Source organism: Hylobates moloch, unplaced genomic scaffold (assembly GCF_009828535.3).
Source record: "Hylobates moloch isolate HMO894 unplaced genomic scaffold, HMol_V3 SCAFFOLD_5, whole genome shotgun sequence".
NCBI lineage: Eukaryota > Metazoa > Chordata > Mammalia > Primates > Hylobatidae > Hylobates > Hylobates moloch.
The window spans coordinates 77,573,270-77,717,448 of record NW_026652280.1 but is presented as its reverse complement, the minus strand read 5'-3'; the positions used below and the strand labels follow the sequence as shown (position 1 = coordinate 77,717,448).

Below are 144,179 nucleotides of genomic sequence, written 5' to 3'. Positions count from 1 at the left end.
AAATGCATTGGCATTGTTGTTCATTTGGAATGTTCCACTCTAAGTTATCTTTAGTAACATTTTGCCATTTCTGTAAGACTTAGTATACAGTCCTAATGTATAAGCCAGAAGGAAGTCAGTTTTCCAGAAATTAAGGATCCCATTTTTATCTAAAATATTGGCTTTATTCTTAGGTTCTCTTGATGAACTTAGCCAGTGATTTTTTTCCTACCTAGGCGCACAAAAAAAAAAAAAAGGAAAAAAAAAGAAACAAAGGGGTAGAACACAAAAATCCCTGTAAATTTTCAAAAGCCAAATTTTACAGCTCCTGCAACATTACTGCTTACTACCAGTTCCTTTCTGACCCAGTGAGATGTAAGAGGCCTCTAACTGGTTCCAGGCCAGTTAATTCCAAGATCAAATCTGTTCCTAGACCCAGTCTGTTTCCTGTTGTGACTCCAAACCCAGTTTGGATCAGAAATTTGCTCCAAGCAACTCAAAGAGCTCAAAACACAAATGTGTGAAGCTCCAAAATGCGAGAGGGAGCTTACCTATTATCCTCAGCCACTCTGAGAGATCAATGGACACAATTGGATCCTGCAGGTACCTTCCGTGTTCACTTCGCGCTCCTGGGGATACCAGAAGCTCCACTTCAGATCTTTCTTGTGACACCATCTGATAAAAGAAAAACTTCAGCTGAATTAAACTTAAAAGAGTTTCATTAAGCAACAAACAATTCGTGAATCCGGCAGCCTTCAGAAACACAGCAGATTCACCGAGGCTCCAGGGGTGCCTCGTGGTCAAAACGAATTTATAGACAAAAAAAGGTAAAGTGATGTACAGGAACCAGAAATCAGGTACAGAAACAATGAGATTGGTTACAACTGGGAGCTTGCCTTATTTGAACACAGTTTGAACATTCAGCAGTCTATGAGTGGTTGAAGTATGGCTGCTGGGATTGGCCAACACTCAAGTATTGTTACAGGTGCACAATACTAAATTAGGTTTTCAATTTTGTCTGATGATTAAGCTAGGTTACAGTTCACCCACAAGGACTCAAATGAAGAAGTACAGAGTCCTTCTCAGGCTGTAATTAGTTTGTTTTAACACTTTGTAGCAAAATTTATTGAAAGGATTGTCTATACATACTATCTCCAATCCCCCTCCTAACCTCATCTAATTGGGTTTTCGCTGCTACCATTCTACTGAAACACTTTTTAAAACCATCAGTGATCTCTATGTTATTAAATCCAGTGGTCAATTATTGCTTCTCATCTTAACAGATCATCCTTTAATGGACTTTCTTCACTTGGTTTCCAAGACAACACAGTCTCTTGGTTTTTCTTTAACTTTACTGGTTACTTTTTCTCAGTCTCCTCTGTGGACCCTTCTTTTCTCCCCAATTTCTTAATTTTGCATCACTTCAGAGTTCCTGGTGATCCCATCTTGTCCCATGGCTTTAAAATCAATCTACCTGCCAATGACTAATACATTTAAATTATTACTCAAACTTTTTCCAAACTCAAGGCATATGTATCTAACAGCCTGTTTGACATCTCTTGTCCATCCAATAGCCATCTCAAACTCATTATGTCTCACATCAATCTTCTTATCCACCCTCTCCACCCAGCCTACTTTGCCTGTAGTCTTTCTCAACTTAGTTGATGGCAACTCTATTTTTTCACCTGTTCAAACAAAAATTCTTGGAGTTATTCTTAAGTATCTTTTCCCCTCCCACTTTACATCCAATCCATTATGACATCCTGCTAATTCTGGCTGGGAGAAAATTCTTCATGGCCTCTCACATTTCTGTATGTCTTATGAGCAGAGACATTGACAGCCTTTTTCTCCTGACTGTCTTTTCAAGGATGTTTCTAAAGAGGACAGCTTGGAAGCTAGAGATATTGCTTTCTTCTGAAGCAGAGGGCAGGTCTGCTTACTGATCAGTATAAGAAAGGTAATGTCTCCCTCTGGAGCAAAGTTCAGACAGGTTTGCTTGCAGTTCATTATAAAACATCCAGGTGCCCTAAATTCAGGGTTCCTTGGCTGCAACTCACATCTGTTGCACTTGCAACATTAATCTGCCTTTCTGTATTTCCTCTGTAGGACTTGTGGAGCAAGGATGACTGATACAAACACAAAAATCATTCTCCATGTTGAATGAGTCATAAAACTCTGTCTTTGACCCAGGAAGCTAGTGTTATCTGTCAGCATTCATGAAACTTTGCCCCAAGTAGGGTAAACTTTTATATGCTTCACAGTTCTTAGCAGTCTTTTCTGGATGGAGAATGTCTTTAGTCTTCCGTCAATAACAAATGAGGATGCTCCTTTTAAAACAAAAGCCAGATTTTGTCATGTCTGTGTGCGACTCCTGCAGCAACTCCCAATCTCATTTAGAGAAAGAGATACAAATTGCTTATAACAGTTCTTTAAGTTAGACTCCAGTCACCTCCCTGACATCTGTCCAGTCAGGTCCTAGACCTCACTCTCTTTGGCCTCTCTGCTTCAGGATGTTGGCTGTTCTTTTTCTTCTGCCTGCATTCTGTTTTCTCATTAGACCTATAAAAACTCTATTACCTTATTTAAGTCTTCACCTAAAAGCCACCTGCTCAATAAGGCCTCCTTTGGCCATCCTATTAAAAATTACAACTCCTCCCCTAGTCTCCCTGCAATGCTTCTGTGCCCCATTGTCATTCTCTGCCTCTATTTGTCTTTTTGACAGGGTCTCGCTCTTTCACCTAGGTTGGAGTGCAGTGGCTGAATCAAGACTCACTGCAGCCTTGATCATTCAGGCTCAAGCAATCCTCCAATCTCAGTCTCCTGAGTAGCTGGGACTACAGGCATGAATCACTGTGCTTGGCTAATTGTTTAACTTTTATTTTATAGAGATGGGGGAGGGAGTCTTTGTTTCCCAGGCTTATCTCAAACTCCTGGTGACAACTTTATAAACTTCTGTGCCAAACTCTCATACCTCAAAATATCTAGCAGAGACAAATATAAAACCCAGACAAAAATGTATGCTGACAATTATGATGACATTTCTATTTTTATTTTACAATAATTTTAATGCTAGCTTGCTAAAGATTTACTTAAGTAACATGAACATGAAAAATACTTTGGACTTATTTACTTAATCTATGAGCACTCTTTTATTTATAAGCCAATTGGGTAGTCACAACATTTAACGTAATACATATGCCTACACATTAACACATCTAGACATACATACACCCAAAGATCCAACAGTTTTTACCTTGGAACTCTAGCTATTGAAATACAAACTCACCAGTCTGCAAACATGTTCACATGGCTGAACTTTGTTAGCCTTGATAGGTAATCCAGTGAAGGCTGTGAACCAAAATTTTCAGTAAAACAGTTTCTGTGGCAGTTTAATTTTTAAAGTTCAAATTTCTCCAGACTCCAAAGAACACTGGGGTCAAACAGCACCACAGGAGAATATCACATGTTAACTTGGCCCAACAGCAGCACAAAAGCCTGGATACATGGAATTTCAATCCACTTTCCCATTCAAGGGCAAATACCAGATTCCAAACTATACTGGGGTCAAACAGTATTAACAAAAGAGTGTCAGTTTATTAAATTCTGATTTCCGATGACTATATCAGACACATGCAAACAGTCACTAAAACAATTCAACTGCTGCAGCATCAAACAAGCCCCCAAAGTCTACAAACTGAAGGAGCTGGGGTGATTCCTCTCTCCATTGGTTGGGCTCAATCAACCTGCAAATCAAAATTCCTTCAGAATTTCTCAAATGGAGAGGAGCTGATCCCACTATCTGGTACCCACAAAAGACACTCACTTGCCTGGACACACACACAGTGACAAACAAGCCCCCAAGAATGTCCATACTGAAACAGTCAGGGTATTTCCCTCTCTTCATCAGTCGGGCTTGTTCAACCCGCAAGTGGAAATTCCTTTAAAAATTTCCCAAACTGAGAGGAGCAGATCTTTCTGTCTGGGCCCACAAAGGACAGTCACCTATCTGGATGCCGATGTCAAATTCCAAAGGCAGTTCTTCCAAGGCAATCAGGAATATGGTTGGGGCCAGCTGTGGTGGCCTCAGAGAGAGGGTACTCATCTCCAGCCAAAATTGGGTAAGCAGCTGCTTAGTAGTTCTGTGAGACTCCTGGCCCGTGGCAGCCAAGCCAAAGTGTTCCTGGTCGGGGAACAAAAAGCTGTTACTGAAACAGCAGGGGTGTGGTCTAGGTCCTGCAGCTCACCACACAGAAAGCCAATCAATATAACCAATTGCCAAGGAAGAAGGCTGAGTTGGATGCTGTAGCAGAGGAGATGCAAGCTCAGTCTCAAATCCATCTTGCTGATCAACTAAAATTATGAGTTTTCATAGCAGGGAAGAAATGTACAATGTGTAGAAAAACAGGAACTCAGGAGACCTAAGGAAGCAATCATAATTTATGAGGGGTCTGGTGTCCCATTGTCTGGATGGGATCATCTGGTGAGTTTCAATTCTTTGATACTTTTTGAGGGACCTAGGGGTCCTTTACTAAGGATTAAATTCATATAAAACAAATAAAAGTTTCAAGCATTAAGATCAGAAGGGTCAATTTCTATGTTTATACAAAAAAAAATTCTCTATGGGACTACAGGGGAGGTTTCAATTCCGCTGCCAGTGCTAGCTCCAGTCGGCCTCAAGTCTGCCTACGCTTCTGGCAAACTGACTCAGGACCTTGGCCAGGAGAATAGCTTCCTCTCCCATCTCTGGGCTCCTCACCCATCTGTACGGCTGCTGAGCTTGCCAGTTTCTTATAACACTTCAGTTCCAGAGCAGACTCCTTTGCATCAGCCTTTCAGACCAGCTCTGGAGTCTCTCTAGAACTCAGCATGTGCATGTGGGGTGCAGAGGGATACAGCTGGAACTAGACCCCTATGCCTTCCTCTCAGAAACACATGGTATCTGACAGAGTGGTTCCTCTCTAGGACTCCAGCAGGGGATTCTCCAAGTCCACTTCTCTGATGTATCTACTGTGTGGATCAAAACTCAAAGGTTTAGCCTTATGTGTCACAACCTGGGGGCTCTCTGGGCCTAGCTTAGTTCTGATATCAGTCCCATTGTACTCAGTATTAGTCATAAGTGACTTCATGAAACACTCATGGCAGCTTGGATTCTGGCATGAACATGGGATCTCTGAATGGAAGCAATGAATTCTGGTTTCACAGGTGCTGAGGTTATGCTAATCAGCTTTGGGCTTTTCAGGCTGTGTGAGAGATCTCTGATTCTAGGTCTCTCCAGCTGGCTACCCCTGAATGTTCTTCCATCTTTGGGACTCTGCAGGTCCATCATGGGGTCATGGTGGAAGAGACAACTAGGATACCATTTAGGCATGGCCCCACTTTCAAAAAGGGTCCCAAATTTGAGATTCTAGTGTTATCAACCAATGGTACAGAAACACAGACAGAATGGAGAACACATGCACCATAAATTACACACTGGCAAGAGTCCACTCTGAATTAATGCTTTATAATTCCTGCACTGATCTTGTAAGTAGAACAATAATATTGCATGGCATTTTTGTGGTTGTAAGCATACATTTATACACATTTTAAATCTATTATATTATCAATGTTTAGCCTACCTTTACATGTTGGTATACTTCATACTACAAAGAGTGGCAATGAGTTGGCCACCTTTGAACCCCTGTGAGGCCCTGAAACTCTTGCTCCTAGCAGGGAATGGGAATGGTATGGCTGAGTGTCTGTGGGAGGCTGATGGAGCCCCACCCTCTGTGTACTCTCACAATGTGTCAAGGGTCTTTGGGATGCTTCTTTCATATCAATGTCCTTCATTAACCTTTAGCCATGTGAAACTGGGATGCAGCAGCCATCGTCGGAAGACATCTGATAGCTGTTGGCACCTATTCATAAAATCTGAAAACTTCCTAGGGATTCTGAGGAGAGTTGCCTTTGCAAGATCTTTTGGAAAACTTTGGAGACTTTGCCTCCTAGGGATAATAAAATTAATAAGATTATGGATATTAATCATGTTTGTTTCAGACATGGACTGAACAGTCAAAGAATCACTCTATCTCAATATAAGTCATAATAAATTCAAAGTTACTTTGAGGCAGTGACTAGATGCTTGTACATCTCTTCTGTGTACTAGTACTTTTCTGATTTCTGTTCACCAGGGACCTCACCATGAGACTCTCATACTCTCAAATCTTGGGGAATTTCTTTTTCTCCAGAAGTCTTTCTAGGGAAAAAGGTTTCTTTACTGGCTTCTGAGATGACAGGAGGACACTGGGACCTGTAGTTCCCCAGGAATGCTTGCTCTATCTCAGAATTCCTAATGAAGTTCCTCCTGAAAGTACAAAGGAGCATCCTAACTCTTAGTTCAGGAGCTTTGGTGATTGAGCAGATTCTTCATATCTGGACACTGAGGGAGGGGTTGTTAATCCAGTCAGAGGACCTTGAACTGATGGTGGCTTTAGATGTGGTTGCACCTCTCTGTAGCAAAAGAAAGCTGTTTTAACTGACTGGTGGCTGGTGGCAAGACGTAGAAGAGCCAAGTAAACACAGGTTTTTTATGGTAAAAAAGACTGATAGCACCAACTTAAATAGATACCAGAAAAGGATGAGGGTTTCTGGAATGTGATATAAACAACAATCTTCCTCTGTAGAAAAACTTGACATGAAAGTGGATTCTTGAAGCTTTTAGAGAGGAAGAAAGGGGATGTTTAGGGACTTCATGGAGAGAACAAGTCATGCCAAACTGTTCTGGGTGATGAGGTTTTTCCATGCCAAACCTCTGTGATGAGGTTTCAATGCCTGCAGAGAAATCAGGAAGTGGTATTTGGTTTTAGCTAGATCAGGGAACTGAGAAGGTGTCGGATCCACAGGACATGCTTTCTTGGCTCGGGCATCCTAGAACATTTTAAAGCTCTCTGATGTCTTCTAGTCCTCTAAGAGTCTAAAGAAGAGAAAAACGAAAACTTTGGCTATACTACAAATCAATAGTTGACTCTTTGTTGCTCCTTAATATTTCCTTTCTGATTCTTTCATCTCCTGTTCCCCATTTTTCTACCCCAAATTCAGCTTTCATTATTTGCTTAGTTCCTGCTAATGCATTCTCTAAAGCCAAATCCCAAAACTGTGGTTAAGAAAGACACCCAAAGCCTTCTTCCTTCATCCTTTGTGACCAAAAAGCTGATCTGAGCACCTGCCTAACTTCCTGAAAGGGAGGAAAATCAGATAGGAGGTTTAGCAGAGATTGTCTAGTTTCAAGAAACTAAGTCCTGGGAAGTGGACACATGATTGCATGTGCAAAACCAAGACCAGAACCCAGATGTTCAGAATCCCAAGCCATTGTTCTTTGTATTGTAAGATGCTGGTTTCCACTTTGTGATGAATTTTGCACATTGTGACTCCAGATATCTCATCATGAATCTCTTCCTCTGGAGACTTTAGTTGAATTAGTTTACATAAATATTTGATCTGGAAACTTTATCTCGCTCTAGCCTGGTACTGGCTTGAATATGTTGAACAATAAGTCCTATTATGTTATGAAAAAATTTGATCGATTCATCCTCAAATACTGCATTTTTGTCTTTTCTAGCCTAACATATTATTTCTCTTATTAGACTTATCATCAGAAAATCTGGAAGTTCAGTAACCATCAGAAATCTGAAATACAAGTCATACTTCATGGAGAAAGAGGCCAAAAGTAGTTTTCCTCTATGGTGTTTATTTATTTTTTTGTAGAACTACTTTACGGAGGTATAATTGACATACAAAAAGCCGTATGTGTTTAATATATAAACCTTGATGAATATAGAGATGAATACCTACTCATGAAACTATCACAACAACCAAAGCCGTAACCATATTCATCACCTCCTAAAGTTTTGACAGCTCTATTTATTATTATTATTGTGTATATATATATATGTGTGTTTGATAAGATCATTTAACATAAGATCTGCAATCTTTCTTTCCAAATTAGGAGGAGACCTGTCTCTGATGCTGCTGAGGCACTTTGACAATCGTTATATAGAAATCTGATTGGATGCCGTGAAACTGGACGTCAGCAAAATGTCAGAATGGGACTTTCTAGCATTTATCCTCACACAGAAACATCAATTTAAACAACTATCTATGCATGAAAATACCTTCACAAGAGCTAAGGAAACCAGGTGAAAGGTTGCAGAAACTTTGTGTAGCAGAGAAACAAGAAAAGATTAATTAAAGAGCATAGGAAGAACAATTTTTCATTTCCTGTGTCACCCCTCCCACAACACCAGGCAGCAGGGCACAGAGAGAGGCAATCTCTGTGTCGAAGAAGAAAAGAGAAGTGGGCACTGAACTTTGCCTTGGACTCCAATGCAGAGCCTGCTTCAGTAAAATCCAGTAGTGGGTATGCGACTATGGCCTGAAACTCCAGGCTGGTACCTGCACACTAAGCCAGACCATATCACACAGCCCAGGCTACAGGCTTGCCTGGTGGACTTGGTTTCTGGGTATATCTTAATGCCAGGTCTACCCCAGTGCCTTAGATGTCAGATAGTCTGTGGGACCAGGCCAGCCGCAGACTCCAGGCTCCAAACTGCTCCCAGAACAAGGCCGGCCTCGGGAACTCCAGGTTTCAGGCCAGCCCCAGGACCAGGCTAGCTGCTGCAACTCTAGTCACCATGCCAGTGTTCATATATCCAATCTCTAATCTGGCCTCTGTGGATACAGGCTCTAGGACTGCCTAGCACAAGGCTAGCCCCTGTGGTCACAGACTCCAAGTCCACCCTAGGTTCCAGACCGGCCCAGAACTAGATTGGCTCACACCAATCAAGGTCAGGCCCACCCCATTTCCAGGTTGGTAGCCCTAGCCCTAGGCCTTAGTCAGGTATCTGGCAAGCATCTGCAGACCCAGTCTCCAGGTCTCCCTAGGCCTAGGCCAGTTTCTACCACCCCACTCTCCAGGCCAGTTCCTATGGTCCCATTCTCCAGCAGACCCAGGGTCGAGGCCCATCAGAGTTGACTCCAGTATTGGGCAGGTGACTACAGACCCAGTATCTAGGACTGCCTCTGTGGACCTAGGTTCCAGTCCAGTTCCCACAGCCCTAGGACTCAAGCCACCCTTTGTGGCCCTAGTGTCCATGCCCACTTCTGAATATGTTGGTTCTAGGACAAATCTCACACAACCAGCCTCCAGGTCATTCCACTGATTCTTGGCCCGCCCCTGTGGCTACAGGAACCAGTCTCATACCTATGGTCTCAAACTTTAGACTGGCCACATCTCACCCCAGCCCTAGGCCAGCTTCAGACTCCAGGTTGGTTTTTGTGACCCAGCATCCAACAAACTCAGGGCCCAGCTGTGCTCTAGCAGACCCAGGGTACGGGCTGACTTCATTAGACCCTGTTGCTAGGCTGGCCATCATGGACCAAGTCTCTAGGACCATCTCTGAAGACTCGGCCTCCAGGTCTGCCCCCGTCTACCAAGATCCCAGGCCCATTTCTCCAGATTCAGGCTCCAATCCTGCACCAGTACCAGGCCAGTCCCCATGGACTCAGATGCCAGGCTTGTCCCAGCAGACTCAGACACTATGTTCATTCCAAAACCTGGCCAGCCCCTGCAGACACAGGCTTAATGCCCACCTCAGAGCCATGTTAGCCCCTGTGGACCCATGCTCAGTCCAGCACCTACTGTTAACAGGCTCTATACCTGCCCTTATAGACATTGGCTTTATGTTCATCCCCACATACCCAGTGAAAAGATCCATCCCAGTCGATCCAGGCTTCAGGCCCAACTCTACAGACCCAGGAAACGGGCCTACCACCTGCTAACACAGGCACCAGGCCAGCCTGCCTGAGGGCTTTGGCAACAAGTTCACCTGCAGACCACACTAGATACCCTACCAAGAATTGCTGGATGACTGGGAAAGGGTTTTTTCAGACAAAGCCGGTATGCAAGAACTAGAATAAGTTTCTTGTTTTTCAAATGTGCAGACACTAATGCACTGCCTAAAAATCAAGATCAAGAACAATCAGAGAAAAATGATACCACCAAAGGAAAAAAAAATAACCAACAGCTGAACCTAAATAAATAATAGTTTATGAACTGTCTGGTAATGAATTTAAAATAATTGTCATTGAAAAGCTCGGTGAGCTACAAGACAACCCAGATAGTTGACTAAAAATAATCAGAAAAATAATACATATTCATAACTCAGAAGGAAATCAAAGCCTGAAGTATTGGATCTAATCTATATCAGTAGAGGAATAAGCCTGGAGGGAGTAAAATCAGGAGGGACAGCTGGGCTTGGATCATTTAGTAGGTAGGTACAATGGAATGTGCTGAGGTTATAGGAATAGTGATTTCCTTTTTATCTTGATGCTCTCCCATCACCTCATGTTTTCAAATATTTATTGCTCAAATCTATCTCCGCAGCACTGACCTCTCATCTAACTTCCAGATATTAATATTTTGTTGCCTCTTTGACATCTACTCTTGGATATGTCAGAGGCATTTCACTCTTAACCCCTTCAAAACCAGAGTCATAAAATTTAATTGTGAGGCCGGGCGCGGTGGCTCACGCTTGTAATCCCAGCACTTTGGGAGGCCGAGGCGGGCGGATCACGAGGTCAGGAGATCGAGACCACAGTGAAACCCCGTCTCTACAAAAAATACAAAAAAAAATTAGCCGAGCGTGGTGGTGGGCGCCTGTAGTCCCAGCTACTCGGAGAGGCTGAGGCAGGAGAATGGCGTGAACCCGGGAGGCAGAGCTTGCTGTGAGCCGAGATTGCGCCACTGCACTCCAGCCTGGGCGACAGAGCCAGACTCCCTCTCAAAAAAAAAAAAAAAAAAATTTAATTGTGCCCCTCTTCCTGTGTTTCTGAATCTGACAATGGTGTCATTACCCATTTGACTACCCAAGCTAGTACCCTGTGAATACTTCTCAGCTTCTTCCTTTACCTCTTATACACTGTGTTTTTAAAAAACTATGAAACATATTCTACATTCAAAAGCAATTTATGACAGCCAATATTTCATATAATAAACATCCATGTATCTCTTTCCCAACTTAAAAATTAGCACACTACAAATCATTGGAGGCATACAGTATGTCCCTCCTTCATCTTGTCTCCCTTTCTCATTCTCATGGACAACCACTAAGTCTAAATTTGTTTTAAAATTATTAGTGTCTCACACTTATTTAGAGACATATACATATGTAGTAAAGGTATAAATAGTAAACTGTTTTGCTTGTTTTGATTTTATATAAACACATCCAGCTGAATGTGTTCTTCTGTGATTTGCACTACTTTTTTGAGGTTCATTGTAGTTGACGAAATTCTCTATCCACTTTTACAGTTAGAGAGAATTCACTGAAGAAATCAACTGCTTATGCCCATTCAGGGATTTTCTACTAAAAGCAGTGGCAAGTTTTTCTATGAATATCTTCGAATATGTTTCCTGGTGCACATGTGCAGGGGTGTCTCTCGAGTGTAGATATAAAAGTGGAAATGTTGAACTTCAGAAATAGATTTGAGCAATAAATATTTGAAAACATGAGGCAATAGAAGAACAACAAGAAGAAAATGCATAATTTCCCTTATTATAATAGATATTGCCCTATTATTTTACAAAATGGTTGTACCACCTTGCACCTCCACCAGTGAGAAATGAGAGTTCTCATTATCGTCTTCATCAAAGCTTGGTATTATCCATATTTTAATGTTTGCCAATTGTGTGGGTGTATTAGGGCATCTTATTGAGGGTTTCAACAGTAGTTTCCTAATTACTAATGGAATTGAACCCTTTTTCCTTTTTCATGCTTCAGGCTCTAAAATGTTTATGTCTTTTGTTCTTTTTTTTTTTGAGAAGGGGTCTCCTCTGTCCCCTAGGCTGGAGTGCTGTGGTGTGATCTCGGTTCACTGCAACCTCCACATCCCGGGTTCAGCGATTTTCCTGCCTCAGGCTCCCAAGTAGCTAGGACTACAGGTGCATGCCACCATGCCCGGCTAATTTTTATACTGTTTTAGTAGAGACGGGATTTCACCATATTGGACAGTCTGGTCTGGAACTCCTGACCTCCTGATTTGCTGGCCTCTGCCTTCCAAAGTATTTTGTAAATTTTTCTACTGGATTATTTTTCTTTTTGTTATTAATTCTAGAAGTATTTTAATATTGTAGACATAAATTGCTTATTCATCATACGTGTTAAACATGTATTCTGAGTTTCTTCTTGATTTTTTATTCTCAGGTGTCATAAAGAACAGGAGTTGTTCATTTTAATGTTGTCAAGTTTATTAATCTTTTTATGTCATTACAACGTCTTTCATAGGATGTATTCTGTTCTTTTCTAAAAATTGCAAATGTTTGCTTTTACCATTCAAGTATATAATCTGGAATAATTTTTTGTATATAGCTTGAAGTAGGTATCACTTTTTATTTTTTGCATATGGATAAGAAATTACTCCAGTGATGCTGACTGAATTGTTCATTCTTTCTCCACTGATCTGTACTGCCAGGTTTGCAACATAAGATTGTTATGGATTGAACTGTGTCCCCTCATAATTCACATGTTATAGTCCTAACCCCTAGTACCTCAAAATGTGACCTTATTTGGATATACATTTTTTCTTGATATACTTAGTTAAAATGTGATCACACTGCAGTAGGATGGGCCCCTAATCCAATACCCCTGATATCCTTAGAAAAGGGGAAAATTTAGACATAGAGACAGACACAGAGGGAAGATGATGTAAAGACCCATGGGAAAAACATGGCCAACTACAAATCAAGGAGAGAGTCCTGGAACAGATCTTTCCCTCACAGCACCAACAGGTTCCAACCTGCTGACATCTTGACCTTGGACTTTGAACCTCCAGAACGATGAGATAATGCATTTCAGTTGTGTAGGCCATATAGTCTGTGGAACTTTATTACCCCTAAGAGACTGTCTAGTCTGAACTTTTCTAACAAAACACTAATGTAGAGCCCTCATGATCTAATCACTCAACAAAGACCCATCCCTTAATGCCATCACCATGGAGATTAGGATTTAAACATATGAATTGTGGGGGATGCAAAGATTCACACCATAGCACAAACTAACACAAAGATATTTTCTTATAATTTGTGAGTCTGTTTCTACTCTCTCTCTTCTGTTCCAATGGTATATTTTTCTGTATATTCACAAATTACTGTCTTAATTTTGAGTTTTCCTACTCATGAATATATCTTGTCATTGACTTATGTCTCATTTTTGTGTCTTCAACAAAATAATTTTCTCCATAAAATGTTAACAAATCATTTTTACACTTATTTCTAGGTAAATAATATTTTTCTAGGCATTATAAAATAATTTTGGGGGTATTACATTTTCTGGTATTGTTGACTAAGCTAAATCCATTGTTTTGTAAATATCATTCTTAAACCTAGCCCATTTACTACTTTAAACTCATTCTAATATTTTATCTGTAAATCTTTTTAGTTTCAAAAATAGGTAATGATATTATCTGTGGATATTTCATGAATATGCTTTGTTCCCTTCTTTTCAATCCTCAAATATTATCTTTTACTAATTTTTCTTATCACACTGCATTGGCTAAAATAAATTTTATTTACCAGCTAAATAAAGGCAGTAATTGTGAGCACCCCTCTATTCTTCCTCATTGTAAAGGAAATACTTATAACGATTCATTATTTCACATTATGTTCCCTGTGAGATTTTGAAGTTGCCCTTAATCTGGCTAAGAAACCTTCTGGTATGTTTATATTTATATATTTGATAGTAATAGGGGCAGCCAAGATAAAGTAAGCCCTTTAGAGCCCATTATTTCCACTAACTGAAACTAAAGACTTTGGATTTTTTTTTTTTTTTTTTTTTAAAGCAGCATCCTGAGCTTCTAGTCTGGCCAACATGGAATAACATAGAACCAATTTACACTCCTGCCTGAAAAACCTGGAGAAATAAACAAAATATTCAAAATGGTTTCCAAGACATGGAGCATTAGTAAAAGAAGGACAGTGATCCTTGAGAAACACAAAAAAATGATCCAAACTCCAAGACTGCCCCAGCTCACTGCCTGAAGAGAGGCTGTAGGCCATGATGCAGGTAGAAGAATCCAGGCAAACCTCATTTGCAACTGAGTTGAGGAAAATGAAGAAATGAGTTCAGGGAAGCCAATGAGTTTAGCTTTCGAAGGGCAGGGGAGGACTGTACAGAGAGGGTTCCCATGAGTCTTCAGATGAGTAGTCATCTGCACATGCATATGAGGAAATTACCTAGGTCTGAGAAACCAGCTAACTAAAAAGAGTAGAAAGAACAATCCCTGGAGGTCTTACAGAACTGGGAATATTGCTGTTCCTGTCAGACCTAGAAAAAAACATCATAATTTGGGGGTCATTGAGTACAATACCAAAAAGAAGTTTGGCTCAGCAATAGGGAAAAATTAGCTTTATAATATAAGATCAAAACATTACAAAAAAAAGAAAACTACAGGCCAATATAAAGATAAATGCAAGAACAAACAGGTAAATACCAGGAATGCAAGGTTGGTTTAAATTTTGAAAAATATATCACTGCAATAAGCCAATTAGAATAATTAAAATTTCTATATATACATAGAGTCATCTCAATAGACATAGAAGAAGAGTTTGGTAAAGCTGATATCTATTTCTAATAAGAATATCAGCAACCTAGGGATAAAAGGGAACATTTTAAATCTCATGAAGAATACTTATGAAAAACTTACAGGTAACATCATACTTAATGGGATAGGATTGAATGCACTCCCAAGACTAGAAAAAAGTCAAGAATGTCTGTTCTGGCAGATTCTATTCACCATTATGCTGGATTGATGGGATTCACACAGGATGGTGGCAGAAGTATTAAAGGAAAATATTAGGGAAAGTTATAAGGAATAGTCACAAATCTTTTTGAAAGGCTGAAAGGTTATAAAGCTTGTAATAATTGAACAGGCTGAAGGCAGCCATTTCTTACCTTAGAGCATTAGGTCATAGGGTAAATACTAGGGACAACACAGGCTTCCCCAGTTAGATCTGTTTACCCTACCTCCATTAAGTAACCTTTGAGACAGATGGCTCTCTTGGGGGTAGGCTGACCAAGGATATTGCCCCCTAATGGTATTTACATTAAACCAGGGTACCTGAGTTTTAATCATTCGTAGAACTACTCTCTTAACCATGTTAATTATCCACAAGTGTGTTTACTCAAATCTTCTGTTGGTAATTCTATAGTAAATAAATTCCTAGAGTGTGAGCTGCTCAGGGCCAGCTGCAGTGACAAACCTCTTTTGGTTTACAGGCAGTCAGAGACTCAGCAGGACTGGCAAAACAGAATATCTGTGTGTCAGTGTACATTTTATTCATCCATCATTTGGGTCACTGTCTGTGGACAGACAGAGGTAGCTAATTCCCTGTTGTGAGAAGCAGTACCTCAATTGGTGCCCCATGTGAGGAGAGCTGTGTGAGGACAGTCAGGGGTCTGCAGAAACAGACCTTCTGCACTTGGAGCCCCTTGTAAGGCAAGCTATGAAGGAAGTGTAAATGTGTCCGAAGTTGGTGAGTTCTTGGTCTCACTGACTTCAAGAATGAAGTTGCGGACCCTTGTGGTGAGCGTTACAGCTCTTAAGGTGGCGCATCTGGAGTTGTTCCTTCCTCCCCGTGGGCTCGTGGTCTCGCTGGCTCCAGGAGTGAACCTGCAGACCTTCATGGTGAGTGTTACAGCTCATAAAGGCAGTGTGGACCCAAAGAGTGAGCAGTAGCAAGATTTATTGCAAAGAGCGAAAGAACAAAGCTTCCACAGTGTGGAAGGGGACCCGAGCAGGTTGCCACTGCTAGCTCAGAAAGCCTGCTTTTATTCTCTTATCTGGCCCCACCCACATCCTGCTGATTGGTAGAGCCCAGTGGTCTGTTTTGAAACGGCACTGATTGGTGCGTTTACAATCCCTGAGCTAGACACAAAGGTTCTCCACGTCCCTACTAGATTAACTAGATACAAAGTGTCGACACAAACGTTCTCCAAGGCCCCACTGGAGTAGCCAGATACAGAGTGTTGATTGGTGCATTCACAAACCGTGAGCTAGACACAGGGGGCTGACTGGTGTGTTTACAAACCTTGAGCTAGATACAGAGTGCCGAATGGTGTATTTACAATCCCTGAGCTAGACATAAAGGTTCTCCAAGGCCCCACCAGAGTAGCTAGATACAGAGTGTCGATTGGTGCATTCACAGACCCTGAGCTAGACACAGGGTGCTGATTGGTGTGTTTATAAACCTTGAGCTAGATACAGAGTGCCAATTGGTGTATTTACAATCCCTGAACTAGACATAAAGGTTCTCCAAGGCCCCACTAGATTAACTAGATACAGAGTGTCGATTGGTGTATTCACAAACCCTGAGCTAGACACAGGGTGCTGATTGGTGTATTTACAATCCCTGAACTAGACATAAAGGTTCTCCACATCCCCATCAGACTTAGGAGCCCAGCTGGCTTCACCCAGTGGATCTGGTACCGGGGCTGCAGGTGGAGCTGCCTGCCAGTCCCACGCTGTGCACCCGCACTCCTCAGCCCTTGGGTGGTCGATGGGACTAGGCACCGTGGAGCATGGGGCGGCACTCATCGGGGAGGCTCGGTCCTCACAGGAGCCCACGGAGGGGGTGGGAGGCTCAGGCATGGCGGGCTGTAGGTCCTGAGCCCTGCCCTGCGGGAAGGCAGCTAAGGCCCGGCAAGAAATCGAGCACAGCACCAGTGGGCTGGCACTGCTGGGGGACCCAGTACACCCTCCGCAGCCACTGGCCCTGGTGCTAAGCCCCTCATTGCTCGGGGCCAGCTGGCTGCTCTGAGTGCGGGGCGCGCCAAGCCCACGCCCACCCGTAACTCCAGCTGCCCCACAAGCACCATGTGCAGCCCCATTTCCCGCTGGCGCCTCTCCCTCCACACCTCCCTGCAAGCTGAAGGAGCCGGCTCCGGTCTTGGCCAGCCCAGAAAGAGGCTCCCACAGTGCAACGGTGGGCTGAAGGGCTCCTCAAGTGCCGCCAAAGCGGGAGCCCAGGCAGAGGAGGTGCCCAGAGCAAGCGAGGGCTGTGAGGACTGCCAGCACGCTGTCACCTCTCATAAGGACCGCTTTCATGAGGAAAGCTGCAAAGGAAGCGTGAGGAATGCAACGGGCCCCCAGAAAACAAAGATGAAGAAAAACCATGTGGTCAAGTCAGTGAGTAATTAGGTCATTGGTGCCCACTCAAGGTTACCAAGTGCTGGGGAAAGTTGGTTCAGGCTGAGATTTCATCATGGGACAACAGTTATTAGCACAGCAGAAACATTATATAAAAGTATTACAACAGCTGCTTAAGGCTAGTGGAGCTTCAGTTTCACAGGCTCAATTAAGGCACCTAATCATGCATGCTAGACAAATTGCTGTAATGCAAACTGTTAAATCCCAAAGCCCATGGTTCCTAGAAGAAAGCACGCTAGACATAGAGCTCTGGGAAACAAGTGGGGAGAGATCTTAAACAACATCAGTTGCAAAGGCAGCAAGTCCCAGTAACAGCTTTAAAGTTACGGGCTTTAATTAGAGCAGCCCTGGCTCAGTCACACCTGGAAAAGACTAAAAAGGGGGAGGAAGAGGAAACATTACCTGCCTTATCACCTCCTCTTCCCTGGGCCCTAATATCACCAGGCCGAATTAACAGAGAGGAAAAGGAGGTCTTACCTGAGCTTCCTCCAATAGATAAGAAAAAAGACAGAGGATACACTGCAGTTATCAGTTCCTGTCTTAAGCAGGCTGAATTAAAAGAAGATCTCTTAGCCTGCCCAGTAACGCAAAATTGGCAAAGCGATCAGATATCTAAGGGGTTAAAAAAAAAAAAGGGCATTAAAAGCTAGAGCTGCATTGCCAAGCAAGCAGTAAGAAAAAAGTAAAACTCCGCCCACATGGCAGCAGAGGCAACAAAGAGCTAAGCCACCACTGGAGCTAGCCTGCAGGGGAGGTGCGAGAGGCACATGCAACAAAGTCAGCCCAAGGGGAGGCTGGGGTCCACCCTGGCCAGGAATAGCCAATGGGTGCCTGCGGGAGGGAGCCAGCACAGGCAAAAAGCAGGGCTTTTACAAGTGCAAAGCAGCCAAAGCCCCAGGACGCGCCTGCTTGACTCTCTAGCTTTGCAGACAGCTCACAGCAAAATTTCCTGTGCTCCTTGTTTACAAGTGGCATCCCAAATTATAATTCTCTGCTAAAATTTAAGTAAAATGTAAGAATTTGAAAAACCTCTTTTTGGATAATAGCCACTTTTCTTATCTCTCTCTTACCCCCGAGGTAGCTCTACAAATCCAATTTAAGTAAAACAGTAGCCTCTGAAGGGAGAGAGATTAAGGAGGGCCCATGAATTAGTTAAAGAGTAATTAAAAGTTAGGCATGTAAAACCACACATTACCTTTTAGAGGAGAACTTTAAACCTAATTAAATGATATTTGTTAAATCAAAGGGTAAAAATATTGTGCCCTTCTCAAAAGGTGAAGAAGAGTTGCATGTAAGTGTAGCGAAAACATGCGTGAATGACTGTCTTAACCCACTGATTACAGATAGTCTTTGATTCATACTTGCTAAAAGAGTCCTAAATTAAGTTCCTCAGTTAGTGAGTCACTGTTTTCAAGACTGTTTTCCAGATTAAAGTCCATAAACTTGGTCAGCCTGAAAACTCCACTGCAACATGTAAGCTATTCTGCCTGTGACTTTAAGCACATGGTTAAAATATGTAATTTAAGTCTCTGCTTCTAAAGATGCTTTCAGATTTTCTTTTTAAACTTCATGTTACTTATTTCAGCTTGCCATCTTAATGATTAATGCAGTCAATTGGTAAGTTATGACTCTGATATCATCAAAATTCCTTTAAGTAAAATGCAATTCAAAGCCGTATTGCAATCCCCCATACCAAATGCTTTAATGCTGTTTACTGATGGGTCTGGTAAACATGGAAAAGCAGTAGTCTAATAGAGACCACATAATCCAATCACTGGATCTAGGTTTACTAGCACTCAAAGAACTCAGGTTACTCTGTTTATTTGTTAAAGAACTTTTACAGCCTCAATTAAATTTACTCTGGTGCACACTCTGTGTACTCTTTTTCTCTGACTTCAACAATTGCTAGACCAACGTACACCTCCTATTTTTATTACACATATTCAAGCCCACAGCTCACTGCCTGGCCCATTGGCTTATGTCAATGAGCAAGCAGACCTTCAGGTGATGACATCACTGCTAGGCCTAGCCACCCAATCGCATCAATTTTTCCACCAAAATTGGAGAAACTCATCTAAACAATTTCAACTTACTCAGAGGCTGGCTAAAAAAATTATCCTACAATGTCCAAATTGCCAGCTCACAGGCACGTCCCCTCCTTCAACAAGTGTTAACCCTAGAGGATTGGAACCTAAGCAGTTATGGCAAACATATTACACACACGCCTAAATTTGGAAAACTCAGATATGTGCGTATATCCATTGATACTAACACTCATTTAATTAATGCACATGCTCTGCCTGTAGAGTCTACTCAATATGTCATTAAACATCTTTTAACTTTTGCATTTATAGGATGACCCACAAAGATTAAAGCTGATAATGGACCAGCTTATGCCAGCTGACAATTTCAACAATTTTATCACACGTGGAATATCCAGCATTCCACAGGCATCCCATATAACTCCAAAGGTCAAGCAATAGTAAAAAATCAGAAAAAGGGGAATATAGGTAAAGACCCTGCAACACTACTGGCACAAACCTTATTTACCCATAATTTTCTAAATTCAGATGACAAATTTCAATCAGCTGTAGAAAAACACTTTGCTAAAACCTCTCAAGGCATAAAATCAGCAGTTTTATGGAAAAATGTGAACCATAATAAATGGTGTGGTCCAAATAAATTATTAACATTAGAAAGAATGTGTGCATATGTCCACCCCTAGAAAGAGAAATAAAGGGAAGGAATGATTTAAAAAGAAACTAGAAGAAACAGATCAGAAAGAGACACAAAAAGAAAGACTAAGGAAAGAAAGTGGGAAGAAGGAAAAGGAAATATTTAAAAAGTTATTAATATAAAAACGCACCCTTAGTAAGGAAGATTACAGAACAAAGTTAAAAAGTTAAGGCATGTCAAAAATTGTCTGTGAGAGTCGTGAAGAATGTTATAAAAGGGATTCATGCATGAAATGTATAATTTTTGTTTTGAAACTCTAAGCAAGTTGTAAAATGTTAATTGTAAAAAATTCTGTATGTAAATATATTGGCTAAATTTAAAAAAGTATCCAGTTTTTTTTTCTGTAAACTAGACATTAAAATGAAGCACAAGTTTTTCTTGAAGTACTATCCTGCTCTTTAAAGATTGTAAAACGTCTCTTAGCACAGGTACCACCCCTAGAATTTCCAGTACACCAGCACCAGCCTGGAGACTGTATCCTCATCAAAAGATGGAAAGAAAAAAAACTCAAGCCAGCCTAGGAAAAACCCTAAGGACCCACAGCCTCAACAATGTGGCTTCCAGGAACAACACAGGCCTCAGACATTATGCTAAGGAAGCAGAAGGCTAAGCCAAATAATGTACTCATTTTTAATTCTCTCACTTTGCCTATTACCTATACCTGCTACACTCTATTAAACTCATCTTCTAAATCTGCCTTTTGTCAGCCCTTTTACTTAAGCAAATACTCCCTTTCCAGCTTCTAATAACATAACTGCTTGGCTGGAAGGAGTTAACATACCGTCAGTGGGGTTCCTTAGCAACAGTACTCACCAAACTAAGATGCCAGGTAACACTACAAGTCACTCTTAGACTGGAAACAAACGTTGCTAATTGTACTCATAATTGTCTTGTATTATTAGTTAATTCTAGGATGCAAAGCCGGAATAAGAGCAGTGACCACCTCACCTGACAATCCTATGGCTGTACATATCTGCAATCTGAAATCAAAAAGACATGATACCGAAAACAAAAACGGGGAAATGTTGGGATTCACTCAGAATGGTGTCAGAAATATTAAAGGGAAACATTAGGGAAAGTAACAGGGAATAGTTTACAAACCTTTTTGGAAGGCCGAAATGTTACATAGCTTGTAATAATTAAACAGGCTGAGGGCAGCTGGTTCTTACCTTAGAGCATTAGGTCATAGGGTAAATACGAGGGACAATAGAGGCTTCCCCAGTTAAGTCTGATTACCCTACCTCCACCAACTAATCTTTGAGCCAGATGGCCCTCTCAGGGTGAGGTTGACCAAAGATATTGCCCCCTAATGGTATTTACTTTAAACCATGGTACCTGAGTTTTAATCATTAGTAGAACTACAATCATAACCATGTTAATTATCCACAAGTGTGTTTATTCAAAGCTTCTGTTGTTAATTCTATACAAAATAAATGCCTGGAGTGCAAGCTGCTCAGGGCCAGCCACAGTGACAAACCCATCTTGGTGTGCAGGTGGTCGGACACTCAGCAGGACTGGCAAAACAGAGTATCTGTGTGTCAGTGTACAAGTTATTCATAGGTCGTTTGGGTCAGGGTCTGTGGACAGATCCCACAGCTAATGTCATCTTGTGAGAAGCAATACCTCACTGGATGTTTTGGCCAGTGAAATTAAAAAAAGAGAAATAAATAAAAGCCTTCTGGATCAGAAGGAAATTAGTACAATTATCTTAATTCACAGGTGACAGGTAATCTATGTAGAAAACTCTGACAAGATATGCCAGACTTTTGTCTTAAAATATATTGTAAGAATTTAAACAACACCTGGCTGCCTTCCCCATTTCAGGTTCTCCTGAGTCATCAAAGACAGCCTTGAGGAGCCTCCTGGGAGCCAAGGGGAGGGGCAGGCTGGCAAGGACAGGCATGCCCCAGATCTGAAGGAGTGAGGCAGAAGAACAGGATCTAGAGGCAGGGAACCTAAGGATGATTCACACTCACTTCCTGGAACTGAATCAAAAGGAAAATCCCACCTCTCCACAATCAAGTAACAAAAGGATCAGAGGTTACTCTCTTTGCAAATCATGCCACCAATTCCTGCTTTCCACTGCATTGCAGATGAAAAAGGGAAAGTACCTCTGTTTGGTCCTCTCCCACAACCAATCAAACTGGTTGTGGGCCACTACTTCATTTCCGAAAGGTGTAAACAAAGTAACCAATGAGAAACCTCTAGAGGGTGTTTAAACCCCAGAATATCTGGCTCATTCAGAAAGGCAGGCAGCTCCCCTGTGACTTTACCCAAAGTCATTCAAAGCAACTGCACTTAGTTTGTTTTCCCTCTAGAGTGAGAAAGAAGGAAGGTTACAATTCTACATGCATCTCACATTGAGATGTTCACCTGATTCTATCACTGCCTCAGAGACCTGGCAAAAATCCTGGGGACTGACAAATGGAGAAATGGATGCCCAAGTTCAGAAGGGATTTGGTCTGAAGCAAAAGTCTGAGCAAGTGTGCTGTGCCATAACTGGGAGGAAATGGGAAGAAAATTATTGAGACCTACCCCATTAGAATGCATGTTAAAGAATTTTAAGAAAGGCTATGTGAGGAATTATGGAGTCAAGGTAACCTCTCATATGTTAAGAACTCTCTGGGAAATAGTACGACTCTCTTTTAGTGTTGGCTGGCTGGCTGAAGGCACTATAGATAGGGAAACAATTGGCCATGTATTTAAGGTGATGACCACGGTTGGAGGACAGTCAGGGCATCCAGACAAATTCCCCTATATCGATTTATGGCTAAATAGAATTCAAATTCAACCAGCATGGCTGCAAACCTGTCTGGCAGCATACTGTAAAATGCTTGTGGCCCAAGCCGAACCCAAAGTGAAAGAAAAATCAACTTCACAGGAAGGTAGAGACAAAGGAAAAGTTACAGGAAAGGCAAGAAAAGCCAGTTTTGCAGTCACCTCACATGTTCCAATCTACCACCCTTTACCAAGGCTAACTTCCTCTGAGGAGTCAAGCTCAAATGGATACATGTCCCCAGTCTCACTGGAGAGGGAGGAATCCGAGCTTCAGGAAGTTAAAGGAGAAGGCCCAGAACATCAGGCAGGCCATCTCTGGTCTGGCCGCACCTGAGTCATGCAAATGTGTCTCAGAGAAAGAAGAGGACCCACCTATTACAATGAGCATGGCCACATCCAGGGAGGAGAACAAACATTCATTTACCAGTTTTTTTCAACCACTGATCTCCTAAACTGGTAGCATCATACTCCCTCCAACACGGAGAAGCCCTAGGCCCTTATAGATTTAATGCAGTTTATCTTCCTGTCGCACCATCCAACTGGGCCAGACTGAAAGAGCTCAACCTGATGCTATTTAACACTGAGGAGCGCTGGAGAGTAACCCAGGCAGCCCTCCATTGGCCAGAAGCCAGTGCATCTGCAGGCACAGTTGATGCCTACTCATATGCACAGGGCCAGTTTCCTGAAGAGGATCCCCACTGGGAGACAAATGATGCAACCCAGTTTCAGCACCCACAGAGGTAATGAGAGACAATCCTGCAAGGGCTAAGAGATGACAGGAAAAAGGCAATCAATACAAGGAAAATCTCAGAGCTGCTACAAGGTGCAGATGAGAGCCCCAGACAGTTTTATGAAAGACTCTGTGAGGCATTCCAGTTTACACTCCATTTAACACTGAGGCTGCTGAAAATCAGCACATGGTGAATATGTCATTTGTAGGGCAGACCCAGGGAGATATCAAGTGGAAATTGCTGAAGTTAGAAGGCTTTGCAGGCATGAATGCTACTCAGCTTATTGAAGTGGCTATCAAGGTGTACATTAACTGAGATCAGGAAGCAAAGAAGGAGGCTGAACGGAGGCTTAGGAAAAAGGCTGATTTGCTAGCAGCAGCCCTCACAGGAAGAGAAGCTGGCTTTGCAAGGGGGCGTGGATGCGATCATGGAAGAGGCTGGTCTGGAAAGAAATTCGAGAGCCGGCCAAGGCTAAAGAGAAATCAATGTGCATGATGCAAAAGGAAAAGACACTGGAAGGATGAATGTCCAGAGAATAATAACGTGGAGAATGGTCAAGCCATGGTATGAAAAAAACCACTGGCCAAGGGCTACCATACCCTGTGAGGAACCAGAAACCGACCTGATCGGGCTGGCAGGAGCTGAAGAATGTGAGGTCTAGGACACACCGGGCTCCTTCTCTTTGGGCCCCCAGGAGCGTATGGTCACATTACAAGTTGAAGGCCAGCTGATGGACCTTATGGTAGACACCAGGACTGAACACTTGGTAGTGACCCGACCTATAAGGCCACTATCCAAGAACTGTGCAACTACTGTAGGTGCCATTGGAGTCTCAGCTGTTTGTGCGCTTCCCACTCCAACCATCCGGAGTCAAATAAGACAGTTCCTAGGAGCAGCAGGGTTCTGCTGCATCTGGATCCCAAATTTCTTGCTCATGCCTAAGCCACAAAGTGGGGAGAAATGGAGCCCCTCCTCTGGGAGGCTAATTAGGAGAAGGCCTTGAAAACAATCAAAGAAGCCTTAATTCAGGCCCCAACCTTGGGACTGCCAGACCTAATTAAGCCTTTCTTTTTGTATGTCCATGAGCGAAAAGAAATGGCCATAGGAGTCATGACTCAAGTCATAGGATCTTGGCGTCGCCTGGTGGCATACTAATCCAGGCAACTAGAGTCTGTGGTGCTTGGATGGCCTACTTGTTTCAATGTGCTAGCTGCCACTGCCCTACTGGTGCAAAAAGATAATAAACTGACTTTATGACAGCAACTGAAAATCTGGGTACTGCACTCAGTTACAACTTTGATGGACCAAACGGGGTACCTTAGGTTATGAAATCTGAAAATGACTCGATACCAAGGGCTTCTACGTGAGAATCCCAGCATAACTTTAGAGACTGTGAACACCCAAAACCTGGCTACCTTGCCCCCCATCATATCAGTGCCAGGAGGCCCCCTTTAGTCCTGTGTGAATATGGTACATTAAGTTTTCTCAAGCCAGAGACATTTGACAGATCGGCCCCTCAGAGACCCGGACATTGAGTATTTTACTGATTTGAGCAGTTTCATACTAGAGGGGGTCCACCGAGCAGGGTATGCAGTGGTGACTTTGGACTCAGTAGTAGAGGTGCAGTTTTTGCCTACAGGAACTTCTGCTCAGAAGGCAGAGCTGATAGCTCTGACAAGAGTTCTCTGACTAGCAAAATACCTAAAAGCAAATTTTTAACCACACTCCAAATATGCTTTTGCCACTTTCCATGTTCATGGGACTATTTACAAAGAAAGAGAACTCTTTCTTTCCTCCTGTTGCAGGAGGAAATAAACTAAAATACAAGGAAGAAATTCTACAGCTCTTAGACACTGTATGGGCCCTGAAACAGGTGGCAGTATTGCACTACAAAGGGCACCAAAAATCAGGAACACTAGAAGCTAAAGGAACAGGAAGGCAGACAAAGAGGCAAAACAGGCAGCAATGGCAGCTCTGCCTTCTAGAGAGAAAGCCTTAGCTATGCCTTCCCTCTTGGAGATCCCCCTCCCGGAGACCCCAAGCTACATTTCAAATGAAAGGGCCTGGTTTGCCCAAAAAACTGGGAAATACGTTGAAGGAGAATGGTGGAAAACCTTCGATGGGAGGCTGGCCATACCTGAAATGGTGGCCCCCAGGTTTGTGAAACAGTTCCACCAAGGAACTCATCTGGGAAAAATGGCACAAGAAACATTGCTAGGATGCCATTTCTATGTGCCATGGCTCACTGCCATTACCTGAGCCATTTGTGAACAATGTCTAACTTGTGCCAAGAACAACCCTCAGCAGGGGCCTACCTGAACCCCGGGAATTCAGGAAATTTGAGCCACATCCTGTGATGATTTGCTTCTGGATTTTAATGAGCTGCTTCAAGCAGGGGGCTATTGGTACATGTTGGTGCTTATTTGTACCTTTTCGGGGTTGGTTGAGGCTTTCCCCACCCAGACAGAGAAGAAACGAGAGGTAACCAAGGTGTTGTTAAAAGACATTATTCCCAGATTTGGACTACCCCTGACTCTGGGGTCAGACAATGAACCAGCATTGGTGGCTGAAATAGTTCATTACTGAACTCGGCTATTAAAAATAAAATGGAAGTTACACACAGCCTACCAGCCACAGAGCTCAAAAAAAGTGGAGCACATGAACCAGACCCTCAAGCAGCTGCTGAAGAAATTTTGTTAGGAAACTCATCTGAGGTGGGATCAGGTCTTGCCCATGATCCTCCTCCAAGTCAGGTGTGCCCCTGCCAAACAAACTGGGTATTCGCCCTATGAGATCTTGTTCAGCCGGCCACCCGAATTATACGTCAGATAAAAGGTGATCTCTGTGAGCTAGGAGAACTAATTTTAAGGAGGCAAATGCAGGCTTTAGGTATGGCCATGCCAAAAGAACGTGGCTGGGTGTGGGAAAGAATGCCTATAAGTCTGACAGACCCTGTATACCCTTTCAAACCTGGGGACTCTGTTGGGGTTAAGAAATGAAATCAAACCACATTAGGACCCATATGGGATGGGCCCCATACTGTAATCTTGTCCACTCCAACTGCTGTTCAAGTTACAGGAATCGTGCCTTGGATCCACTACAGTTAGCTGAAACTGGCAGCCCAGGACCAGTGGACCAGCCAGAAGTACCCAGACCATCTGAACCAGCTGATAATGCGATGAGACTGAGATGCCACTGAGGACCACAACAGCCGTCCTCTGGTCACTCCAGAAGCTAACCATTCTACACATGGCAAAACCTTGATAAAACAGCAAGCCCTTCTCTAGTCACTCTGGAAGCTGACTAGTTTATGCACAGCCGAAGCTTGCAGAGTCACCATCAGATGAGTAAATGTGGCCAGAAATTTTAGACCCAATAACTTGCCTTATATTACTAATTGTACTTCTATTATTCTGTCACTTTGGCCAACCCCATCCCCTGGGAAAACACCTCTTCTGCCCATGCTGGGTGTAAGAATGCTAATCTTTGCTTTGCCTTTGATGGCAACCATATCTATGCTATAAGGAGAAGAGCTCATAGAAGGATGCCCTCCCTGCGTGCATAATACATGGATAGGAAACACAGTAGTTAAGACTTTACTATACCATACTTACTATGAGTGCACAGGAACCCACCTAGGAACCTGCATGCACAACCAGACAACCTAACAAATTGCTTCCTAGAAATCAATGACAATGGGAAAGCCATTATAGAAATGACTGCAAAGATATGAAAATTAGCTCATGTTCCAGTCCAAACCTGGAAACCAGGATGGTCTCCAGATTCCCTCTTTGGAGGCTTGTTTTCATTCTTTGGTGGATTTAAAATATTAATAGAAGTGGTGCTGGCTACATTAGGAGGTTGCTTAAGACTCCCTTGCCTCTTACTCCTTCTTATCAGGAGCATCCAATCAACCATAGAAGTCCTAGTAGACAAAACAACCACCAATCAACTAATGGCTCTAACTAAGTATCAACATTTGCCAAAGAGAGTAGATCTGCCTTGTCATGAAGAAAAAAACTGTAGTGATGCTTTCTATTAAATTCCATTTATAGGAAGCATCAAAGCGGGGAAATGAGGCAGGAAATTAAAGAAAGAAAGAAAAATAAAATTTAAAAGAGCAAAACATGCTTTCCATATTAGGCTGAATCATCCCAAAGGCAGTAACAGGCAAAACCTGGACCCAGGTGAGGTCTTGATAACATTATCTAAGATGCCAGGACTGAAAGGAATGTGCTCTGGAGGCTCTTCCAGCATTCCTTCCACATGTGGGGAAGAAAACAAATTTTCCTTTCCCCCATGATATGAGTAAACTTATGAGTCTGTAGATTTCTGTTTTTTGTAACTAGCAACTTCAAGTATCCTGTTTTTATCTATGAAGCAAGTGAAGGTCATGAGATGCCTGAGCAGGCAGGCCTGGACTGCAGCCATCTAGGCACCACAGCAAAAGTTATGAGATAAGCCTGTGCAAAGCACTAGAGCAAGCCAAGATAATAGCCATCTAGGCTGTATAGCAAGAGTCACATGTAATCCTGAGTTATACACCTATCACAATTTGATTAACTGCCTTTCTTCTGCCCAGCAAGGGCTTTCGTGCCACTACGTTTTTTGCCACTGTAAGCTTATTTCAAGCTAGCCCACCTTAGAACCGTGTATAAAAGTCAAGTGCTGTCTTTGTTCTGCACCACTGTTTGACTGTTAATCTGCTGGGTCTGAGTGCACTCAGTAAAAATCCTCCTATTTAACTCTGTGGTCTCTCTGGTCCTCCTTCATTCCCGTGGCAATCAAAGACAGGCTTGCAGAGCCCCAGGGGAGTCAAGGAGAGGAGCAGGCTGGCAAGGAGAGAGATGCCTCAGGTCCGAAGGAGTGATGTAGAAGACATGATCTGTTGGCAGGGAACCTAAGGATGATTCACACTCACTTCCTAGAACTGAATCAAAAGGAAAATCCCACCTCTCCACAAGCAAGTAACAAAAGGATCAGAAGCTACTCCTTTTGCAAATCATGCCACCAATTCCCACTTTCCACTGCATTGCAGATGAAAAACGGAAAGTACCTCTGGTTGTTCCCCTCCAACAACCAATCAAACTGCTTGTGGGCCACTATATCATTTATGTAGGATGTAAACAAACCAATGAGAAACCTCTAGAGGGTATTTAAAACCCAGAAAATTCTGCAACCAGTGCTCTCGAGCCCCTTTCTCAAGCCTGCTCCCACTTTGTGGAGTGTACTTTCACATCAATAAATCTATGCTTACGTTGCTTCATTCTTTTGTTGCTTTGTTTGTACCTTTTTACCAATTCTTTCTTTAAAATGCCAAGAACAAGGACAACTTGTAGTCAAGACCATCCACTGGTAACAGGAGGAGGAATGGGGAGTCACTCCCTCACTTCCAAACCTCAGAGGAAGGCTTTGACTGGAGAGCAGATTCCTTGAGGGCCAGGACAGGGTCTGAAGTGGACTGAGGATTCAGTGCCAGTCCCAGATTGCACTGTGAAGCCTCTGCGGGAGGTAGTAGCGTCCAGAGGGTGGAAGCACACATCCAGGCTCTGCTACTATTACCACCCATGATGTGACCTTGGGCTACTTGTTTAACATCTCTGAGCTATGCTTGGTAAGTGAGATAATATATGCAAAAGGCCAGGCTCTTATGGGGAGACTTGGTAAGTGTGAAGGCAGTAGAACCTTTTGGGGTAATCATACTTGCAGCCCTAAAGGAGGATGTAAAAATCTGACCTCCTCCTAATCTCCTCAAAAACTATCAGAGAAGCAAACATGCCAAACAAATGTAATTCTTCTTTCTACAGTTCGATGGGACCTGAGATCTTAAGGAGGCACTATAGAAAAGTCACCATGCCAAAAGAGTGAAAGTGGCAGTACAGGAGGCAGTACAGAAAAGTCCCCATTCCAAAAAAGATTGGAAGAGAAAGGAGAGTCTAGGGACAGCGAATTCTAACTAAAACATGTCTCTTCCTTTCCAAGGTTGTGGGAAAGTATGTGGTAGTGGTGGTGGGTTTTCTGCTTAAGGTATAGCAAGATCTATAAATAAATAGGGTAAATCAAATCATCTGGCTCATTCAGAGAGGCAGGCAGCCCAGCTGTGACTTTACCTAAAGACATTCAAAGCAACTTTACTTAAGTTTCGTTTCCCTCTAGAGTGAGAAAGAGGGATGGTTACAATTGTGTGTGCATCTCCCACTGAGATGTTCACCTGATTCTATCACTGCTTCAGAGACCTGGTAAAAATCCTGAGACTTGACAAATGGAGAAATGGATGCCCAGTTCCAGCAGGGCTTTGCTCATGGCCTCTCACATTCAGTATCTATTGGAGAGCAAGGACTCCACCTGCCTGACAGTCCCAATCAGTGTCTGAGTTCTTGCCATCATTCTGCGTCAGAATTACCTGGGGGTTTCTTGAAACACAGATTGCTGAGCCCTAACCCACAGGATCTGACTTAATATATCTGGGGTGAGTCTTCAGATTGTGTTGATCCTGCTGGCCTAGGGGCCAGGCTTTGAGAATTCCTGAGTTAAGGCAAAGAGCAGCTGGCCAGGCACAGCTACCTTAGCTCCTCTCTACTCTGAGGCCTTCCCTTGATGGCCCCCAACTACCTTCCCCTCACTCAAGGGTTCTAGAATCCAGTCACTCTTCCCTCTATAGCTCTGGGATCCAGACGAGGGGCTCACCTGGGAAAGGAGGACCTGGCTCTGTTGAAGGTCCCTTCACTGAGCCTTAGAAAGCTCTGTGGGAAGGACCTTCTGGGACACAGCATTTCACCTCACCAGGAGGAGAGTGTCTAGAATTAAAATCAGAATAAATTACTGAATTGGGTAATCTGCATTTACTGTATGCCTTCTAAGAGTTTATGTGTGACCAGCAGGCATGTTTGGAGATACTGTTATGCTTTGTTGGTAAGAATAGAAGAGTTTTGAATTAGCAGAATTTAGAGCAACATGTTCTGTCAGCAAGATAGCTAGAGAAACAGAAATAACTGAGGAATAATAAAGGGGAAATGACTAAGGGCCAGGACAGGAGCCAGAGCCTAGGTGTAATCTGAGTTGAGATTCTAAGATTTTGGAGTCTCCTACATACCGCCTCTGTCTCGAGGCCTTGGGGCACAGCTGGAATTGACCACGACCACCACACCCCCACAGTGAGATTATTCTCAACCCCTAACAAAATAGCCAGAAAGGCAAATAATGCACCAGGAGGTAAATATCCTAGTAAGACAGAGTGGGGACAGGACTTGCCTCCACCCCCATAATGCATTTTTCCCCACCCACTGACTACCAGACCTTGAACCTCCATTGGTGCCATCCTCACTGGCTGGAATACCATAAAGAAACTAAGATAAGAAGCATTCTATCGTAATTCTCATTCAAGGGAGTTAATCCTATCACCTCCATGCACACAGGACCAGAACAATGACCAATTTTTACCCCTTGCCTCATTATCATATGAAAATCCCCACCCAGGGAGGGACTTCTTGTCTACCATTTTTCGATGATGTGATGTAAGTACTAACATGATATCTCACCAGGCCTGCACACTCTACACTCCTCCCAACACATGTAATGATATTAGCATACCTCATGCTTTTCATATCAATGTTCTTAAAACACCAAAAAGACCTGTCTTTGGGGAGCCATCCAGAGACCTCTCACTCTACTGCTGACTCCCATGTATTCAAGCATAAGCCCCTAATAAAGCCTTGTCTGGGAAACTCACTTGGCCTTGTGTCAATTTCTGTTGCATGGGAGACTAAAAACTTGTGGCTGGTAACACAAGAAACAGAAAGTTTTAGTGTGATGGATGCCACACCATGGCAGAGGTGTGGAACTGGATGAGAGGGTGGGACCTGCAGGTGTTAAGAGCAGAAACAGCATGGGTATGACTGGTGGGGTCTGGAACAGCAAAGAACCTTCCTGTTCCTTAGCTTTCTCTACCTTTTCTCCAGATTGTAACAGAATCAAACCTTGTGTTTCTCTGACCCTACATCTAAACCTGGCCAGGGTTGGGAAAAGAAGAATAGCATAAAGAGAGAGAAAGTGGCCCATATCCCATCCCTCTGACCACTCTTGCCTCATGAGGAAAATCCAGGCATGTTCCTTAGAGAGTTCCAAGTCTAATGGAAGGGACACAGGTACTGATTAGTGCAGTCAACAAGCACTAGACCTACTGGTCAGTCAACAAGCACCCTCCCACCTCTGAACCTTTGTACTTGCTGCTTCCTCTGTCTTCAATGCTCTTCCTCAAGATATTTCCATCTAAGACTCACCTACTCACTCCTTTGAGGTCTCAGATAGCACCTTATCAGAGAAGCCAACTATGACCACTTCCAAAACAGCCTCTTCCATTCTCTTTTCCCTTCTGCCCATATCAAAACAGACACACATATGTGCATGCACACACACACACAATTTATTTTCCCTTCTCCCTCTATAGTGTCAGCTCCAAGAGAACATGAATATCACTGTATTAACTGGTATATCCTTGCTGCCTGTGATATACCAGGCATGTAGATTTGTACGAAATGTTCATTGAATAAATGATCAAAGTGATTAAATATCTACTATGTACTCACCACTGTCCTGGCCAATGAGACGAAGAAGAAAAAAGGCAAAGATCCTGTCAGTGTTAAAGTGCTTGGGTTTTAGTTTCAAAACCCACTTGTCATTACTCCTCCCTCTCTGGCCTCCGTAGTTTAAGCCCTACATTCCCCATCTCTCATTTCCTTCACATCTCTCATCCACTCCATCTGCTCCTCTCTACCCCTCCAGCTCCCAGCCTCAGGCCACTCCAGGCCCCCTCTCTTTTAGCCTGGATGCCTGTGGAATGGCCTCCACTCTCAACTCCTCTGCCCCTTCAAGCATCTTCCCATCCCCTCTTTTCCAAGGCGTATGAGACTGGAGTGTTCTGGCCCCTGTCCACTCCTCCCTCTGTCCCATCTCCTGCTGCTCAGCTCCTCTCCCCTTGATCCCAGCTACATTGCTCACTCAGGCCCTGGAAAAAAAGCCCTAGCCAGTCTCAGGGCTTGTATACTCACCATTCTGTCTGGCCTTCCATTGGATGTCTTCAGGGCCTCCTCAGAGGCTTCTCAAATTCCCCAGCCAGAGTAGCACTCCCAGGCACACACTTGCCACTTTCTCTTACCTTTGTATGTTCTTGATCCACTAGCAAAACCTTTCTATTTGTGTGTTTCCTGGATAATCTATTGCACTCTTTAAAACGTAAGGTCCACAAGAGCTGGGACTCTGTCCCTCTTTCACATGCCCAGTCCCTATAGCGGGAGCTGCTCAATAAAGTTTGCTGACTGAGGGGCCAGGCTTCAAATGCATTCTGAACAAATACCTCCCCTCTGTTTTCTGTCAAATTGGAAAACATTTCCCTTCCAGTGGTGAGACTCCCATAAGATGTAAATAAAGTGCCTGGCAGACTGTCGCATCTGGCTTACAAAAGTCCCAATAACTTATTATCTTGACCATCCAGTTTTCAGAGGGCTCTAAGTCTGGGGGTCCCTGAGGGAGACATGAGTACATCTGTGCAGAGCTTTTGTCTGGGGAGGGAGATTCCAGGGCTGGAGGTTTCTCCTTTGAGGAGTTTAGGGAGTGTGGAGGAAGCAAGGGTTTCTGGTCAAAGGGGCAAGACAGTGCAGACACACTCCAGTGACCCAGAAGCAACAGCAGGAAGTCTGCTAGGAGGAGCCACTCACAGTTCACTGAACAATCTTAAAGCTGCGTGATACCAGGATGACTAACCTTCTTTGTCACTTGTGCCTCGTACTTCTGATGTTTCTAGTTCTTGCCTTGTCTCCTGCCCTTGTAGAGAGTAGTGCACAAGTCACATTGCCCCTTCAAACCCCAATCCCTGTTCTACCTTCATTTGCCAGGTTTGCCTATTCTCCCAGGTGCCCTCCAGCAAAAGAAATTAAAGAAGAACAAAATAAATGGAGAATATACCTTGTTCAAGACTGGAAGACTCAACATTCTTAAGATGCTAATCATCACAATTGAGTTAATTTTTTACATAATGAACACACAATTTACACAAACACAAAATTTGATCCAGGTATCACACCATACAAAAAAAAAATAAAACTTAAATCAATTGCAGAGTTAAATATAAAACTATAAAACTTCTAGAAGAAAACTTAGAAATGATTTTTGTGATCTTAGATTTAGCAGAGTTCTCTGATGTAAACAACAAAAGCATGACCCACAAAGAGAAATATACATATAAAGTAAACTTCATCAAAATTGAAAACTTTTCCCTCCCAAAACAGGACTAAGAGGATGAAAAGAAAAGCCACAGAGAGATAAAAATCAGCAAATATCACAAATATTATGAGAAAAGCAATATAACAAAGGACTTGTTTCCAAAATATGAAAAGCCCTCTCAAAACTCAGATATAACTAACCAGTATAAAAATGGGCAAAATATTTTAATAGACACTTCACCAAAGAAGATATGTGGATGATATAAAAACATAAAAAGATGCTCAAATTATTGGTCATTAGTGTAATGCAAATACCACAAAAAGATGCCATTACATACCTATGAGAAGGAATGAATCAGAAAAGCTTTGTGTTGACAAGTATATGAAACAATTGGAACTCTCACACATTGGTAGCGAGGATACAAAATTATACAGCCATTTTGAAAACATTTTGAAGATTTTGACAATTTCTTATAAAGTTAAACATACACTTTCCATGAAAGCAATTCCACTGCTAGGTGAACTTAAGAGAAATGAAAATTAACCTTCATATGAAAACCTGTATGCAAATGTTCCCAATAGCTTTATTTACAAAGCCCCCAAACTGGATACAATTCAAACGTTCTTCAGTGAGTGAATGGATAAACAGATTTTGATACATTCACCCAGTGGAATGCTACTCAGCAATAAAAAAGAAAAACCTATCAATGCATGCAACAACACTCATGAATCTTAAATGGAATGTTCTGAGTGAAAGAAGCCATACTCAAAGGGTATAATTCAGTCTACGTTCCATTTACCTGATGTTCTGGAAAAGGCAACACTAGAGTAATGAAGAGATTAGTGGTTGCCAGGGACTGGGGTGAATAGGGGATAAGTGGGAAGCACAGGGAATTATTTAGAGTGATGGAATCACACAAGGAATTATTAAGGGTGATAAAACTGCTTTGCTTCTTGAATTTCGTCCTGGTTACATGACTGTAGGTGTTTGTCATAAGCCATTGAACTGTATACCCACAAGACTGAATTTTACTATGAAATAAATAAATATAAAGGAAACAATAAAAGTTAAAGTCTTTTGAATAATCTGTAAGACAATCAATTGGGTGTGGGGATTTTTATGCTCATTTCTATCATCGTTTTTTGTAACTTCTACTGTTTCTAAATGTTTATTCCCTTGCTTTGTTGCCTCCATCATTTTGACTTTTCCCTCTCATTCTATTTTCTCCACAAACAGTTTGGCAGTTTTACACCCTAGTTCTGTTCTATAAGTGGATGCCGTAGACTAGTACTGCCTAATAGCATGTCTGCAGTGATGGAAATGTTCTACATCTGTACTGTCTAATACCACAGCCACATGTATTTCTTAAGTATTTGATATGTGATTAGTGCAAATGAGAATTTGTATTATTCACCTTTTTCATTATTTGATTTTAGTTAAGTTTAATTTAAATAATCACATGTGATTAGTGGCAACTGTCTTGAACAAAATAGCCTAGGCATTTTATCATTAATATTTAACTTAACAAAGTCTAAAGTGAATTGAATAACTCCTCCTAAGCAATACAAAGATAAAGTCTGTAAACATGTCTCCTTTATTTACAGAAGAAAATCCAAAAACCTACACATGGAATTCAAAGAAGGAAAAGATACTGCAGCTATTTTCCAGAAAGCTATTCTACCTCTCTCCCACTTTTTAGGAGCCATACATGTATGGAAATGAATTCATGGCAGTTTAAGAATATCTGTAAGTGCCCTCTCAGTCACAGGGTTTTGTGCAGGAATGAGTGAGCTACTTAAGTTGGGACAATTAGATGGCAAAGAGAAGTTTCCTCAGGAAACCAGGATAGACTCATTATCGAGAGAGTAAAGCATCTGATATTACTGCAGCTCTGTTTGTCACTATGCAGGAAGCCAGCCAGGGAATAACATGAAAAGCAGAATATAGAGACTGAACACACAAACAAGCCCTTGAAGAAATTGTATAAAACTGAATTAAGAGCTCTGCTGGATTCTGGAATGTCCACTCATGTGAACCAATGAATCCATTTTACTGTTTCACTATTAGAAAATATTTTTACCGGCAATATGGAGAGCTCTTATTGATAGAAAGCCTTCTGAGATCTTGGAACCACACTACCTTACCAGTCTAGAAAGCATTATTTGCCTACTACATTATTGAATTCTCCTTATATACCATCACATGCAGCTGTCGTGTTCACCAAATATACTTTCATGTGCACATGACTTTATTCAGGCCATTCCTTCATCCTTGATACACTAGTGAAATGTTATTCTTTCTTTTAAAAAAATAAATTAGTTTTAGACATACAAAATGCATAACTAACGTACATAATTAATGTACACAACTTGATGAGTGTGGAGATACATTATCACCACAATCTATGACATCAACCCATCTGTCACCTCCAAAAGTCTCATCCATTCTGCCCTCATTTATTATTTTTGTAATAAGAACACTTAACATAAGATCTATGATTTTAGCAATAATTTAAGTATACAATATTGTTAACTATAGGCACCACGCTATACAGATCTCAAGAACTTATTCACCTTGTATAAGGAAACTCTGTACCCCTTGACTAATACCTCTGTTTTCCTCTCTTCCCAGCCCCTGACAACCACACTTCCACATCTATGAGTTTGACATTTTAGATTTCTTATTCATTAGGATCTTTCTCATATGACACTGCTTTAATTTCTTAAGTCTGAATTAAGAATTCTCTCTGTACTCTAAAATCACTTGTTTATGTCTCAATTTAGTATTATCATTTTCCATATTTTGAACAAAATAGTATGGGCCAAAAACCAGCCTCTGCAGTCTGATGGCCTAGGTTCAGATCCTTGCTCTGAAGTTCATTATTTCTGCAACTATAAGCAAGTTGAGCTTCAGTTTCTTTTTTTGGAAAATAAGGATGATAATATTACCTACTGCATAATTCTATTAAGTGTTAAATGAGATAATTCAAATGATGGAGCACAATTCTAGGGAAACAGTGCTTCCTCAGGAAACATTAGCTAATTATTTTTGCCTGTCTATACTTTCCATGATTTTAAGTGTCCATATTGTTACTCATCTTGTTGTCTTAAGACATGTTTATCATTGTTAACTCATACCCCATCATTTTGCTTTGCACAAGCACTTATGTGTATGAGCTCCCCAAATATATTTTAAACAACCTAAGGTAAGGGCCTATAACTATTATTCTTTAGGAATTTATCTCCAAGAACCTCAATTGGCACCAAAGTTAGACTATCTCTCCAGTGAGGAATTGTAAAAAAGTAGATATACCTTTGAAACTTTAGGTCTAGTACTCTGGTCATCCTCTGCAGCACTAAATGACTTGTTCTCTTCAGTCTTCATGGAATTCATGATGAGTTCAAAGGCAATATAACTAACTTCTACTGGTGGAGAAGATGGAGCACCAAGGATTGAATTTATTCTACCACCTGAAATGTCTAAAAAAACAAAAAAACAACATCTATGAAATAACCACTTTCAAACACTGGACATCAGGCTGTGTGGGACCTCATCTCTGATATCTGAGAAGAGAATCATATGAGGTAACCCCTATGGCTATCTAGCTTACTGTATGGCATTTCCAAGGCATATCTCAGAGAGGGGAAACAGGCAGAACCTAGCAGTTTCCCTGAGTTGAGAAGACAAGCTGGGAGTTTTGGGAGGCCAAGATGACTGGAGCTTGTATGGCAGAGTACTAGGAAGAAGAGCGCCACAGGAGCACAGAGGATCAGAGATGAGCAATGGGCATCCCTTGAGATTTCAGCTTGGTCAATGCATGAGTGCAATGAAACTGTTGAAAAGGAACAGGAAAAGAACTATCGAAAAGGAGCAGATGTAACAATTTCTGAGGCTCATACAGGACAGAAAATGGTTTCAGTTCCCAAAAATCCGACTAGAAAACTTCATAATTCATGAAGTATCAGGGAGAGTATTTGGAAAGTATTGCTTCCATAGTGAGACAACATTAGCCCTTGTTCTGGCCCCACCTAACAAATAAATGCAAGCTTTGAAAGTATGAAATGGTTTCCATGTAAAATAACAACGTACTAGAACAAAGCTCAAGAATAGTGATAGGAATGTAAAAATTTTTGGCACCCAAAGTTGTGAAATTAACAAAGCTTGATATCTAGTCAAAAATCAGGAAGTATTTAAAACGTGGAAAAAATATGACCCACAATGATTAGAAACATCAGTGAATAGAGACAGATCCAGAAGTGTGAGAGATGATAGAACTAGTAGTCAGGAACATTAAAAGTCATTACCTTGAATTTCTGGCCAAAATGGAGCAACAGGGACTGGATTTTCCCCTAGCCTGAAAACAAAACAAAACAAAAAAAGAGCGAAATACGTGAAATAATGGTTTGCTAGGAACTGGACATCATGCAATTAAGGACAGTGACAACTGAGATGCATCCTAAATTCCACTCCAGCAGACTACCTTGAGGGATTCCAGGCCAGTGTCGCAAGGAAGGGCAGCAAGACAAAGCCAATTGGAAGTCCAGATTTGAGAAGACAAAGCTGAGAGACCAAGGTGACAAAAGATCACAGGCCACAAACCTGGCAGGAGACCTGCAGAGACAGAGAGAGAGAGAGAGAGACAGAAAACTCAGGATATATGAAGAGGGTTCCCCTAAAGTATTCAACTGTGTACTGATCAGAGCAGTGGCTGAGAAAACTTCCCAAGGCCAGGAAAGAACCACCCTAAAACGATTACAGTGCAACTTTCCTCCAACCCTTTCCCTGTACCCCTGTTAGGGATCCCCATTTCCTCATTTCTAAATTAAGGAGTTTGGCTCAGATCAAACTTCTATTGTTCCTCTGAATTGGCTCCTCTGAGCTTTTTAAAAAGGATTCCAGATCCCACCCTCACATTCAGACTCTGATTCAGTATGTCTGGGTGTAGCTATGGAATCTGCACTTTTACCTGCCTCACCCCACAACCCCGCCTCAAATGCGCACCACGTTGTTTAAACAACAGTCTACGTGGCCACAGAATGACCTCAATGCTTTCCTAAAGCTCCAGAACCTATGAAGGTAACCTGGGCTTGCAGCTGTGCTTGCTTACAGAAACAAAGGCTGGATGTCAGTAACCACCATGCTACAAGACGGGAAAGAGCTCAGCAGGGCTACCCTAACCTGAATCCTTGCTAATTACCATACCTAAATCTCTGCCCCGGGGAGAAACGCACCTTGCTAGGCACATGTAGTGCTGTGGTGCAACAGAAAGTATCAGACTGACACATTCAGGTCTTCCTGGAAAGCCCCACCTCTTTCCAGGAATCCTTGTCCTCAGTCTCCACCTAGGAATCCTAAAAGACCTTAAAAAACACCCCCTCACTACACCCCAGGAACTTTGAGCAGGAGCTCTCCTATTCCATTCCTTGATCAGTGAATAAAGTTTCTGCTCTGCTTAACAGAACCTGGTCTCGTTCTATGGGTGTAAACGGCACCAGGCAGGGAAAGGACCCACCAGTGTCAAACGACACTCTTGAGATTCAGGAACACCCAGACGATCTCCAAGTATCTTTTCAGGAGTAAAACTCCTGGAGTAAAACTCTTGGCTGAGATGCAGGAAGGGAATTACCACAACGGGCGGCAGCCCAGCTCCCCATCCTTAACCTCCTTGACTTTGGGCTGAGGTCCTTCTGCCTACTGCCCTTGCCAGCCATCCACCTAACTCTGGGTCCGACCCAGGACCAGAAAAACCACTCACAGAACCGGCGAGCCTGTCCAGACAGTGCACGTGCTAGTGCCCGCTGCTTCGGATTCGCAGATGGGAAGACTTCTCTCTTGCCGCTCTCAGCTGAACTTTTCCCGCCTGGAAGAGTACGCTGGCGCGCAGGAGGAGCCTGGGAATTGACACTCTCGCTGGCCAATGGACGAAGAGTCTCTGGAGGCTGTTTTCTCTCATTGGATGGAAACGACTCATCCTCTCATCCACTTTGGAAGCTACTTTGCATCACTCCAGACAGTGATTGAAGAGGGAAAGGGATGAGAGTGCACGCCTGGGCGCACGCGCGCGCGGGTGGGTCAGAAGGCCAGGCCAAGAGGACTGCGCGCCCACCCGCCCACCCTCCCTATTTGTCCAGATGACTCATCCAGGTCCCAGCGATCCCCTCCCCCGAACCACTGGGTCCACAGCCAGCTCCCGCATACCAGGATAAACTAGGCAGTCACTGCCCTGCTTCTTCCTGCTCATCGGCGTCCCCTGTCTCTGAGTGGAAGCCAGCCGAGGAGGAGTTGCGCGGCAGCCCGGTGGGTATGGGAGATGCCTGGCGGTTTCGCGTTTTTTCTGTCTTTTGATTGCGAATGCGAGCCGCGCGCTAAGGAGAGCTGCAAGGCGAATAGCCCGCCAAGGTTTCTCGGTGTGTGGCCATTGCTGCCGTTTTGCCGCTGAGGGGTGGGCAGCGGTGGCGGGACAAGCATCCAGGCGGGATCCAGCGGCAGCAGCAGAGAGAGCTCCACCCTGATGATGCAGAGGCCCAGCTTCCGGCTGAATGCAAGTCCCAGAGCAGGCTCCACCCGCGTCTGCGTGAGGTCTAGAGGGACTTGGCCTGCTCCGCAAATGATCCAACTTTGCGGAGGGGCTGGCGAACACAGACAATGCCAGCCTGGTTAAGGAAGCCGCCAGCACTGCTTAGGCCTGGTTCCCAGGACGCACATTATTGGGTACGGAACTTTACCCTTCAGATGAAGACTATTTAGGCCTGTTTCCCAGGACGCGCATTACTGGGTGCGGAACTTTACCCTTCGGATGAAGACCCCAGAGTTGGGTATCTCCAAAGTGATAATCAAAGAATTGCTTTGCACGGGGCTTGAGAAAACATCTTACTGTTTAAGAACAGAACGTCTGTCTAAGAACCTGAATAGAAGGAGATGCCTTCAGTATTGAGTGTTATTTTTGAGAAGTTGGTCAAAGAAGGGGAGAAGATGGTGGATTAATAGATAATGGTGACAATTATTTTGTAACTCATAGGACAGATGTTGATGTAAAAGTTGATAGTTTTGGTGGAAACGTGAGCATGTTTCTGAACTTAATGTAAAATATACAGAGACTCCTAAAATCACTGCTTAAATTACACGGGTCTTGTGGTGTTTGGAAAGAGCAAACTTTAGAAGTATAATTGTAAAAATAATATCAAACAGAAAAAGGGAAGAGAAAACGAACGTAAGGACAGCTTTCTCAAATCGCTGTTATTCTTGAATCATCTGAAAGCAGTGCACGTGACTGGCACTAATACGTATCGGAGAGTAAATCATTGCACAAGGAGACTTGATCTTCTTTTCATTGTAGAATCTGGAGGGAAAAAGCTGTGAAAAGCAATAGGTGGTAGAGAATAGTATTGTCGAAAGTTTCTGATATCGCTGGAGATAGAGAATTTTCCCTGGAAAAAAGTGCTCCTTAAGGAGGAGCATCTGCACATTCCATTAGCATAAAGCACCTGGTGGGACGTATGAAGAAGTCTGGATTTTGTTATAAATGTGAAATTTATTTTAAATGGAGGATTTGTAGCAAGGAGTAAAATAACCTGACATATTTTTAAAAATCACTCTGGCAGCTGTGACAGGAACAAACTCTAGGAGGACAATAGATGTGGAAGGGAGAAGGTGGCTAAGAGTGTATCCCAGGATTGCAAAGATGTCGGAGCTCGGCCTCAGATGGTAATGGTGGAGGTGTTAGAAAATGCTGAATTCCACATTTATTTTGAAGGGCGAGCCCACGGAATTGGCTTGTGAATAGGGTTTTCCATAAATAAGAGAAAAAGAGAGCTCGATGATGATTCTTGGGCTTTTGACTTGAGCAACTCAAGATAAGATAAAGTCTGCATTAAGTGATATGGGGAAGTCTGAGGAAGGAGATGCTGTGTGTGCCAGGAGTGATGAGTGTGTCAGTAATTCTACTTTTGATATGTTGACTTGTAGATACTAATCCACTCCAACTGAAAAATAAGGAGAGAAGTGGAGACTCAACACATGAGGGTGAATGCCCAGAGAGCCTTAAGAAGGGGCAAGAGGCTGAACTTGGGAGACAAGAGCATAGATCAAAAGAAAAGACACACGAAAGGAGAAAGAGAGGGAAGCTAGGACTTATGATGGTAATGTTGGCCATTAACTGATATTTAATTTAATTTAATTTAATTTTATTTTATTTTTTGAGACAGAGTCTTGTTCTATTGCCCAGGCTGGAGTTCAGTGTTACAATCTCGGTTCACTGTAAGCTCCACCTCCTGGGTTTAAGTGATTCTCATGCCTCAGCCTCTTGAGCAGCTGGTATTACAAGTGCCTGTCACCACGCCCGGATACTTTTTGTATTTTTAATAGAAATGGAGTTTCACCATGTTGGCAAGTCTGGAGTCAAACTCCTGACCTTAGGTGCTCTGCCTGCCTCAGCCTCCGAATGTGCTGGGATTACAGATATGAGCCACCACACCAGGCCTGAGAGATATAATTAAAGTACAGGGAAAATTAAAAGGGAGAAGAAAGTTCACAGAGAGAGATCATGGCAAATGATAAATACAAAAGCCTGCCTTGTTTCCCAGACCCCCTGTGTCTTAGGTGCCCTGTATTTTACCTCCCAGTGGACCACTCTTGTCCCTTTGTAATGGCACTCCAAGCAGCACTGCTGTACACCAATTCCAGAGCTTCCCTGCTCCTTGAGCCTAGAAATAGCTATGCTTCTAATTCCTTTTTATTTGCTCATCACTGGGGTAGCAACTGAACCACACAATTGGAATAAGTAACCTGATGCCATTTTTAGTACCAATCTTCCATTTCTTCCTTAAGTATAAAACTGACCCTCACAGAGAAACTAACTGCCTAGAGCTATAGGTCCAGGGTAGAGCTCTAGCTTTGATTTTCCTTTTGCAGCTATGGTCTGAGAGCTTGGATGCAATCCACTGCAATTTGGTATCAGTGACAGAGTGGGGATGCTCAGGGAATCTGCTGAACCACCAAGGAAGCCTCACTTTCAGCTAATGCTTACATGGGGCTGTGGAAGTTGTCCGGCACCCCTGAGGACAGAGTGTTTGCCCTGAAAAAGAACATTCCCTTGGCACAAAGCACCTTGTAGGCCAGATTTTATTATCAATGTGACAAGAATACTTTTGGCCAAGCAACTGGTGGTTGGGTCATTTTGTGGTAGTCCAACCCATAAAGAAGAAAAGGCCTCATATGGTCGGGTGAGGTGGGAATGGATCAAGCACTAAGGTCAGGTCTGGTGAAGTTAGGGAGTAAGGCCAGTGTTTATGGAAAGGGATTCCTTTATGAACCCCTAAAAGATGCTTCTAAACCCTAACAGTAGGCTGATGTCTGTATTTAGTGTTGCAAACAACATGTTCTGGGTATACAGAGGAAGGCACCACTGCCTCTACCTTGAGAGTATGTATATCACAGAGAAAGAGATTTATATTTGGACTTGATGGATGAGAGATGAGTAGGAGTTTGACAGAAGAGAAGAGTGGAACTGTCTGGGTGTACAATGGCAGAAGTGGCAGGAAGGGCTGAGGAGAATTGGCTTCTGGGGATGTGTTAGACATAAGGGCCTGGGCACCACATAATGGAGCTTGCAATGGGGTATGTGAAAGCTTAGATGAGATGTTTTTTTTCCTCTCCTCCTGTGGGTTCATAGTGTGCTCACCTCACTCACTCCTGCTAACAACCTGCCCCTATTGATAGATAGCTGAAATGGGGTCTCTAAGCCTCCAGCAACAGCTTAGGAGCCAGCCTTGAAGTGCTGGCAGCTAACACTTCCCATATAATAGTACATCCTATCTTAGGAAGACAACACACTCATGGGGATGGTAACATCCACCTCTGGACTCCAGAGGCTCCAAGGAGACTCTCTCTCTCTCTTCAAGAAAAGAAATATTCATTGAGCTGCATGTGGAGGTTTACATGGTTTGGGACCAACATGTGGCTAGGTGACTTCACTTCCATCCTCATACAGTAGTACTCAGAGATGAATGGGAGTACAGCGATCAAGATTTAGTTCAATGTCTACCTCCAGTGGGGCGGTGCTTGGTAGTTGACTCATTTTGGTCTCTTTTGATATTCACAGTCACCCGTTGAGGTAGGTGTGACTGTTGATCCCATTTCACAGATTAGGACAGGATAGATTGCTAGAGGTCACAGGCCTAGTTGGGGGAGGGAAAGGGTGTCAGGTAGGATTTTAACCTTAAAGCTTCACGTTTGCTTAGGATCTTGCAGGGAGACCTTGAGCAAATTCCTTTCCCTCTTGGTGGGGGTGGCGGAAGCCTCCATTCCCTAAGTATAAATTAAAGAGGTCTGCCAGTTTATGATTCTCTCTACTTTAAAGTTCAACCGTATCACTTGGATAGGTTTTTTTTTGTTTGTTTGTTTAATGGGGATTCTGGGAACCCAAATATATTTAAGTTCAATAGGTCTGGGGTGAGGCCCAGTAATCTGCAGCTTTTAACAATTCCGGGCATCAACAAAACTGCCTGAGAAACTCAAGCAAAATGTATGATGCATGAAAATCTTATTGTGAGCTGGTCAAAACACATATCGCTGAGCTCCATCTGTAGAGATCCTGTTTTGATACCTTTGGTTGGACTGTGGCTCGGTAATTTGCATTTCTGAGAAGTGAGTCCATTCAGCTGGTCAACTAACTGCCCCGCCTGTCTCTTTGTGACGCTGCCAGGGCGTCAGAGGTGTTTTTTTACTTGCATCTTGTGGGAAAAGGATCTGCGCAGGCAGCCCCCTTTTAGCACCGCCCTGGGTACGCAAGCCAAGCGCTTAAAAACCTCGCTCAGCCCTGGATTTGCAGGTACTCAGGGCAGGCGAAGGCGCGTTTCCGCGCCAGAGAACTAACCTACTGGAATAGGAAGGAGCAAAGAGGCAAGGAAGAAAAGCGGCAGGTGAAGATTGACATCCATTAAGGCCAATGGTAGCTTCCGTTCTCGGACTCGACGATTCCCTTAATGGATTGACATCTATGAAAGCCAATGGTAGCTTCCATGAAAGCCAAAGCTGACCACCCCCCCCCAAGCTTCCCATTCTCTTAGGAGGCTGCATGTTTGGTGCTAAATGGAGGGATGGGCGTGGGAGATGCTGGGACATGTGTTGGCTGAAGATACACCTGTCAGTCCAAGGTTCGTTCGGCTCATAGTGGCTCAACCCTCTTTGTCAATTAACCTTCTCAGTTAACTAAGGCTCACCTGTCTATAGGCAAACCTACCCCCCATCACGCTGGATTTTTAGAGTTTTTAAAAGCGTCACGGTGTAAGGCCAGCGTTGCTTTTCGTATTCTTAGCCGGTATTTCTGGTGCTGACAGCGGGGAGCTGCCGGGCGGGAGTAGGAGTGAAGAGAGAATTGGATGAGAGATAACAGGTGTGAAGCGTCTCTCGATGCCGGGCATCCTGCTTTCGCACCTTCCATAGATGTTTTTCTCAATCATCTTTCTATTTAATCATTTTCTGTTTCATAGATTAGGAAACCTCAACTGAGTTGACCACGGACAGCCGTTGAATAATTTTAACTTCTGTCAGACGCCAAAGCCTAAGGTCTTTTATTTTGCAGAGGCTGCTTTGTCAGGATTTCAATGCATGTAGGTCCTGCGAATCACTGCTCCTCACTCACTGATCCATCCCGCTGAACACGCATTCATTCACCGATTCATTTCTTAGGGGTCATCTACAAGGCATGGGACTAGTTGCTACTAAAAATACAAAAGAAAAGGGACTCTGCTGTAAAGCAGAGGAGATTTTTAAAAACGATTTACACAGAATTCCGGTGCTCCGCATGGTTTCGATCTTCCCCCATCCCCCAAAATACTACTGACACCTATTTTGTTCCACATAATTCGATGGATTCTGAAAATACAGAGATGGGTGAAATCTATCCTTGTCTTTCAGGAGCTTATTGCCGTAGGCAAGAATAATCTCTGAGCCTTAATTTTACATACCAAATTTTTAACAAATTGAGCATCAACTATATATGTGTGTGTATATATATATATATATATATATATTCTGTTATAATCAACATATTAAATAAATATTAGGCACACTTAATTTCTTATTTTTTAGATGAAGACGAATCTAAATGCTGGTTCAAGTATGAGCTTTGTTCACCCTAGTGGACCATCTTGGGTGATTCCTGGAGTGCTTTCTCAGACTGCAACCCTACCCTGCTGGTATCCCTGGTATGTGCTTGGCTCTCTATTCCTTCTTTCTGCAGCTCTCTGTCAAATGCCAGTCTTTTATGGAGGTCTGTCCTAACCCCTTCCTGTTTCCTCTCCTTTTTATCTGCTCCTATCTGAGGCCTGTTTTCCTATTTATTTGTTGTTCTTTCTCCCTCATCTTCTGTCGTCATATCATGTGTTGTTTTTCATATACTACATCTGAGTTTATAGGAAATATGTTTACTGTTTTTTTTTAAATTTTTGGTTTAGTTTCTGCCTCCTGCTCCGGAATATAAGCTTCAAGAGGGGCAGTAAGGAGTTCTTAACACCCCACACTGACTTAGAAACGGTTAGGGTGGAGGGAGACAGCTTTGCCCTGTACATCCTGAAATCCCCTGAGGTGGGGGTGGGAGTAGAGGGAAGATCAGGGAATGTCCATTCATTTTATGAACTTGAAGTTGGGTTGAACCCTATTATATCCTGTGATGTTGGTTGTTAATCTCAACCTGAAACCGTCATCACTAGTCATCCACTTCTTATTAGCTTTGTGACCTTGAGTGAAGGTTCAAGGTTACCTTCTTTCTTTGCACCTCAGTTTCCTTATGTATAAAATGGAAAAAATTAAATTTGGTCATCCTAAAATGTGGATTCATAGGGCATCAGTCCCCTGAGGGTAAAAGAAAAATATTTGTGGATTTATATGACTTCAGAAATTATATTCTTCTGAGGGTCAAATAAATATATTTGTGGTTTTGAGAGTCTTCAGATATTATATCAGTAGCATATTTACATCCAGGAAATATTGGAGAAAGAATTTTTTTATTTTTATTTTTTTTTAAGATGGAGTCTCTCACTGTTGCCCAGGCTGAAGTGCAGTGGCGCGATCTTGGCTCACTGCAAGCTCCACCTCCTGGGTTCACGCTATTCTCCTGCCTCAGCCTCCGGAGCAGCTGGACTACAGGCGTCCCACAATGCCCGGCTAATTTTTTGTATTTTTAGTAGAGACGGGGTTTCACAGTGTTAGCCAGGATGGCCTCGATCTCCTGACCTTCGTGATCTGCCCGCCTCGGCCTCCGAAAGTGCTGGGATTACAGGCGTCAGCCACTGCACCCGGCCTAGAGAAAGAATTTTAACTAATCAAATAGGAACAGAGATCTCAGATAAGAGCAAATAAAAAAAAAAAAAAGAGGAAACAATAGTGAGTGAAAAACCATCTGGCCAGTTTTATGTAGAAAGTTAACTCTAAATGGACAATGATAGGCTCTCTGGGAAGTGTAATAAAAGCTTTAAAGAAGGATTCTTTAAATAGAAGAGACACACTGCAAGGGAAATTCTATGACCATCTGGAACTAAAACACCCAGGGATTGGTCTCAGGGGAATGAATGGTAGAAGAATAAAAGCATTTGTCTCACTTAGCACACTCATCTGGATGTGAGGAGGGAGCAGAACAGAGAAATGAATCTATTGGAAGATGTCGTCTTATTGGGGTACAGGAGAAAATGGAGAATAATTGGTACTTTATTTTAATAATAGTAAAGAAATTTGTGTTCAATTATGAGCATTAGAAACAAATACTAGTGATTGAATAAAAATTACTAAGGGAATATGATGGATAATTAAGTTAATAAGAGAACTTGATGGATAAGTGAATTAATAAGACTCCACAGTGGAGGCAATTTCCCCTTTTAAAAAACAGTATCTCTTGAATATGTACAGGATATCCTTTTCAAAAGAAAAAAATGTATATAGGGGAAACAATTTTCACTCATTTTCTAGACAATCAGTACTTTTCCAGGGATAATCTATGGCTATACAAGAATAATAATTCCTTTTCAATATATTTTCCAAGCAACTAAAAAGTTCAGTGTTTGTAATTGTAATAAGAAGAGTGCTGATCTAGCCTGAAATGAAAAGTTTTACCTTAGATATATGTTTCATAAATAGTTTTTATGAAGTCAGTGAATATGCTTACAAAAGGATTACCAAGGCCCTATAACACATAAGTTTGGGGGCACAGGGAGATCAAGATTTAGAATAAAGTTAGGTGAGATCTAGGGCCAAAGGATAGCAGGAGGATGTGTGTGTGTGTGTGTGTGCGTGTGTGTGTGTGTGTGTTGGTTGGGGCAGGTGGGAGCCTTTGGAGATGGCTGCTAATGGGGTGCTGTGACCTCTAGGCCTTGGTAGGTCCTTGTGAAGACACACAGTTCTAAAAGGTTGGCACCCTTACAGATTTTTAAATATTTTTGTTATCCACAGGGGTGACCTTGGGTATCATTACAAAAATATAAAAATTTTACCCCTGGGCACGCAGGTTACCCTTCTTGTGGCGGCATGGCAAGGCTTGATTTACAAGAATTTCTTTTGGACTATCCCCAATTTTTTCCTTTAAAAATGGAAGCTCCTTCAGAGTGAGGAAGGAAGGAGGAAATCATCCCTTCTAACCTACTTTCTCTTCTTCATTCCAAGGACTCTAGAAAGGCACAGCAGGTTTGGTTTTGAAATCTGTGGAATTTTAGTGCTGTCCATTTTCCCAAGTGGATGCCTTTAGTGAAGGTAAAAGGAAAGACTGTTTGCTGTGTCAAGGGAAGTTTCATATGCAAATCCCAAGACTCAGATGTTATTTCAGAGGAGTTAATGTCCATAGTAAAGTAGAACTGGCCCGGGTTCATCTGCTTACAAGGGCAACTGTATGAGGCAAATATGAGGGAATTGGCAGAACAGGAGGTGGAATCTTCCTTGGAGAAAGAGTAAAGAGAATTCTAGGTGGAAAGGGGATCAAGGTGTGGACCAAACACATATCTGTCTTCTTAATTCCTATATGAAATGTTGGAAAAGACTTTAGAAGAAACAGTAAATATGTCATAGCAGGAAAACAAAGAGCAGTCTTTGGGCCAAAATAGAAACTGTTAAAATAAAAACAAAACAAAACAAACACCTTTAAGTTTGAAAACGACAGAAGTTAAGAAGTGGAAAGTTGCCTAGGATATGCTTTTATTGCGGCCTCTCTAATAAACCCATCCCCACTCCATCTTCGTGTCCTTGCTTCTCCTAAGCAGCATGGTGGCAGCCATGGCATTCATCAGGCTAAAGTGCTCATTTTTGGCACTTGGGCTAGAGATGGCAGTGAAGCAGCATTGTTTGTCTGGGGAAATGCCAGAAGTTTGTTGTCTCACACTATGGAAATTGAAGATGTGGACGCAAAAGGAGTGGGTTTAAGAGCGGAAGTTTAATAGGCAAAAGAATGAAGAGTTTCCTTGTGCATTGGACGGGTGTCTGAGCAGGTTTCCGGATTTGGGGAGAATTGTGGTTGGTTTTATAGATGAGCTTGAGGAGGCAGTGTCTGATTTACATAGGGCTTAGAGGATTGGTTGTGCCAGGTGTGCCATTTAGGTGATGCCTGAAGAGGCTGGCCATTCCACCCTAAACTTTTATTATGCAGATGGGGTCTCTACCTGGCAGGTGCCATGTCGCCTGCACAGGTGAAGACAAAGAAAAGAAAAGAGGAGGCCAGGTGCAGTAGCTCACGCCTGTAATACTCGCACTTTCAGAGGCTGAGGAGGGTGGATCACGAGGTCAGAAGTTCAAGACAAGCCTGGCCAACTTGGTGAAACCCTATCCTACTAAAAAAACATGAAACAAATTAGCCAGGCATGGTGGTGGGTGCCTGTAATCCCAGCTACTCAGGAGGCTGAGGCATAGAATTGCTTGAACCTGGGAGGCAGAGTCTGCAGTGAGCCGGGATCGCGCCACTGCACTCCAGCCTGGGTGACACAGCGAGACTCTTTCAAAAAAAAAAAAAGAGGAAACCTCCATGTTGAATATTCCTGGCTTGCAGGTATCCCTCTTCTATTGGCATAGGTGCCAGCATTTACCTATGCAAGCTTTTGGCTTGCTTATCTATGCTTGAGGCTTGATTTTTCAGGCTGATTTTGGTTAGAAAATAAATTATATGGGGTCTGGTTTTTTATTAAAAGAAAAACCTTACTGAAAACTCCTTTACCCACATTAACTGCCTAAATAATTTCTTTTTAGCTTCTATATCAGCAGTGCTGGCCCCTGATAGATGAAGATCATGAGGCGGACCAGGAACCTCTAGACTTAGAGACAAAATGCCAGCACTCTGAGATAGCAGCCATCAACAAGCTGAGAAAAGAGGAATGAGAATGAAACCTACCTCACCAGATCTTTGTCATATCCCTTCCCACGTTCCAGAAAAGTGAGAAATCAATTTCTGTTGTGTAAGCCACTCAGTCTATGAAATTTTGTTATGACGGCCAGATTAATGCATGCTTCTTGGACTTTGTTTTTAACTCAATATGAAAAACATATATTTTAATAAGAAAATTACCCCATTCATCTGTATTGTGTTTACTGATAATTTTGGACTTACTTGTGCCCTATTTAAGAAATCCTCCGGCCGGGCGTGGTGGCTCATGCTTGTAATCCCAGCACTTTGGGAGGCCGAGGTGGGCGGATCACGAGGTCAGGAGATCGAGACCACGGTGAAACCCCGTCTCTACTAAAAAGTACAAAAAATTAGCCGGGCGTGGTGGCGGACGCCTGTAGTCCCAGCTACTCGGAGAGGCTGAGGCAGGAGAATGGCGTGAACCCGGGCGGCGGAGCTTGCAGTGAGCCGAGATTGCGCCACTGCATTCCAGCCTGGGTGACAGAGCGAGACTCCGTCTCAAAAAAAAAAAAAAAAAAAAAAAGAAATCCTCCTTCCTCTTTCCTACGCTTTCTTGTTGTTTTTCTAATCCAAGTGCATGATAAGGTTTGGGAATCACTATGGTAACAGGGCCATGAAGGGCTACATAAGGGAAGCTGGCTTGCATTCAGGGAAGGGACAGAGGAGGGAAGCTGCCAGCTCAACAGTGCTAAGATGACCCAAGTCCCACACCCTGGATGAACATCCTCTTCTGGATACAGGACCTGCCTGAGGCACCATTTTGAAATAGGCAAATTTTATTCGCTTTGTCTTCTTTTGTCATCTGTATTAGCTTTTGCATCTTGAGTGAAAAATATAGCTGTTTTCACATTACCCCAAGTTCCTGATTTATTTTTTATGTAAGAATTTTCCACCCTTTGAAATTCCAGATGACATGTTTCTTCTCTTTCTCAGACCATGCTTTCATTTCAGTCAATGTAAGAAATCAGCCAGGTCTTAGTTTAGAAATCTGATTTGATCAATTCATACTAAGATGTAACAGATCTACCATGGCCTTCTAAGATGAATTGGAGTTTTTTTTAAAAGCTCCATGGCCTACACAATTCCTTAATTGCTGGAATTGCACACTTTAAAATCACATCAAACATAAACATTCAATTTCGTGGAGGCTTACTTTTTATGGAGAGATGAGGATAGGTGTTGGTTAATACTGGTAGACTTTACTCCCAAAGCCAATTCCATTAAGATTTCCTTTGCTTTTTTAAATCTAGCTATCAGAAAGAGTGAAAATACCTTTTTTTTCTTTTTTTTTTTTTTGCTATAGCTGCAATGTTCACAGTAATCCAAGTTCCAATGGCAGGGTGATAGAGCAGAGCCAAAGGAGGTCATATTTTGTTCGTGAAGTGTAATTCTTTTTTAAGATCAGGGATTCAGAATTGTAATATAAGTATTTAATTAGAAAGTTCTTATGATAGTGCTTGGCACGTGTCCTTTCCATCATCTGGATTTTCTGCTTTTTTTATCTGGCTCACTCCTACTCACTCTCCAGTCCTCACCTTAGTGGTCACTTCTCCCAGGAACGCCCCTGACCCCTTAAGATAGCACTGCTACAAACACCAAATGCTGAACTTATAACTATACTTGCAGGCAACACCTTGCCCTGTGCTGTGCTTCGCTAATGATGAGGAAGTAAGAAAGAGTAGGAGAAAGGAGGCACAACAAGTGTCATTTCCATAGCAGAGGCCCCAAGGCTAGCCCACTTGATCCTCTGGAGATTCTTTTCTGCATAACAATGATGAAAGGTAGCCTAGGAAAGCCATTTGTCTTAGGCTTTACCTTTGGTACCTAGCTAGTCACTAAAATAAGAGGCTGATTCCATTTATGAGCCATTGCCTCATAAATCCATAAATAGGGGTATTTATTTAAAGTATCCATATAGATTAGGTGTACTTTATTGACAATTTTATTAAAGTCCTTCATTAAAGTCATCTTCCAGATAGTAGAGTCTATCATCCAAGTTTCATAAAGAGTTCTGATTCCCAGAGGTAAGAACTGAGCCTGGCTCTCTAGTTACATGTTTACTGGTAACCCCTTCCTTCCCTACAACACTTATGCATTTTAAAGACTATATCCCCCGCTCCCCACCTCTAGGCTGGATTGTAAGTTCCTCAATGGCACAGCTGTGTTTTTTAACATCAAGTCTCCATGTGAGAATAGTTCCTGGCATATGATAAATGCTCAATCAACATTTGTAAGTGAAGAAAGCTATTCAGTGGTGTCTGCTTTAATATTAAGAGATGGCTTGCCCAAGATTGCAAGGCACCTTCACTGTCTAAAATGGAACTAGATTCTGTGGGTAGCAGGTCCATTGGTGCCACTCACAGGTGGCCACAAAGGAACTGACCTTCCCCAGAATTGTGTGGGTGCCTTTATTTACCTCCAGCACAGAGAGGTAAAACGGAATATTCTTCTGACACAGATATTTTGTGAATCTCATGTTCACCCATGTTATGTTGCTTCTCCTTTGGTATTTTTTCATGCTGTAGGCCATTCCTACTTCACAAGAAGGGTCCATGGTTATCCTTGAGACCAGGGCCCCCTGTGGACCCAGGATACAGGCTGCTGGCATGGCTCCTATGCAGCACTTGATGTAAGGAAGGCTCCTCTCACTCTTCCCTCGCCTTCAGTTGTCATTTACCAGCCCAAAATAAGAGACACCCAGCTGGGCATATTTCAAGTTGAACAACAAAAAGAAGAAAACAAAAAGAAGAGATCCCAGGCACTCGTCTTAGTTAAAGACCTACCATTGCAAAGTTGCGTATTTTGACCATGGACAATCTTTATTCATCCCAAGAAAGGAATTCATCCTGTCTTTATTCCAAAACTGATTAATGTGAATTACAAAAAGGTACAAGGAATAGCAATTATAAATGATCAGCACGTGTTTTTGTACCTCTCAAATTCATCGTCTGGGTGGCCTATCTCATCCCTACTTCCAAGCTTGCTTTTATTGGAGGCATTGAGCTTCAGGATATCTTACATAATACAGAGGAATGCTCTCGAATGCTGTACCTTCACTGACTTTGAAAATGCAGCTGCTCTTATCCCCTCACCTAAACTTTCTTGAAGACCTGGGAAGAAAGGCAAGAAAGCAATATTGTCAGACATGATGTTCTCGACTTACACTGCTCCCACCTGATTAATCATCAAAGCTTAGTAATTCTTAGACTTGAGTTTGCACCACAGACAGATGGAGTCCTTGTCACACCACAGATTGTTCTACCTCTCCCATCCTCCAGAGTTTCTGTGAATTTACATTCCTAATGTAATGGTATTGCTAATGGTATTAGTTGAATGCTAATTCAACTAATGAATGAATGAATGGATGCTAATGGTATTAGCTGAAGACTCAATTTGAGAAGCACTACTGCTAGCCCATTTCTTCAGACTCCTCCAAGGGAGTATCTGTTTCCAGTTTATGATTTCACAATTTTTCAAAACTTCTTGTGATTTTTGAGGAGCTTTGGAGGATATACGATATACGTTTGTGTATGAATCCATGTTGTCAGTCATAACCTGTGTAGGATGGTGAAAGATCAGATCATTCCCTTGAACTTTTTCTTCACCTCCCACTGACTGCAATTATCAGAAAATGAAAATTCAAAAGAAAATTTTAACAGTGGCCTACAATGGCTGCAGTTGGGTACATGGATGATAAAACCTAGGCCTATAAGCTACTGCTGACCGCTTGCCTGTGTAACTGGAGTTTGTTAAATGTTTCACTGACAGGTACTGGTTATAAACCTGCTTATTAGATACAGAACAAAGACAGGATGAAATTAGTCACCCTCCACCAGGCCTTAAGATGTCTCACCTTTCTTTCTACCCACTCAACTGCACATTTACCTTATTTTATATATAGCATCACCAAGCACCCAGCAGAATCAAAAGATTGCAACAATTGCTTCTCTCCCTGCTTCTCTCACCTCCTGTGCCACATGTATCCCCCTGTTATATATACTGTGCGCCACGTAACCTCCTGTGGGACACATTCTGGGTTGTACTGAGTCTGTTGCTAGGATTAAATTTTTAAACTTGGCTCAAAATAAATTTAACTGTGATTTCTCTAATTTTTAGTGCCTACTGTTTCACCAGACACCTAGAATCTGTAGTGTCCTAGAGGGTGGAGGGAAAGGGGCTGGGTTAGAAAACTACCTATTGGGTACTACGCTCGCTACCAGGGTGATGGGATCTGTCCATCCAGGGCTTGGGCAAGATACGTTAGTGAATACAACCATTAATGAGACATTGCCTTTTCCCAAGGCTACAGGATATCAGCCTACTCGAATAGTGACAATGTCTTTACAGCCAGAAGCCCACAAAATAGAATGAAGTAACTAAATTTTGGTAGCATTCTAGGTAATTTATGTAGTGTTAGACTCATGGGTTTGAAAGAAAGAGATTGTGATCCCATTCTGGTAAGCCACAAACTTCATGGCAAGATCAGTATGTGTTTCTCAGGGGAAATATAAACAATAAGTGTGAGAGTTTTAGCAGTGAATGTATTAATATTATGTTGGAAATTGTGTTGTTAAAGAGTAGAAGAAAAAATAGCGTAAATAATTTTAAAGAAACCTTCAAGAATTTGAGGGTGCTTTTATAAATGCAAGTTCCTGAATATGGCCAAAACCAAAATCTCAGTGAATTTAAAAGAGTAGAGGTTTTAAAAGACTCAATTTTAAAAGAGTGACCAAAAATAGCCAAGTAAATATTCAAAGAATTATTAAAAGAATATCAAAGTAAACTAGTAAAAAACAAACGGAGCTACTTATAAAAATGAAAGCTATAAATAATGAAATGGAGAACAAGACATAGTGCAAAGGATATATAAAGCCAAAAGTTCATTTTTAAATGGCAAAAGAGAGAGAGAAGACGAGAGAGAGGGACATACTTCTGGTAAGTCATTTTAAGGAAATACAAGACAAAGAGGAAAAAGCAAAAATAAAAAAGTAAGCACAGAGTATGAGAGATGAGAACGGAAACAGAGAAAAGAAAAAAGAATTATAATAGAAGATTATATATTACTCCAAGACAACATATTTACTGATAAAAGAAATGGATGTTATCCCTCAAGAATAAACTATCAAAATTGACTTTCAAAAAAACAGAAAACCTCAACAAACTAATAGAAAATATTGGAAATTAAATTAAACATCTACCATTTAAAAAGTGGACAAGTATTATGGCCTCCTGCTCCATCCATATTGCTACAAAGAACAATATTTTATTCTTTTCTATTGCTGCGTGGTATTTCATAGGAATATATGTACCAAGTATTTTTTTAATCCAGTCTACCATTGATGGGCACCTGGGTTGATTTCATTTCTTTCCTATTGTGAACAGTGCAGCAATGATCATACAAAAGGATGTGTCATTTTGGTAGAATGATTCATTTTCTTTTGGCTGTTTACCTAGTAATGGCATTGCTGGGTCGAATGGTAACTCTGTTTTAAGTTCTCTAAGAAATTTCCAGACTACTTTCCACAGTGCAATAATCCTAAGCAAATTAATGCTGGAACAGAAAACTAAATATCACATGTTCTCACTCATAACTGGGAACTAACCTTTGACCATACATGGACATAAATGTGGGAACAATAAACACTGTGGACTACTAGAGGGTGGAGGGAAAGGGGCTGGGTTAGAAAACTACCTATTAGGTATATGCTCACTACCAGGGTGATGAGATCTGTCTGTACTCCAAGACTCAGCATCAAGTAATATTCCCATGTAACAAATCTGCATATGTAACCCCTGTATCTAAAAGGAAAGTTGAAATTAAAAAAGAAAAAGTAGCCAAAATCAGATTTTTTTATATTTAAATTCTATGTAAGCCAAAAACAAACACATAATTTTAATAGTAGACTTTGGTAACAGATGAAAAGCTCCTAATGCCAAATCTGGTAAGGAAATAACAAAAAGAGAGTTATTGATCATATTCCCTTATGAATACAGATACAAAAATTCTGAATAAAATATTCAGTAGTATATCAAAAGAATGTGAACATGAACAGTTTGTTTTAGAAAGGCCAGAATGGCTTTGATCAGAAGATCTTTTAGTGTAATAAATTAAAGGAGGAAAAATTTCATGAGTATATAAATTGCCAAAAAAAGACAAAAATGAAGTAAGATAAAATTTACCCTCCATTCTAAATATAAGTTCTATGAATGTAGGAACAAAGGAAAATGCTCTAAACCTGTAAAGACAGAATCAAAAGTAATTCAGATGTAAGTTGTTATAGCTATTTCATTAAAATCAGGAATGAGACAAGAATAGAACTATTATTTTTGTTAGTTGGTATTGTTTTCTTAGGTTGTACATTATGCAATAAGGCAAGAAACTAAAAACCCATATAAATATTGGCAAAGAAGCAGCAAATTACTTTGTTTGTAGAGTACAGTATTACACGTTTAGAAGATCCAAGAGACTTTGAAAAAACACAAAAACAAATACCCCCCCCCCACACAAAAAAAACAGGTTTTAAAGAACAGTGTGACATATTGGGAAATCAAGAATACAAATAAAAAGCAATAACAAAATAATAATGCCCAGAAATAGAAATGGAAAAATAATTTCATATTCTTCACAAATAGTATAAAATACTTAAGGGTAAACCTAATGGAAAATCACATAGTTTGCCATAGGAAAACAACAAAATTTTGCCAGATGGCATAGAACAAAAACTGAAAAAAGTGAAAAAAGAGCATATTTCTAGATGAAAAGGTTTAGTATCACAAAAATATTAATCCTTCCATAATTGTCTAAAAAAGCTCCTCCAACAGCAATCACAATTGCAATAGTTAGTTGGGGTAGTTGGTGGGGAACTGGAAAAATTAGTTGATGTTCATATAGTTCTTAAATTTACAAGAAAAAGGAAAGTAAGAAAAAGTTTCTTAGGTTGTACATTATGCAACGTACATACATTGCATAATGTACAATGGTGAACCCTTCCCTTGGTGAAGGGTGATTTGCTTTATTAGATATTAAAATTTATCACAAAAAAATAAAATAACATGAGAAAAGACTAGAAACAAATACAGAAATAGATACAAAAATATATAAAAATGTTATATGACAAAATAGAGATTTATGTTTCAGTAGTGGAATCACTTAATAAATAGTACTAATGTAATTAGCCAGCCATAAGGAAGAAAAATATAAAAGAATTACTTCATGCTATTCAAAAATATATTCCAAGTAGAATGAATATAGATTCATCAAAAGTAAAAATTAACTCACTGTAAGATTACATAAGAAAACACTTGTATAATCTTGGAGTAGGAAAAATCTTCCTAATTATTAATAAAAAAACACTATGACTCAGAGGTCATAGTGAAAAAGATAATATATTTGATTACATGAAAATTAAAAATTTCTTCATGTCAAAATCTCCATCAATAAAGTAGAAAATAATTCTAAATTGGGCAACAAATTTGTAGCATACACCTTGTGTTAGTATCCCTAGTATCCAAAACACTTACAGAATTTTAAGAATGACACAAAACCCCAGTGTAAAAATGGTCAAACAATATAAACAGTTCAGAAGCAAACCCCAAATGACTGATAAACATATGAAAATATAATATGTTGAGTATCAATAGTCAGGGAAATGGAAATTAAATCTACAATAAGATGCCATCTTTCACCCACCAGTTTGGCCTAAATTGAAAAGGGATAACATTCAGTGCTGGTGAGAATGTGGGGAAACAATTCTTCCACACATTGTTAATGGAAATAAAACTGTGGAATCCTTTGAGAAGATAATCTGGCAGTGCCTACTTAGGATAAGATAAACTCTGACTTGGAGAAATCCCTTTTGGAAATCAATTGTATTGAGAAAAGTTTCCAGGATGTAAAGACATGTATACAAGGATGTTTATTGAAGCATTGTTTGTAGTGGCAAAGAAGTATGAACAATTTGAACCCAACAGCAAGAGAATGACTGCCTAAATAGTATTGCATTGACTCTATGGAATGCCACAGTTATTAAAATGAATACGTTAGTGCTGCATTGATTCACCCAAAGGGATGTCCATATGTGAAAGGCAAATTAGAAAGTGATGACAGAAGAGATCATCAGTGATTATCCCTTTGTGTGTTAATATGGACAAGGACACTGATTATCCCAAGGGGTAGAAAAGGAGGAGAGGAGAGGAGGGGGAGGAGAGAGGTTATTAACTTCTTAAAATCATGTTGGATTTTTCCACTTGTATAAACAGCATATATTATCTTTGGGATTAAAAACCAACTAAGAAAAAATTACTTTTTTTCTAGACCAATTCTCCTGCATGCCACCCTAAAAAGTTTTACTCAAAATCGAATTGACTTTCAATACTGAAAGAAACGTGGTATACTATGGAATCAGACTAGGTGAATGTATTTCCAAGTAAATTGCAGCATATTTCATTATTTCCATTTCTTTGGTCATATATGTGTGGCATTCAACTTTTATATTTTCATATTTTTGTTCATTGACTGGCTTTATAAAAACTAGCCTTGTTCAAAGCAATGCATATATGAAGTTATGGTTTGATGCTATAGTTAACATTGCTAAAATACACATAATAACTACAAAGTTACTGAAATAAAAAGAACTATTTGACCTCCTACAATTATTTAGAATATCACACTTTGAAGAAATTGGACCATGGATTAAATAAACTAAGTTTTAACCTTTGATTCCAAATTGTCAGGAAGCCAAGAGATGAAAAGAACATCCCTAGGGAAGGTGTTAGGCTCAGCCTGGTTCCCACCCCCTTTACCCCTTTGTTCCCAAGCTAGGGTCATTTTATCACTTTCTGCATCCCAATCCTGACCCAGTGTGCAAACTAGTCTTGACCTGGGGTGGCTTATTATTATTTGGAGGCTCAGTGTCTATACCCACATGAAGCTGGGCTGGCCATGAGGCTTCAGTTCACTAACTAGATATGCATAAAACACACACAAAAAGGGGGAGTCTTTAGGGCAAAAATATAGACCCAGGTTTGTATTACTATTTCAGCTTAATCGTGTATTCCTTGGGTGTCCTCAGGCAATAATGGCCAATCCTGGTAGATACTATTTAAAATTATGTGCTATGTACTAAGTGTTTGACATACAGTATCTCATTTAAACCTTGTGTAATCCTCTGAAGAAGGCCCTCTTATTTTTTCCATTTTAACAGATGATGAAACTGAGAAGGGCCTATGGTTATATAGGTAGTAAAACTGGCAGAGTCCACTGAACTTGAATTCAGATTGGACAATACTTTAACATCTGGTATCCAGCAGCTACATGACTTAATATTTCTCAGTGTCATTTCTTCATCTCTAAATTGGAGATATGAATGGTCACTTAATAAGACTGTTCTGTTGATGACATCCACTAACAAAAGATGTGCTTCCATATAGTTGACACACAGTAATTATGAGTCCTTGAGTCCCTTCCCTGATTCCTGAGAAATAACATTTTTTTTTAAGACAGGGTCTCACTCTGTTGCCCAGGCTTCAGTACAGTGGTGTGATCTTGGCTCACTGCAACCTCGACCCTCTGGGGTTCAAGACATCCTCCCAACTCAGCCTCCTGTGTAGCTAGGAGTATAAACATGCACCACCATGTCCTGCTAATTTTGTTTATTTTCTGTAGAGATGAGGTCTCACTATGTTGCACAGACTGGTCTCAAACTCCTGGACTCAAGTGATCCTCCTGCTATGGCCTTCCAAAGTGCTGGGATTACAGGTAGAAGACTCCATGCTTGGCCCTGAGAGGTAATTTTACTGGTGGACTTCTGCCTTGATTTTTGTTTCTAAGCCACTGTTCTGATATCTCAGACACCCAACTGTCCCCGTAAATTGGCCTCCCTTCAGTCCCTGCGGGTGACCCCTGCCACTTCAAAAGGCCCTTAATCTGTGAGTGTCAGCCTTGTCCTTTTCCTCCCCTTCCTCCTCCACCCCCTTTCCCAGAAGAGTCCTATGCTTTACACAAAGGGTGGGAACACGTGGCAATCTTGCAAGGTGCCAAGTACTTAAGGAGTCTTTTAAAATACTCACATTTCCTTTCACCCTACAAAAGCAGCCCTGGTGTCTGAACTGGTCAGTTCCTCAGGGCCTGCCTGGCTCCACTAGTCCCTGTTTGTGTGCCTACGTGTTTTTGTGATTGGATAATAACTATCTGATACTTGGGCCAGGAGTCCACCAGCGCCTCCATGTTGAAGGGGTTCCCATGATTGGTGTGATACACACAACCATACACATGAAGGAGAGATGGAAAGGACTAGGAGAGGTTGAGATCCCTAGAGATGGGGAACTAGGTGTGAAGAGGAAGAGAAAAACAGAGGTCAAAAGACAGTACTGGGACCAAGTCAGTGATGGTGAGATGAGCAGCATCTCCAGGACCATACTGATGGACATGAAGTTACCACCAAGCAGGCAAAACTCACAGGTAGGTGTCCTTGTGATACCAAAGAGCTACTGTGCACTAGCTTGGCACTTGTCAATGCTCTTAGCACTTACATTGTATGGATTTATTCAGTGTCCACAACAATTTTAAGAGGTAGGTGCTAATATTATTCCCATTTCATTGATGAAAAGACCAAAGGTAAAGGCACAGAAAGGTAAAGAAACATGCACAAAGCCATCTGACTCTCCCACTGCCCCCTCACCTTCAGGGACTCAGGAATGCTCACAGCCAGGGATTCGTACAGGGCCAGCAGCATCTGGGAATTATTCAGCAGGATCATTTTGTGGGATGCTTCATTCCTTGAGCCCTTCAAGAAGAAACTCTGAAAAGGTAACTAAGTGAAGGAAAAATGTTAAGGGAACAAATGAATTTAAAATGCACTTTATACATCTCCATTCAAGTAACACTCATGATGTAGGTACTGTCAGTATCACCCTCATTCTAAATATACCAAAGCTCAGAGAGATAAAGTAAATTTCTCAAGTTCTTACAGAGATAAATGTCAGAGTCAGATTTTGAAACCATATATGAATGGCTCCAAACCCCACACTCTTCCTCCCTGGTGGAATGAATTGAAAGTGAATATTAAGAGTTCTGTGAGGTTCCCAAATGCCTGTAGCAGAACACTCCGCCACCATCATCATAACTTTTTCCCTGTATTTTGGTGATCAGATGCCTGAGAAGTATTCTTTCATCTGGAATAGAAAATATCAGCCCTCGCATCCCTTGTAAGCTGGATTCCTAGGTATTTTATTCTCTTTGAAGCAATTGTGAATGGGAGTTCACTCATGATTTGGCTCTCTGTTTGTCTATTATTGGTGTATAAGAATGCTTGTGATTTTTGCACATTGATTTTTTATCCTGAGACTTTGCTGAAGTTGCTCATCAGCTTAAGAAGATTTTTCGCTGAGACAATGGGGTTTTCTAAATATACAATCCTATCCTCTGCAAACAGGGACAATTTGACTTCCTCTTTTCCTAATTGAATACCCTTTATTTCTTTCTCCTGCCTGGCTGTCCTGGCCAGAACTTCCAATACTATGTTGAATAGGAGTGGTGAGAGAGGGCATCCCTGTCTTGTGCCTGTTTTCAAAGGGAATGCTTCCAGTTTTTGCCTATTCAGTATGATATTGGCTGTGGGTTTGTCATAAATAGCTCTTATTATTTTGAGATACGTCCCATCAATACCTAGTTTGTTGAGAGTTTTTAGCATGAAGGACTGTTGAATTTTGTCGAAGGCCTTTTCTGCATCTATTGAGATAATCATGTGGCTTTTGTCTTTGGTTCTGTTTATATGATGAATTACGTTTGTTGATTTGTGTATGTTGTACCAGCCTTGCATCCCAGGGATGAAGCCCACTTGATCGTGGTGGATAAGCTTTTTGATGTGCTGCTGGATTCAGTTTGCCAGTATTTTATTGAGGATTTTTGCATCGATGTTCATCAGGTATTTTGGTCTAAAATTATCTTTCTTTGTTGTGTCTCTGCCGGGCTTTGGTATCAGGATGATGATGACCTCATAAAATGAGTTAGAGAGGATTCCCTCTTTTTCTATTGATTGGAATAGTTTCAGAAGGAATGGTACCAGCTCCTCTTTGTATCTCTGATAGAATTCAGCTGTGAATCTGTCTGGTCCTGGACTTTTTTTGGTTGGTAGGCTATTAATAATTTTCTCAATTTCAGAACCTGTTATTGGTCTACTCAGGGATTCAACTTCTTCCTGGTTTAGTATTGGGAGGGTGTATGTGTCCAGGAATTTATCGATTTCTTCTAGATTTTCAGGTTATTTGTGTAGAGGTTTTTGTAGTATTCTCTGATGGTAATTTGTATTTCTGTGGGATTGGTGGTGATATCCCCTTTATCATTTTTTATTGCATCTATTTGATTCTTCTCTCTTTTCTTCTATATTAGTCTTGCTATTGGTCTATCAATTTTGTTGATCTTTTCAAAAAACCAGCTCATGGATTCATTGATTTTTTTGAAGGAGAACTGCAAACCACTGCTCAAAGAAATAAAAGAGGATGCAAACTAATGGAAGAACATTCCATGTTCATGGATAGAAAGAATTGACATTGTGAAAATGTCCATATTGCCCAAGGTAATGTATAGATTCAATACCATCCCCATAAAGCTATCAATGACTTTCTTCACAGAATTGGAAAAAAGTACTTTAAAGTTCATATGGAATCAAAAAATAGCCCTCATTGCCAAGACAGTCCTAAGCAAAAAGAACAAAGCTGGAGGCATCACACTACCTGACTTCATACTATACTACAAGGCTACAGTAACCAAAACAGCATGGCACCAAAACAGAGATATAGACCAATGGAACAGAACAGAGCCCTCAGAAATAATACCACACATCTACCACCATCTGATCTTTGACAAACCTGACAAAAACAAGAAATGGGGAAAGGATTCCCTATTTAATAAACGGTGCTGGGAAAACTGGCTAGCCATATGTAGAAAGCTGAAACTGGATCCCTTCTTTACACTTTATACAAAAATTAATTCAAGATGGATCAAATACTTAGATGTTGGACCTAAAACCATAAAAACCATAGAAGAAAACCTAGGCAGTACCATTCAGGACATCAGCATGGGCAAGGACTTCATGACTAAAACCCCAAAAGCAATGGCAACAAAAGCCAGAATAGACAAATGGGTTCTAATTAAACTAAAGAGCTTCTGCTCAGCAAAAGAAACTACCATCAGAGTGAACAGGCAACCTACAGAATGGAAGAAAATTTTTGCAATCTACCCATCTGACAAAGGGCTAATATCCAGAATCTACAAAGAACTCAGGCAAATTTATAAGAAAAAAAATCAAACAACCCCATCAAAAAGTGGGTGAAGGATATGAACAGACACTTATCAAAAGAAGACATTTATGCAGCCAACAGATACGTGAAAAAATGCTCATCATCCCTGGTCATCAGAGAAATGCAAATCAAAACCACAATGAGATACCATCTCACACCAGTTAGAATGGTGATCATTAAAAAGTCAGGAAACAACAGGTGCTGGAGAGGATGTGGAGAAATAGGAATGCTTTTATACTGTTGGTGGGAGTGTAAAACAGTTCAGCCATTGTGGAAGACAGTGTGGCAATTCCTCAAGGATCTAGAACTAGAAATACCATTTAACTCAGTGATCCCATTACTGGGTATATACCCAAAGGATTATAAATCATGCTACTATAAAGACACACGCACACATATGTTTATTGCATCACTATTCACAATAGCAAAGACTTGGAATCAACCCAAATGTCCATAGACTGGATTAAGAAAATGTGGCACATATACACCATGGAATACTATGCAGCCACAAAAAAGGATGAGTTCATGTCCTTTGTAGGGACGTTGATGAAGCTGGAAACCATCATTCTGAGCAAACTATTACAAGGACAGAAAACCAAACACCACATGTTCTCACTCATAGGTGGGAATTGAACAATGAGAACACTTGGGCACAGGGCGGGGAACATCACACACTGGGGCCTGTCATGGGGTGGAGGGAGGGGAGCGGGATGGCATTAAGAGAAATAACTATTGTAAATGATGAGTTAATGGGTGCAGCACACCAACATAGCACATGTATACATATGTAACAAACCTGCACATTGTGTACATGTTCCCTAGAACTTAAAGTATAATAATAAAAAAAAAATCAGCCTTCTAAAAACAGTTGTGACTGGAAAGCTTAGAACAGGAGTTGGCACAGATTTTCTTTAGTTTCTTAGGGCCAAATATTTCAGACCTACGGCCATTTTGGAACTTGTCCCAGTTTCATTACAAAAATTTAAAAAAAAAACGAATAATTTTGACACATATCTGTAAACTCCCATTGAAATAACATTCAGAATTCTTAGAAATGTGCCAATTATTTAACGATAACTTGGAGAAGGTTATCATCACAACTGATAGTTTCAAAGCTAAGGCTCGTTCCAAATTTCAGTTCTGTCTCCTACTTCTTTGTTAAGTTGTTTAATCAATCAGAACCTCAAAGTGTTTTCTGACCACTTTGGAACTGGAAATTAGAATGCATGTTTTCCAGAGAAATGAGATTACACAATGTAATACATATAAAATGCATACCTGGCGTGAAGTAAGAACAATATTTAACGTATGTTAGTTTTTTTAATTGACTTCATAATAATCAACATGTCATATATAGATTTAACAATTAAATCCAATGATTTAAAAATAATTAAAAACGTAAAGAATTTACGACAAACTTAGTTAATGTAAGAGAGGGAACCCATGGATCAGATATTTGAAACAATCATTAGCAAATTAGTTAATACAGATGTTTGAAATTTTTTATCCTTGAAGGTTAAATAGTTAACTAATACGTGTTAAGTAATAGGCAAGGTGAAACATATTTTATCTTGTCTGGAGTCAAAGGCCTCAAAGTTAAACTATGTTCTGTAGCTGGATGAAGCAATGTTTAAACAAAGGCATCCTTTTGCAAGAGCTCAGAATTTCAGAATGTTTGAATATCCAAGGAAGCTTTAGTAAATAGAACTGGATCTCTGACATGAGCCTATCCCGTTTGACTCTGCTGTTGTTTGTAGTTGTAAAACAAACGAAAAAAACTGGTCTTTTTTCCCCCCACCTCCAACAGAGCTTTCTTTGCTCTGTTTCTCACCTGATTTAACTAGAATTACCCATACACTTGTGTTTTACTATTATCTTCTCCTTTAAAGTTTTGGTCAAGATTTTGGAAGTTTTAATTCAAGATCTACCATGCTGTATCACTTCCCAAAAAAACATTTGTGTTCCATTTGCCTTGAGAACATTGTAGCCTTGGCTGATACGTGAGAACAACCCCTACACTAATCAGCTGCCACATCTTTGTCCAAAATACCTCTCCTATCCATTCTCTACTCCATCCCCTTGCAATGACCTTAGTTCAGGGCCTCCTTCTCCTCGTACTTAATATTGCTCTTATGACCCCATCCTGGCCTCAGCTTCTAACATCTACCTAAATAAAAGTGTTCTCTACCCATATTCTTACCATCAACATTTCTTTTATAAATTAGGAAGCTGCTAAAATCCTGGGTAGAACCCTCCCCATACTCTTTGAGAAATTGTTGGCCGGGCGTGGTGGCTCACGCCTATAATCCCAGCACTTTGTGAGGCCAAGGTGGGCGCATCACGAGGTCAGGAGATCGAGACTATCCTGGCTAACATGGTGAAACCCCGTCTCTACTAAAAGTACAAAAAATTAGCCAGGCGAGGTGGCGGGCACCTGCAGTCCCAGCTACTTGGGAGGCTGAGGCAGGAGAATGGTGTGAGCCCAGGAGGCGGAGCTTGCAGTGAGCTAGAGAAGATGGCACAAAATATGTCAAAAAAAAAAAAAAAAAAAGACATTGTTGTAAAGTACACATAACACAAAACTGTTTAACCATACAATTCACATTCACAGTGTACATTCACAATGCTCTACAAGCATCACCACTATCCATTTCCAGAATGTTTTTGTCATCTCAAACAGAAACTGTACCCATTAAAACACAATTACTCGTTCCCTGTCTCTAGCCGCTGGTAACTTTTATTTTATTTTATGACTCTAGGAATTTGCCTATTCTAGGTACTTCATATAAATGGAATCCTATGATATTTGTACTTTTGGGTCTGGGTTATTTCACATTGCATAATGTTTTCAAGGTTCACCTGTGTTGTATTATGTGTCAGAATTTCATTCCTTAACTGGAATAATTTTCCATTATATATGAAACATAAGTTTAAAGTTCACTGAAGAGAAATAATAAATTTGTGAATGACAGTTAGTAAATATGAGTTGTACACAGACAATAGTCACTGTGAAGACTATAGAAAAGCAATTATAATGAATGATGGGTAAAAAAAGCAAAATATATAACGTGTATATATCTTCCCAAAATATGTATGCACATGGACAAGGACTTGAAGGGAATAAATAAATATGAAAATTGTTTTGGGTGGTGAAAGAATGTGTGATTTATTTCTTATTTCAGAATTTTCTGTAGTACCATTCACATGTTTTTTATTTTTATGCAAGATTGAAAAAAAAATGGAAGGCACTGGAACCATAGTTAAAGATGAGAATTATGAGAACAGAATAAATGCTATTTGTCTTTATTTTTTTCCCCAGCAGTCCGACCAGCTATCAAGTTTCCCCTTTTATAAGGGGGAGGAAAAACCTCCCCATGTCCCGCGATTCTTTATATGCCTAATCCTGTCACCCACAGCTGTCAACAAACAGTGCAAGGCAGATTATTCTAAAGAGAATAACAGTTGACATCCCATAGTGCCAAACTCGTTGTTAGCCAAAAGGGACTTTACTGAGGGCCTTCATTTTTAAATGTACTTCAATGCATTGTTGTTCATTTGAAATGTTCCACTCTAAGTTATCTTTAGTAACATTTTGCCATTTCTGTAAGACTTCATTGCGTCCCAGGCCTAATGTATAAACCAGAAGGAACTCAGTTTTCCAGAAATTCAGGATTCCATTTTTACCTAAAATACTGGCTTTACTCTCAGGTTCTCCTAGCCAGTGATTTTTCCTACCTGGGTGCACAGGAAAAATGAAACAAAGGGGTACACCAAAATCCCTGTGAATTTTCAAAAGCCAAATTTTATAAATTCTGCAACATTACTGCTTATTACCAGTTCTTTTCTGACCCAGTCAGCTGTTAGAGGCCTCTAAGTGGATCGAATCCAGCTAATTCTTAGATCAAATTCATTCCTAGACCCAGTTCATTTTCTATTGTAACTCCAAACCCAGTTTGGATCACAAATTTGCTCAAGGAAACTCAGAGAGCTCAAAACACAAATGTGTGAAGCTCCAAAATGTGAGATGGAGCTTACTTATGATCCTCAGCAACTCTGAGAGATCAATGGACACAAGTGGATCCTGCAGGTACCATCCATGTTCACTTAGCACTCCTGGGGATACTAGAAGCTCCACTTCAGAGCCTGCTTCTGACACAGTCTGATAAAAGAAAAACTTCAGCTGAATTAAATTTAAAGGAGTTTAACTGAGCAATGAAGAATTCTGGAATCCAGCAGGCTTCAGGATAACAGCAGATTCACAGAGGCTCCAGGGGTGCCTTGTGGTCAAAACAAACTTATAGGCAAAAAAAGTAAAGTGATGTAAAGGAACCGGAAGTGAAGTACAGAAACTGAGATTGGTTACAACTGGGTGTTTGCCTTGTATGAACACAATTTGAACATTCAGCAGTCTATGAGTGGTTGAAGTATGGCTGCTGGGATTGGCCAATATTCAAGTATAGTTATAGGTGCACACTACTAAATTAGGTTTTCAATTTTGTCTGACTATTAAGGTAGGTTACTGTTCACCCACAAGGACTGAAAGGTAGAAGTACAGAGTCTTTCTCAGGCCATATTTAGTTTGCTTTAACACTTTGTGGCAAAATTTATTGAAACTATTGTCTGTACGTGCTATCTCCAATCCCCCTCCTAATCTTATCTAATTGGGATTTTTCTGCTACCATTCTACTGAAACACTTTTTAAAGCCATCAGTGATCTCTGTGTTATTAAATCCAATGATCAATTATTGCTTCTCATCTTAATAGATCATTCTTTAATGGACTTTCTTCACTTGGTTTCCAAGACAGCACACTGTCTTGGTTTTCCTTTATCTTCACTTGTTGCTTCTTCTCAGTAGCCTCTGTGGACCCTTCTTTTCTCCCCAATTTCTTAATTTTGCATCACTTCAAAGATCAATCATTGGCCCTCATTTGTATCCACACTTTCCCCCGGTGATCCCATCTGGTCCCATGGCTTTAAAATCATTCTACCTCCCAATGACTAATATATTTATATTATTACTCAAACTCTTTTCCAAACTCAAGACATATGTATCTAATGGCCTGTTTGACATCTCTTGATTTCCATCCAATAGCCATCTCAAATTCATTATGTCTCAGATCAAACTCCTTATCCACCCTCTCCACCCAGCCTGCTTCACCTGTAGTCTTTCTAAACTTAGTTGATGGCAACTCCATCTTTTCACCTATTCAAATAAAAACTCTTGGAGTTATTCTTAAGTATCTTTCCCCCTCCCTCTTTAAATCCAATCCATTATGACATCCTGCTCATTCTGGTTGGGAGACAATTCTTCATGGCCTCTCACATTTCTGCATATCTTATGAGCAGAGACTTTGACAGTCTTTGCTCCTATCTTTTCAAGGATGCTTGTAAAGAGGACAACTTGGAAGCTAGAGATATTGCTTTCTTCTGAAGCAGAGGGCAGGTTTGCTGCAACACACATCTATTGCATATGCAACATTAATCTACCTCCCTGTATTTCCTCTGTAGGACTTGCGGAGCAAGGAGGACTGACACAAACACATAAATTGTTCTGCCTGTTGAAGGAGTCATAAAATCCTGCCTTTACCCGGGAGGCTTGTGTCATCTGCCAGCATTTGTAAAACTGTGCCCCAAGTAAGGTAAACTTTTAGATGCTTCACAGTTCTTGGCAGTCTTTTCTGGATGGAGAATGTCTTTAGTCTTTTCTCAATGGAAAACCAGAATGCTACTTTTAAAAGAAAAGCTATTATTTTGTCATTCTTTTGTGCAACTCCTGCAGTAACTCCCAATCTCATTCAAAGAAGAGATATAAAAGCCTTATAACAGCCCTCTAAGTTCTCCATGACTTAGACTCCAGTCACCTCCCTGACATCCCTGCAGTCACATCCCTGACCTCCATCTCTTTGGCCTCTCTGCTTCAAGCACATATGTCCTTTTTCTTCTGCCTGCATTCTGTTTTCTCATTAGACCTATAGAAAACTCTATTACCTTCTTTAAGCCTTCACCTAAAAGCCACCTGCTCAATGAGGTCTCCTTTGACCATCCTATTAAAAATTACAACTGTTCCCCTAGTCTCTCTGCAATGCTTCTGTGCCCCATTGTCATTCTCTACCTGTAATTTTTTTTTTTTTTTGACAGGGTCTCCCTCTGTCACCCAGGCTGGAGTGCAGTGGCTGGATCATGACTCCCTGTAGCCTTGACCTTTCAGGCTCAAGCAATCTTCCCACCTCAGTCTCCTGATTAGCTGGGACTACAGGCATGAATCACTATGCCCAGCTAATTGTTTTATTTTCATTTTATAGAGATGGGGGGGGGTCTTTGTTTTTCAGGCTGGTCTCAAACTCCTGGTTATAGTTTTATAACCTTCTGTGCTAAACTCTGGTACCTTAAAATATCTAGCAGATACAAATATAAAACCCAGATAAAAATGTATACTGACAATTCTGAAGACATTTCTATTTTTATTTTACAATAATTTTAATGCTATCTTGCTAAAGATTTACTTAAGTAACATGAACATGAAAAATACTTTGTACTTATTTACTTAATCTCTGAGTGCTCTTTTATTTATAAGCCAATTTGTTAGTCACAACATATAAGGTAACACATGTGCATACACATAAACACATCTAGACGCATATACACACAAAGATCCAATAGCTTTTACCTTGGAACTCTAGCCATGAGATAGTAATACAGTCTCACCAGTCTGAAAACATGTTCACATGGCTGAACTTTGTTAGCCTTGATAGGTAATCCAGTGAAGACTGTGAACCAAAATTTTGGGTAAAGCAGTTTCCACAGCAGTTTGATTTTTAGAGGCCAAACCTCTCCAGACTCCAAAGAACACTGTTGTGAAACAGCACCATATGAGAACATCACATAGTAACCTGGCCCGACCCTGCTTAGAACAGCAGCACAAAACCCCACTTTCCCACTCAACAGCAAACTCCAGATTCCAAACTATACTGGAGCCAAACAGTGTTACAAAAGAATATCAGTTTATCAAATTCTAATTTCCCATGACTATATCAGACACATGCAAAGTCACTAGAACACAATCCAACTGCTGCAGCATCAATCAAGCCCCAAAAGTTCACAAACTCAAAGAGTTGGGGTGCTTCCTCTCTCCATTGGTTGGGCTCAGTTAACCTGAAAATAAAAATTCCTTCAGAATTTCTCAAATGGAGAGGAGCTGATCCCACTGTCTGGTACCCACAAAAGACACTCACTTGCCTGGACACACACAAAATGACAAACAACTCCCCAAGAGTGTCCATAGTGAAACAGTCAGGGTACTTCCCTCTCTTCATCACTTGGGCTTGTTCAACCCACAAGTGGAAATTCCTTTAAAAATTTCCCAAATTTAGAGGAGCAGAGCCTTCTGTCTGGGCCCACAAAGGACAGTCACCTATCTGGATGCAGATGTCAAATTTCAAAAGCAGTTCTTCCAAGGTAATCAGGAACATGATTGAGGCCAGCTGCGGCTGGCCCCAAAGAGAGGGAACTCATCTCCAGCCAAAATTGGGTAAGCAGCTGCTTAGGAGGACTTTGAGACTCCTGGGCCATGGCCACCAAGCCAAAGTGTTCCTGGTTGGAGAACCAAAATCTGTTACTGAAATACCAGGGGTATGGTCTAGGTCCTGCTGGTCACTACACAGAAAACCAATCAATATCACCAATTATTGCCAAGGAAGGTGGCTGAATTGGATGCTGTAGCGTAGCAGGTGCAAGCTCATTCTCAAATCCATCTCCCTGACTAACTAAAATTATGAGTTTACATAGCAGGGAAGAAATGTAACAATGTGTAGAAAAACAGGAACTCAGGAGACCTAAGGAAGCAATCATGATTTATGAGATGCCTGATGTTCCATTGTCTGCATGGGATCATCTGGTGAGTTTCAATTCTTTGATACTTTTTGAGGTACCTATGGCTCCTTTTCTTTTTTTTTTTTTTTTTTTTGCATTTCCTCAGGTTTATTTATTTATTTATTTATTTATTTTTATTATTATACTTTAGGTTTTAGGGTACATGTGCACAGTGTGCAGGTTTGTTACATATGTATCCATGTGCCATGTTGGTTTGCTGCACCCATTAACTCGTCATTTAGCATTAGGTATATCTCCTAATGCTATCCCTCCCCCCTCCCCCCACCCCACAACAGTCCCAGGAGTGTGATGTTCCCCTTCCTGTGTCCATGTGTTCTCATTGTTCGATTCCCACCTATGAGTGAGAACATGCGGTGTTTGGTTTTTTGTCCTTGCAATAGTTTACTGAGAATGATGGTTTCCAGTTTCATCCATGTCCCTACAAAGGACATGAACTCATCATTTTTTATGGCTGCATATGTGTATATGTGCCACATTTTCTTAATCCAATCTATCATTGTTGGACATTTGGGTTGGTTCCAAGTCTTTGCTATTGTGAATAGTGCCGCAATAAACATACGTGTGCATGTGTCTTTATAGCAGCATGATTTATACTCCTTTGGGTATATACCCAGTAATGGGATGGCTGGGTCAAATGGTATTTCTAGTTCTAGATCCCTGAGGAATCGCCACACTGACTTCCACAATGGTTGAACTAGTTGACAGTCCCACCAACAGTGTAAAAGTGTTCCTATTTCTCCACATCCTCTCCGGCACCTGTTGTTTCCTGACTTTTTAATGATGGCCACTCTAACTGGTATGAGATGGTATCTCATTGTGGTCTTGATTTGCATTTCTCTGATGGCCAGTGATGATGAGCATTGTTTCATGTGTTTTTTGGCTGCATAAATGTCTTCTTTTGAGAAGTGTCTGTTCATGTCCTTTGCCCACTTTTTGATGGGGTTGTTTGTTTTTTTCTTGTAAATTTGTTTGAGTTCATTGTAGATTCTGGATATTAGCCCTTTGTCAGATGAGTAGGTTGCGAAAATTTTCTCCCATTTTGTAGGTTGCCTGTTCACTCTGATGGTAGTTTCTTTTGCTGTGCAGAAGCTCTTTAGTTTAATTAGATCCCTGGAAATCATCATTCTCAGTAAACTATCGCAAGGACGGAAAACCAAACACCACATGTTCTCACTCATAGGTGGGAATTGAACAATGAGAACACATGGACACAGGAAGGGGAACATCACACTCCGGGGACTGTTGTGGGGTGGGGGGAGGGGGGGGAGGGGGGAGGGATAGCATTAGGAGATATACCTAATGCTAAATGACGAGTTAATGGGTGCAGCAAACCAACATGGCACATGTATACATATGTAACAAACCTGCACATTGTGCACATGTACCCTAAAACTTAAAGTGTAATAATAATAAAATAAAATAAAAGAAAGACACCCGAAGCCTTCTTTCTTCATCCTTTGTCACCAAAAATTGCATCTGGGCACCTGCCTAACTTTCTGAAAGAGAGGAAAATCATATAGGAGGTTTATTAGAGATTGTCTAGTCTCGAGAAACTAAGTCCTGGAAACTGGACACATGATTGCATATGCAAAACTGAGACATGAACCCAGATGTTCTGAATCCCAAGCCATTGTTCTTTGTTTTGGAAGATGTTGGTTTCCACTTTGTGATGAATATTGAATTTTGTGGCTCCAAATATCTCAGCATGAGTCTCTTCCTCTTGAGGCTTTAGTTGAATTAGTTTACACAAATATTTGATCTGGAAACTTTTCTCTCCTTCTAGCCTGGTACTGGCTTGAATATCTTGAACAACAAGTCCTATTATGTTAAGGAAAAATTTGATTGATTCATCCTCAAATATGTATTTTTGTCTTTTCTAGCCCAACATATTATTTCTCTTATTATACCTATCATCAGAAAATCTGGAAGATTCAGTAACCATCAGAAATCTGAAATACAAGTCACACTTCCTGAAGAAAGAGGCCAACAGTAGTTTTCCTCTATTGCGTTTAACTTTCCTTTTTTTTTTGTAGAACTACTTTATTGTGGTATGACTGACATACAAAAAGCTGTATGTGTTTCATGTATAAATGTTGATGAAGATAGAGATGAATACATACTCATGAAACCATCAACACAACCTATGCCATAAACATATTAATCACCTCCAAAAGTTTTGTCTGCTCTATTTATTATTATTGTGTGTATATATGTGTATGTTTGATAGGATCATTTAGCATAAGATCTGCCATCTTTCTTTCCAAATTAGCAGGAGTACTACCTCTGATGCTGCTGAGGCACTTTGAAAATCATTATTTAGAAATCTGATTGGATGTCGTGCAACTAGACATCAGCAAAACGTCAGAATGGGACTTTCTGGCACTTATCCTCAGAGAAATATCAATTTAAACAACTACCTGTGCACAAAAAATACCTTCACAAGAACTAAGGATACCAAGTGAAAGATAACAGAATCTTTGTGTAGCAGAGAAATAAGAAAAGATGAATTGAAGAGCATAGGAAGAACAAGTTTACATTACCTGTGTCACCCCACCCACAGGCAGGGGACCAGGTACCAGAGCGGCAGAGCACACAGAGAGGCAACCTTTGTGTTGAAGAAGAAACGGGAAGTGGGCACTGAACTTTGGTTTGGACCAAAAACACAGAGCCTGCTTCAGTGAAATACAGTAATAGGTATGCCCCAATGGTCCCACACTCCAGGCTGGTACCTGCAGACTGAGCCAAACCAGATCTCACAGGACAGGCTCCAGGCTTGCCCGATGGACTTGGTTTCTGGGTATATCTTAATGCCAGATCTACCCCAGTGCCGTAGGTGTCAGAAGGTCCCTGGGACCAGGCCGGCCCCAGTGGCTTCATGCTCCAAACTGCTCCCAGGATCATGCTGGCCTCCACAACTCAAGGTTTCAGACCAGCCCCAGAACAAGGCTGGCCCCTGCAACTTTAGTCACCAGGCCAGTGTCCATAGATCCAACCTCCAGGCTGACCCCTGTGGATACAGACTCTAGGACTGCCTAGTGCCAGGCTAGCCCCTGTGGTCGCAAACTCCAATTCCACCTTAGGTGCCAGACTAGCCCAAAACTAGGTTGGCTCACAAAAATCCAGAATTCAGTCCAACCCCAGTTCCAGGTTGGCAGCCCTAGCCTTATCCCTTAGCTAGGTATCTGGCAAGCATCTGCAGACCCAGGCTCCATGCCTGCCTAGGTCTAGGCCAGTTTCTGCCACTCTACTCTCCAGGGCCAATTCCTATGGTCCCATCCTCCAGCAGACCCAGGGTCCAGGCTCATCACAGTTGACTCCAGTATTGGGCTAGTGCCCACAGACCCAGTATCTAGGACAGTTTCTGTGGACCTCGGTTCCAGAGCAGTTCCTATAGTCCTAGGACCCAGGCAAGCCTTTGTGGACCTAGTCTCCATGCCAGCCCTGAAGACCTAGGTTCTAGGCCAGAACTCACACACCCAACCTGTAGGCCATTCGCCAGCTTCTAGGCCAGCCTGTGTGGCTACAGGGACCAGTCTACCACCTATGGTCTCAGGCTCTAGACTGGCCCCACCCCATCCCAGCCCTAGGCCAGCTTCAGGCTTCAGGCTGGTTTTTGTGACCCAGGATCCAATAAACTCAGGGCCCAGCTGTGCTCTAGCAAACCCAGCATACAGGCTGAGTTCAGCAGATCCTGATGCTAGGCTGGCCATCATGGACCAAGGCTCTAGGACCATCTCTGAAGAATCAGGCTCGAGGTCAGCCCCCATCTACCAATATCCTAGGTCCATTTCTCCAGATGCAGGCTCTAATCCTGCACCAGTTCCAGGCCAGTCCCCATGGACTCAGATTCCAGGCTCATCCCAGTAAACCCAGACACTAGACCCATTCCAGAACCTAGCTAGTACCTGCAGACACAGGATCAATGCCCACATCAGAGCCATGTCAGCCCCTGTGGACCCATGCTTCAGTCCAGCCCCTATTGGTACAGGCTCTATGCCTGCCTTTATAGACATAGACTTTATGTTCATCCCCACATACCCAATGAAAATATCCACCCAGTGGATCCAGGATTTAGGCCCAACTCTACAGACCTAGGAACCAAGCCTACTACCTGCTGACATAGGCACCAGGCTAGCCTGCCTGAAGACTTCAGCAACAAGTTCACCTGCAGACTACAACAGACACCCTACCAAGAATTGCTGGATGATTGGGAAAGGGTTTTTCCAGACAAAGCCAGTATACAAAGACTAGAATAACTTTTCTGTTTTTCAAATGTGCAGACATCAATGCACAGCCTAAATATCAAGAACTATCAGAGAAAAATGATACCACCACAGGAAAAAAAAAGAATAACCAATAGCTGACCCTAAAGAAATAAAGGCTTATGCACTTTCTGACAATGAATCTAAAATAATTGTCTTTAAAATACACAGTGAGCTTCAAGAGAACACAGACAGATGACTAAAAAGAATCAGAGAAATAATACATGAACAAAATAGAAAGTTCAACAAAGAGAAATCATAAAAAAGAAATGCTGGACATAAAGGACACAATGGTTGAACCAAAAATTTCATAGAGTTCTTTGAAAGTAGATTTGATCAAGTAGAATAAAGAATCAATGAGCTCAAAGACAGATCTTTTGAAATTACTGAGTCAGAGACACAAAAGGAAAAAAAATGAGACAAAGTGAAGAAATCCTATGGTAATTATGGAACATCAGTAAGAGAACTAATGTATACATCATGTGTGTCCCAGAAAGAGAAGAGAAATAGATAAGAAAAGAAAGCTTATCTGATGAAATAATAGCAGAATACTTTCCAAGTCTGGGGAAAGAGAAATATACAGGTATAGAAATGTTAAAAGTGTTTGATAAGATTCAATCCCATTATGAGTACAAGATATATTTTAATTAAACTATCAAAAATCAAAGGAAAGGAAGATTCTGAAAACAAAAGGAGAAAAGAAGCAAATAACATATAAGGGAGTTCCAATAAGGCTAACAGCAGATTTATGAGCAGAAACTTATAGGCTGAGAGCACAGAATGATATATTCAATGTTCTATAAAAAAAAGTGTCAACCAAAAATACTGTTCCCAGGAATTTTTTTTTTTTTTTTTTGCAAATAATGGAGAGATTAAAAACTTTAACAGACAAACAAAAATTGAGGGAGTTTATCACCATCAGAGCTGTCTTACAGGAAATGCTAGAGAACAAATGTTAGGACACAAAGCATGTCATAATAAATTTAAGAAGACTGAAATCATATTATTTATCATTCTAGATAACAATGGTATGAAACTAGAAATTAATAACAGGAGACAGTTTAGAAAATTCACAAATACATGAAAATTAAACAGCATGCTTCTGAACAACAGATGGATTAAAGAGGAAATTAAAATGGAAATTAAAATTTATGTTGAGACCAGCAAAAATGGAAACTCAACATACCAAAACTTGTAAGATGCTTCAAAACATTTACAGTGAAAAAGAAGAAAGATGTTAAACAACCAAATGTTACACTTCAAGGAACTATAAAAAGAACTAACTAAGCCCATAGTTAATAGAATGAAGGAAAAAATAAAGATCAAAGCAGTTAAATTAAATAGAAACTATAAAAACATTAAATAAAAACCCTGAAATTTGACCTTTTGAAAAGATAAAGAAGATTGACAAACCTTTATCCAGACTAGGGGGATAAAAAGAAAAAAAGTTAAAAATAAAATCAGAAATAAAAAGGAGACATTACAACTTATATCACAAAGGATCAGAAGAGACTATTATGACCAATTATATGCCAACAAATTGGATAATCTAGAATAAATGGGTAAATTCCTAGATGCATAAAACTCACCAAGATGAAGAAATTGAAAATCTAAACAAACCAATAATGAGTAAGGACGCTAAATTAGTAATAAAAAATATTCCATCAAAGAAAAGCCCAGGACCTGATGGCTTCACTGCTGAATTCCACCAAACATTTAAAGAAGAACTAATGTCAATCTTTCTAAAACCTTTCCTAAAAATAAAAGAAGAGGGAACACTTCCAAAGTTATTTTACAAAACTAGCATAACCCTGATAACAAAGATAAGGACACTTCAACAAATGAAAATAATAGGCAATAGCACTGATGAACACAGGTGCATCAATAAAATATTAATACTAGCAAACTGGCCGGGCGCGGTGGCTCACGCTTGTAATCCCAGCACTTTGGGAGGCCGACGTGGGCGGATCACGAGGTCAGGAGATCGAGACCACGGTGAAACCCCGTCTCTACTAAAAATACAAAAAATTAGCCGGGCGTGGTGGCGGGCGCCTGTAGTCCCAGCTACTCGGAGAGGCTGAGGCAGGAGAATGATGTGAACCCGGGAGGTGGAGCTTGCAGTGAGCCGAGATTGCGCCACTGCACTCCAGCCTGGGCGACAGAGCGAGACTCCGTCTCAAAAAAAAAAAAAAAAATACTAGCAAACTAATCTCAACAGCATGTCAAAAAGGTCATTCATCATGATACAGTGGGCTTTAACATAGGGATGAAAAGTAGTTCAACATACAGATCTAAAAATGTGAAATCCCACATTAACAGAATGAAAAACAAAATCCAATGATCACTTGATAGATGCAGAAAAAGCATTTGATAAAGTTCACCATGATTTCATGATTATGAACTCTCAACAAATGAGGTATAGAAGGAATGTAGCTCATATAATAAAGACGATATATGATAAACCCACAGCTAACATTACACTTAATGGTGAAAAGTGAAAAACATTTTTCTAAGATTAAGGACAAGGCAAGGATGCTCACTCTCACTACTTCTATTCAATGCATTAATGGAAGTTCTACTCAGAGCAATTAGGCAAGAGAAAAAAATAAAAAGCATCCAAATTGGAAAGGAAGTAGCTAAATATGTCCCTGTTTGCATATAGCATGGTCCTATACATAAAACATCCTAAAGACTGCAGCAAACTAGGTTAAAACTAGTAAGCAATTCAGTAATGTGGCAAGATACAAAATCAACATACACAAATCAGTAGTGATTCTATACACTAACAGTGAAAGACCTGACAAAGAAAATAATCCTGTTTGCATAGATACAAAATATAAATACTTAGGAGTAAATTTAAACAAGGTGGTAAAAGACTTATATAGTGGAAATTACGAAACATAAATGAAAGAAGTGAAGAAAACACAAATAAATAGAAAAATATTCCTTATTTACAGATTTGGAGAATTAATACTGTCAAAATGACAATAACGGCCAAAGTGGTTTACAGATTCCATGCAATTCCTATCTAAATACCAATGACATTCTTCAAAGAAATATAAAACACCAAAAAATGTATGGGTAATCACAAAAGATCCCTAAGAACAAAATCAATCGTAAGCAACAAGAACAAAGCTGCAGATATCACACTACCTAACTTCAAAATGTACTATGAAGCAATAGTAATGAAAACAGGATGGTACTAACATTAAAACAGAAACATGGAGCAATGGAACAGAATAGTACATCCAGAAATAAATCCATGCATTTAAGGTGATTGATTTTTGACAAACTTGCCAAGAACACATGAATGAGGAGTGAACAGTCTCTTTAATAAATGCTGTTGAAAAAACTGCATTTCCACATTTGGAAAATTGAAATTAGACCTTATCTCACACCATGTATAAAAATCAACCAAAAACGGTTTAAGGACTTAAATGCAGGACCTGAGACTGCAAAACCAGTAGAAAAAAACACAGGAGAAAAGTTTCCTGATATTAGTTGGGGCAATGATTTTTGGATAGAATTCCTAAAGCACAGATAACGAAGGCCAAAATAGACAAATGGGATTACGTCAAACTAGAATAGTTTCTACACAGCAAAGGAAACAATCAACAGGAAGAAGAGGCAACCTATGGAATGGAAGAAAATCTTTGCAAACCATACATCTGTAAAGGGGTTAACATTTAAAATTATAAAAAACATAATAGCAAGAAAACAAATAATCCAAATTAAAAATGGGCAAAGACCCTGAATAGATCTTTCTCTCTCTCTCTCTCTCCGAGTTTTTTTTCTTTTTACTAGTTTATAATAATCTTAAAAACTCTATCACACCCATAAACCACACAGGTGAGAGGATGAGAGAGATAGAGAATGAATGCTACAATATGTGGACAGAGTGGGGAATCCAGGTATTCCCTAGGGTAGTGTGAAATGGAGGCAGGGAGTGTGAATAGGAGGCTATAGCTTGGATCCTTATTTGATGAATGGGGGTAGGCTAGCAGAGGAGAGAGGGACTCAAGTTGAACTAGGAAATAGGGAACATCTCACACCAAAGGAGGTGGCAGTTGGGGGCCAGGGGGATTACAGTACATTTTCTCCACAGACTACAGGTGTGAGTAAGAGCTTCAGAGACTTTCACCCCTACATAGGAAGAAATAGGTTAGAGGTTTTTGACTTAAAGCTCTCAAATTGGTATCTGGTCCAGTTTCCTAAAATGGCAGCTCACCATTCAGGGAGAGGTACTGAGAAGAAAAGTATAGCAAGAATATCTGGTTTGGAGATCAAATGAGGGATAAGGGGAGACAGTGGTGCTCTCTAAATCTGACTCAGAAAAGCAAGAATTGGAAGAGGACCTTGGGTGAAATGGTGGTCAACATTTTGGGAAATGACATTGCACCAGAAGCTGTAGGTATTCTTGAGGACTCAGGGACACAGAAGTTCACATTAGACAGGAAAACAACCAAAAGCAATAAATTAGGACTTCATGTTGCTGTAATCTGGCATAATATAAATCAGGTATTTTTTTTTTCCTTTTTAAATATAAGGTAACTTGTCAACACAAAATTTAAAAGCTGATCTTCAGCCACATTACTTCAGATCACTAGAGAATTCTTGGCTAAAGAGTAGTGGATAGTAAATAAAACTCAACATCTTAAGAACCATCAGCTCACATTGCCCAGTGACAAGTGGAAAGGGAAGGGCTTATTTGATCCAATAATTTTTTTTTTAAAGAAAGCCCAATTCTTCATCTTTAACAGAAGAAAGGTGTAAAAATTTATAGCAAAGCATTATCTAAATTTAAAGTTACAGAAAAGTGTTAAATTTCTAGCTAGCTTCTCATCAGTTGGAAGTGAGACCATTGGGCATGGAGTGGATAAAGGGGTTCCCTAAGAATAAACACGGGGCAAGAGGGGCTGTTTCCAAGGTAGGCTCATCTCCAGTTGTTAGAACCATGCTCATTAGGAAAAGGAAGCGCTCAAGGAACTTAAAGCTTCGTGGAGTTTTTTTCCCCCGCTTTCTTCTTTAAACTGAGGGGCTGCACTTGAAGGTACTTGTGGAGCCACTCACACACAATGCTACTCAAACCCACGCTACATTCACACAGACACATGATATTAAAATTTATACTGTAGAGCAATATTCTTAGCCAGTGTAGAGAAAACAAGTGCATTTTAATGTTTTCTTTCTTTGTGTGTTTTTAAGCCCAAACTCCAATGTGATCCATCATTCCTTGCCTACCTAATTCCTCAAGTAAGGTATTTTTTGTTTGTTTGTTTTACTTTTTTTTTTTTGGAGGGGAAAAGAATAGGGAATGAGGGTAGTAGGTAAGTCAGGAGAGAGGCAACAGTGAGAAAGGGATCTTGGTTATGCTGAATGGTCACTGTGCTTATCTAGATTTGGAAAGGGGAGTCTGGAGTCAAGATGCAAATACAAAGACAGATTTTAGAGCAAGGAAAAAAATTGGAAGGAAATTAGAAGTGCTAGTCCAGTGACAACATGAATGATGAAAGAGCAAAATGGACTTATTATTGTTTTGGAGAAACAGCAATAAGACATCAACACAACCTGGGGTAGTGGTTCACGTGTGTGTACTGGAAAGGAGGTGAAGTTCACTCTGCGGCACTCGTGGTAAGTGTTCCAGCTCTGGGCTCCGCAAGCATGGGGCAGCTCACCCCACTCACCCCGCCCCAGGGGGATGAGTGAGAAGGGTGAGAAAAGGCTTCTCCAGGTCTAGGCAGTGGGAGGAGGAGGCTGTTCCAGGTCCCAGAATCACCCAGGGCAGCTCTCTGTGGAGTACGGACACCCCTCCCCAGCCAGCTGCCGCTAGCTCCCCATTGCCATCCTGAATAGACATTTCTCAAAAGAAGACATAAAAATAATTAATGGTTTTTTTTCTTAATGCTCAACAGTACTCATTATCAAGAAAAGGCAAATTAAAATCACAATATCACCTCACACCTTTTAGAATTGCTATTATCAAGAAGATGAAAGATAACAACTGTTGGAGAGGATGTGAGGAGATGAGAACCCTTGTGCACTGTTGGTGGGAATGTAAATTAGTGTAGCCTTATGCAAAACAGTACGGAGATTCCTCAAAAAGCTAAAAATAGAGCTATCATATGATCCAGCAATCCCTACTGCATATATGTTTAAAGGAAATTAAATCAGTACAGGCACAGCTCATTTTATTGCACTTCACCTTATAGTACTTCACAGGTACTGTAGTTTTACAAATATAAAAAGTTTGTGTCAACCCTGCATCAAGCAAGTCTACTGGCACCATTTTTCCAACAAATGTTCTCCCTTCCTGTCTGTGTTACATTTTGGTCATTCCCACGATATTCAGACTTTTTCTTTGTTATTGTGTCTGTTAAGGTGATCTGTGATCAGTGATTTTTGATGGTGCTAGTTTAGCTGTTCTGGAGCACCACAAACTGCACCCATATAAGACAGCAAACTTAATTGATAACTGTTGTGTGTGTTCTGACTGCCTCACCGACTGACCGTTCCCAGACTCTCTCCCTCTCTTCCAGCCTCACTATTCCCTGAGACACAACAACATTTAAATTATGCCAGTTATAAACCATACAATGATCTATAAGTATTCAAGTGAAGAGAAGAGTCACGAGTCTTTCATTTTAAACAAAAAGCAAAAAATGATTAAGCATAGTGAGGAAGGCAGGTCAAAATCCAAGACAGTCCAAAAGCTAGGTCTTTTGCACCAAACAGCCAAGTTGTGAATGCAAGAAAAAGTCTTTGAAGGAAATTAATAGTGCTAATCCAGTGAACACATAAATGATAAGAAAGCAAAATGGCCTTATTGCTGTTTTGGAGCAAGTTTTAGTGCTCTGGATAGAAAATTAAACTAGCCACAACATTCATAAACCAAAGCTTAACCCCCAGCAAGACTCTAAATCTTTTAAGTTATTTGAAAATAACTAAGAGAGGTGAGGAAGCTGCAGAAAAAAAGTTGGAAGCTAGCAGAGGTTGGTTCATGAGGAGCCATGAGGAAAGAAGCCATTTTCTTTTTCTTTCTTTCTTTTTTTTTTTCCTTTTAGACAGAGTTTCACTCTGTTGCTCAGGCTGGAATGCAGTGGTGCGGCCATCAGGGCTCACTGCAACCTGTGCCTCCTGGGCTCAAGCGATTTTCCTCCCTCAGCCTCCTGAGTCACTGGGATTACAGGCACACACTAACACACCTGGCTGAGTTTTTTTTTTTATTTTTAGTAGAGATGGGGTTTCACCATGTTGGTCAGGCTGGTCTCAAACTCCTGACCTCAGGCAATCCACCAAACTCAGCCTCCCAAAGTGCTGGGATTACAGGCATGAGCCACCGCACCTGGCCCATTTTCATAACATAAAAGTGCAAAGGGAAGCAGCAAGTGCTGATGTAGGAATTGTAAAAGATTATCCAGAAGATCTAGCTAAGATAATTATTGAATGTGGCTACACCAAACAACAAATTCCCCATGTAGATGACACAGGTTTCTATTGGAAGAAGATGCCATCAAGGACTTTCAGAGATAGAAAGGGGAAGACAATGCCTAACTTCAAAGCTGCAAAGGACAGGCTGACTTTCTCATTAGAGTTTATGCAACTGGTTACTTTAAGTTGAAGCCAATCCTCACTTACCATTCCAAAAATCCTGGGGTCCTTAAGAATTATGCTAAATATAGTTTGCCTATTCTCTATAAATGGAAGAGCAAAGCCTAGATTACAGCACCATCTATTTACAGCATGGTTTACTGAATATTTTAAGCCTACAATTGAGACTTAATGCTCAGGAAGAATACATTCTTATAAAAATATTACTGCTCATTGACAAAGCACCTATTCATTCAAGAGCTCCAATGGAGATGTACAAGGACATTAATTTGTTTTCATGCTTGCTAACATACATCCATTCTGCAGCTCATAGATCAAGGAGTAATTTCAACTTTACAAGTCTTATTATTTATCATTCTCTAAGGCTGCAATACATTGTGATTTCTTTGATGGATCAGGGCAAAGTAAATTGAAAATCTCTTGAAAGGATTTTCCATTCCATATGCCGTTAAAAACATTCATGATTCATGGGAGGAGATCAAGCTATCAACATCAATAGGAATTTGGAAGAAGGTGATTCCAATCCTTGCAGATAACTTTGAAGCGTTCAAGATTTAAATGGAGAAAGCAACTGCAGATGTGGTGGAAATAACAGGAGAACTAAAATTAGAAGTAGAGCCTGAAGTTCTGACTGAATTGCTACAATATCATGATAAAACCTGAATGGATAAGAAATTGCTTCTTATGGATGAGCAAAGAAAGTGACCTCTTAAAATAGAAACTACTCCTGGCGAAGATTTTGTGAACATTGCTGAAATGATAACAAAGGATTTCTAATGTTACGTAAATCTATTTGATAAAGCTGTAGTGAGGGTTGAAAGGATTGATTCCAATTTTGAACGAAGTTTTACTGTGGGTAAAATGCTACCAAATAGCATTACATACTGCAGACAAATCTTTTCGGAAAGGCAGAGTTAATCAATGCAGCAAGCTTATTTGTTGTCTTGTTTTCAGAAATTGCCTTAGCTACCTTAATCTTCAGCAAGTCCCACCCTAGTCAGCAGCCATCAACACTGCTATAAGACCTTGCACCAGCAAAAAAGATTACAACTCTTTGAAAGCTCAGATTATCCTTAGCATTTTTTAGCAATAAATTATTTTAAAATTATTTTAAATTGTAATTTATAAGTTACTTTAAAATTAAGATAGGTACTTTTTACATAATGCAATTGGACACCTAATAGACTACAGTATAGTGTGAACATAGCTTTTTTATGCACTGGGAAACCATAAACTTCATGTGACTTGCTTTACTGAAATATTCACTTTATTGCAGTGATCTGGAACTAAACCCTCCATATCTCTGAGGCAGGCCTGTATGTTAAACAGATATCTGCACTTCTACGTACATTGTAGAATTATTCACAATAGCCAAGACATAGAGTCAACCTAAGTGTCTATGAACTGATTAATGAACATTAAAAATGTGGTATATATGCACAATAGAATACTACTCAGCTTTTAAAAAGAAGGAAATTCGGTCATTTGAAACCACATAGACGAACTTGGAGTACATTATGTTAAGTAAAATAAACCAGGCACAGAAAGACAAATACTACGTTATCTAACTTATTTGTGAAATCTGAAAAAGTTAAATTCATAGAAGCAGAGAGTATAATGGCAGTTACCAGACATTGGAGGAGGTGGTAGGGACTGGGGAGATGATCACAGGATACAAAATTTCAGTTAGATAGTAGGAGCAGTCCAATAAATCTATTGTACAGCATGGTGACTATACTTAAATATACTGTTTTATGAAAATTGTTATAAGAATACATTTTAAGTGTTCTCACCAAAACCTTAAAAGTATATAAGATAGTGCATATATTAGCTCTACTGTGTCATTTTACAATGTATACGTACTTTAAAACATCATGTTGTACTCAATAAATATATACAATTTTAATTTGTAAATAAATAGTTAATAATTAGAAAACATATTCACTAAGAAAAAAATAAGGAAATAGCTTTGTTTCACAGTCCCAGTTTTGAAAACCAAAAATTAAATATTCATTTCTTTTTCTCCTGGCCGTGATTTTCTAAAAGGTGTCAGAGCCCACCCAAACATATGATACTGCCAGTTGATACTGCAGTCGTCCCTCAGTATCCTGGAGGAATTGGTTCCAGGATGCCCAATGATACTAAAATCCACTCATGCTCAAGTTCTGCAATTGGCTCTGTGGAACCTGCAGATAGGAAAAGTCAGCCTTCTGTGTACACAGGTTTTGAATCCTGCAAATACTGTACTTTCTATCTGTATTTGGTTGCAGATGTGGAACCTACCAATATGGAGGATTGACTGTTTTTATTGAAAAAGATCCAACCATAAGTGGACCCATGCAGTTCACACCTATGTTGTTCAAGGGTCAATTGTATTTGTCAGGATATTTAATAATTATAAATATTCGTATAGCCCCAAATCCTTCTAACAATCTTGGGGTCAGTAAAATCGTCTATACTTTATAGATAAAGGAACCATTACTTAGATGAATTCATCTAAAGTCACACAGGTGATTAAATGGCAGTGGTAAAACTATGTTTGAATAAATGACTAAATGATTCTTGATTACATGTACAACTCAAAGAAACACCAAATAAATGAATATCAAATGTATTGCTATGATATAGAGATACTTTACTCATTAGCATTGTTGGTTACAAGCACTTTTCTGGCTGACTTAGGCAAAAAAGATTGAGGAAAGTCCTTAGCACTCAGCTTGGGAACAGAGAGCAACTGTTAAGGACTATATTGTGTTCCCTCAAAATTCACATGTTGAAGGCTTAACCCCCAGTGTGACTGTATTTGGAGACAGAGCCTTTAGGGAAGAAGTTAACGATTAAAGAGACTTCTAGATCAACAAGGAAACTGGCAGATAATATGGTCTCAAATAGCTGATGGCAATTAGAAGAAGAATATTTGTCTGTACATCTCACTTGAGAGCTCTTGGCAAAGGTTCTGTGGCCTTAATCCTGGATCGGCTATTTTCATTTCATGTAATTTTGAGCAAGCTATTTACCCTATCTCTATCTCAATTTCCTGCTCCATAAAATGTGGATAATAGTAATGATTACCTCATAGAGTTGTTGTTAGGACCAAATGAAGCAATATACTAAGAAGTTTGAATGTATCTGGCATATTATTAATTTCTCAATAAATGTAGGTCATTGTTATTCAAAACCTATAGTCAGGCAATTTGGAAACATCACTGAATTTCTCTTAGTTACATTCTCAGTGTCCTTTAATTGAATGTCCATAGCAGCTTTAAAAGACTTCCCTGGTAATAGCAAATTCTTCTTCCTGAAGCATGAGGAAAAACAGGAGATGGGATTGGGCATCTAATAACCCCTACTGCAGAATTTTTTATTGAGGATCATACGATCTCACGGAAAGAGGGTTAAGGGAACTGAGTTTAGAAGGAATGAGCCTATGAAAGTTCTGTCAAAAGTAAGCACATTCGTAAATATAGTCATTTGGTTTTACAGTCACGAAAATATCATAATAAAGACTTTAAGCAAATTATCAGCTACCAATTCACATATTATTTCCATTCAAAGAATTAAAATTATTGATGCTTCTAGTGGATCAATACAGAAACTTAGATGTCAGCCTTCTCACTCTTTCTCAATCAATGACCAAATTCTGCAAGCTCTACCTTTGAATTATTTCAAATCTATGGATCTCTTCTCATCTCAATAGGCTATTATGCTAGCTCAGGTGGCAATCAACCCTTGTGTGTAACCCACTCACAGACATCCTTCTCCCAACCATGTTTTTCCAGTCCTAACTTTCCAGTGGCTTGCCATCTCCCCTGTGATGATTTAGAAACTCTTTAACATTACTTACGAATCTTTTCCCACCTGTCACCCACTTATTTCTGTAGTTCTACAGAAGTAAGGAAGATACACCCAGGAACCATATAATAGTAATTATGTCTCTCAGATGTCTGGAGTTTCTGGCAGTGTCCAAATATTATGTAATACAATTCTTTGGAAGAAGGCAAACTCAATTGTCTATCTTTTTTGTTTTTTTAAAAATTCTTTTTAATATTTAATTTTTGTGGGTACAGAGTAGGTGCATGTACTGATGCAAAAATCCTCAACAAAATACTAGCAAACCAAATTCAACAATACATTAGAAAGATTATTCATCATGACCAACTGGGATGTATCCCTAGGATGCAAGGATAGTTCAAAATATGCAAATCAATCGATGCAATAAGCCATATCATATCAACAGAATGAAAGATAAAATCCATATAATCATCTCAATGGATGCTAAAAAGTGTAGTGGCCAGCCCCACAGGGTCTGTGGGTTTTTCTCTCCGTGTGCAGAGATGAGAGATCATAGAAATAAAGACACAAGACAAAGAGATAAAGAAAAGACAACTGGGCCCGGGGGACCACTACCACCGAGACTTGGAGACCGGTAGTGGCCCCGAATGCCTGACTGCACTGTTATTTATTGGTTACAAGGCAAAAGGGACAGGGTAAAGATTGTGAGTCATCTCCAATGATTGATAAGGTCACGTGAGTCACGTGTCCACCAGACAGGGGGCTCTTCCCTGTTTGGCAGCTGAGGCAGAGAGACAGGACAGCTTACGCCATTATTTATTCTATGCTCTTTTCAGAAAGATCAAAGACTTTAATATTTTCACTAATTTTGCTACTGCTATCTAGAGGGCAGAGCCAGGTGCCCAGAGTGGAACATGAAAGTGAAACAGGAGCATGACCGCTGAAGCACAGCATCACAGGGAGACTGTTAGGCCTCCGGATAACCGTGGGTGGGCCTGATTGATGTCAGGCCCTCCACAAGAGTGGTGGAACAGAGTCTTCTCTAAACTCTCCCGGGGAAAGGGAGACTCCCTTTCCTGGTCTGCTATGTAGCAGGTGCTTTTCCTTGGCACTGATGCTACCGCTAGACCACGTCCATTTGGTAATGGGCATCTTCCCAGACGCTGGCATTACTCCTAGATCAAGGAGCCATCTAGTGGCCCTGTCTGGGCATGACAGAGGGCTCACACTTGTCTTCTGGTCACTTCTCACCATGCCCCTTCAGCTCCTATCTCTTTATGGCCTGGTTTTTCCTAGGTTATGACTGTAGAGTGAAGATTATTATAATATTGGAATAAAGAGTCATTGCTACAAACTAATGATTAATGATATTCATATATAATCATATCTATGATCTATATCTAGTATAACTCTTGTTATTTTATATATTTATCACACTGGAACAGCTCGTGCCCTCAGTCTCTTGCCTCAGGTCGCTTGCCGCCCATGAAAAAGCATTTGATAAGATTCAACATCTCTTCATAATAAAAGCTCTGAACAAACTGGGACTAGAAGAAACATACCTCAACAGGATAAAAGCTATATATGACAGACCTACAGCTAGTATCACACTGAATGGGGAAAAGCTGAAAGCCTTTTTTCCAAGATCTGGAACACAACAAAGATGCCCACTTTTACTAGGGTTTGCTGGTATTTTGATGAGTATTTTTGCATCAATATTCATCAGAGATATTGAACTGTAGTTTTCTGTGTTTTGAAGTGTCTTCGGTTTTGGTATCAGGATAATATTTGCCTCATAGAACGAGTTTGGAAGTATTCCCTTCTCTATTTTTTTTTCACTTTTTTCCATTTTTCTATTGGAATTGTTTATCTTTTTTTAATTAAACTTTAAATTCTGGGATACATGTGCTGAACATGCAGCTTTATTCCATAGGTATAAGTGAGCTGTGGTAGTTTGCTGCACCCATCAACCTGTCATCTACATTAGGTATTTCTCCTAATACTATCCCTTTCCCAGGCCCCCACCGGCCAGCAGGCTCCAGTGTATGATGTTCCCCTCCCTTTGTCCATGTGTTCTCATTGTTCAACTCCCACTTATGAGTGAGAACATGCGGTGTTTGGTTTTCTGTTCCTGTGTTAGTTTGCTACCTTCTCCTGCATTTTTCAGAAAAGTTTGAGTAGGATTGATATTCTTCTTTAAATGTTTGGTAGAATTCAGCAGTGAAGCTATCAGATCCTGGGCTTTTCTTTACTGAGAGACTTTAGTATAGCTTCAATCTTGTTTCTTGCTATTGGTCTGTTCAGGTTTTGGATTTCGACCTGGTTCAATCTTGGTAGATCATATGTGTCTAGAAATTTGTCATTTCTTTCAGGTTTTCCAATTTATTGATATATAGGTGAGGTGTGGTGGCTCATATCTGTAATCTTAGCACCTTGGGAGGCCAAGGTAGGTGGATTGCCTGAGCTCAGGTGTTTCTACTTAGGATAAAAGTAGTTTATACACCACAGTTACAGTGTTATAATATTCTGTCTTTTTCTGTGTACTTATTATTACCTGTGAGTTTTAAAACTTCTGATGATTATTTATTGCTCATTAATGTTCCTTTCTTTCTCAATGTTCTGTTCTTTCTTTAGCATTTCTTGTAGGAAAGGCCTGATATTGATGAAATCCCTCAGCTCTTGTCTGGGAAAGTATTCTTCCTTCATGTTTGGAGAATATTTTTGTGAGATATAATATTCTAGGGTAAAAGGTATTTTTCCTTCAGCACTTTAAATATGTCATGCCATGGTCTCCTAGGTTTCCACTGAAAAATCTGCTGTCAGATGTACTGTATCTCCATTGTATGTTATTTATTTCTTTTCTCTTGCTGCTTTTATGTTTCTTTCTCCTTGACCTTTGGGAATTTGATTTTAAATGCCTTGAGATAGTCTTTGGGTTAAATCTGCTTGGTGTTCTACAACTTTGCTGTACTCAGATACTGATATCTTTCTCTGGTATTGGGAAGTTCTCTGTTTTTTCTTTAAATAAACTTTCTACCTCTATCTCCATCTCTACCTTCTCTTTAAGGCCAATAATTCTTAGATTTGCCCTTTCAAGGCTATTTTCTAGAATCTGTAGATGTGTTTTGTTGTTTTTTAATTTTTTATTTTGTATCTTTTGAAAGTGCATTTTTAGATAGCCTGTCTTCAAGCTCACTAATTGTTTTTTCTGCTTTGTTAATTCTGCGAATAAAGGTCTCTGATGGATTCTTCAGTATGACAATTGCATTTTTCAGCTCCAGAATTTCTGATTCTTTTTAACTATTTCAATCTGTTTGTTAAATTTATCTGATAGAATTCTGCATTTCTTCTCTGTGTTAAGTTTAAGTTTCCTCAACACAGGTATTCTGAACTCTCTGTCTGAAGGGTCACATATCTCCATTTCTCCAGGATTGGTCCCAGGTGACTTATTGAGTTGATTTGGTGAGGTCCCGTTTTTCTCAATGGTGTAGATGCTAGTAGATGTTCTTCAGTGTCTGAGCACTGAAGAGTTAGGTGTTTGCTCTAGTCTTCACCGTCTGGGCTTATTTGTAGCCATCCTTGTTGGAAAGGCTTTCCAGATATTTGAAAATACACAGGTATTGTGATTTAAGCTGTCTCTACTTTAGAGAGCATCTCAAGCCCAGTAATACTGTGGTTTTTGAAGACTCATAAAGGTACTGCCTCAATAGTCTTGGAGAAGATATGGGAGAATTTTCTGGATTACCAGGCAGAGACTGTTCTGTTTTCTTCCCTTACTTTCTCAAAAAAAAAAAAAAAAGTCTGTCTGTTCTGAGTCAACTAAAATTGGGGTTGGAGTGACATAAGCACTCCTGTGGCCACCACCATTATGACTGTGCTAGATCAGGCTTGAGGCCCGCACAGCACTGCATCTTGCCCACGGCCTGCTGTAATCACTCCTTGGCTACTGTCTATGTTCACTCAAGGATCTGGAACTCTACAATCAGAAGGTAACAAAGCCAGCCAGGCCTGTGTCCTTCACATCAGGTCAGTGAGATTCCTCAGGAACTGAGATACAGATGTGCTGTCCAGAAGTCAGGGACTAGAGTCAAAAACATTAGAGGGCTACCTGGTGTCCTATTATATTGCAGTTGAGCTGACGTTCAAACCACAAGATGAAGTCCTTCCCACTTTTCTCTTTTCTTTCCAAAGACAGAGGAGTCTCACCACATAGTCACCCCTACCCACTGGTTGCCAGACTACCAACCAGTGTTCTCTTAAGGCCTAAGGGCTCTTAAATCAGCTTGTAGTTAAGTCTACCTGGCCTGGGACTCACCTTTCAGGGCAGTGGGCTTCCTTCTGGCCCATGGAAGGTCCAGAAATGCTGTTCAAGAGCTAAGTCCTGCAATTGGGGATGTCAAAAGCCCCCTTGCTGCTCTTCCATGCTGTGACTGTGCTGGCACCTAAGGTGCAAAACAAAGTCTCTTTACTTCTCCTTCCACATTTCTGAAGCAGAAGGAATCTTGCCCCAGAGCCACCACGGCTGGAAATGTGCTGAGTCTCACCTGAAACCTGCTATCCTCAGATGCTCACTCAAGGTCCTCAATGTATTAATAGTACCTGGGTACTGCTGTAGGTTATTCAGGGCTCAGGGTATCTTCTAGCAGGTGATGAATGCTATGAGGACTGGATCCTTTTTTTCAATGCAGAGGGTTCCCTTCCGGCCAAGCCTATGTCTAGAAATGTTGTCTGGGAGCCGGGGGCCTCACAAATCTGTTTGGTGCCTTATCCTGTTGTGGCTGAGCTGATATCCAAGATGCAAGATGAAGTTCACCTTACTGTTTCTTTTTCATTCCTCAAGCAGAGGGAAGGAGTCTCTTTAGAAGCTGTGAGCTATGCAGCCTGAGGTTAAGGAAGAGGTGATACCAGCTTTCCTTTCACTGACCCAGCTGGTGTCTCAGTATGTCAAGTGTCCCCCTAGTCCCCAATTTCTGAGCCTAATTTAGCACTAGGACTCACCTAAGAGTTGCAGTCCTTATGGCTTACACTGCCTTTCAAGTTTACTTGGAAACAGAGAACTGTAGGCCCTCTGTGGTGAGGTTTTCAGGCACTGAAGTTCTGACTGCTGGGATTGGTGATTCCCCTCGGGTTAGGACTGGTTTAAATGCTCCCTCTGTGTCCATGGGCAGGTGTTAGCTGAGTTTGGTCTAGTTTTCCTTTGTGTCTAACATGACAGCAATGAGTTCAATGCCTCATAATTGCTGTGTTCTTTCTACCCCTGTGCCCAGAGATAACTGTGCACCACACTACTGCTACTGAGGTTGTGAGGGATGGGGGTTGGTGATTCAAGATTGTTTTTTTCTGTCTCTTCAGTGCCTCTTTCAGGGATATGAAGTCAAAACCAGGTACTGTGACTGCTCACTTGATTTTTGGCTCTCATGAAGATATTTTTTTCTGTGTAGTTGTTAACTTGGTGCCTTGTGGGGTATGGGGAAATGATTAGTGGAGCCTTCTATTCTGCCACTTGCTTTGCTTCTCCTCCCCAATATAAACTATATAAAAAATATTTAATGGCTCAAGAAATTACTTAAGTAATACTCAATATAGAAAAAAAATGTGTTCTCTCAACTATCCACAGTGTGCTGTCAATTATGGAATAAAAAATATGTATTGACTAGTTGAAATGGACCATTTTTTTAAAAGGATGATTAGTTTACTGTATAACTCTATAAACTTTGATATGGATTTAACAAATTAATCGTTTACACTTATGAATATGTAAAAATTCTTTGATAGATTATGTGAACCACTTTTGGTTCAAAAAGCAGAGTAACTAAAACTATAAAACTCAATGCCTTACATAGCAAGAATGTGCAGATAGTATTAAATTCTCACTGATAATTTTTAATATGTCATCTGGAGTAGATGATTTAGGTTTGTAAGAAGATATAAACTGCCTAAGGGTAGAGAAGCACTCTCTACGGAATCATAGAGTCATTAAAAGAATTCGATATTTGGCCTCATATTCCAGATATTGCCACTGGTTAGTTTTGTGACCTGGGGGAAGACATTTATTTTTTTTCTCAGCAGCAGCTTCCTTATTTGTGTAAAAATAACTCTTGCTTTTCTCATGTTATAAATGATTACAATTTGTGAAGTTTCTTTCACTTCCAGAAAGTGAGTAAATTTTTTTTAAATTAGAGATAGTATCTCACCCTGTTCCCCAGGCTGAAGTGCAGTGGTGAAATAGCTTACTGAGATCTCAAATTTCTGGGCTCGAGTAATCTTTCCATCTCAGTTTGCTGAGTATTTGGGACTATAGACACATGCCACTACATCTGGCTAATTAAAAACCAAAATTTTAAAGATTAGGGTTTTATTGGGTTGCCCTGGCTTGTATCAAATTTCTGCCCTCAAGCGATCCGCCTGCCCTGCCTCAGCTTCCCAAGTAGCTGGTATTACCGATGTGAGCCACTGCACCCAGTATAAAAATTTTATAACTTATATTTTCCCATGTTTTAATCTCAATGTCTTCAAAATGTAATGTTGATCAGATTCTTTTAGATAGCTTTTTATAACATACAGATTGCCAGGCACTCTGGGAACCTCTGATTTACCTGATCTGGAAAAGTTCTTGTACTGTTAACAAACAAGCCTAATTGATCTTGAAGTAGATGGTGTGAGGAGCACATATTGAAAAACAATTTTGTCTCTGTTACAAAGCTAATTCCAGTCCCTCCGAAACTTTTCTCCAGTAATTGATTTTTCTTCTTAAACTTACAATGCCCCTCCCTGTTGCTCCAATTTAGACAACCAGAGGACAAGGTATATGAAACTGAGTTCTCATTATTACAGTAACTTCCTTGAGGCATTCTTGATTTTTTCCAAGCCACAAATGGTTGAAAGTATTAAGCCAGGTATTTTGCATTGAAATCAAACTTTCCAACTCTTTGTTTGCTCTACTGACATCATTTGAATAACGCTGCAGCTGTGCTATTTTTGCCAACAATGGAAAATTGACTTAATATTGTTCTAGAATAGCCTTTCAGCTACAAGAGGTTATATATAAATCAAAAGCTTCTTGAGTAAAACTTCTTAGAATTGTAGAAGCTGCTCAATACGGAACATATTCTCAGTCTTCCTCTGGTCCACAAAGCCTCTGATTTCTTGTCTATGGACAGAACGTCTGGTTTAATCTACAGGAACCCATAACTTCCTGAAGCTTTATGCTTAACAGTGACAGCGTGAGTCAGTTGAATTTTATTGTGTTTCAGTCCATAGAGTGTTAGCTACAGAAACCTTTCCATTGCCATACTGAGAAAGTGCAGCAGGCAGTGTGCCTACAGCTCTGCAAAGAAACTTCAGGTAAGCAGAATTATTTAGAACAGCCTTTTTATCTTGGCAGTTCAATTAATTTGGATTCTTGTTCTAAATCATTTGTATTTGTCAATGTATTTCTTTTCCCCTGCAAACCCTTGGAAGGAGCACTCCCCAGGGTCTCAATGTTGAGAATGAATTCTTCAAAACCTTTTAGGTACCTGAAACTGGAAATACTTCAGAAAAAGCCAGTGCGTATCCTTTTGAATTTGTAAAATGTCCAAATGCTTTCCTTGAATTATAAGTTATCAATATGCTTGTACCTTTCTGTGACACTCTCTAGATGTGCATAGTAATACTGTTAGCAAAAAAAAAAAAAAAAAAAAAAAAAAAGAATCCGTATTCTCCTTGCCTCCAATCCTGCTTCTAAAGTATTATTGGTTTATTAGCATAGAAAAATCTTCCTTCTTCCTTCTGTATCATGTGGCTAGAATAAAACAATGTTTTTCTGTTGCTCTCTGCCAAATTTCTCTCCATTTATTGAAACATTTGGCACCTGACATCCTAATTTTTCTCTCCAACAAACTTCTGCTACATCCTATTCATGTCTGTGGTACCTGAAACTCCCATTCTCTTCTTGGCTCCTACTCTGTCCTTCGATACTCTCATGTTCTTCTTCCTTTCCTGGTCAAGCTCTTTGAAAAAGTTACCTTCACTTCCTCACATTTCATTCCACATCTCTTACCAAGTCAGTAATCAACTCCTAACTCCAAAATGCACTGCCATCTTTAGTACTCACATCTTTTAGCTTCTCAGCAGCCTTTGACTGCTTTGGTCACTCTTTCCTTGAAGTTGATTGCTCTCCTCTGTGGAATATGCTACCAAAGCCTGCAGAATGGGCAGAATTCTGTGCCATTTGGTTAGTGCACCCATCATCCTAGACAGTGACAGAAACACATTAGCTTTTTCTAGATCTGTGGTTTGCCTCAAAATATCTATTTTGTGTCAATAGATTTATTCAAGCAAGTTACATATAGTCCATCTTTGAAGTTGCAGTTTTCTTCATTTATGTTTCTGTCCAGTGGAATGGTCACCTTCACTGGATTAAAGGTCTTTAAAATGTCCTTCAGAACCTTGTATATACACAAATTACCACCATGCTAAACACTTCACATACCTTTTCTGGCAATGAAATCCTCATGACAACCTACAAAGTAGATATTACTATCCCCATTTTATAGATAATGCAACTGAGGCAGAGACTCAAATAATTTGACTTACCTAAGGTGACCCAGATAGCCAGAGGAGGAGCCAGGGGTGGAGTTTTGGTTTGTTTGATTCCAAAGCCCATGTTGTTAGCCACTGTGCTTCCTTTTGTATTGATTATGGCTATATACTTACATATATACATGCATACATAGATGTCATATGTACTGAGTTTTCTAGGATTGCAAAAAATATTAATGGCTTCCTTGCAAACCATCAAAATGGTGTAGAAAATTTTCTATTTGTTGGTTCTTGGAAAATATGTCCATTCTTATATATTGCCTTCAAGTATCATATGAGGTATTACATATTTATATATATTGTCAGCCATGTGTATATGGCTGGAAAAAAGTTCAAAAGTTCATATTTATATCTTATTTATATACTACTTTGTTTCAGAAAGACTTTCAGGTGGGTATATGCAAATGTACATATACACAGATAACCATTCACCTATGCATCTTTATATTATTATTTTTTAATTTTTATTTTATTTTAATTTATTTTATTTTACTTTATTTTTTGAGATAGAGCCTCACACTGTCACCCAGGCTGGAATGCAGTGGTGTGATATCAGATCACTGCAACCTCCTCTTCCTTGGTTCAAGTGATTCTCCTGCCTCAGCCTCCTGAGTAGCTGGGACTACTGAGACTCACCACCACACCTGGGTAGTTTTTTGTATTTTTAGTAGAGACGGGGTTTCGCTATGTTGGCCAGGCTGATCTCAAACTCCTGACCTTGTGATCTGCCCGCCTTGGCCTCCCAAAGTGCTGGGATTACAGGCTGAGCCACTGCACCTGGCCTGCATCTTTATATTATTAATTTGGGATTACATCATATGTTTTCCTGACTTTGTAACTCAGACGTTTTCCTATGTCATTATACACTCTTCAAAGACATCATTTTGATAGTTGCCTGGTAATCTATTATTTGGATATACCATCATCAACTTGATCATTTCTTCATAATGAATTTTGTGTTATATCTAATATGCAGTATGATATTACAATAAATTTTCTTATGTTTACCTCCTTAAACATATCTATTTTTATTTCCTTGGGATGACTTTCTAGATGTGGAATTACTGAATAAAAGGGTTTGGTTTATTTTTAAGGTTGCTAACATATAATTCCAATTGCTAGATATTGCCAATTTCTACTTGGTGGTATCATCACTAATCAACAATTTTTTCTTCCTATGGGTTTGTTCCTTAGGAGAAAAGGGACTACGCACAATATAGTCTGCAAGGTGTTTTTTTTTTTTCAGAAGATTACATTCTTTCTTCATAGCTGAAAATAGTACCCATGCTATGGGAACATTAGAGCAAGTGTTTCAATGCTTGGGGTTGGGGGGCTGTCCAGAGAGACAATCCCTGAAGAGATGCATTATTTTTTATTTGTGTCTGGACAGCTGAAGCCATTCACTCTCCATATTCTTTTACTGATTTGAATCAAATGAGCATGGGAGATATATTTTGCCAGATATGTTAATGTACTTTTTAACTGGAATTGTATGGAGATTACTAAGGAGCCTTGAGGTCTAGTTGCACCTCTGGGCTTTAGTTTCTCATTTGTAAACTGAAAAGTTTGGACTAGATAATTTCTAAAGCCCATTACTGCTAATAGTGTATGATATCCCTGGTGACTTCTCCTTCCTCTTCTTTCTGGACACCTATCATATCTCTCTAGGTATTTCTGTTTTTGTGTTTATTTCCTTAGATCATCTTCTTGAGGGAAAGAAACTGAAGTGCTACATAAGATGCTTGTGCTTCATAATGCTCAGAAGCTGCAGATTCTGTATAAATCCTTAGAAAAGAGCATCCCTGAATCCATAAAGGTAACGGAGTAGGAGGAGATCAAAGGAGAAGAGGGTTGAGTTGAGAGGAGGACAGATTCAGGGTTCATAACCTTAATGGGGAGATGGGAATGCAAGTCTAAAGTGAGAATCTGTGCAAAGATGACCTTAATATCTACATTCAGTCAATCACCTACTTTGCTTCCTTTTTGTGACCTCTTAAACATCTTTTGAATTTATCCTTCTGCTGTCTTTGGTGTACTTTGTCATTTCTTCCTGGTAATTGCAATACCTCCTTGTCTCCAATCTTAACAGCCTAGTTACAACTTTGTGATGAGAGTCATCTATATGACACATATAGGATCATATCACTCCCTGGTTTTAAAATTTGCCATAGCAAATTTGCAGAGTCCATCTCTAGGGCTTAATTGGGTTACAGGGTTTATCCCAAAATTCTCCAGCCTTTTTTATTTTGCCTCTCAATATTCTCCTGCCATATACCACATGCTACAAATATTGAGCCCCTCACAGTTCAGTAGGCATGATATAATCTGCCATACTCTTAGTCATTTCACTCATGCTTTTTCTCCTACTTGTAATAACTTGCTCTCATTCTCTAGTTTGCCAGAAAAAGGCATAACATATTCATCAAGACCCAGTTCAGATATTGCTTCTGATACTGTAAGTTTCCTTATCACTTCCTAGACAGGTAGTGCTTTTCCTCCTTGGGATCCTGTACCACCATATACATATATCACTCAGACCACATGTCCTACGATGGTTGAACTATGTACTCTCTATCCTTCTAAACTTAACTTTAGGGTTGCAGCCATATCATATTCACCTTTGAGTTTTTCATGCTTAAGACAGACCTGATACATAATAGATGCCAAATAAATACTATGTTATGAAATAAAGAAAGAAAAAAATGAGAAAATGACATGAATTTTTTAGAAATGAATGAATATCAGGGAAGCCAGTTCCTAATGACTCAGGCATTAACTTGGATTTTTGTGGATGCTTATTGGGCCCTCTAGCAGCATAACTCTCAATGAGTAGCCCAATGAGCCATCCTGGAAGCACTGGCCCCATCCTAAGCCCTCCTAGACTTCTTATCCTTATTTCTCATGCCATGTCTTATTTCTCCACATATAAGACTTTGGAGAAGAACTTCATCCTCTCCTGCTTTGTTCTGTTGCATTGTAGGTATATGGTGCCATTTTCAACATAAAAGATAAAAACCCTTTCAACATGGAGGTGCTGGTAGATGCCTGGCCAGATTACCAGATCGTCATTACTCGGCCTCAGAAACAGGTAGGAGCAATAGTTACTGAATACCAGGGTAGTCACTCTCCAGACGTTCTCTGCATGGCAATGAGGGAACTGAAACTGCATGGCAATGAGGGAAATGAGGGGTGGTGAGAAGAACATTGACACTGTTGATGTATGCAGGTTTTGGAAGGGCTGTTTGGGAGAGAGGGTAAGGCAGTGAGATAAGGCTTGAACTTAGATCCAGTGATCAGTAATCCAGGATGTGTAAATAAAATTAGGATTCCACCCAGTCAATCTATTCTATCAAGATTTGATCATAGGAATACATCACAACCTAGACTTCTATGGCTGAAAGTGATTAAGAAGTGTTTTCACCTGCAAGGACTCCCAAGGGGAAGTGTCAACAGCAGAGGGTAGGCAGGCATATGGAGGCAGACTGAGCTGTCTATTCTAGGTACTACTCTGGCTCTGGAATGATGGTTCTTTCCGAAACTTCATCTATTCACATGCACACCAAGAGCCAATCACTGAGCCAGCCCCAGAGTGCTGGGTCAGGATTAGCACAGGTGACACCTTGTCAAAAATCCGGAGCCTTGCCAAACCTGTTCTTTGTATTTCTTTCCATACCTTAGGCACCTTCACTTTTAAATCCTTAACATACACCATTTTGGGTACACTTCCCATTCTAGACAATGGAGTTATTTACTCACCCTCTCAAGGGCAGATCACTTTAGTGCCCTAAAAGAAAGAAACAATCTTCAGTGTATCAAGAGTGAGTTATTCTTGAAGTGACTCCAAGGCCATTTTCTACACCTATCTCAGAAAAACAGAATATTTCAAACAATTAAATCTCTAGCACTCTAGACCTATGCAAGAACATTTTGTAAATTGTAGTGCTATGTAAATATAATTGATATTTGTTATATCAGGAGATGAAAGATGACCAGGATCATTATACCAACACTTACCACATCTTCACCAAAGCTCCTGACAAGTTAGAGGAAGTCCTGTCATACTCCAGTGTAATCAACTGGGAGCAAACTTTGCAGATCCAAGGTAACTAGCCTGAGTTAAAAGAAAAAGATCCATGGTTTATTCCTAGCCGATATGGAAGGCATAAAGCAGTACTTGTCTTTCTGCTTTCTCCAGGTTGCCAAGAGGGCCTGGATGAAGCAATAAGAAAGGCTGCAACTTCAAAATCAGTGCAGGTAGATTACATGAAAACCATGCTCTTTATACCGGAATTACCAAAGAAGCACAAGACCTCAAGTAATGAGAAGATGGAGTTATTTAAAGTGGATGATGATAACAAGTAAGATTTTACCTTTTGCTTCCCAAATTCCTTGATAGAATTATTGAGTTGCCACAAAGGCTGTACTTGGAAATGTAGGATTTGAGACTAAATTATGATGGGGTACACAATTGCATGGGTAAATAAAGGGAGTTATGTTAGCAACTGTGTACTGAGCATGGACAGAGCCTTCATTAGAGAAGGTCTTTATGCATATTACTTCACTTAGGGCTCACAAGGATCCTTCTGAGAGGGTAATGGACATCATGGTGACATCAAAAAATGTTTACTGAAACTATTTATGTCTTACAAAATGCTGCATGCTTATAGAAAATACATAAGTATATAAAATAAAAAATAAAATCTGTCCACTTGGGTTCCCCTGCCAGGTGTAAATATTTTTGACACTGATATGTATGCTTTTAGTACCCTATATGAGTTATGTATTTATTTTTGCAACATGTATACATACTTTACTGCAACTTCTGCAATGAATATCATCATAAATAGATCATTGCACAGTTGTGTAAATATATCTGAAAGATGAATTACTAGAATTAAAATTGTTGAGTCAAAGAATATGCATACTAAATAAATGATGTTACCAAACTAGATGGCAAGATTTCCATGAATTTAATGTGTGATATCATAACTTATGAAACAACCTAAACATCCAATAATGGGGAAATGGATACGTTTATTGTGGTACATTGAAACATTAGAATACTATGCAGCCATTAAAAAGAATGAAGCAACTCTTACACGACAGACTATAAAATATTTCCAAAATAGATTGCTACAAGAAAAAATAAGGTGGATAGAACAATGTATATAATATGCTACCATTTGTGTAAATAAACAAATGTACATATACATCTAAAATTGCATAGAATAACTGGAAAGTTGTAAAAATATATTGGCATTAGTGATTGCTTCTAGAGAAATAACTGGGTAATAGGAGATCAGAGAAAGAAGAGAGATTTGCTTTCCTCTAGTAATCCATTTATGCTTTATAATTGTATTACTAATTGAAAAAATAAATAGAATTTAAACACACACTCACAGATACATTTGATTTAGCCAGAAAAGTCAACACTGTTCAAATCCTGCTTTGCCCCACCAGTGTTCACATGAGACACTTAAGGGAAACATATACACAGGGAAAATGATAAATGGGGATTAAATAATATTTAGTAGTATAACTCTGGAAATCTGGCGCAAAATACCTGCCCTAAGGTGATTCCTCTAAGCCTACATCGATATCTTGGTATCTTGCCATTCTAGGTTTGTCTATCCACAGGAGAGGGTACAGAAAAGGGTACTTGAGATCTTTCAGGAAGCAAGTCCAGGATCAGGTGAAGTGAGCAAAAACAAAGCATCACCCATAGAAAACTTAGCGTTCTGTTACCCACCCACTGGCAAACATGAAGTGACTCAGAAACTGACAAACTTCTCAAAACTCTTCCTCCCTGGAGAGGGGCAAAACTTCCTGGAGATCTCTCTTCCACCATCCCCATATTTACAGAGGATATTACTGTAATTTCACAAGCAAGAAAACCGAGTAAACAAGAAAACATAACTTTTCCAAAAGAAAATAATCAGGATTAGAATCCCAATGGTTAGCACCAAAAGTGTAGTATTCTTTTTCCTATATTGCAGCTTCTTAAACTGCATTTCTGGGTATGTGATGAAGGGCTTTGGGACACATGAAGATGTAAGATCAGCATTGTTCTCATCTTCCTGTAAAATATGTTTGATTGGAATATCTGTTCAATGAAATACTATCTTGTATATTTAGATATCTTGTGGAGTAGAACTCAAAATGCACATGGTTTCATACATCATCTTTCAAGTAAATTCAGCCATGTGGAGGGCTTCTCTGGTCTATATTCTCACTCTTTTAGGGACATGTGTTCATTTTCTTCCTTAAGGCACTTAGTGGGATATTTTGAGATGTCCTGTAATATATCATGCTGTCTCTCTGCTATTAAATGGGCCGTAAAACACATAGTGTTCCCCCATCAACTATTTGGAAACATTTTGAAGCAGAAATAGAAAACGCAGTTGTTATGCATCTATTGCCTCCTCTAGGCTGTAGGGTCCTTAAGGAAAGGAATGGTGTTATGTTTATTTTTTGCAATTCCAGTGTTTGGTAATATTGGCTGAATAAATGTTAAATTCTTTTTCTTCACAGGGAAGGAAACTTTTCAAACATGTTCTTAGATGCTTCACATGCAGGTCTTGTAAATGAACACTGGGCCTTTGGGAAAAATGAGAGGAGCTTGAAATATATTGAACGCTGCCTCCAGGATTTTCTAGGATTTGGTGTGCTGGGTCCAGAGGGGCAGCTTGTCTCTTGGATTGTGATGGAACAGTCCTGTGAGTTGAGAATGGGTTATACTGTCCCCAAATACAGACACCAAGGCAACATGTTGCAAATTGGTTATCATCTTGAAAAGTATCTTTCTCAAAAAGAAATCCCATTTTATTTCCATGTGGCAGACAATAATGAGAAAAGCCTACAGGCACTGAAAAATTTGGGGTTTAAGATTTGTCCTTGTGGTTGGCATCAGTGGAAATGCACCCCCAAGAAATATTGTTGATTGATTCCATTGTCCATTTCAAATCTTTCTTATCAGTAAAAAAACATTAATTCAAACACAAGCATTGTGATCTACATTAGCACAAAATGCAACTGCTTATCTAGGATCTGTGTATTACTTATGCTCACCCTTAACATTTTTACCCTCCTTCTCCTCTATATTCTTACAGAAAATTAGAAGTTCAATCTTATGGTCTCATAATTTCCTTTATGATGACAGACATCTCAGAATTAAAATCACCCAATGCCAATCATTAGTGCCAAGATAACCCTTTAACGGCAACACTTTCTTAAATGAAGACAATTTCTTTCATGAAAAAATTCACTTTTATGACTTGCTTGTTAAAATAAAAAATCTGCTTTTAAAAGTGTCTCCTCTGGTATTCTTCCCTTCCTTCTACAAAGTTATCCAAAGGATTTTTAAAAAGCCCTCAGCATCATTGCTTTTTATTCTGAGTACCCTCTGAGGAGCTTTGAGATGCTCTGCTAAATTAAATTTTGTGGCCATGAGTGAAAATTTGGTTTTCTAACTTGCTTTTTATTACAAGGGGTTGCTAGGTTGAGCTGCAAATTTAAAGCTTAACTTTAAATTTTCAAGATAATTTTTATGTCTATGATGTATTAGTTTTGCCATTATAACAAATTATGATAAATATTATGACTTAAAGCAACACAATGTGTTATATTTATGGCAATCAGAAGTTCAGAATAGGATTTATGAGGCTAAACCCAACATGTTGGCGGGTACAGTTCCTTCTGGAGGTTATACGGGTAAATCAACTCCCTTGCCGTTTCCAGATCATAGAGGCTGTCCTCACTCCTTAGCTTGTGTCTCTGTATCACATCATCTTTTATCTCTTTGCTTTCATCATCATCGCATCACCTTCTTCTCTTCTACAGTCAAATCTCCCTCTGCCTCCCTTTTAGAAGGACACTTGCATATACTTAGGACCAACCTGGATAATCCAGGATAATCTCCCCATCTCAAGATTGTTAACTTAATCACACCTGTGAAGTCTGTTTTGCCATATAACACTCAAAGCTTCTAGGGATTAGGACCTTGATATTTTTGGAGAGGCATTATTCAGCCACCCCGTATATGTATAAGTGTATGCTTTTTCCTGAGCAAAGTTACCTCATACTTTCAGAATTTAAATGTTCTCAGTCCAAGTCTGGTCATCATTTCTATATTCCAGGTCCATGTTGATGGAAAACGGAACTTACTCTAGCTTGAGACCTTATCTATCTCATATCCTATCAACTATGACTTAAGGGTAAAGATCATTTTTAAAAATTGGTAGTTGGCCGAGCACGGTGGCTCACACCTGTAATCCCAGCACATTGGGAGGCCAAGGCTGGCAGATTGTGAGGTCCCGAGATCGAGACCATCCTGGCCAACATGGTAAAACCCAGTCTCTACTAAAAATACAAAAATTAGCCGGGTGTGGTGGCGGGTGCCTGGAGTCTCAGCTACTCGGGAGGCTGAGGCAGGGGAGTCACTTGAACCAGGGAGTCGGAGGTTGCAGTGAGCCGAGATTGTGCCACTGTAGTCCAGACTGGTAACAGAGCAAGACCTCGTCTCAAAAAAAAAAGAAAAAAGGAAAAGTAATCAGAGCACATTCATAGAAGGGATTTGGGGGAGAAGACACCATAGATAAAAGGTTTAGTTAAATTTAGGCAAAATAGAATCAACATCTTCATCTTCAAAATATCCTTGGTACTTGAAGATAGGTGCCTACCAAGGCTGGTAGAGATGATACAGTCAACCCACAATAGGGGACCACAGTCTGAACATCCCTGTCATTCTCTGAAAAGAGAGAAGCTCCCAGGCACTCTGCCTTTACAGTGAGCCAGGAACTTAAGGACTTAGCTTCTCTCCAGACTCCACTTTTCCTATCCTAATTTACATTTTAGGACTTGGTCCTTATGATCAAATCTTCCGGCAGCCATGACACACCTTGGCTGTATAACTTAAAAGTAGAAAGTGCTGACTCAAGATAGTATTGAAGTAATCATAGAGATGCAATAAAATGAGTGAGAAATGTTCACACAATAATAAGACCTTACATTTTAGATAGCACTTAGATTCCAGGCAGCATTCCAAGTGTTTCACACATTTTAACACCTTTAGTATTCACAACTATCCCAAGAGGTAAGCAGGCATTGTCATTACAGAAGAGAAAACCACACTAGCGAGCATTTACATCCCTTCTCCAAGGCCATCTAATGAATAAGTGGCCAATTCAGGAAGTGAACTCAGCATGGCTTCCAAGATAGTACTCAACTTCTGAGATATGACTAGTGACAGAAGGCTAAGGCTTAATAAACATTAGCAAATTAAATTATGGAATAATTGCATTCTAGCAATATCAGACTCTGGACAACAACATTCTCTTGTTGACTACGATCCATCATGTAATTTTGTACCAGAATCCTCCCAATTTCTAACAAAAAGACCCTGGGAGTCAGCCAACATACTTTATACCCTTTTTACTAATCAATTCTGATTGAACCTAGAGATAAAATTAGCTCTAGAAACTTGCACAACTTTCAAGTCCTCACCCCAATGCCTCTGGCTAGATTTTTGTTGGCTGGATGACTTCACACAAGGGGGTGCCCACACCAAATGTTGAACCCAGAGATAGAGTATTTCATAGGTATTTCTGCTATTGTGGGATCATTCTAATGTCTACAATCCTACCTCAAGCTAAACTTAGAAGATGATTCAAACCTTACTCCTCTGGGGAACACAAGGTAAGTGACGTGTGAACGTTGCTTTGTGCTGCACTTGGCCAGCCTCTGGACTCTAGCTTTATTAAGAGAAGATGACAGTTGCCAAAAAAGTAACTTGTTGCTAAAAATTTACCAAAGTTGGTTAGTTAAGATTGGGTTCAAGTAGCAATGATCAACTTGAGTTACTCTGAGCATGAACAAAGTGTTTTATTTATTTGAATATAAATTAAAAATACAAAGATATGGATTCTCAAATACAGGAATATAGACTGACCCCAGGAAAAAGGATAGACCCTGGAAATGGAAAACTGCCAGGGGCTCTGGGATCACTTTTTCTCCATGCTTGTTTTCTCTGGACAGACAGGCTTAAAAAGTACAAACACACACACACACACACACACACACACACACACACATACACACACATACACACAGTGGTAAAATACATATAACATAATATTTATTATTCTAACCACGGTAAGTACAATGCAGCGGTATTAAATATACCCACAGTATTATATAATCATTCTCATTGTTTCAGAGGCGCAGACTGCAGAGCCGCCAGACCTGGGACCTCCGCTCCTGGGAGGGCGGTTGCAGCTGCACCTCTGGGAGCTCTCACCCTGCCAACACGGAAGAGGCGGGGCTCCCGCTTGTCCCCTGCTCCCCTGGCTCCCTGGAGCCTGCAGCCCCCGGGGTGCCTCCGAGATGGGAACGGGCGCTGACAGCGGAGAGAAGTCAGGCAGTGGGAGCAGGCACTTCCGAGCCTGTGGGAGGCCGAGGGGTCTTCCTGGGCCCCCAGGAACACAGAGACTCCTGATTCCGCGAGCCGTGGCAGGGCGGCTGCAGGAGCACCCGGGGAGGGCGGGGCTCCTGCCTGCCCCGTGGAGCGTTATAGCCCCTGCCAGAGTCTCTCCGCGGCATCCTGTGTCTTGGTAGCGGCGGCTCCAGATGGGCAGCTGTTGCCGTCACTATTACCTATACCTAAAACTTTTTCATCATCTCCAGCATGAACTCTGTACCCATTAAACAACTCCTCATACTCCTCTCCCTCCCAGATCCTGGTAACCTCTATTCTACGATCTCTATGAATTTCTCTACTTTGGGCATGTCACAAAAGCGGATTCATACAATATGTGTATATCATTTTGCATCTGACTTATTACATTTAGCATGACGTCATCAAGGTCCATTAATATTGTAGCATATATCAAAATTTAACTTTTTTTGTGGCTGAATAATATTCTACTGTATATATACACCATATTTTGTTTTTCCATTCATCTGTTGATGGACATTTGTGTTGTTTTCACCTTTGGCTATTGTGAATAATGTTGCTATGAATGTTAGTACACAAATATGTTTGAGGCCTTACTTTCAACTGTTTGAGATATATGTCTAGGAGTGAAGCTGCTGAATTACATGGTAGTTCTATGTTTAGCTTTTTGAGGAACTGCCAAACTGTTTTCCACAGTGGTTGCACTCTTTTACTTTCCTTCCAGCAAAGCACAAGCATTCCCTTTTCACTCCACATCCTTGTCAATAACTGTTATTTGTCCCCTTTAAAAGAATTATAGCCATTCTAATAAATGTAAAATGACATTTCATTGTGGTTTTGGTTTGCATTTCCCTAATGACTCATAATATTGAACATTTTTTATGTGCTTATTGGCCATTTGTGCAGATCGGCTTTTGAATTACAGCTCTAAATTTTTGCATTTCTGCCATTCAAATGACTCACTCAGATAGATACTTAAATTTCTTAGTCACAACTCCAAATTCATGAGTGACTACACCATTCTAAATGGCAGCAGCCAGGTGCCCACTCCTGGCCCAGTCAGTTATGGCAAGTTCTGTGGCCCAAATACTACATCAAATAGTACCTCCTGGTGTCCCTTTGGGTGGAACAGAAGTGGGCAAGGGAAAGAAGTTAGCAGGAAAGGAATTACTTTTATCTGGAAATACCAAAAACTGACAACATTTCTCTTTTATTTATTTTATTTTACTTGGAGTAGGATAAAACCACTGAACACATGCACACGTAAGTTTATTGCAGCACTATTCACAATAGCAAAGACTTGGAACCAACCCAAATGTCCATCAGTGATAGACTTCATTAAGAAAATGTGGCACATATACACCGTGGAATACTATGCAGCCATAAAAAAGGATGAATTCATGTCCTTTGTAGGGACATGGATGAGGCTGGAAACCATCATTCTCAGCAAACTATCGCAAAGACAAAAAACCAAACACTGCATGTTCTCACTCAAAGGTGGGAATTGAACAATGAGTTCAATATACTTCTTAATTATATATATATAAATGTATATATTTATTATACTTTAAGTTCTAGGGTACATGTGCACAATGTGCAGGTTTGTTGCATATGTATACATGTGCCATGTTGGTGTGCTGCACCCATTAACTCGTCATTTACATTAGGTATATCTCCTAATGCTGTCCCTCCGCCCTCCCCCTAACCCACAACAGGCCCCTGGGTGTGATGTTCCCCTTCCTGTGTCCAAGTTTTCCTACAAATGTATTTTTATTGGAAAATACCCAAATAATGAAATATGTACTATTAATTTAGTATAACTTTAGATTCTAAATTATGATGAGTTTGTCTACAAGTATTTATCCTATTACATTTACCTAATTATTTTATTTTTTAATCATTTACCTAGATTATTCATAAAAATTGTGATTGTAAGTATTAAGGTGTGGGACCACCATTGCAAAATTATAACTGAGACAGGAAAAAAAGATTTGACCTAACTAACTCCATGTTCCTTCTAACCTCCAAGCTGTCTTTGTTCATTCCTGGGCATAGGCTGAACTAACTTTGGGAGGAACATAGTTTATAGTTTAGCTTTGAGACAACGACAATAACAGTCCTTTCCCAAAACAAACCTTACTGCCTGTGGACTTCACTGCCTAAAGCCGAAAGATTAGAAGTTATGGTAACCTTACTAAATTCAAGATGCAGTTATTTTTATTAAATAAATATGAATGTCTTATTTATTAAGGATCCCACAAGCAAAGATCATTCTGTCTTGGGCTGAGTTTATAGTTTTGTAACCCTTATGCCACATTTTGATACGTTACAGTATTTGGAAGGGAGAAGTATGAAATTTCTTGATGATAAATTGCAAACGAAAATGTATGCTGGCAATTAAGACATTTCTAATATTACTTTACCAATAATTTTAAAGCTAGCTTGTCTATTAAAGCTTTTACTTAAGTTATGTAAACTTGAATAAGCATTTGACTAGTCTTTTCTTTTTGCTAATAAAGTAATTTGGTTATTTTCTTAAGCCAATTAATTAGAGCTCTTTAATATATTTTCAGTAGTGAAACATTGTGTACACAACACGTCAATATATAGAAGTATTAGGCATGCCAATAGAAGTACATCTTATAGATTTATGAAAAACCTTTTTTTCCTATCTTAGACTTTCAGATTCTTAACCTGTTTCACAACCCTAGGCAGTTTTCAGCTAAATAGCCTTAAAATTGCATATTAAAGGAAACAACTCAGGTGAAAATGAAATAGCAAAATTTACATCATAAGGTACAGAGAGGAAACGTTTGGTAGTGCTTAAGGGAGATTAAAGATGGATGCCAAATCAAACATAAAATTATAGAAATCTGTCATAGGATTGTATAAGGAGACCAATTTTATTTGGATAGGGACTACGTATCTTTTAAATGCACCTCTGAGCTCTGGGCAGAGCCCATATTGAATCCTAGGTCTCCAAAATGGAAAATTATTATGAGATTATACCCTGCGATGCTTTTATGATGCACTCAAATTTTTTTTTTACAAAGACATTTCTAAGTTTCTAGATCACACTCTTCCTTAAAAACCCAATAGTAACCTCTGTTGCGGTAACTATTTTTGTCCAAAATAAAAGGTAACACAATACAAAAGTAAGCAGTTCAACAGCTGAGACAAACTTGTCTGTTTACATTCTTGGTGTTACATAAGAAAAAACAGGTTTCTCCCCTAAAGGGAGTCTGGTGCCTTCTTCATTTTCTTTAAGAAACCCCAGGTTAGTATAAACTATTTGAGGTCCCCCATGCAGCAGAGGGTGCCAGAGAAAGGAGAGACAGCCAAAGTAAATGAAGAAAACAGAATCCAGTCAACTGAGAAGAAAAAAACTTGTACTCAAAAAAAAAGTTCCTAGAAGGAAAACAAAAATAAAAACATGAGGGCCTTTTAAATACAAACATACACAGATGCACACAGACATCCTTCTTTTTAGGGGAATTTAGCCACTTCAGAGGACTTATTCCCCATAAGTTGGAACTTCCTTCAGGTTTGATCAAGTCAGATATAGTCAATCAACCTTAATGGGAAAAAGACTGGAACAACTACAAGAGCAGAAACAAACAACAACAACAACAAAAAGTTAAGCCAAACAAATGATTGCACAACTTATATGATTACTGAGCGCTCTAATGATAAGGATTGTTAACTTTAGCCAACTTGTTGTTAACATTAGCCAAGACAAAACTTCAATTTAGCTACTTACCTAGGGATGAGTCTCAGGCTGAAGAAGGCTCTCTACCATCCTAGAAGCAGGCAAAAAAAACCTCATCTTCCTTGTCGGAAGTGAGCTCAAACTCCATAAAGGAGTTATCCACCTTCCATCATCATGGAAGTAGAAAAACTTGTCTTTCTTGTTGGAAGCAAGTAAAACTCCAATAAGAGAGGGAGTTGTATAGCAAAATAAACTTTAAATCTAAACAAAATTCGAGGAGATTAGGGATTCTCTGAAGGGGTTTCTCTCAGACCGCAGCAAACTGTTCTGTTGGTTTGAGTCATAAAGTTAGCTCATGCTGGTATCAGGCACTGATAGGAGATTTGTCAAAAGTCAGGGGCACCTCCACTCAGAATCCCTTCGTGGTTACCAAAATGTGAACCCTGAAAATTTGAGACAGGTCTCAGTTAATTTAGAAATCTTATTTTGCCAAGGATGCACATGTGTAACAGCTTCAGGAGGACCTGACAACATGTGCCCAAGGTGGTCAGAGCATAGTTTAATTTTATACATTTTAGGGAGACATGAGATATTAATCAACATATGTAAAATAAACACTGATTATGTCTGGAAAGGTGGGACAACTCAAAGTTGGGAGAGGACTTCCAGGTCACAGTATATGAGACAAATGGTTGCATTCTTTTGAGTTTCTGATGAGTCTCTCTAAAGGAGGCAATCAGATATGCATTTATCTCAGTGACCAGAGGGGTGACTTTGAATAGAATGGGAGGCAGGTTTGCTCTAAGCAATTCCCAGCTTGACTTTTCCCTTTTGCTTAATGATTTGAGGGGCCGAAGATATTTTTCTTTCATACCATGATGGGTGCTGGAATCTTGACTATCTCAGGTTGCAGAAGCATAGGGTCTCCTCAGTTAAGTAATTTATTCATCGATATTTCTTCTCATTCAATAATTAAGTTCCAAATTCTGGCTAATGCCAGATACTATGATTGATCTTGGGGATGCAAAGATGAATAGAACAGTCCAACAACTGATGATCTCATAGGGGAGACTGGAGACATAAACAGATAATTTAATATAGAATACCATTACTGGTTATATACCCTAAGGAAATGTAATTAGTATGTTAAAGAGTTATCTGTATTCCCATAATCATTACAGCATTATTCAAAATAGCAAAGATATGGAATCAGACTAAGTACCCATCAATGAATGATGTATAAAGAAAATGTGGTATGTTTTGTACACATATAGTACACCGCGGAATACTCTATAGCCTTAAAAAGAAGGAAATTCTGCCATTTGAGACAACGTGGATTAACCTGGAGGACATTATGTTGAGTAAAATAATCCAGGCTCAGAAAGACAAATGCTTCAGGTCCTCACTTGCAGGTGGAATGTTAAAAAGTTATTAGATGTAGGGGGTAGAATGGTGGCTACCAGAGGCTGCAGGTAGGGGCAGCAGAATGGGGAGATATTGGTTAGAGAAGAGAAAGTTTCAGTGCAGCAGAAAAAAACAAGTCATTGACATCCATTTTACATCCTAATGACTATTGTTAATAATTTATTGTATATTTCAGAATTGCTAAGGGAGTAAATTTCAAATGTTTTTACCACAAAAATAAGTATGTATGGTGATTGATATGTTAACTAGCTTGATTAAATCCTTCCACATTTTATATCCTTTCAATTGCCAAAAGGCAATTGAATGCCAAAAAGGCCATTATAACATATATAATGTTATATTATATTATAACATTGCATTTTATACCATAGATATACATAATTGTAAACTCAATACAATTTCTTTAAAAATAAGGTACAAAACCACTGAAGTGCCATAAAAAATGCACCTTTTGCATGACTCTAAGGTTCTACTAAAATCATATCAGTCCTTGACAAGAAGCCTCCTGAGTCCCTGGATGTGAGGTAGGTGAAGAGGGAGGGTTGAGGATGGATGGATGTATCTTAGACCCTTCATACGGACTGTAAAACAATTTTTTGCAAACCTAGCTGTCAGCCTCTGTTTGCTGCCTGGGAGATATTTGAGATGTTTCCAATGGCTGCTGAAGGTATCTGCCATTTCTTCTTTGGTCCTACCTGTGAATGACTGAGAGTCAATCTTGCACTGGTGCAATTAAAATTCACCCATCAATTTCTACAAACACTTTAGGAGACCTGCTATGTATCTCTGTGTGTTTACTTCACAGAAGGTTCACAGATAATACCATTTGACTTACTTGAGAATGGAATATGATAGTGACAATTTATTTCCCTTTTTTTCAAAGAGAAGGGGAAAAATTGTTAAATATAGAATAAATTAATGGGCTACTAAGGGAAATTTGGCCAAGTGTTTCACAGATCATTTGGCAAAATATCAAAATGAACTTAAGAAAAAGTTTTGGTGATTAATACCCCAAAACTAAATTTCAGCAAAATAAAAAGTATAGAAACCAAACTGTGGGGCACTGGGGAGAGAGTGTGTTAGAACGCTCGAGACCTTTGTCTTTTTGCCTTTGAAAGGATATAAAAAGGGCAATAAATTAAGGAAAGACTTTTGCTGTTGTTGCCTGATATGGTTTGGATCTGTGTCCCTGCCCAAATCTCATGTCAAAATGTAATCTCCAGTGTTGGAGGTGGAGCCTGGTGGGAGGTGATCGGATCATGGGGGTGGATTTCCCCCTTGGTGCCGTTCTCATGATAGTGAGTGAGTCCTCATGAGATCCGGTTGTTTAAAAGTGTGTGCCACATCCCCCCTTTCTGCCTTCTTCCTGCTCTGGCCATGTGAGGGGTTTGCTTTCCCTTTGACTTTCACCATGATGCTAAGTTTCATGAGGCCTCAACAGAAGCCAAGTCAATGTCAGAATCATGCTTTCTGTACAGCCTGTGGAATAGTGAGTCAATTAAATCACTTTTTCTTATAAATTACCCAGTCTCAGCTATTTCGGTGTAGCAGTGTAAGATTGGACTAATATATTGCCTGAGACACGAATATTTGGGAATTGAAGAAACCAAGCAAGGAGGGGGAGAGAGAGAGAGAGAGAGAGAGAGAGGAGAGAGCTGTGAAGGTATGATTATTGTGAAAAAAGTGGAAACAAATTTCATTTCAGAGACGAAGAAGATGTCTCCTGTAGCCTAGGTGGACACAGGAGTATTGAGACAAGTTATTTAAGTCAGAGTGAGTGGAGGCTCAAGTACATTTGCAAGCTGTGTGGGCTTTGGATGGTCCTTTGTCATTTCTGTTTCTCAATTTTTTCAAATATGAAATGAGAATTTTACTCCTTGGGATGTAATTTGGTCTATAAGTTGCTCAGTATATTGCCAAGTACTTAACATGCACCTAGTAAATGGCAGTTATTATTAGTGTAAATATTTTAAATTTATTTAACAAATATGTGTTGTACACCTACAATGCACCAGGTAGTGTTTTAGGATCTGATACTCGGGAGTAGAAGTGTTGTCTTCTTAGACAAAGCTCATTCTCTATAATCTCTTTATGTTGATTTTGCTTGAAATCTTAGCTGTGTGGCTGAAAAAGACAAGAACAGATTTGGACGTGTAGATGTAGGAGTGAGAGAGAAGCAACAATTACATCTCCTTACTCTTTGCCCATTCCATACAGGAGATGATAGACAACTTGGACCACTATACCACATTTATGATATATTCACCAGGGCATCTCAAAAACTCCAGAAAATCCTTGATTTTCTCAGGGTCATCAACTGGTACCAAGCCTTCTGTGATGGTTAACTTTATGCATCAACTTGACTGGGCTAAGGTATGCCCAGAGAGCTGGTAAAGATTATTTCTGGGTGTGTCCATAAGCATGTTTCCAGAAGAGATTTGGAATCAGTAGACTGCACAAAGAAGAGTCATCCTCACTGATGTAGGTGGGTATCATGCAATCCATTTAGGACAGAAATGATCAAAGAGGCAGAGGCAGAGTGAATTCTCTCTACTTGAGCTGGGACATTTCTCTTCTCCTGCCCTTGGGCATTGGAACTCCTGGTTCTCAGGCCTTTGGAGTCAGACAGAGAATTACACCATTGGCTTCTCTGGTTCTCAGGCCTTCGGACTTGGGCTGAGTTACACCACTGGCTTTTCCCCCAACTTGAAAATGGCATATTGTGAAACTTCTCAGTCTCCATAATCCTGTGACCCAGTTCGTATAATCTGTGTATGTGTGTGTCTGTGTGTGTGTGTGTGAGAGAGAGAGACAGAAACACATACACCCACAGAGAGATTATAATTGGATTGCCATATAGCACATGGCAATATACTCACAATCCACAAAAATTTGAACAAATGCTGAGACTGAGATGGAGGAGATTTTTTATCACCCGTCTTTCCCTAGTTACCTTAAACGTAGAAATTATGTTGGGGTTTTCCAGAAAAGAGAATATATAATTCACACACACATACAAACACTCACACACTGAGGAAGGTTAGGCATTCAAAATCCTTCTCTGCCCCCATCCCACCACACTTTCAGCTATTTTATGGATCAAGAGCTTAATTTTAGGGTATATGGAAACTTTTAAAGTTCAGCCCATTATTTCAGATTACTGTAAGTGCTTACCACCACCTCCTCCAACACACAGCTATTTGTTCTTTGCCTCTCTCCTTGTCTTAATACTCAACACAAAGTATGGGTATAGATGTGTATGTGTGTGTGTGAATTATATAATTTGTTTTCTGGAAAACCCTAATATAGCTTCTAAATCCAAAGTAACTAAGAAAAGATGGATGAAAAAATCTCCTCTGTCTCAGTCTCAGCCCTTGTTCAAATTTTTGTGGATTGTGAATGGATTGCATGTGCTCTAGAGACTATAAAGGCTGACATTATATGGAGGAGTTTAATGTTGAAATAAATCTGCAACAAGTGATATGACATGTATTTTAAAGTGTGTATGTTGTTAGGGTCCCTCAGAAATTATCCCAGTTGCCCATTTCCTTACTAGCTCTGCTGTGCACATTGGCCAGGTGAATCCAATATCCAAATGCTCAAACAATTGAGATTATAAGCATTCCAGGAAGAATGTAAAAATGAATAGAGTCCCTGAGTTTATTGTGTCAAATAATGTCTCTTTATAATAATGGAAACCAAATGAATGAAAGAAACAAATATGCCTTTAAGAACATTTAAAGCTGTAGAAATAGCAGCTGGTGAAAACAGCATAAGGAATGGGGGAAGGGGTAGAGGTAAGTCTATTAGTAAGAAACAGCTGCATTATCAATTTATTATAATAGTGTAGTGTTATTAGTTTGCATTCCTACCATATAGTGCATAGGATGATTTGAGTAGATAGAGAAAATCTGGAGTGTGGGACACTGTGGACCATGATGGAATGCACTTTAGATAACATGAGGACAGGGAAAGATTTCTGAGAAAAAAAGCAGGAGAAAGGGACAGGATGGTTTTTTCAGAACATGAAAGGGAACATAACAAAGAAAAATAAAGTATTTTAAATTTTTGACTAGTGCCAGTCCTCTCAGTTCACTGAACACCTTTCTATCTATACCTATATTTAACTTTGTCTTGAGTATTAAGACAACGAGAGTGGCAAAGAACAAATAGCTATGTGTTGGAGTGGGTGGTGGCAAGCACTTACAGTAATCTGGGACAATTGGGCTGAACTTTATTTTTAAAGGTTTCTAGATATCCTAAAGTTAAACTCTTGGTTTATAAAATAGCTGTAGGTGTGTGGGGGGGTGTGGACAGAGAAGATTCTTGAATTAATGCCTAACCTGCATTTTTTCCTCCTTTTGAGACTCAGTACAGCAGGGATTAACATCCAGGTTTTGGAATTAGACCTTGCTTTGGATTCTGGCTCTTCTGTTTTAAGTCTGAGTTAATACATCTTAGAATGGACAATAAGAGAATCTTTTTTAGAGTTACAATGATGACTAAAAGAGATAACACATACAAAGCATTTCTCTCACAGTGCCTATAACATGGTAATGGTCAATAAATGGTACACATTATCGTTTATTGTTATTATCTGTCAGGGTTGTTAGGGGGATTGGGATCAGGTGATAAAGGAGGACTTCCACTTTAAAGTTAACGCAGGTGGATATATGAGAGACCTACTGCTTCTTAGATGGCAACCAAATCAACTCAGGAATTGAATCCCCCCTCCCTCGCCCCACTACAAACCAAGTTTAGAACCTATTCTGACGTATCCAGCCCAAATGATGGAAAACCGAGAGGTGAGAACAGATCTTGGGTACCTCTGTTTACTGTAAATAGCTTGCACTGTTTAAAAGAGGTAAAATTGCATGAGGAGGGTAGATTCCTTTGCAGTGTGTTAGGAAGGAAGGAAGTCTGGGCATGGGCAGGTTTGGAATGTTATGACTATGAGTGGCCTATGAGTAACTAGTTTGATGTATGAGTTGGAGACTACAGCTGACTTTAGATAGAGGCTCATGGAATTGAGCTATGAGAGGGAACTTTTAAGCATATATACAAGATATATGGCAGAATGAGCCAGAAGCCAAATGTTCTAACCTAATCTCTATGTCACATAGTTATCACATTGGAAGTTTTCTTTGTTGAGCAAATCTGGCCATCAAGATGTCTTTGCTGGAGGCCCCCTATGCAAGGGTGGTGAAAAGTAACTGGAAACATGATCAGAATAAATAGAGTTTGAGTTGTGGCTAGTGATGCACTCAGCACTTCTCTACAGAGCACAGAAAGATACCCTGTGTCTTGGTTGTGATAGAACAGTCTTGAGAAGTGAGGATGGCTTACACTCATCCTAACTTCCACCTCCAGGGCTTCTCAGGGCAGGCCAAAGGGCATAAAATGAAAGCTTTCACTGAGCAGGGCACTCTATTTTATGGGGATATATGGCAGAAGGAAATGAATAAATCTTAAGGATCAGGAAATGCTTGGGTTTCCAAGTTGATCCTTGTGACTGACATCAGTGGAAATGTAACCCAATTCAGGTTGGCCCATTTGGGGATCCCCAAATTATTCTCATTCATTACAGTCAAAGAAAAGAGTATTTATCACAGTACTTTTCTCATACACACCCCTTGCTTTTGTCTGATAAATTAATGAGAAGTATTATATGCAGGTTGAAGCTTGGGAGATATTAAGACACAGCTCTGGATGTTTGAGTTGAGATGGACCTTAAAAACTATCCAGCTCTTTTAATTCTCCAGCATGCAAACAAAATGTGGTGGGACTTCTTGGCCTCCATAATCAAGTGAGTCAATTCCCATAATAAATCTTCTCTGATATATCTACATATATCCTGTTGGTTCTGTTTCTTTAGAGAACACTGACTAGTAAAGAGTACATCTGTCAAAATTTACAATATTAAAAAATAAAACTAATAATTCTAAACAGTATAGTTATTAAAAATAAATTAACATTTAATTAGTTAACATAAATTACATTTTTTTGTGATAACATATTTTATGGAAAATAAGTCTATTTTCCAAAAAAAAACCTAAGTGACAAGAATGGCATTGTTCCACATTTTTAAAATGTTTAACTTCATAGGAGATAGCTGTATTCTCACATCTGCTTCTACATTAATTTTGCTGTAATTTGCTATTATGAATGAAATGTATAAAGAAAATCCAGCCTCACATAAATATGCAGATGGAAAAAGAGTATTTTAATAGCTATCTGATATAATTATTTGATACTACACTAAAAGTCAAGAGGTAGCATTATGAAGGTTAGTTGCAATATGAAATATAAAAAATACATTTTTCATATACTGTTATGTTAAAGTCTATTGATTTGTCTTTACTGTGAATATATATTTTATTCATGTATGCTTTCATAATATCCTGCTATGGTCATTTGAAAAATATTAATCCACTGATTTCTGCAGATCTTCCAAATGTTTATACATTTCGTTATGTCAAGAAATCTCTTTTGCTAATATCACCACCAATCTGAAAATGGAAGTCTTTAATTATTGGGTAACTTTCAAGCTTTTGGTACTGCATACAAGTTTTCTAACTTTTGCTTGTGTGCTCAATTTTATTATTGTCAACAAATTTCTCAGTTTTTTTCATTGAAATGCTGGGCTCAATGTGCTCTAGTATGAAACTGAAGGGTATATATGTATTTCTCAATTTGTCATAAAGAATATTAAAAATACAAATACTAAGGATTTAAGATGTAATGAAATTAATTATTTTTTGGCTCATTAAGAACCTTCCTAAGTGAATTTGACTTTTTAATATTGTGAGTAGGTAACAGTAAAAAAAAAAAAAAAAAAAATACGACTACCAGCACAATTTGTTGTGGCTTCCTAAAACACCAGAGTTTTACCCAGATTTATTTTGCACCATGAAAAGTAGAGTTTGGAAAAGAACTCTATTTTCTTTAGCCTCCCCTCCTTATTACCCTTCTCAGCCTCTGGTAACTTCTATTTATATTCAATATACTCATTAATTCAAGTTTGGTTTTTCCAATTCATGAACACTTAATATCTTTCTATTTTTGGTGTCCTCTCCAATTTCTTTCATCAGTGGTTTATGCTTTTATTGTAGAGATCTCTCTCAACTCTTTGGTTAAGTTTATTCTCATGTATTTTAATTTTTGTAACTATCATAAATGGTATTAATTTCCTAATTTCTTTTTTAGGTTATCTACTTTTGGTATATAAAGTGCTATGGATTTTTGTGTTTATTTTGTAGACTACAAGTTTATGGAATTTGTTTCTCAGTTCCATTTTTTTGACAGTCTTTAGGGTTTTCTAAATATCATAGTATATCATTTGTAAACAAGAACAGTGACTTCTTTTCCAATTTTCATGTCCTTTATTTCTTTTTTTTTTTTTGCTTTTTTTTAAAAAAATCAACATAGATTTAGTGGTACATGTGTAGGCTTGTTATATTTGTATATTACATGATGGTGAGGTTTGGGGTACAATTAATCTCATCACCTAGGTACTGAGGGTACTGAGCATAATACCCAACAGTTGCCAATAGTTTGTTTTTCAACCCTTGCCCCCCTCACTTCCTCTCCTCTGTAGCAGTCTGCAATATCTATTGTTGCTATTTTTTATGTTCACAAGTATTCAATGCTTAGCTCTCACATATAAGCAAGAACATGTGGTATTTGGTTTTTAGTTCCCGTGTTACTTTGCTTAGGATAATGGCCTCCAGCTGCATCCATGATGTTGCAAAGGACACAATTTTATTCTTTTTTATGGCTGCCTAGTATTCCGTGATGTGTATGTACCACATTTCCTTTATCTAATCCACCATTGATGGGTACTTAGGTTGATTTCATGTATTTTCCATTGTGAATAGTATCACAATGAACATATAAGTTCATGTGCTTTTTTCACAGAATGATTCATTCCCCTGTGGGCATATATCAGTAGTTCTGTTTCAAGTTATTTGAGAAATCTCCAAACTGTTTTCTACAGTGGCTGAAGTAATTTACATTCCCACAAACAGGGTATACATGCTCCCTTTTCTATGCAGCCTTGCCAGCATCAGTTGTTTTTTGACTTTTTAATAATAGTCATTCTGACCGTTGTGGGATGGTATCTCATTGTGGTTTTGATTTGCGTGTCTCTGATGATTATTGATGTCAAGCATTTATTCATATGTTTATTGGCCACTTACATATCTTCTTTTGAGAGTGTCTGTTCATGTATTTTGCCCATTTTTTAATTGGGTTCCTTTTTGTTTGTTGAATTTATTAAGTTCCTTATAGATTCTGGGTATTAGACCCTTGTCAGATGCATAGTTTATGAATATTTTCTCCCATATGTAGGTTGTCTGTTTACTCTGTTGATAGTTTCTTTTGCTGTGCAGAACCTGTTTAGTTTAGTTCTTAGTTGTCAATTTTTTTCTGTTGCAATCTTTTTTGAGTACTTAGTTATAAATTATTCTCCAAGGTCAATGTCCAGAATGGTGTTTCTATATTGTTTGTTAGGATTATTATAGTTTTAGGTTTGACATTTAAGTCTTTGATTCACCTTGAGTTAATTTTTGTATATGGTGAAAGAAGGGGTCCAGTTTCATTCTTCTGCATATAGCTAGCTAGCTATCCTAGCACTATTTTTTGAATGGGGAGTCCTTGCTCCATTGCTTTTGTGGTCAACTTTGTGAAAGATCAGAGGGTGTGTGGCTTTATTTCTGGGTTCTCTATTTTGTTCCATTGGTCTATGTTTCTGTGTTTGTATCAATATCATGTTTTGGTTACCGTAGCCTTATATTATAAAGTCAAGTAACTTGATGCCTCTGGCTTTGTTCTTTTTGCTTAAGATTGTTTTAGCTATTTGGGCTCTTTTTTGATTCCATATACATTTTAGAATGATTTTTTCTAGTTATGTGAAAAATGATATTGGCAGGTTGATAGGAAGCATTAAATATGTAGATTGCTTAGAATAGTGTGGCCATTTTAATAATATTTATTCTTTCAATCTATGAGCATGGAATGTTTTTCCATTTGTTTGTATAATCTGTAATTTCTTCCAACAGTGTTTAATAGTTATTCTTGCAGAGATCATTCACCTCTTTAGTTATATGTGTTCCTAGGTTTTATTTTGTGGCTACTGTAAATGGGATTGCATTCTTTATTTGGCTTTAGGCTTGAATGTTATTGGTGTATAAAAATACTATTGATTTTTCACATTGATTTTGTATCCCATGGCTTTACTGAAGAGGCTTATCTGTTCAAGGAAACTTTTAGAAGAGACTTTTTAGGATTTCCTAGGTACAGGAATTTTATCATCAGTGAAAAGAGATAGTTTGACATCTTTTCCTATTCAGATGCCTTTTATTTCTTTCTCTTGCCTGATTGCTCTGGCCAGCACTCATAGTACTATGTTGTATAGAAGGTGAAAGTAAGCGTTCTTATCTTTCTGTTTCTCAAGAGAATTGTTTCGAGTTTTTGCCCATTCACTATGACATTTGCTGTGGGTGTTTCATAGATGGCTCTTGTTATTTTGATGTATGTTCCTTTGATGCCTAGTTTGTTGAGTGTTTTTATTATGTATGAATGAAGTATGCTATCAAGAGCTTTTTCTGCAAATATTGAGATGATCATATGGCTTTGGTTTTAATTCTGTGTATGTGATGAGCCACATTTATTGATTTGTGTATGCTGAACCAAACTTGCATCCCAGGAATAAAGCCTACTTGGTCATGGTGAATTAACTTTTTGATGTGCTGCTAGATTTGGTGTGCTAATATTTTGTTGAGGACTTTTGTGTCTGTGTTCATCAGAGATATTGGCTCATAATGTTATTCTTTCAATGTGTCTTTGCTTGGTTTTGCTATTAGGGTGATGCTGGCTTCATAGAATGAGTTAGACAGGATTTCTTTTTCCTTGTTGTTTTGAAATAGTTTCAGTAGAATTGGTACCAGCTCTTCTTTGTACATCTGATACAATTCTCTTGTGAATCCATCTGGTCTAGAAATTTTTTTTGGTTTGTAAGTTTTTTTTTTAACTACTGATTCAATTTTAGGTCCTGATATTGGTTTATTCAAGGTTTTAATTTCTCCCTGACTCAATCTTGGGCAATTGTCCATTTCCAGAAATGTATCAATTTACTCTAGATTTTCTAGTTTGTATGCATAGACGTGTTCATAATAGTCTCCAAGAGATCTTTTATATTTCTGTTGGATTGATTCTAATATCCCCTTTGTCATTTCTGATTGTGTTTATTTGGATCTCTCTCTTTTTTTCCCTTGTTAATCTAGTTAGTAGTCTATCAATCTTGTTTATCCTTTCAAACAGCCAATTTTTTTGTTTCACTGATTCTCTGTACAGATTTTTGGGTCTCAGTTTTATTAAGTTCTGCTCCAATTTTAGTTATTTATTTTCTTTTGCTAACTCTGGCATTAGTTTTGTGTGTGTGTTGCTAATTCCACTAGATGTTGTATTGGGTTGTTAACTTTAGATCTTTCAAACTTTTTGAGGTAGGCATTTAGCACTGTAAGCTTTCTTCTGAACAGTTATTATTTTGCGGTATCCCAGAGATTTTGGTATGTTGTGTCTCTGTTTTCGTTTATTTCAAAGAACTTATTTATGCCTTAGTTTTGTTGTTTACCCAAAAGTAATTCAGGAGAAGGTTGTTTAGTTTCCATGTAATCGTATGTTTTTTGGAGATATTCTTGGTATTGCTTTATATTTTTATTCCACTTTGGTTCAACACAATGCTTGATATAATTTTTACTTTTTTTGAATTTATTGATACTTGCTTTATGGCTGAGCATGAGGTCAATCTTGGAGTATATTTTTTGTGCAAATGAGAAGAATGTGTTTTCCGTGGTTGATGGGTGGTGATATGGTTTGGGTGCTCGCCCCCTTCAAATGTCATGTTTAAATGTTATTCCCAATGTTAGAATTTGGGCGTTGTACAAGATGATTGGATCCTGAGAACAAATTCTGGTGAAAGGAAAATAAATCTTGGGGCCCCCAAATCACTAAGCTAAGAAGAAAAGTCAAGCTGGGAACTGATTAGAGCCAACCTGCCTCCCATTCTATTCAAGGTCACCACTCTGCTCACTGAGATAAATGCGTATCTGATTGCCTCCTTTGGAGAGGCTAATCAGAGATTCAAAACAATGCAACCATTTATCTCTGATCTACCTATGACCTGGAAGCCCCCTCACCACTTCGAGTCTTCCCGCATTTGCTTTGAGTCGTCTCTCCTTTCCAGACAGAATCAATGTTCATCTTGCATATGTTGATTGATGTCTTGTGTCTCCCTAGAATGTATAAAACCAAACTGTGCTCTGACCACCTTGGGTACATGTTGTCAGGACCTCCTGAGGCTATGTCATGGATGTGCATCCTCAACCTTGGCAAAATAAACTTCCTAATAAACTGAGATCTGTCTCCGATTTTGGGGATTCACAGTTTCTAAATCAAGCCCTTTCTGCTTTAATACTTGGTACTTCTGAAATAGTAGCAATTTGTCCTAGCTGAAATATAGTAATGAAATTTAAAAACATTTCTTTAAAAGGAGCTCAGTTGTTAAAAGTCAGCTTAATTAAAGGCTAACATCCAAGACGAGTGTGTGTGTGCCTGTGTTTGTATTTAAAAGGTCTTCGTGTTTTGTTTATATTTTCTCTCCTTGGACCTTGTCTTTTTTGGAGCAAAAGTTCTTTTTCTTCTCAGTTGACTTAATTCTGTTTTCTTCATTAATAGCTATTGCAACAGAGGCTACTCCAGGGGTTTTTAAGAAAGAGGGTACTTCAGACACTTAGAAATGTCTTTGTTTAAAAAAAATTTTTTTAAGTGCATTGCAAAAACATCACACGGTCTAATCTCAAAATAATTCTCCCATTTTGGAGATCCAGGATTCAGTGTGGGCTCTGCCCAGAGCTCAGAGATCCAGTTAAAAGATAGGTAGTCTCCATCTAAATAAAATTGTTCTCCTTATACAATTATATGATAGATTTCTATAATTTTATGTTTGACTTGGCATCCATCTTTAATCTTTCTCTAACACCACCAGACTTTTTCTCTGTGTATCTTATGATGTAAATTTTGCTATTTAATTTTTGCCTGAGTTGTTTCCTTTAATATGCAAATTTAAGGCTATTTAGCTGACAACTGCCTAGGCTTCTGAACCAGGTTATCAAGAATCTGAAAGCTTAAGATAGGAAAAAAAGTCTTTATGAATCTATAAGATGAACTTTCTATCAGCATACATCTATGTATTTATGTGTTGTGTGCACAATGATTCACTACTGAAAATATATAAAAGAACTCTAATTAAATGGCTTAAAGAAAAATAAGTGATTAAATCAAATACTTTATTAAAAAAGCAAAGACTATTCAAATGTACTTTCAAGTTTACATGACTTAAGTAAAATTTTTAATAAATAAGCTAGCTTTAAAACTATTGGTAAAGTAATATTATAAACATATTAAGAATTGCCAGCATACATTTTTGTTTGCAATTATTAAGGAATTTCGTACTTATCCCTGCCAAATACTGTAAGGTGTCAAAATTTAGCATAGTGGTTACAAAACTATAAACCTAGCCCAAGACAGAATAATCTTTGCTTGTATAATCTTTAATAAATAAGACATTTATATTAGTTTAACAAAAGTAGAACTATAAACTAAGTTCCTCCCAAAGTCCAGGAATGAATAAGGACAGCTTGGAGGTTATAAGCAAGATGGAGTCACTTAGGTGTTATCTTTTCCATTGTCTCAGTTAGAATTTTGCTGTGGTGAGCTTCAAACTTTAAATGATGACCATCACAGTTTTTATAAATAATCTAGATAAATGAATAAAATAAAATAATTAGATAAATGTAATGGGATAAATACAAATATGTCAGAATTTAGAATCTAAAGTTATATTAAATTAAATAATAAATATTTTATTATTTGGGTATTTTCCAATAAAAATAAAAAAAATTCTTTTTAAAAAAATTTTCTTTTTAAAAAGGTGAACAATTTTTATCTCATTTAAAACTTATTTAAAGGTTATGTATAAAACAAGGTAAAAGGAACCAGGAAATATGAGAGACTTAAGAAAGTTATAGAAGCAAAGAGGTATCTTTTGGTAAGAACACTTAAAGAAAAATAATTTTATATGAGAAAGAATCTTGTATGGTAAACGTAGACCTAAAATAAAATGACTAGTTGTTTTTCACAATAGAAGGATTTATAAAAAACAAAACAAAACAAAAACTTTTGGGGATTCAGCCCGGGTACTCGTGTGAGCTGCTGCTCCTGTGGTTTGTGAGATTGCCTGGGTCTAGAGTGTGGAGCTCCTCCGTGACAGCGAGGACATCACCAGGCCTAAAGCATCAAAGGGAAAAAGTGCAGGACCAGAAAAAAAAGTAATCCATCCATTTAGTGGAAAAGCAGCTCAAATTACAAGAGAGGCCCACAAACAAGAAAAACAGAAAACTGAAGAATGAAAAAGCCTTGTGTCTCAACTTTATTTGTGAAAACCTGCAGTGGTTTCAAAATCATCTTGATCCCCCATAAAAGGGAGATCTAAAGAAAGATGCTTGTGAACTAATTGAAAGATACTAAAATCGATTCAGCAGTGCGCTGGAGCAGATTGAGTTACATAACAGTGTCAGGGACAGGCAGGGGAGGTGGCACTGTTCCTGGGAGACTGTCATCAAGCAGACGATGGAGCGAGAGTGAGAGCAGTATGAAGGATATGGCCTTGAGATTCCAGACATTCTAAATGCAAGTAACCTGTAAACATTTAGGGAACGCGACTTTAATCTGAAGAAATTGCCAAACACTAAAATAAGGAAAATTTGTGCTAATGATGCAATTCCCAAGAAGTGCAAGAGGAAAACTATTATAACCGTAGACCAAGATTTAGGGGAATTGGAACTAAACAATGAATCGAGTGACTCAGATGAGGAAATGACTGCAGTGGCCTAATTGTCTTCACTTGAATTGAAAAGAAATAATTTAAGAGCTTCAAATTATATTCATTGATTATGGTACATAATTGTCAAGATAAAAGAATTTCATACTGACATTCATTTATATGATAAGAGTTTAATTTGCAGTTTCAAAAATGGTGTTATGATATTTATTTTAAAATGAAGGTTGCTTTTCATTAAGTTGCTAAAATAGATAAACATGATCTGCAAAAGCTGTTTAATCTTTTTCATCTGAATTTTGGGCCAGAAGGGAGCAATATAAGTAAGGACAAAAAATGTTTTGTTTTTCTTGTGTATTTATGATCACCTAATTTCACATTTTGTGAAATGGACAGTAATCTGTTTCCTAAAAGATTCCTGTGGGTACTTTCTGAACTGTGATAATAGCAAAATTGTCTTTCAGTAATATTGTCACACTAATCCTTCTTCTAAGCATGAAATCCATTTTCCTTTTTTACAAAATAAGGGAAAATGTGATAAGAAATTTGTATACACTGAGGCTGGGCGCGGTGGCTCACGCTTGTAATCCCAGCACTTTGGGAGGCCGAGGCGGGCGGATCACGAGGTCAGGAGATCGAGACCACGGTGAAACCCCGTCTCTACTAAAAATACAAAAAATTAGCCGGGCGTAGTGGCGGGCGCCTGTAGTCCCAGCTACTCGGAGAGGCTGAGGCAGGAGAATGGCGTGAACCCGGGAGGCGGAGCTTGCAGTGAGCCGAGATCGCGCCACTGCACTCCAACCTGGGTGACAGAGCGAGACTCCGTCTCAAAAAAAAAAAAGAAATTTGTATACACTGGTGCATTATAGATTATTATTTATCATCTGAACCAGAGTTAAATGGTAAAAAAAAAAAGTGATGATTTTTATGTTGATGTCTTACAATTAATTTACCTTTTAACAAAGGGGATAAAGAGTTTCAGTTTACTTCCTTTTTAATTGTATAATTTTTTTGCTTTTTTATTGTGAAAAGTGATAGGTTTTATTTGTGGAGAGAGAACTAACGATCAGAGAACCAGTGATTTTAATTATGTTACTTTTTCTTCTAAGAGATAAATTAAATTGCCATATAATTCAGTATTTTCAGTATAATGAGAAGCATGAATGTTGTATAATTTTCTTCCTCAAAAAAACTCGTTAAATGCAAGTATCCTTAACATGTTTTTAAAGGAGCACAATGCGGGTGTATTTGAGTATTTTCCAGAAAAGAATAAAAACATCAATACTGGATTAGGTTAACTGGGTGTCAACTAAGACTTGTTAACAGTTTACTTAAAGTATTATAACTTTTCTTTACTTCTGAAAATTACAAATAAAATTTATTTCTGCAAACAAAACCTTTTATATGATCCAGTTGTCTATAATTCAAGGGAAATAATAATGGTCTTTCTAGAGACTGGGTTTGATGTAAAGAAAAACTACTTATACACTAAAGAATTGATTAGAAAAATAAATTACTTGAAGTTATTTATTTACTCTTAATAAATTTTAAGATATTTTAATTTTTTTACCGCAAAGTTCAACTTTTATTGCATTTCACCAATTTTCATTTTCTTCTCCCTTCTTTTAAAAAGCACAAAATAATAACGCTCTCCTTCAACTTATTTTCAGCTCATATAAGATTTTTTCCCCTCAAGTTCTGTTTGTTGTGGCCTGAAGTTAACCATATTTTCTTAAAGATCTCAAGGAAATGTTTTCTTCCAACATAATATTCTGTACACAGCAGAAGGTCTTTTGTTTTGCCTTTTGGTAACTGGTCTAATAGATATTACATTTCATCAAAATAATTCCTATGCCACTATGATTAAGTTTTGGTTTGCTTAGAAAAAAACTGAGATTAAAAATTTTTTTTAGGTTAGAGTTATTTTATTTGTGTGTATTGCCTGTATGTGCTTTTTTTTTTTTTTTTGAGAAGGAGTCTCCCTCAGTCACCCAGGCTGGAATGCAATGGCAAGATCTTGGCTCACTGCAACATCTGCCTCCCAGTTTCAAGCGATTGTCCTGCCTCAACCTCCCAAGTAGCTGGGACTACAGGCATGGGCCACCACACCCAGCTAACTTTTGTATTTTTAGTAGACATGTAGTTTCACCATATTGGCCAGGCTGGTCTCAAACTCCTGACCTCATGGTCCACCCACCTCGGCCTCCCAAAGCGCAGGGATTGCAGGCATAAGCCAATGTGTGCAGCCTTCTATATGTGCTTTTAAAGTACTTGTGACATTAAGTTACAGGGCTTTGAATCCTGGGTCTAAAATTGACACCAAGTACTGCTAACTCTTGAACACTGACAGTGATTAAAGACTCATCTTCAGGCCCCATAAAAGATGCCAATCAAAATAAACTGCATTTCTGAGTCACAGGTTCAGAAATTAAAACTATTCAACTCCTCAAGTCCCAGGGACCATCATGGAAGAGGTGGGAATGTGAGATTGTAAGGGCTAATTTTGAGAGATAAAATAAGTTCAGTTTCTCCATAAATTAATCATTAATGTGAAAGAGACATGGATTCAAGATCAGCATATGGGTCCCTATGTCACATAAACAGGGTTTTCTTGAAGCAGTAAGTGACTCATAAATAAAGGTTGTAAAGGTCATAAAGGGCTCATAGAAGTTATATCTTATGGGCAAGATTAAAATTTTATAGTTTGTTTATATGATTTTGAAAAACAAATTTAATTGGCTTTATTATGTTTTTATTAGGGCTTATTATTTGGAAAATTAAGTCTCCTCTCTAAAAGAATAAAGGTTTTCACCTTTTTTATGAAACTCTTGAGTTATCACTTTGGTCAAATGAATGACTTATTTTACAATGATCTATGATATCAAGTGTTTTAAACCTTTGATATTTGATGAACTTTCTAAAATCAGATTATAAATTGTTTTCTTCTGATTTAATTAATCCTTTGAGATATTAGGTTTCCTAAAGTCCAAAAATGAAATAATTTGGCTTATTTGCCATAAAAATTATACAAGAAACATTGTCAATTATGAATTAGTGTTTGAGTTTTTAATGGTGTATTTGTATAAATATGTTATTGAAATGTGTTCCAAAATCATGGGAGACACACATAATTCTGCTATGACTTAGTATACATTATCAGCAATAATTATGTTAAATTGTTGTGTGCCACAAAGATAACAGATTTCCTTGTCAATTGTGTCTTTGACTATGGCTGCCCTAAAGCCTTTTGTCATCCATGGATGATTTTTGTCTTGCTTTGATCTTCTTTAGAAGGTGATTTTATAATCAACTACAGAAATCCAACAGGTGTTCTTAAATGCAGGTTTCTGATAACTTTGGAGATTATAACATTAGAATAAAGGAAAAAACTTTCAGGACTCTCATGGAGAGCTGAAATGTTCATGAATATCAAGCAGAACAGGAGTTAACTGTGTGAACTTAACTAATAGAAGACTAAAGCAACCTTTTTAACTTTGTTTTTCAGAGTCAAGAAAACTTTTAAGCTATTTACAGCTTTTATCAATTGAGTAAAGTACACTCCTATGAATAAAATTTGGAGCATATTTGTTTCTCTCTACCTGATTTCTCTAGAATTTGGAAACTATTTGTAAGAATTCTTAACTTAAGACAATACAGTTATTTGCATAAGTGCATAAGAATTTGTTTTCTTTTGTAACAGGACACAATTAGAGAAACTGGTTATTTTCCCAAGGCTTTGACTGGAATGGTATACTTTCCTTTAAGGAATCAAACTTAACTTATGGAGCCAATAAAAGCCCCTCGGAAAAACTGGCCTCATGTCTTTTTCTATACAGCCCTTGTACAGGGTTCCTGACCTGTGATGAGTAAAGAATATCATTTTCTGACAGACCCAGGAGCCCCAAGTATATCTTAGAACCTCATCTGGGGAGGATCACCCAACTCATATGTATTTGGTGGCACAAATCCATGGCTGGGCTCAGCTTTAAAAAAGACTTATCTGAAGTTTCTTCTATGAAACAAAGTTCCATCAAAGCCAATTTAAAAGCCTATGTAAAAAATACTTATTCTTGCTGTGCTGTATACAAATAATTAGGCCAAGTACAACAAAGCAGACCAGTCTTACCATGATTTGTCTTTAGTAAATATGAGAAAGTGGAGAGAGAAAAATTATGTTTCAAAAACTATAGTACACCTGTTGTTAGATTCTGGTCTTGCCCAATATTTTTTCATTTTTATTATTTTCTACAGTTTGACTGAATTCTAATTTTTGCTGGCTACAAGTTTTCAAAATAATGTTTTCAATTTTTTTCCCTTACTTTTTTTCCAATTTTTTTCCAATTTTTTCTAATTTGGAGTCACTGAAAACTAAGCTGCAATTTTGTAAAGCCCTGCAAACTGAAGCTAGACAACTTAATCTTCAAAAGAAAATAATAGCAACTTATTTACATAAATAAGCCACTTTCATATCTGCCTCCTGATGTATAGACTTCAGAGTAATGTGGCCTATATCAATTTTCTAGGATTGTTCTTTTTTTTGTTGTTGTTTTTCTTTTTTCTTCCCCTATTTTCTCTTCACAGGACATGAGATTTCACAACCTTCTAAAAATGACCTTTTCAAATGCCTCAGGACTTACCTGTCCAGGAGTAAACCATCCTAGCCATGATGGATCAGTTGAAACCTGAAACCAGAGACTCATTTTCTTCTAAAAGAATCTCCAAAAGATTTTAAAAAAAGAAAAATAAATCTTGGGGCCCCCAAGTTACTAATCTAAAGGAAAAAGTCAAGCTGGGAACTGCTTGGGGCCAACCTGCCTCTTGTTCTATTCAAAGTCACCCCTCTGCTCATTGAGATAAATACATATTTGATTATCTCTTTTGGGGAGGCTAATCAGCAGCTCAAAAGAATGCAAAGATTTGTCTCTTATTTGCCTATGACCTGAAAGCACCCTCCCCACTTTGAGTCTTTCTGCCTTTGCTTTGAGTTGTCCCACCTTTCCAGACTGAGCCAATGTTCATCTTGCATATGTCTCATGTCTCCCTAGAACCTATAAAACCACACTGTGCTCTGACCACCTTGGACACATGTTGTCCAGACCTCCTGTGGCTGTGTCACAGGTGTGCCTCCTCAACCTTGGCAACATAACCTTCTTAAATTGCCTGAGACTTGTCTCAGGTTTTTGGGATTCACATTCCTCAAAAATTTTTTAGTGCCAAGTCATGTGACTTAGTTAGTTCATGTGAGACCTGCTTGTTTAAAAGAGTCTGGGACCACTCCATTCTCTTTCTTGCTTCTACTCTCACCATGTGATATGTCACCTTCTCTTTTCTTTCACCATAATTGTAATCTTCCTGAGGCCTTTGCCAGAAGGAGATGCTGGGGCCATTCTTGTACTGCCTGTAGAACCATGAACTAATTAAACCTCTTCTCTTTACAAGTTACCCAGCCTCGGGTTTTTTTTTTAATAGCAATATCAGAATGTATTGACAAAGAAAATTGGTGCTGAGAATAGGGTGTTGCTATAAAGACATTTGAAAATGTAAAAGCAGCTTTGGAGATAGGTAACAGGCAGAGATTAGAAGAGTTTGCAGGGCTCAGAAGAAGATAGGAAGTGGCAGAAAGTTTGGAAAGTCTTAGAGCCCTGATAAAAGGTTGGGACCAAGATGCTCATAGGGATATGGACAGTGCAGTCCAGAATGATGAGATCTCAGATGAAAATAAGAAAGTTATTAGGAAGTGGAGTAAAGGTTCCCCCATGTTATGCCCTAGCAAAATGTTTGGATGCATTGTGTCACATCCTAAGGATCTTTGGAAGTGAGAGGAGGTGCCAGCTGGGCTTCCTGGGTCGAGTAGGGGTTGAGAAAGCTATGAAACTCACTCATTTCCTGCATTAGGACTTACTTTAGTCCTGGATGAATAATATTGAAAATTTATGCTTAAAATATTCCTAACACCAGGATTTGTGCATGTGTTTTCTTCCCCAAGAAAGCTATAAACAGATACAATTTTGCTGTAAGTTTCTCTGTGTCCTCTCTCCCTCTCCCCTTTCCCCCTCCCTCAAAACTAAAGTAAAAGAAAGGTTAGCTGCCTGTTTTTCTGTGACCAGCAGACCTTATCTATATTCCCAATTCCGATTCCTTGTAAACATACTTTGTAAAGTCCTGTAAGATCCTGTCTCCTTTGCCAGGCCGCTGCAAGGTCATAAGATAAGACAAAAGGTCAACTTAAGTTGCAACTTAAGTTGCAATTCCAGTTTTCCTCAAAATCTAAGACATGGCACAAAATAATTTACTGCCTTTGTTTCTTGCTCTGGTAACATCTTCCTGCCGCACATATTTCCTGCCTTAAAGAGTTTAAAAGGCAATCACCCAAAACCAGCAGTGGCTACCCGTTCGGGATCCCTTCCACACTGTGGAAGCTTTGTACTCTTGCTCTGCTCTATAAAACCTACTGCTCACTCTCTCTCAGTCCGAGTGTCTGTCACTCACTGTGGTCAGCCACAACCCCAATTCTTTGGCATGGCTAGGCAAGAACCTTGGGTGTTACAGAAGGTTGAAGTTGAGAGTGATGACCTATGGTATCTAGTAGAAGAAATTTCAAAGCAGCAAAACATTGAAGAATTGGTGTGACTACTTTTAATTGCCTATGATCAGATGCAGAAGCAAAGGAATGACTTAAAATTTGAACATATATTTACATATATATATATTTTTTTGAGGTGGAATTTCACTCTTGTTGCCCAAGGTGGAGTGCAATGGTGCGATCATGGCTCACTGCAACCTCCGCCTCCTGGGTTCAAGTGATTCTCCTGCCTCAGCCTCCCAAGTAGCTGGGATTACAGGTGCCTGCCACCATGCCTGGCTAATTTTTGTATTTTTAGTAGAGACAGGGTTTCACCATGTTGGCCAGGATTGACCTCGTGATCTGCCTGCCTCGGCCTCCCAAAGTGCTGAGATTACAGGTGTGAGCCACAGTGCCCAGCCGAAACTTATATTTTAAAAGGAAGCAGAGCATTAAAGTTTGGAAAATTTGCAGCTTGGTTCTTTGGCAGAGAAAGAATCCAAGCTGTGGGCAGAACAACCACTTACTAGAGAGATTAGTATTACAAAAGGGAGCCAGGTGCTAACATCCAAGACAATGGCAAAAAGGCCTTTAAGGTATTTCAGAAATCTTCAAGGCAGCCCCTCTCATCACAGGCCCAGAGGACTAGGAGGAAAGAATCATTTCAATGGCCAGGCCTGGGGTGCAGCTGCCCTGTGTTGCCTTGGGACACTTCTCTCTAAATCCTGGCTGCTCCAGCCACAGTCAAGGCTCAAAGGGTCCTAGATATAGCTCAGGCTGCTCCTCTGGAGAGCACAATTCATAGGTAGTGGCGGCTTCCACATGGTGTTAAGCCTGCAGGTGCACAAAATGCAAAAATGAAAGAGGCTTGATAGCTCCCACGTAGTTTCCAGAGGATGTATGGGAAAGCCTAGGTATTCAGACAGAAGCCTGCCACAGGGGCAGAGCCGTCACAGAGAAACTCTTCTAGGGCAGTAACCAAGGGGATATGTGGGACTGGAGACTCCACACAGAGTCCCCATCAGGGTACTGCCTAGAGTAGCTGTGGGAAGGGGGCTGCTACCCTCCAGACTCAAGGATAGTGAACTCACCATCAGCTTACACGCTCAGAAGGCTTCAGGCTTGCAGTCCAGACATTTGACTCCAGCCCATGAGAGCAGCCATGGAGGCTACACCCTTCAAGGTCACAAGGATGGAGCTTCCCAAGGCCTTGGGAGCCCATCTCTCATACTACTGTGCTCTGGATGTGGGACCTAAAATCATTGTATCTTCCTTCCCTCTCCAACCCAGGGGTTATGACTGTGGAGAATGCTGGATAGGAGGATCTTTCACTTTGCTTCTATAGCCCTATGTACTTCTGTCCACAGGTTTTGTATTGGGCTGTGCAATTTGACAGCAAGCCAGTAGATGGCGCTTATGGATAAGAGCCAGCTGCGGGGAAATTGGCTGGGTATACCTTATACTTGGTCCTTGTTTACTAGAAGTTCTCTATTACCTCAGGCAATAGGCTGATTCAGGGAGTGCATGGGGTCTGAGCTTAGTTCCCTGCTCAGCCCTGTGTGGGGGAGGGGCCAAGGTGAGTAGGGCCTGACCATCTTGGTCTACCTACAAGTCCTCCAATTGCAGACAAGAGTACCAGCATCAAGAGAGACTTCAGTGGGCGGCCACTAAGCACTAAAAGGTTGTGCCTGGATGTGGAGCTAGGAAACACTTTCAACCCCAGTTCTCCACACAAGGAGGGTAGGGAAATTCCAGCTCCTAGTCCATGCAAGTGGGTGCTTCAAATGCCTGAAGATCTGCCTGGGCAAGGAGTGGAGAGGGCCTCCCTGCATCAGGCTCTCTGCACAGGAGGGGTAGGCTGACTCAGACTTCTGTTATGGGTGAGCAGGCGCTCCAAATGTCTGGCGATCTCCCTGAGCATGGCATAGAGAGGGCCCTTCTGCACCCAGATCTCTTCACAGAAAGGTGATGACTCAGGCTCCATGTCAGTGGGTGATCCAAATGCCTAAAGATCTGTTTACATGTACAGGAAAGAGGGACCCACTGTACCATGATCTATGCACAGAAAGAGTTGGCTGACTCAGGCTGCTGATTCAGGCAAGGAAGTGTTTTGAATTCCTGGAGATCTGCCTGAGTGTGGCGCAGAAATAGCCCCATTGACCCATGATCTATATTCATGAAGAGTGTGGTGGCTCAGGCTGTGGGTCCATGCAGTCAGGTTGTATTTGGGTTCTCTATATAGATAGAACTAATTGGAGATATATGTATCCAATTTTATATATAGTATTTTATATATAATAAACTCTATACTATATATAGACTACATAATTAATAAACTGTTCTTTATATTTATAAAGAGGAGTTTATTAAGTATTAACTTACATGATCACAAGGTCCCACAATAGGCCATCTGCAAGCTGAGGAGCAAGAAAAGCCAGTCTGAGTCCCAAAACTGAAGAACTTGGAGTCCATTGTTTGAGGACAGGAAGGGTCCAGCACAGGAGAAAGATGTAGGCTGGGAGGCTAGGCCAGGCTAACCTCTTCATTTTTCTCTGGCTGCTTTATCCTGGCCATCCTGGCAGCTGGTTAGAAGGTGCCCACCCACAGTAAGAGTGGGTCTGCCTTTCTTACGTTTCCCAGCCCACTGACTCAAATGTTAATCTCCTTTGGCAACACCCTCACGGACATACCCAGGATCAATACTTTCTATCCTTTGATCCAATCAAATTGACACTCAGTATTGACCACCACACAGGGGCTCTGAATGCCTAGATTTCTGCCTGGGGATGGAGTGGTGAGGGCCTCACTGCACCATGATCTCAGGGCAGTAGACTGGGACACCAAGGAATGCTGACCAGCACCAGGTCACCAAGCTGGCCCTGGCTGCAAATCCCATCACCCAAGAGAAACTGCAGATGAGACAGCTCTCCTGCCAAACCAGGCCTGCAATGGGGAAGAACACAACTCCAGGGCTTTTCACAGTTCTGGCTGTGGAGGCCTCTAACCCACTCCAGAGCAGGCTCTTAAATCTCTGGACAGAAATGAGAATGCCTGTGTGGCTATACTGCTGAGTCACCAAAGAATGGCTGACTTTGTAAGTGCCCATATTAAAAATGGCATCCTGCTCTTTGTCCTGGGTCTGAGAAAAATCCTGTAGCTTTTCTTGGTGTCTTTCCTTCACTCTGTGTCTAAGCTTCTCCCCAAGTTATCTCCAGGGCTTGGGAGAAATAAAGTGCTCTCCCTCAGCCTAGGTTGCTTGGTCCCAGTAGAGTAGTGAGTCACAGAGGGAAGCACTCTATCTCTCTCATGTCCTAAAGCTTTACTCACTTTTGTCAGCTGGACACCACAACAAGGTCTGTTCCCTTACATTCTTCTCTCCAGGATCTGGGGTGTTCTTCATGATTCTGGTGAAGTCCCACATTCCTTCTTGAATTAAAGCTCACAGAGTTTATCTTTATTCACTATCTTGTTATTACCAAGTGGCAGAGGCATGCTAAAAACTTCTAATTCACCATCTTGGTGGAAAAAACAACAACAACAACAAACCACCTCTTTTATTTTTTTTCTTGTCTAATTGCTCTGGCTGAGACTTCCTATACTATGCTAAATAAAAAGTGGTAAAAGTAGCATTCTTGTCTGGTTCCTGATATTAGAGAAAAGGTTTTCAACTTTTTATATTCAGGATGATGCTGGCTCTGTGCTTGTCATATGTTGCCTCCACCGTTCCTTCTACTGGAGGGCTTCAAAAAAGTTCACAGAAAATGCATGTTATACATACAAAAAAAAAAACAAACTATGAAGGGGCCAAGTATGGTGGCCCACTTTGGGAAACTGAGGCTGGAGGATTGCTTGGGCCCAGGAGTTCAAGACCAGCCTAGGTAACATGGCCAAACCCCATCTGAACTCAAAATACAAAAATTAGCTGAGCATGGTGGTGTGCACCTGTAGCCCCAGTTGCTTGGGAGGCTGAAGTGGGAGGATTGCTTAAGCCCAGGAGGTTGAGGCTGCAGTGAACTGTGATCATGCCACTGCCCTCCTGCCTGGGTGACAGAAAGAGATCTTGTCTCAAAAACAAAACAAAACATAACAAAAAGTAAGCATAGAGCTTACATTTTCTTGGCACTAAAATAAACTTACACTAACTTGTTATAACATGTATGAAAAGGATCTACTTTGAGGCACTAAGTAGGATAAAACATCAGTTTGGAAAGAGCCCCTATGAGAGCGACATGCACTTTGGTAAATTTGAAGCAAAAGCAAAAACCAAATTTAAAATGAAGCTTGGGTGGAAGAATGATGAAATCATTCATGCTTTATGAAAAGTTTATAGAATAATGACCTCCCAAAATTAGCAGTTTATAAATGGGCAACTTATTTTAAGAAGGTATTAGATGATGTAAAAGATGAAGCCCACACTGGCAGACCATCCACATAAATTTGCGAGGAAAAAGTAATCTTGTTCATGCCTGAATTAAAGAGGACCAACAATTAACAGCAGAAACAGTAGCCAACACCATAGACTTCCCAATTGATTCAACTTTCATGATTCTGACTGAAAAATTAAAGTTGAGTAAACTCTTCTCTTCAAGGATGCCAAAATTATTGCTCCCAGTTCAGCTGCAGACAAGAGCAGAGCTTCCAATGGAAATTTTAAACAAGTGGGATCAACATCCTGAAGCATTTCTTCAAAGAATTGTAATAGAAGATGAAACATGGCTTTACGAGTACAATCCCAAAGACAAAGTGCAATCAAGCAATGGCTACCAGCAGGAGGAAGTAGTCCAGTCAAAGCAAAAGTAGACTGGTCAAGGGTAAATGTTCTGGCAGTTGTTTGGGGGATGCTCAAGGGATTTTGCTTGTTCTATTTCTGGAGGGCCAAAGAATCATAACATCTGCCTGTTATGAGAGTGTTTTAAGAAAGTTAGCCAAAGCTTTAGCATAAAACAAATGCCCAGGAAAGACAGTCCTTCTACAACACAACAATATTCCTACTCATGCTTCTCATTAACAAAGACAATTTTCTGAGAGTTTTGATGAAATATTATTAGGCATCCACCTTACAATCCTGATTTGGCTTCTTCTGCCTTCTTTCTGTTTCCTAATCTTAAATCTTTAAAGGACACCTGTTTTTCTTCAATGATGTAAAAAAGACTGCATTGGCATGGTTAAATTCCCAGTCTTTTATGATGAACAAAATGGTTGGCATCATCACTTATAAAAGCGTCTTGATAGAACTTTTTAGAAATGATATTTATACTTTTATTTTTACCTTTTAATTTCATTATTTCTAGGAATGTTTTGAGGTCCCCTTTTATACCTACTGTGTTGAGTTTTTATCATGAAGAAATGTTGAACTTGATTTATTTTTTGGTATCTATTGAAATGATCATGTGGCTTATGTTCTTGATTCTATTAATGTAATGTTTCACATTTATTGATTTCTATATGTCAAATCATCCTTGCACCCCTGGGATAAATCTCTCTTAATCATGGTGAATAATCTTGTTCATGTATCAGTGAATTCAGTTAGCTAGTATTTTGTTGAAGATTTTTGAATATATATTAATGAGGATATTGGCCTGTAGTTTTCTTTTTTGTGTGTTTCTTCGTGTGGTTTTTGTTATCAGTTTAATGCTGGCCTCATAGAATGAGTTTAGAAGTATTCCTTTACCATCAATTTTTTAGAATAGTTTAAGTAGTATTACTAATTTTAAAAGTTAGCATTTTAAAATTTTTTGGTAGAACTTAGTAGTGAATCCATAAGGTCCTGGTCTTTTCTTTAATGAGAAACTTTTTATTACTGCTTCTATCTTGTTATTTGCTGCCTGTATATTCAGGTTTCCTATATCTTAATGGTTTAATCTTGGTAGCTTGTATACATCCAGAAATTCATCTATTTACTCTAGGTTTTCCAACTTACTGGCATATAGTAGTCTTTAAAATCCTTTGTAACTCTGTGGTGCCAGTTGTTATGCTTCCTTTTAAATTTATGATTGTATTTATTTGTTTTTTTTTCCCTCTGTTTTTCAAGTTAGTCCAGCTAAAAGTTTTTAAATTTTGTTTATCCTTTCAAAAAAAAAAACAAATTTTTGTTTTGGTGATTGTTTGTTTTGTTCATAAACTGATTTTTTTAAAAAAATTCTGCTTATTATTGGGTTTGCTTTGTTCTTGCTTTTCTAATTCTTTAAGGTGCATTATCATGTTCTTTATTTGAAATATTTCTACTTTTTGGATCTAATTGTTGCTATAAATTTTCCTCTTAGCACTACTTCTGCTGTATTCCTAGGTTTGGTATGTTATGATTCCATTTTCATTAAACATGTTGTTTAATTTTCATGTATTTGTATACTTTTCAAAGTCTCTATTTTTATTAATTTCTAATTTTATTCCATTTTGTTCCTCTGTTCCTATTTTTAAAAATTTGTTGATGCTTGTTTTGCAGGATAACATATAGTCTATCCTGGAGGATGTTCCGTGTGCTAATGAGCAGAATGTATATTCTGCAGTGTTGAATAAAATAATCTACAAATATCCATTAGGTCCACTTGGTCTATATTGCAGGTCAAATCAAATGTGTCTGTTGATTTTCTGTCTGGATGATCAATTCAATTCTGAAGTTTGGGTACTAAAGTCCACAAACACTTTTTTTTGTATTTAGGTCCATCTCTTTCTTTGACTCTAGTAACATTTGCCTTATATATCTTGGTACTTTAGTGTTGGATATATATATATCCATGAAAAGTGTCATTGGTAGTTTGATAGAAATAGCATTGAATCTGTAAATTGCTTTGGGCAATATGGCCATTGTAACAATGTTAATTCTTTCTATCCATGATCATGGAATGTTTTTGCAGTTCTTTGTGTCATCTCTTATTTCTTTCAGCAGTGTTCTGTAATTGTCATTGTAGAGATATTTCACCTCTCTGGTTATCTGTATTACTAGATATTTTGTTCTCTTGTGGCTATTATGAATGGGATTGTGTTCTCGATTTGGCTGTCAGCTTGGACATTTTTGGTGTTCAAAAATGCTACTTTTTTTTTACATTGACTTTTTATCCTAAAATTTTGCGGAAGTTGTTTATCAGCTCTAGGAGGTTTTGTGCAGGGACTATGGGGTTTTTTAGGTATAAAATCGTATCATATTTGAAGAGAGATAGTTTGACTTCCTCTTTTCCTATTTGGACCCCTTTTATTTCTTTTAATTTTTAATTTTTTTTGAGATAGAGTCTCACTCTGTTCTCCAGGCTGGAGTGCAGTGGCATGTTCTCAGCTCACTGTAACCTCCACCTCCTGGGTTTAAGTAATTCTCTTGACTCAGCCTCCTGAGTAGCTAGGACTACAGGTGCACACTACCATGTCCAGCTAATTTTTTTATTTTTTCAGTAGAGATGGGCTTTCACCATGTTGACCAGGTCGGTCTCAAACTCCTGACCTCAAGTTATCCTCCCACTTCAGCCTGCCAAAGTGCTGGGATTGCAGGTATAAGCCACTGCAGCCAGCCTCCTTTTATTTATTTCTATATGGCCTGATTTCTTTAGCTAGGAATTCCAGTACAATGTTGAGTAGGATTAGTGAGAGTAGGCATCCTTGTCTTGTTCTGGTTCTCAAGGGGAATGCATCTAGCTTTTGCCCATTTAGTATGATGTTAGCTGTCAGTTGGTCATAAATAGCTCTTATTATTTTGAAGTATGTTCCTTCAATGCCTTGTTTGTTGAGGGTATTTAACATGAAGGATGTTAAATTTTATTGACAGTCTTTTGTGTCTATTGAGATAGTCATGTGGTTTTTGTTTTTAGGTATATTTATGTGATAAATTATATCTATTGATCTGCATAGGTTGAACCAAATTTACATCACAGGGATAAAGCATACTTGATTGCGATGGATTCTATTTTGATGTGCTGCTGGATTCAGTTTGCTAGTATTTTGTTGAGAATTTTTGCATCTATGTTCATCAGGGATATTAGCCTTTAGTTTTCTTTTTTGTCATGTCTCTGCCAGATTTTGTTACAGAATGATGCTGGCCTCATAGAATGAGTTAGGGAGCAGTCCCTCCTACTAAATTTTCAGTAATAATTTCAATTAAGTTGATATAGCTCTTCTTCATATGTCTGGTAACATTTGGCTATTAATCCATCTGAACCAGGGCTTTTTCTGAATGGTAGTTGATATGGTTTTGCTGTGTCCCTACCAAAATTTTATCTTGAATTGTAGCTCCCATAATTTCCATGTGTCATGGGAGGGACCAAGTGGAGGTAATTGAATCATGGGGGTGGGTTTTTCCTATGCTGTTCTCATGAGGGTGACTAAGTGTCATGACACCTGATTGATTTCTAAAAGGCAGTTTTCCTGCACACGCTTTCTTGCCTGCCACTATGTAAGATGTGCCTTTGCTCCTCCTTCACCTTCTGCTATAGTTGTGAGGCCTTCTCAGCCATGTGAAATTGTAAGTCAATGAAACCTCTTTTTCTTTATAAGTTTCCAAGTCTTGGGTATGTCCTTATAAGCAGCATGAAAACAGAATGATACAATAAATTGGTAACAGTAGAGTGTAGTGCTGCTGTAAAGATACCTGAAAATGTGGAAGTGACTTTGGAACAGGGTAAGAGGCAGAGGGTGAAACAATTTAGAGGATGTGGAAAAATATAAAAAGAAGTGATAAAGTTTGGAACTTCCTAGAGGCTTGTTGAATGGCTTTGACCAAAATGCTGAAGTGATATGGATAATAAAGTTAAGGCTGAGGTGGTATCAGATGGAGATGAAAAGCTTGTTGGGAACTGGAGTAAATGTCACTCTTGCTATGAAAAGAGACTGGTGGCATTTTCCCCTGCCCTAGAGACAAGTGAAACTTTAAACTTGAGAGAGATAATTTAGGTTATCTGGCAGAAGAAATTTCTAAGTGGTAAAGTGTTCAAAAGGAAGCAGATCATACAAGTTTCAAAAATGTGCAGCCTGATGATGCAGTAGAAAAGAAGAACCCATTTTCTGGGGAAGAATTCAAGCCCACAGCAGAAATTTGTGTAAGTAATGAGGAGCCAAATGTTAATCAGCAAGACAATGGGGAAAATGTCTCCAGGGCATGTCAGAGACCTTCATGGCAGCCCCTCGAATAACAGGCCCAGAGCCTAGGAGGGAAAATGGTTTCTGGGCCAAGTCCGTGGCTCCCCTGCTGTGTGCAGCCTTGGAACTTGGTGCCCTGCATCGCAGCCACTCCAGCTGTGACTAAAATGGGCCAATGTACAACTTGGGCCATGACTTCAGAGGGTGCAAGCCTCAAGCCTTAACTGCTTTCACGTGTTATTGGTCCTGTGGGTGCACAGAAGACAAGGATGGAGGTTTGGGAACCTCTGCCTAGATTTCATGGAAATGCCTGGATGTCCAGGCAGAGGTATGCTGCAGGGGTAGAGCCCTCATAGAGAACCTCTGCTAGGGCAGAGGAGATGTGAGATTGGAGCCCCCACACAGAGTTCCCACTGGGGCACTGCCTAGTGGAGCTGTGAGAAGAGGGCCACTGTCCTCCAGACTCCAAAATGGTAGGTCCACTGACAGCTTGCACCCACACCTGGAAAAGCTGCAGACACTCAACACCAGCCTGTAAAAGGAGACAAATAGGGAGCTGTACCCTGAAAAGCCACAGAGGCAGAGCTGCCCAAGGCCATGGGAGCCTACCTCTTGCATTGGCATGACCTGGATGTGAGACATGGTGTAAAAGGAGATCATTTTGGAACTTGAAGGTTTAATGACTACCCTATTGGATTTTGAACTTGCATGAGGCCTGAGGCCCTTTGTTTTGACCAATTTCTCCCATTTGGAATGGGTGTATTTAACCAATGCCTGTAGTTCCCATTATATGTAGAAAGAAAATAACTTGCTTGCAATTTTGCAGGCTCATAGGCAGAAAGTTCTTGCCTTGTCTCAGATGAGACTTTGGACTGTGGACTTTGAGTTAATGCTGAAATGAGTTAAGACTTTGGGGGACTGTTGGGAAGGCATGATTGTTTTTGAAATGTGAGGACATGAGATTTGGGAGGGGCCAGGGGCAGAATAATATGGTTTGGCTGTGTCCCCACCCAAATCTCATCTTGATTTGTAGCTCCCATAATCCTGATTTGTCCTGGGAGGGACTTGGTGGGAGGTAATTGAATCATGGCAGTGGGTTTCTTCTGTGTGTTCTCATGATAGTGAATAAGTTTCATGACATGGGATGGTTTTATACAGGACAGTTCTTCTGCACATGCACTCATGTCTGCCACCATGTAAGATGTGTTTTTTTCTCCTCCTTCACTTTCTGCCATGATTGTGAGGCCTCTCAGCCATGTGAAACTGTGAGTCCATTAGACTGCAATTTCTTTATAAATTACCCAGTTTTGGGTATGTCTTTATTAGCAGCATGATAACAGACTAATGCAGTAGATTTTTTATTACTGATTCAGTTTTGGAACTTGTTAATGGTAGGTTCAGCGTTTCAACTTCTTTCTAATTCAATCTTGGGAGGTTGTATGTTTCCAGGAACTTATCTTTTTTTTTTCTTTAGTTTTTCTAGTTTGTATGCATAGAAGTGTTCATAATAGTCTGTGAGGGTTTTTGTGTTTCTATAGAGCATTGGTAATGTCCCCCTTCATCATTTCTGCTTGCATTTATTTGGATCTTATCTCTTTTTTATTATCCTGGATAGTGGTGTATCAATCTTATTATGCTTTCAATGAACCAACTTTTGGTTTTACTGATCTTTTTGTATGTTTTGTTCACATCTCAATTTTGTTCAGTTCATCTTGGATTTTGTTCATTTCTTTTCTTCTGCTAGCTTTTGGTTTGGTTTGCTCTTGTTTTTCTAGTTCCTCTGTGTGTGATGTTAGGCTGTTATTTTGAGACATTTCTGACTTTTTGATGTGGATAATTAGTGCTATGAACCTTTCTCTTACCACTGCTTTGTCTGCATCTCAGAGATTCTGGTATGTTTTATCTTTGTCTCCATTAGTTTCAAAAAAATTGCTTTATGCCTAAATTTTATTGTTTACCCAAAAGTCATTCAGGAGCAGGTTATTTAATTTGCATTTAAATATATGGTTTTGAGATATCTCCTTGTTATTGACTTCTATTTTTATTGTGCTGTGATCTAATACTGTGGTTGGTATGATTTTGGTATTTTTGAATTTGTTGAGAATTGCTTTATGGCTGAGAATGTGGTTGATTTTAGAGTATGTGCCATGTGCAGATTAGGAGAATGTATATTCTTTTGTTTGGAGTGGTATGTTCTGTAGATATCTGTGAATTCTATTTGGTCAGCCATTGAATTTAGATTCTGAATATTCTTGTTAGTTTTCTGCCTCAATTATTTGTCTAATACTGTCAATCGGGTGTTGAAATCTCCCAGTATTATTTTGTGGTTATCTAAGTTTCTTCATAGGTCTCTAAGAGCTTGTTTTGTAAATCTGGGTGCTCCAGTGTTAGATATATATACACATACATATATATACACATACATATACACATATATATAAAAGATATACACGTATATATATAATATTTAGTATATAATATTAAATATATTTAATATAATAAATAATATGTAATATGTATACTATTTAAGTCTTCTTGTTGAATTGAACCCTTTATCATGATGTAATGTCCTTCTTTATCCTTTTGATCACAGTTTGTTTAAAATCTACTTTGAGATAAGAATAGTAACCCTTTTTTTTTGTTTTCTGTTTGCTTGATAGATCTTCTTCCATCCCTTTACTTTGAGCCTATGATTGTCATTGTATGTGACATGGATCTCCTGAAGAGAGCATATAGTTGGATCTTACTTCTTTATCTAACTTGCCACTCTGCACCTTTTAGGTGGAATCATTTAACTTGTTTATATTGATATGTGTGGATATTGATATGTGTGGATTTGATTCTGTTATCGTGTTGTTAACTAGCTGTTATGCAGGCTTGATTGTGTAGTTTGTTTATAGTGTCAATGGGCTGTGTACTTCAGTGTGTTTTTGCAGTGGCCAGTAATGGTCTTCTGATTCCATGTGTAGTGCTCCCTTAAGGACTCCTTGTAAGTCAGGTCTGGTAGTAAATTCCCTTAACATTTTCTTGTCTGAAAAGCATTTTATTTCTCTTTTGCTCATGAAGTTTAGTATAGCTGTATAGGAACTTCTTGGTTGGAATTTCTTTTCTTCAAGAATGCTGAATATAGGTGCCCAATCTCTTCTGCCTTGTACAGTTTCTGCTGAAAAGTTTTCTGCTGGCCTGATGGGTTTCCCCTTGTGGATAAGTGACATGCCCCTTCTCTTTAGCTGCCTTTAATATTTTTTCTTTTGCATTGACCTTGGAGAATCTGATGACTGTGTGTCTTAAGGATGATCATCTTGTATAATATCTTGCAGGGGTTCTGTGAATTTCCTAAATTTGTTTGTCAACCCCTTTAACTAGGTTAAGGAGATTTTGATGGACAATGTTTTGCAACTTTCTTACTCTCTTTTTTAGGGATGCCAATGAGTCATAGGTTTGGTCTCTTTATATAATCCCATATATCTCAAGGTTTTGTTCATCCTTTTTTATTTTTGCCTGACGAAGTTAAATCAAAGAACCAATCTTTTGTTGTGAGACAATCAAAGACCAAAGACATCGATAAATGTTCAGGAGAGTCTATTAAGGT

At 39.6% G+C, this 144,179-nt stretch overlaps 2 protein-coding genes and 2 pseudogenes across 4 annotated transcripts in view; 2 read left to right on the top strand and 2 right to left on the bottom strand.

Annotated features, from left to right (window-relative positions):
- Window positions 1-595, bottom strand: part of LOC116468818 (glycine N-acyltransferase-like protein 1) — a 12,462-nt gene extending 11,867 nt beyond the window's left edge. Inside the window, exon 1 of the mRNA XM_058439769.1 lies at window positions 531-595. The gene's annotated coding sequence lies outside the window, so the exon portion shown is untranslated. The remainder of the gene's footprint in view (window positions 1-530) is intronic.
- A 39,077-nt stretch (window positions 596-39,672) lies between these two features.
- Window positions 39,673-102,791, top strand: GLYATL2 (glycine-N-acyltransferase like 2). 3 transcript variants are annotated; one of them, XM_058438721.1, is made up of 8 exons: window positions 39,673-39,974; window positions 45,768-45,883; window positions 94,155-94,245; window positions 97,183-97,300; window positions 98,465-98,572; window positions 99,460-99,586; window positions 99,680-99,842; window positions 102,016-102,678. In XM_058438721.1, exons 4-8 carry the CDS (start codon window positions 97,223-97,225, stop codon window positions 102,422-102,424), a joined length of 885 nt encoding a protein of 294 aa, XP_058294704.1. In that variant the 5' UTR covers window positions 39,673-39,974; window positions 45,768-45,883; window positions 94,155-94,245; window positions 97,183-97,222; the 3' UTR covers window positions 102,425-102,678. The 3 variants fall into 3 exon arrangements, with proteins under 3 accessions (XP_058294704.1, XP_032007696.1, XP_058294705.1); XM_032151805.2 differs by lacking the exon at window positions 39,673-39,974 and adding an exon at window positions 44,424-44,505 and having other exon boundaries at window positions 102,016-102,791; XM_058438722.1 differs by lacking the exon at window positions 39,673-39,974 and adding an exon at window positions 44,780-44,830.
- Window positions 52,361-67,749, bottom strand: LOC116468816 (glycine N-acyltransferase-like protein 1; annotated as a pseudogene).
- Window positions 102,792-105,143: 2,352 nt separating the features above from the next.
- LOC116467862 (translation machinery-associated protein 16-like) lies at window positions 105,144-125,021 on the top strand (annotated as a pseudogene).
- Window positions 125,022-144,179: the final 19,158 nt, after the last annotated feature.

What these genes read in the sequence shown, in the direction of transcription:
- GLYATL2 (XM_032151805.2), top strand. Translation starts at nt 97,223, where the DNA reads ATGCTTGTGCTTCATAATGCTCAGAAGCTGCAGATTCTGTATAAATCC. An exon ending in GCATCCCTGAATCCATAAAG is followed by an intron (nt 97,301 to 98,464) that starts GTAACGGAGTAG and finishes GTTGCATTGTAG; the next exon opens with GTATATGGTGCCATTTTCAA. An exon ending in TTACTCGGCCTCAGAAACAG is followed by an intron (nt 98,573 to 99,459) that starts GTAGGAGCAATA and finishes TTGTTATATCAG; the next exon opens with GAGATGAAAGATGACCAGGA.